At 40.4% G+C, this 141,822-nt stretch overlaps 10 protein-coding genes and 1 long non-coding RNA gene across 28 annotated transcripts in view; 5 read left to right on the top strand and 6 right to left on the bottom strand.

Moving 5' to 3' along the window:
* The first annotated feature begins 410 nt into the window (after window positions 1-410).
* mcu (mitochondrial calcium uniporter) lies at window positions 411-35,664 on the top strand. Of its 4 annotated transcripts, none has more exons than XM_049735676.2 (9): window positions 412-608; window positions 15,841-15,951; window positions 27,698-27,761; window positions 29,042-29,212; window positions 29,621-29,725; window positions 29,806-29,966; window positions 30,286-30,489; window positions 32,029-32,145; window positions 32,384-35,664. In XM_049735676.2, exons 1-9 carry the CDS (start codon window positions 492-494, stop codon window positions 32,462-32,464), a joined length of 1,131 nt encoding a protein of 376 aa, XP_049591633.1. In that variant the 5' UTR covers window positions 412-491; the 3' UTR covers window positions 32,465-35,664. The 4 variants fall into 4 exon arrangements, with proteins under 4 accessions (XP_049591631.1, XP_049591633.1, XP_049591630.1 ...); XM_049735675.2 differs by having other exon boundaries at window positions 413-608; window positions 15,838-15,951; XM_049735674.2 differs by lacking the exon at window positions 32,384-35,664 and having other exon boundaries at window positions 411-608; window positions 32,029-32,367.
* Window positions 35,665-35,805: 141 nt separating this feature from the next.
* Window positions 35,806-42,842, top strand: oit3 (oncoprotein induced transcript 3). Its single transcript, XM_049735678.2, has 9 exons — window positions 35,806-36,944; window positions 38,925-39,299; window positions 39,372-39,482; window positions 39,895-40,017; window positions 40,101-40,223; window positions 40,287-40,447; window positions 40,519-40,931; window positions 42,093-42,192; window positions 42,504-42,842. Exons 1-9 carry the CDS (start codon window positions 36,890-36,892, stop codon window positions 42,699-42,701), a joined length of 1,659 nt encoding a protein of 552 aa, XP_049591635.1. The 5' UTR covers window positions 35,806-36,889; the 3' UTR covers window positions 42,702-42,842.
* pla2g12b (phospholipase A2, group XIIB) lies at window positions 42,842-45,399 on the bottom strand. The gene is made up of 4 exons (XM_049735677.2): window positions 44,911-45,399; window positions 44,472-44,548; window positions 44,213-44,378; window positions 42,842-43,976 (listed from the first exon to the last, which is right to left on the bottom strand). The coding sequence occupies exons 1-4, from the start codon at window positions 45,344-45,346 to the stop codon at window positions 43,858-43,860; spliced, it is 798 nt and encodes a 265-aa protein (XP_049591634.1). The 5' UTR covers window positions 45,347-45,399; the 3' UTR covers window positions 42,842-43,857.
* Window positions 45,400-48,688: 3,289 nt separating this feature from the next.
* Window positions 48,689-89,551, bottom strand: pde10a (phosphodiesterase 10A). Of its 11 annotated transcripts, none has more exons than XM_049735727.2 (23): window positions 89,420-89,551; window positions 88,460-88,624; window positions 66,790-66,921; window positions 59,639-59,667; window positions 58,804-58,927; window positions 58,659-58,708; window positions 58,436-58,576; window positions 58,162-58,317; window positions 57,891-57,941; window positions 57,365-57,423; window positions 57,177-57,228; window positions 56,949-57,091; window positions 56,733-56,825; window positions 56,465-56,651; window positions 55,778-55,920; window positions 55,492-55,575; window positions 55,261-55,411; window positions 55,003-55,158; window positions 51,994-52,166; window positions 51,527-51,638; window positions 51,348-51,428; window positions 51,018-51,106; window positions 48,689-50,846 (listed from the first exon to the last, which is right to left on the bottom strand). In XM_049735727.2, the coding sequence occupies exons 1-23, from the start codon at window positions 89,502-89,504 to the stop codon at window positions 50,747-50,749; spliced, it is 2,556 nt and encodes an 851-aa protein (XP_049591684.1). In that variant the 5' UTR covers window positions 89,505-89,551; the 3' UTR covers window positions 48,689-50,746. The 11 variants fall into 11 exon arrangements, with proteins under 11 accessions (XP_049591684.1, XP_049591683.1, XP_068508659.1 ...); XM_049735726.2 differs by lacking the exon at window positions 89,420-89,551 and adding an exon at window positions 89,207-89,393 and having other exon boundaries at window positions 51,994-52,162; window positions 55,002-55,158; XM_068652558.1 differs by lacking the exon at window positions 89,420-89,551 and adding an exon at window positions 89,207-89,391 and having other exon boundaries at window positions 58,804-58,924; window positions 59,648-59,667.
* Window positions 68,520-73,888, top strand: LOC137840792 (uncharacterized). The gene is made up of 3 exons (XR_011087846.1): window positions 68,520-68,622; window positions 70,245-73,058; window positions 73,196-73,888. It is a non-coding gene; the product is annotated as an uncharacterized lncRNA (long non-coding RNA).
* A 1,354-nt stretch (window positions 89,552-90,905) lies between the features above and the next one.
* Window positions 90,906-95,894, bottom strand: tbxtb (T-box transcription factor Tb). Of its 2 annotated transcripts, none has more exons than XM_049736499.2 (8): window positions 94,820-95,894; window positions 94,481-94,745; window positions 94,261-94,395; window positions 94,068-94,129; window positions 93,653-93,714; window positions 93,335-93,520; window positions 92,931-93,060; window positions 90,906-92,497 (listed from the first exon to the last, which is right to left on the bottom strand). In XM_049736499.2, the coding sequence occupies exons 1-8, from the start codon at window positions 95,026-95,028 to the stop codon at window positions 92,206-92,208; spliced, it is 1,341 nt and encodes a 446-aa protein (XP_049592456.1). In that variant the 5' UTR covers window positions 95,029-95,894; the 3' UTR covers window positions 90,906-92,205. The 2 variants fall into 2 exon arrangements, with proteins under 2 accessions (XP_049592456.1, XP_049592455.1); XM_049736498.2 differs by having other exon boundaries at window positions 92,931-93,063.
* A 7,471-nt stretch (window positions 95,895-103,365) lies between these two features.
* On the bottom strand, window positions 103,366-106,221 carry prr18 (proline rich 18). The gene has a single exon (XM_049735476.2). It carries the CDS (start codon window positions 105,457-105,459, stop codon window positions 104,743-104,745), a length of 717 nt encoding a protein of 238 aa, XP_049591433.1. The 5' UTR covers window positions 105,460-106,221; the 3' UTR covers window positions 103,366-104,742.
* Window positions 106,222-106,365: 144 nt separating this feature from the next.
* Window positions 106,366-114,950, bottom strand: sft2d1 (SFT2 domain containing 1). Its single transcript, XM_049735477.2, has 8 exons — window positions 114,719-114,950; window positions 113,764-113,850; window positions 113,288-113,370; window positions 112,611-112,692; window positions 112,435-112,470; window positions 112,291-112,349; window positions 110,214-110,243; window positions 106,366-107,966 (listed from the first exon to the last, which is right to left on the bottom strand). The coding sequence occupies exons 1-8, from the start codon at window positions 114,782-114,784 to the stop codon at window positions 107,927-107,929; spliced, it is 483 nt and encodes a 160-aa protein (XP_049591434.1). The 5' UTR covers window positions 114,785-114,950; the 3' UTR covers window positions 106,366-107,926.
* An 850-nt stretch (window positions 114,951-115,800) lies between these two features.
* Window positions 115,801-127,069, top strand: mertka (c-mer proto-oncogene tyrosine kinase a). 2 transcript variants are annotated; one of them, XM_049735471.2, is made up of 19 exons: window positions 115,801-116,212; window positions 116,934-117,249; window positions 117,687-117,787; window positions 117,857-118,027; window positions 120,761-120,847; window positions 120,918-121,033; window positions 121,111-121,300; window positions 121,907-122,052; window positions 123,341-123,476; window positions 123,839-123,989; window positions 124,468-124,556; window positions 124,735-124,830; window positions 124,913-124,993; window positions 125,080-125,172; window positions 125,277-125,395; window positions 125,472-125,581; window positions 125,649-125,808; window positions 126,069-126,205; window positions 126,275-127,069. In XM_049735471.2, the coding sequence occupies exons 1-19, from the start codon at window positions 116,125-116,127 to the stop codon at window positions 126,714-126,716; spliced, it is 2,829 nt and encodes a 942-aa protein (XP_049591428.1). In that variant the 5' UTR covers window positions 115,801-116,124; the 3' UTR covers window positions 126,717-127,069. The 2 variants fall into 2 exon arrangements, with proteins under 2 accessions (XP_049591428.1, XP_049591429.1); XM_049735472.2 differs by having other exon boundaries at window positions 115,803-116,212; window positions 117,131-117,249.
* Window positions 127,070-127,710: 641 nt separating this feature from the next.
* tmem87b (transmembrane protein 87B) lies at window positions 127,711-133,860 on the top strand. 3 transcript variants are annotated; one of them, XM_049735474.1, is made up of 19 exons: window positions 127,711-127,893; window positions 128,520-128,580; window positions 128,665-128,756; window positions 128,834-128,968; window positions 129,051-129,104; window positions 129,181-129,355; window positions 129,442-129,503; window positions 129,578-129,761; window positions 129,843-129,942; window positions 130,035-130,128; window positions 130,300-130,370; window positions 131,188-131,297; window positions 131,381-131,439; window positions 131,523-131,626; window positions 131,709-131,782; window positions 131,866-131,933; window positions 132,254-132,306; window positions 132,395-132,425; window positions 132,523-133,860. In XM_049735474.1, the coding sequence occupies exons 1-19, from the start codon at window positions 127,747-127,749 to the stop codon at window positions 132,562-132,564; spliced, it is 1,716 nt and encodes a 571-aa protein (XP_049591431.1). In that variant the 5' UTR covers window positions 127,711-127,746; the 3' UTR covers window positions 132,565-133,860. The 3 variants fall into 3 exon arrangements, with proteins under 3 accessions (XP_049591431.1, XP_049591432.1, XP_049591430.1); XM_049735475.1 differs by having other exon boundaries at window positions 130,300-130,367; window positions 131,185-131,297; XM_049735473.1 differs by lacking the exon at window positions 130,300-130,370 and adding an exon at window positions 130,539-130,610 and having other exon boundaries at window positions 131,189-131,297.
* A 2,483-nt stretch (window positions 133,861-136,343) lies between these two features.
* The window catches only part of LOC125978996 (fibulin-7), an 8,948-nt gene continuing 3,469 nt past the window's right edge, over window positions 136,344-141,822 (bottom strand). Inside the window, exons 4-8 of the mRNA XM_049736955.2 lie at window positions 140,433-140,558; window positions 140,228-140,365; window positions 139,562-139,699; window positions 139,060-139,198; window positions 136,344-137,597 (exon numbers count right to left, since the gene is read on the bottom strand). Of these exons, the coding sequence (XP_049592912.1) occupies window positions 137,225-137,597; window positions 139,060-139,198; window positions 139,562-139,699; window positions 140,228-140,365; window positions 140,433-140,558 (914 nt within the window). The 3' untranslated portion in view covers window positions 136,344-137,224. The remainder of the gene's footprint in view (window positions 137,598-139,059; window positions 139,199-139,561; window positions 139,700-140,227; window positions 140,366-140,432; window positions 140,559-141,822) is intronic.

Genomic DNA, 141,822 nt, shown 5'->3' on the forward strand with positions numbered 1-141,822 from the left:
CTGTTCCAGTTCATGTTCCAGGGAGTTAATTGGCTTATCAGTTCCTCCCAGTCAGACTTCTTTTTTGTAGTTTAGCTACATTTCCCAATTATCCGGTTCTTGCATAAAAAAGGCTGTTTAGCAGAGCCTTCAAACATGACCTGTGTGACCCTGACCTTAGAACAGAGGTCTTGAAGAGTAGCTATAATTGTAAAAGCTGATTGATTTATAAATATGTTCACCAGCATTATTTTACCACCACAAATTTGTGAATAATTATCATTCTTTATCTCTAAAGTCAAAGCAGTAATTAGGGATTACAATAGAGTTTCTGCTTCAAGGTTCATGCAAATTATTTTGCCGTGGCGTACGCACACCGGCCCCGCAAACCCGCCCACCACTAGCACCCCTTCCTCCTCCTCCTCCGCCACCCTCCCTCCCTCCCTCTTCCCTTTGGTGCGTCTCGGTCCGCCCGCAGCAGTCTCCTTCCACGGCGAGATTTCACTTCAGAGATGGCTGCGAAAGTGTGCAGATCAGTCTTGCTGTTGTCCCGAAACGGTGGAGCGGCGGCCGGCAGCCTCCCCGCACTCATCGCTCCTTCCCCGCGGCACCAGCAGCACGTAAGATCGGTAAGTCCCAGGACGTGTTCGAGAGAGAAAGGGGGGGAGTGGGTGAGAGGGACGCGGAGGAACTGGCTGCCCGGAGCGAAGCGCACGGTGTCGGCCGGTTGGGTTTGCTACGGAAGTAGCGCTAACTAGCCTTTGGGTTTCCTGCAATGCTCTTGTTTTAAGATTGCGTAAACGTTTGGACTCATTGCGAGAAAGGAAATGCGCCTCGATCTGCTGTCGCCTGCGAGTTAGTGTATTTCCACGCAGAGTGGGACGTGGAGCTTTGACAAGGAGGCATTGCAGTTGTTTGAAGCGCCTGCTGATGAAGACCATCATCTGGCGCTGCCCCGGCCGCTCACTCCTAAACTAGCCCCCTTTACCTGCCGTCATAATCCGTCAACTTTGTTGATTTATTTGCTCGTGTGGGAGCGTCTGTGTACACGTGTCATTTCTTGACGGGTGTTGGGTGAGTCTGTCATAAATGTTGAGCTTGTGATCTCCAGCGGGGCAACCTCCTTCTCTTTCCTTCTATGTGAAACTGCAGCGTGCGAGTGGGATGTGTGTAGTTTCTACTGCAGTACCATCAATGGCTGCACAAATCCTCAAAAGCCACCTGTGTGCCTTGAATTGACATGAACACAAACACAGACATTAAACATGAGACATGCAGGCGTGGATGATGTCAGACAGCTTGCCCGCTGGCTTTCCCCTCCCTGCGGGTGTTTCCCCATTCATCTGGGAGATCCGTGTGTTTTCCTGCAGCCGGGTGCAGATTTGACTTTAAACTGTTGGCCTACAATGCAGTAGTTGCTCATCGTGTTCCTATATGGTGAAGCTTTGCTCAAAGCTTTTACAGCCGCAGGGACCCAATGAGGGAACCGATCTGGCTGCCACTTGGACTGAAGAATGAGGAAGCCCACGCAATGCTTTCTATACCTATGTTTGCTTTTAACCCGTCCTCACACATAATCCTGCCTCATACTAAAACTGTACAGCTTGACTTGTCGAGTAACGTGATCAGTAATCAAGATGTCCCCATTTAAATTTACTGGCATGCAATTAATCCATTAAAGCCCCCCAATGCACGCTTTATATGAATAGCATGAATATGAAAATATGATAAGGCTTAATACTAAAAGAGAATTTCTTTACATTCTCTTTTACAAAGTGTAATCAAGATGAAATACGTATATCTTAATCTGCTCAGATTTACTTGCCGGTCATACAGTGCAAGCATCCCTGCTGCTGATCCAGTGGACTTTTATGAGTCCCTCGTTGCAGCAGTAGAACTCAGTTTCGAAATTCTGTCTATAAAGCTCCTGCCTTGGGTCGCTTAGTTTTTTCCTTCATGCATCCAGCGTCGTCCAGGTTTTGCAAGTGGGACAGACACAAATTAAAAAAAAAGACACTTTTTGGTGTAGTTGCATCTCCTCATAAATGCAAAGCAGCCTCTGGACCCTTGGGACTCACATTTAACCTCCACCAGATTACTATTGAGTCTTCTGTCATATAAATGCAGCTCCCCTTAAGTGAGTCTCGGGAGTTGAATCATTGGGGTAAGCCATCCTTGTAAAACTACATGGAATAAAACGGCAGTTGAATATTAATAGTATGAATCTATATATTCTGGAGTTATCATACGGCACATATCGTAGACAGATTATTGGTGAAGGTAAAAATATATTTTTGCTCATCAGGTAGCTCATATTCTGATTTTGCTATTAAAGCTCTTGTGTTCATTAAGCTCATCAGTTTGTGGTTGGGGCCATCAGGTCAAGCATCTTCTGCTATATAATCCAATCAACGTAGGAGTAAACTCATTTATCCATGCTGCCTTCACTGACTTAGGACTGAAGTTATCCTGATTAGTGTGATAAGAGAGTGGCGATCGTCTGGGAGGAGGTGATTCGCTTAAATGAGTGACAAAGCTGTCGTCAGAAGTTGTCGCTTGACTGCGATCTTACCCTTGAAACTCAGTGTGAGGTCTAATGTATGATTTCATGTCTTCATCATTTCATTGGTCTTCAGAAGAAGACATTTGTACATGGCACTAATTAGAAAGCAAACTTTTGTCTGTGCTCAAGCTATCTAACGACGTTGTTTGTTTGTTAGGGGTTTTAAGCTTGACTCTGAAGACCCGATTAAGGTCATTTACCCGTAACGGACTTGTTTTCTTTACTGCAGTTGAAAAAAAAATTGGTCAAATGTAATTCATCATTTAATTCTGATATTTTTTGATGATGGTGGTATTTTGGCCATCACAAGGTTGTAGCATTAAATACATTAAAATAACAAATATTGAAGCCCTATTTTTTAACAATTATAATAATAGAGCGATAATTGTGTTCTTAAATTGAGCATTATGCATAATTGTTTTATCCTATTACATAATGCGCTGCAATAACCAGCGCACGATAATATTCTTCACAAAAGACCTGATTCTGTTTTTCAGATGACAGGTTCTCCACATTTCTATGTCTGTAAGGTCCTGCTGGGTCATCTGTAGAATCTTGACCAAGTTCTGTCACATAACCGAGAGAATATTGCATATATTTCCATTACTGTTTTGCTAAAATAAGAACTGATAGTTTGTGTAGCTGATATTGACAAATTTATAGAAATGATGGTGATTAATGATGCTCTGCCTTCAAATGTTCTGGATTGAAGCTTCCTCAGTGGGCTGCACAGGAAGTAAAGAGCAGACAGATATTTTTGTGTCTCCAGCCGGCCATGTCAGTTCACGCTGCAGCTGTTAGCCTTGTTTCTCGGCACAAAAGCATTTAATTTTAATTGACAGATTTCTTGAGGATACTGTCGAGCAATAAAATGTTACGTTTGACAAGCGCAATGAGCCCTTTGTGTTTGTTTTGCTCATCATGGGAGAAGCCTCGCTTAAAGAAAGCCTTGTTACTGCTGTTTTGTATTCTTTGTTTTGCAGTAGCACATATACATTTAATGATTATGCTTTTACGCATACATGCTAGATGCGAGTAAAGAATGTGTGGCAGACATTAACCATCATATTGAAGAAGTCTCTTAACCGTACTATCACATCAAGAAAAGTGAAATGAACTATAAACTTTATGATGAAAGTTAGTTCCTGCGTTTGCTGAAATGTATGTTGTTAGGCATTTTTTCGCACTCTGAACAAAATACCAAATATTTCTTGACATTTTGGAGATGACCCCCTCTGCCTCTGACACACTTCCTTCCTGTCCACTGAGGTGCAAAAGCCCAGCAAGCGTGGACTTCTATAATTTGTGTGGTGTGCCGGAGTTCTGGCAAGCACTCTGCTCTCCAATTTGGAGTGCTTTAGAGTGTTTTTTTTTTATTTGTTCAACAAATCTGCCTCATCTAGATGAGACAGGGCGGTGTACTTTTTTTTTTTAATTAAATAATTACACTTGATGAGTTGATCTGCTTCACTGCATATTTTATTTTAATCCATGCAGATACTTCTACATAAAATTGATGGTATCAAATTGGCTTGGGGGATATAGACAAAATTTCAGTCTTGATATTCTTGCCAGGCAACAACAAAATATTAAGACGAGTTCAGAGAAAATCCTCAACGGTGTTGTGGGACACAAGAGGATCTTGAGCATCGAACTGTATTTCTCTTGACCTTTTTTCTCATGACTTTCATCTGTACATTCTCTCAGTCCTTCCACAATGTGTACCGTATTTTCCGCACTATAAGGCGCACCGGATTATAAGGCGCACCTTCAATGAATGGCCCATTTTAAAACTTTGTTCATATATAAGGCGCACCGGATTATACGGTGCATAGAATAAATAACTCAACGTTGCTCAAACGTTAATGCAATCACAATATAGTAACACTCGCAATAGTGAAAACAATAACAATATATCAATAACTCAACGTTGCTCAAACGTTAATATCACACAACACGTAAAATAAACATGTAAAGCTTACTTTAATGAATTAGTCCTCTTCCACGAATCCATATTGGTCCATATATAAGGCGCACCGGATTATAAGGCTCACTGTCGGCTTTTGAGAAAATTGGAGGTTTTTAGGTGCGCCTTATAGTGTGGAAAGTACGGTACGTTGTAAATATGAGTATGTACCTTTTGTCACCCTCACCAGCTGTTTGCCTGTTGCCTGACAGTCCTGGCCTGGATTTCTTCATTGATAGGCACTTGTAGAAATGCAGAAAGTGCTCTCTCTCTCTCTCTCTCTCTCTCTCTCTCTCTCTCTCTCTCTCTCTCTCTCTCTCTCTCTCTCTCTCGCTCTCTCTTCCTGCTGCCTCATCAGAATGCACAGTGCAATATCATTCATTCTCAAACCTCTTGTCAGGCGGATCCTGCAGTGACTGCATGGCCTCCTGCCACAAAAATCTACTCTTCATAGTGCCGAGGTTGGTGCAGTCATGGATGAGGCTATGGTGATTGGCGAGGTCCTCATTAACATACTGGAAGGGATTACACCCTCGAGGTGGTAAATAACTGGTGAACCCTCAACTCTTGTCATTGACTAATTAGCTGCCCGTGTTTCAGGGTGGCCACGTGTAGCTCTATTCAAGTCTGCAAAGGATATTAAACTCGGGCAATGTGTGTAATGTGGTGATGGATGGGAGCACCGCTTGGTCACCCCGCATCTCGAGGACAGCGAGCTGGCACTCTGTCTGCTGCCAGGAGGACAGGTGAGGTTGCTGTTTGGAGATGAAGGTCATCACCTTCACTTTCGAGTCATCTAATATGAGACGAAGCGCATTACTGTGAAAGGAGAACACATTTCCAGAATGGGATTCTCTTCATATGTTTATTTCCTTGAAATTGTGGCACAGTAGCTAAAATCACTTGTTAGTGGTTTTACTTTAAGGTGCAAGCAAACAAAAGTAATCAATTCGAAATAGTGGCTATTGACCCACACCGTTTGTGCTTTCTTTCTTTAAATTCATCCACCTAGTATGCTTCCCATATGGGTCAAATCGATAGTGATCTGCCCTCCGAAAACATGAAGACGGTCTAATTTATGCAGCTAATTATGGATAGCAAGGCTCGACTTGACCTCTCCTTCACCAAGTATTGATTGTTTGTACCCTTGTTTATGCAGGTTCAAATTAATGCAAGCAGCAGAGTAGAGGTGATGCTGCCAGGATCGAGAACACTGAGAACTTGGAGAACCGAAATGTTTGATCTTGGTCTTGTCTTACCGAGTAATCACGTCTTGAATCAGTTGAGGCAAAATATAGTAACCACCAGAGAGGTGTGTGTTTATAACATTCTTTTTCCCAACGTGGTCCAAAATGATACCTCTTATTTCAGTTTTGATATTAGTTGTCATATATCTTAAAGTAGTTGAATTTCAATTAAAAAGTAGTGTTTCACGGACTGCTGATTATTTGTCCACTTAACTCCATTGTGTATCTCACGCCTTCCAGTAAAACTGCTAGACAGTGACATAAGGATACATTAACAATATTAAATGGTATTGTAAATATTATTATACATTATTAGGTATTATACATGCTGAAACCCATTCTGTGAGCCTTTGCTTCTCTATTTTTCACCGATTTGCTGAATTGAAAACAATACGATGTGAGTTAAAAGAGGCAGATGAATAATTACAACAGTACTAAAAAGGGAGAATCATATCAGCGCAGGACAGAGAGAGAAGACGCATCAACGATTAATTGGCAACAGCGGAAAATCATCATCTTGTTAACAGTGAGGCGCTTTTTAATTTCTTGCTGCGACGTATGAAAGAGGCCTGGTAATGACAGAGGATTCCCTCGCCCTCAAGCTCACCTCTTTCGCTCAAGAAGAAAATAGGCTGGCAGCACCATAGTAACTAAATGCAGCATGCAACCAGGAAAATCTTTTTTCCATTGTGGAGCTGGCCACCACATGCAACTTTAATGTAAAAGCTTTATTTCTGCTTTCAGACATATATAATGAAACAACAAACCACAGTATTGATTGAGTATCTATCTGGTAGAGGAGATTCTTTTGGATGGCTGACTTGTGCAGTATACAATAAAAAAAAACATAAAAGACAAAACCTGAAAGGTATTTAAGATATACGAATGACTTGAAAATTCACTATCAAATGGAAACCCGTGCCAACAAGGTTAACGGTGCTTCACATCTTGAATGTTGATGACTAGATATCAATTCGATGATGATATATCACCCAGCCCTCCTGGAAACTGTAATTTAATACTGCAATTTTATTTAAAAAAAAAAATAAATAAAATATAGTCACCACAGCCACATCAAGCTAAGCAGGAAAAACTGGCCTATTTTTATTTTTCCCCCTCCACCCTTCTTTTATTGCTGCATAACAAACAGCAACTATTGTCTGATTTATTTGAGCATAAGATCAGGTGTCTGCTCCAATGTGCACAAGACAGATCAGGCTACTCTGCTGCTAAACTGTCATCATACAGACTTTCCCTGCTGGGTGCGACCTCACGGTGTTCCGTTACCATGTTAATGAGGGCTTTGCCGGTCGCACTTAAACTGGATGAATGTGACATCACTCTTGTGTTGAGGGCGTCATGGTTAATGGGAGTCCATGTTTCTTTCCACTTGAGAAGATTCTTTCTCCACGGTGTCTTAGAAATGCATGTTGCGAAGTGGCCTGCTGTTTGTTGGTTGGTTGTTTCCTTTTTGTCTGGGTCCCCCCTATTCAACTCTTGAGCAGTTGGCACATGTTAGTTGCAGCCATCACTTGGGAGCTTTATTGCTACTCTGTACTTGTGGCTGGAGCAATTAAATGAGCGTGAAGATTAAACACGGCTATTAAAATAGAACTTAAGCAGATGAATAGTAGTCATCAATCCCTGATCAATGCAAATTAAGCAGATTGAGATATAGAATACAGATGGACTAGCATAGCATTGTTTTACCATGGATCACGTTTAGAAATGTAAGGTACTTTTTGGCCTCTCCATCTATTGTTGAAAAAGATTCTCGAGTACCAACATTGAACAATGACTGCAATAAATTAGGGTGGCACGGTGGTGCGTCACAGTCAAGACTTGGGGTGTTAATGTTTACGAGTGATTGTCTGCATATGACTAACGATTGACGATCTGGGTCAGTTGAAATGGGCTCCATCTCACCCCACCACCCTGAACAGATTAAGCAAGCAGTAGAAAGTGAAAGAATTACGACATTAAATTAGTAAACATGCCGCAAGATACACGTTAGTTGTTTTATTTTTTACGGCAGAGACAAATGGCTCATCCAGTAAACTTCATAACTGCCGTGGCCTTTCTCCCTGTTTTAATCCTGAAATGATCCCTTTGTATTTGGGAGAGATGTTGGCAGGAGTCAAGTACCGAGTCTTAACTGCAACAAATGAAGGCTCAGGCAACTGAAATTGCATCGCCTGCCTTGTTTACACTGTAATTACACATGCTGGAGTATTGCCATGCAGGGCAGACACAGGAGATACATTTTGCATACGGATAATGACGCACTACTCTTTTCGGCAGACCTCCCGAAGCATTTAGTCGCTTACCTATTGTCCGACTCTAATACGTTTTGTTCATTCTCAATGTCTACCAAACTGTTAGTTTTTAGATGATTTTTCATTTTTTAATAGTTGATATGCTTGCTCTCTTTTTCATTGCTTATGGCACTACTACGTGCATTTATTTACTCTTTTTGCCATGTACTGTAATTTGAGTCTAATGTTCAGTTTGTGCATGAAAATATGAGTAATAAAGATCAGTTTTTTGTTGTGATGCAGGACAGCTACAGGAGTGTAATTTAAAACTCAGACAAAAGTTCAGTGAAACGTGTATTTAACAAACTACACTGCTTTTAATGAGAATACCCATCAAGTTTGAATAGCTTCCATTCAACATTCCATGAGTTTAGTTAGAAAATTAGAAGTGTTACTTCGAATGACTGGAGGCTCTTTTTTTTTTTGCAAGTCATTTTGCATGAATAATATGACAAAAATCAGCAAGCAAAAAACAGTTTGGAAGCTAATTCTGAAAAAGTGTTATTTGTTGTGGACTTTGGCTTTAATAACTAAAATGAAAGTGATTTCTAAATGACTATGTGGCCTAACCTTGGCATAAAGTGCCATACCTTTATTTGGACTAAAATGTTCCTTCTTGTCTTGTGTCATATGAAAGTCAAGTATGTCTAACGGGATGATATGATGGATACAATCCTGTCCCTCTACTCAAAGGCACCTTTAGGAGGCTGGCCAGTCACAGAATTGCTTATGTAAATAGCCCCGCAACTATAATCCATTGTTGATGATGGATCTAAAATGACACCAAGATTTGGGTCTTCTTTTTCTCCTTGGTTTTGGTTGAGTAAATTGGTTCAGAAAATGGATGAATGGATACAGGGTTCCATCTCAAGCCTTTCGCCAAGTGTAGGAAAGATTGAGTGGCCCTCCCAGAACTACTGCTTGTCGTGTACTCATTGATTTGTACGGCGTCAAGGTTGTTTGTCATCAATGGTTTCACTGAATGTGCATAACGTGAATGTGTTCCACTGTCTCAGAGCTTTCAAGGCTGTCACGTTTCAGACACATTGAACCTGCTCTTTGTACTAACTCTAGTGATTGTTCTGCTTGTTCAAAGTCTTTTGTTAGAAAGCAAAGATGTACGGCAAAGACAAATGACACGCAGAGGTTTCAGAAATGTTTCCAGTTTGTGTTACTCATCCTTTGCCAACTAACCAGTCATCCACTAGTCTATAAATAGGATGCAGGAGATGTTGGAGGACACTTCTGCTAGAGAATTACCATGGAGACAGTGTTTAGCTTCTGCTTTAATAATGCATTTAGAGCAGGATTCAAAAAAGTTCTAAAAGAATCTTCTAAAAAATCAAACAATTAATTTGAAAGCCTGGTCTTGTGATTTTAAAGGTCTGAGTCATCCCAGTCCTTGTAGTCTAGAATAAATAATTACCACTGTGATTTTGGGAAATTGCACAAAACACATGAATAAAACCCTGAAGGTCATGTCTTTAACTTGCTATCACACATAATAAAAATGATTTGGGCCTGTTCCCTCCCTTTGGTTATTCAGCACATCTCAGATTCATTTCAAAGGTTGTTGCATTATTGGCTCTGCACTGTGTACAGGTTCATAGATGTTGTGTCTATATTGAATGGGTGGCCTACATTTCTGTGTCCTCCTTACTTGCTATATATTTTTAGTTCTTTCTGAGACAATAAAGATTCCCTAATTCTATGACTAATAATGGCAATTTCATCGAACCTAATCAGCGTACAATATATTTCTTCTTTTACACTCTTGTTCACATTTGGGTAAGGTAAGAAAAAGGCAGAAATGACACGACTGATCCGTCTAGAATCATCAGTTACACGTGAGAATCTTTTTTTTTCTGCGCACATGCCATAACAATTTAAAATAGCATTATGTTCCATTGGTGGTGTGGAGGCTCTATTTCTGGGTATGAAAACACTGCTGTTATTTGTAGATTACGTGGGACATTTAGTCTTTGAGAGAATCCAACACCCCTTTGTTTTGTTTTCAATTTTCTCTAGATGGGAAAATTAAATGTTGACCATGTACCAACAACAGTCATCTTACTAAAAAAAAAAAAAAACTGGTTGGCAGAATACCAGCGCTCTGTGATATAACCTATCATTAAAGCAAATCTGCAGTTACAATTTGCACTGCTTGAGCCCTTACTGGATTTGGTCTTAAGGAGGCAACCCTTGGGATAACCCAACCTGCATATGAACTTGATGAACAAAGCAGAGGCAATGGAAGGATTAAATGAAAGGGGCATGGACTTTTCGTGGGAGGATTCCGGCTTCATTTCAATGCTTTTGCATTGTCAGCCCGAGGCCATATTTCTGATGTGGCGTGCCAGGATTTTTTATTTTATTGAATGGCTACGAACTGCGTCTTTCTGCTTGACTAAAACATAGGTTCATTTTGAAATATGATTCATAAATGTGTTATGGGCTTTTTAAGCTGCTGTGCTGTTGTTACCAAGGTAACTACTATATGAACACCACTATAGCAAAATAGAGGTCGCCCAATTCATTATCCCCTTTCGCAATATGTTCTTGCCGTATCTCTTTCAATAAACATGTCTACAGTAGCTATGCCAAAGTTAATTGATTATGGCTAGCTTATTGCACATCTGCCGTCTCCAACCACTTAGATCTGTCATAATTGTTTGAATATTATCTATAATCTCAATTCAAAGTTTGGTAAACATTTTGTAATGCCGGCCGGGCTGATTGCCACGGTGGGTGCGATGGTACGTTCAGTGAATGTGAACGTGAGTAGATATGTCTTCTGAATTGAATCTTATTCTGAAGGGAGCCATCCAACATAATATGTCAGCTCAGCAGAGAAAAACCAATAAAATGAGATTTATGTGGTCAACTTAAGTTAGAACGCAGATTCATCGTGTCATACTTACATATGCTTACTCCGCAAACCCTCGGGAGTAGATGGTTAACATATCAACAACATAAATGCAGAATTATTATGTCATGGCAGAATATTTTGAGTCAACACAAGTCTTTCATATGTCAAATTAGACCGATGTAGATCCAGAGAATGTTGAGAGCTGATTTCATGCACCGTGGATATATTCAAACGACCTTGGCGATGAACTGTGGCGATGGCAGTCTGCAGGTGATGTTGAGGATGGGTGCTTTGTAAAAACATTTGCAGCAGACGTGTATGAAGCCACAATTTATAACCCATCTTTATAACTCATTTCTATTATGTTTTCACTCCTTTACTTTTGTGTGCCTTCCCCTCAAATCTACACTTTTGCATTCTGATGATCTTCAGCTTCATCCGGGTGGCCGGAGGGGTGTGTTTTTGCCTTTTGTATGAAATTAAACACACTTGCAAATTCCTTGCAATGTTTTTAGATGCCTCCCAGGTCTTTTCTAAATAGTTGCTGTCCTTCCCTTTTTCATATTGAGCTGATCCTTCCTTAAAAGCCCCGAGGAGCCCTATTTAAAATCAACACGGTACTGCACGGAATTTAGTCGGAGGAGTTTGTTTTATTGTTTTTGGGTAAATTGTCCTTTCCAACTTTATGATTTGATAAGGATGTTTTCCGATGACACCATGAGGAATACATTGGGAAATGATTGAACGGCACAAGGGCTGTTTTTTGTCTGCTTGCTTCTGTTATTTTTCTTTTGTTCATCATACACCTGGCCAGAATCCTCATAAGTTACTCTTTTCCATTATCAATGAAAGCAGTCTGGAGTGTGCCCATTTATCAGCACTGCAGCGAGTGATGCTAAGCTGCCAGCCTCTTCCCTGCACGCTCGCATCCATGACCCCGATTTTTCTATGTGCGTATGCATGAAAGTTGTGATTACATCACACGTGCGTGGGTGGGTGTCTCCATGTTTGTTGGGTGATAACTTGTGAAGCCCGATACTGATGATGCACCCTTCTCCCCTTCTGTCTGGTTGGATATGTGGTTCCTTTTCCAACTACAACTTTCTAGAATAGTTTGTTCTACATCTGGGATGGGCAACTGGTGTCCCCGCATACTGCATGCACTTGTCAATGAACTAAAGTTGATTAGCTTTTCATTTGGATGAAAATTCAACTTGTGTCCTTCAGACACCCTTGGTGTACATGGTGTTTTGTTTTCTTGAGTGCCTTCTTGTCATCAGTAAACTTCCAGGGAAATCCCTCTGACCGGATCAATTCTCCTCCCCTCCAAATGTCATCATTGGCTTGCGGTGACTCAACAGTCAGTCACCCAGCCTCTTTTGTCTAGTTTTACTCTAAGTGCTTAATGTGCTGGAAATACCATTTTTCTCTTCCTTTCCCCACTTCTGTCATCCTCTCTTAATTCTCTTCTCTGTGGTCTGTGTGATTGCCTTTGGCCTGCCAGCCATCTTTCCTCTTCTCCAGCAGGCTAACTGCTTTTCCCTTACAAGTGTGGGGATGGTGAACGAGTAATAACTGAAAGAACTGAAAGATAGGAAAAAAGAGAGATGGTTGGATAAGAAAGCACATTTATCACGCAGGTAATATTTCTTCTGCATTATCACCAAGAGCCTTTGCAGTAATGCTGAAATTGCAGACTAATGTCAAACTTTTGTCAGTAATAAGTACGTGCATTTGAGAAAATGAGGACACGAGAATATGACAAAGGCTTCCTTCTACGAACTTGGTTGCTCTTTGTGATTGCTTAACTAGGAAGCAAGACCGTTCCTGTTAAGTTGTCTGCAATTACTCTCGACCAGTACAGGGTGTCCCCTGCCTACCACCCTAAGACTTTTGGGATAGGCTCCGGTACGCCCGCAACCCTCGTGAGAATGAGTGATACAGTAGATTAATGAATGAGTGAATGATACTCTCAGAAGCTTCTACCTCTACTAGCCTAATCTGACCTGGTGGTTTCTACCACAAATAGATGTCAGGCTCCAACAAGTGTTTGACTCTTATGGCATGTTCTCTGCAGCCCCTTTTCCACCATGCCGGGATGGTTCAGTTCAACTCACCACTGTTAGGATTGTAAACCTTGGTCTGCTTTCCATCTCAGCATTCCGTGTATCTTGACTTTGGTATGTGACTGTAAAATTTTAATAGTGTATGTGCTGCTGAGCTGAACCAAAGACTAATCTAACCACCTAAGAAATTACAAGTTCCAGTCAAATCTCTTGGGGCATACAACTTGGAATTTAGATGAAGTCACTTGGAAACAAATGCATTAATACAAGTCTTTGAATTGCAAATCTAAATCCTAAACTTCAGTCTGTGGACAGAACCACTGACAGTGACTTTGAGGACATTGTCCCATCCTTAAACCTTGCAGTTGACTTACCACTCCAGGAGGTAATGTTCAGACCTTGTTGGTTCCACATAAGAAGAAAAGCGAATCTACTGCTTCTCTCGGGTCAAGAGACTGAGGCGTGTTTTTTGTACGTGTATGGATAGCTGTATGAGTCCACTTGGTTTGTTGTAGAGCAGGTATCTAGAGAGAACAGCTGCTGTCGTCTCTGACAATCAAACGTCCAGAAATAGATTGGTCCTCCTCTCCGTGGCCCACAGGCCTGATGGTGCAGATAGGTCATACTTAATACCCCCCCAAACACATTTCATAGGTTGTATTCCACACTTAGGAAGAAAGCAGTCGCTAATTTTATTGCATTGCTTGAACCACAGTGACATTCTCGTGTTAATACGTTGTTCCTTCATAGGATTAAACTAGAAGAGATTCTCGTGTCTTGTTTATAGTCACTGTTGTTAGTCAGTGGAGGTTTGAAGGCACGCCCCATGTGAGCGTTGATGCAGTATGCCTGACCTAAAATAGATAAGCAAGAAGCAATAATCCTGCAGCAACACTTGATCATAGTACCAAGGTTCACTGCTTATCTTAATGGTGAGCTTGAGTGTAGTGTCCTGGTAGAGTGGCCATGCATTGAATTGTCTAGTAGCCCGGGTCAAAGGAATTTGCTGTAGTTTATTTTCCAAGTCCTGCTAACACATTAGTGATTTGTAATCGAAAAGCTTCCCTTAACTGGCTACCTCATAGTCTTTGCTTCAAGTCATTGGCAAGGCAAACAATCATCGATTCTCACTAGTGTTCCAACTTCAGCGGTATTGAACCGTTGAATGTATGATGGATTTTCTAACAATAAAGTCACATTTGCCTATGCACTGTGACTTGCTGCACTTAAGCTGTGAGTATAGTCTTGGTTCAATATAACAATAACTTAGTTTTTTTTTTAATCAATGAAGTTACATATGTTTTGACAATCTGCGCCAACTGCCTTTATGATTATCAATAGTGAATTAAGGTGAACTCGGAAAGCTCGCGTGAATAGCTATCCGTCGTGAACCATAAATACAACCATGAGCTGGCCATGAAACCCATGAATACTCTTTAAATTACCTTTAACAGAATTTTAATGGTACATTGAGTTGGAATAAGGAAATTTGTCATCCCCATGATATCTCCAGATATCCCGCTTTACAGTGGTCTTAATATTGGTCCAGCCTGGATGTCTTACGAACATCAGTCTTTCTTTTCTACTGAACTCAATACTGTACTGTGATCACTAATATGTATTACAAAGGGTTTTGTCTTTATTCATACCAGAATATAATTGAACTAGTGGACCAATGTGTCACAAGGCACCTCTTTTCTTGAGGTCTTTTCCAGCAAGTGTCAGTCCTCTGTAACTAATAAGAACTTGATAAACTGTGCAAAAAATGAGATTCACTTTACATTAACATTCTTACTCTTGAATATTTTATGTGTAAAGCCTTTTATGGTTGACCGAATATTGCCTGCACTGAAATCACTCATGGATCGGATAAGGTGCAGCATTCTATTTTAGATTTGTATTCACACAAATAAGCAACTGTCTTTATTGCAAGTCTACAGATGAATACCCTCAATTAAAAATATTCTTAAAAACTGCAATCTGTAGCTTTTTTTTATCCAGTGCAGCATTAGTGATAGAGATTATTTATTGTGAACATTTGTTCTTTTCTTTCGGGAATTTTCATTTCTTGTACATTGCATCATTGTCACTGTGTGGAGCACAACAAGTTCCGAAGTAGTTGTAGTCCTTTCATTTCATTTAGTGTTATTCAATTTATTAGGGATAAAGTCTGAACCTGTAATGTACTGCACAGCCTATGTGTTACTTTACTGACAAACGTGATATAACATGCCCTTAAAATGTACCGGCAAAGTTTTTAAAACTGATTGCTGCTGTTTATCATTCTTCTAAGGTCAAACACATTCCGTTCCGGGATGCTGGTCGACCTCATCCCCGAGCAAATCGTGGAAATAGAAATCATCCATTCCTCAGACATTAGACTTTAGAGGTTGCAATGTTGCACCAAATTGATTTGTCATCAGACCTCCAGGGAATAAAAAGACAAAATGCAGACACTGGTATATATTTGTAATTGTCATGAGAGGTCTTTCACTCAGTTTGGTAGCTGAGTATATTTACTGTAAACTCTGAGTTTGAATAATGGAAATACACCCAGATGGGTTGCTTGCTAACATATTGCACAGACTTTTGCAACCACATGACGTATTTAAATTGCAGCAAAAAGTCAACCACAGTAGTCTACGACGAGAAGAGGGACGCGAACAGCATCCACTTTCACGCTTCATTATTTTAATCCTCTTTTGAGGAAGCTACTGTAAACCCTTCTGGTGTTTAACTTTGCTACATCACAGCCACTTTATTTCCAATTTGAGCTGATGATGAGAGATGTTGGCTAATTTATTTCTTCCTCTTCCCATGTTGTCTTTTTAGCAGGAGGCACTGTCTGCGCCAATCACGCGCCAGACTGTCAGGAGAGCGCATGGCCTTCGGTCAGCAGCCCACTCTACACTCTTCACTCAGCCTCCCACTGCCCTATCCCCGCAGGTTAGTATTTATTTATTCATTTATTTCTTTTTTCATACGGTTTTTTAATATGAAAATCAGAAATACAAAAATTGGCACAATACCAAGCCTTGTACGAGTCTGGTACGACTATCCTGACAGTTGAAGCAACATTTTAAGGTTTGTATTTTATGTTCTTTTAGAGCAATTATTATTATTATTTCCAATATGTTTCTGTTTTGACAATGAATTAACAATTAAGGAACAGCAGATATTGTAAAATCAACTCAAGTTCAAGAGGGCATGGTTTTCACCAATATAAGGTTCACAAACCAGTTTGAAAATTTTATGAGAACAGGATATTTGTGTCTTTAGTGTTTACAGTTTTGCTCTGTATAGTGCATTAGCCCAGCAATTCTTACTCGTGCATGTACGTTGACTTTGTGGGAGTGAGCGAATGTGCTTTATTTGTCGTGGGGCACGTGTATTTTGTCTCATTGGCCAATAAAATGGACGGGGGGTTGGGGCCATTGTACAATGACAAATGAGCGCATGTTACCCTCGGCATGTGTTTACATTTAACTGCATTAGGTGTGATTGGAAAATGACAACAGAGGAATGGTTTTCTCCTCTTGCTGGGTAATAGGAAAAATAATCTTATCACCAAAGCTATGCCTAAGTTAAAGAACAAAAAATGGGTGGTAAAAGGTGTTATTTACACGTCATTGGTGAAATTGTTGAAGAACATTCTTTTTGCTGTAGTTGAATGATACATTTCTTCAGAATTTCGGCCCTAGTTGACATCCCTTCTTTGTGCCACAAGCTACTTAAGATTGAAAATATTACACTTTTACTAGTTGCAGCCAACTAATGCACCTCATTTCACTTTAATAGCTTCAAGGCTCGATTAAATTCTTGAAGAGCAATTAATCGAAAACCTAATACCCCCTTTTGTAGTGTTTCCTATGTAGCGGTGTTTCATGTTTGGGCTAGAGTTGGGATCATGTTTGTTGAAATGATATTTTCTTTGCAAAAAATGTTTAGGACACCTAGGCAACCACCCTGGCATGTACCTGGAACGCTTTAAGGTGTATTTAAAATGTCATTCTCATTTGATTTTACTCTTTATGGAAATTGGAGGGTCAGAAAAAAAAAATCTGGATTCCCCCCCGTCTATATGTGTTGTAATCATTGTATTTAAAAAAAAATATATATATTGAGAGGGTCAACACCTATGTGTGCCTCTCCCCTGACACATTGCCCCCAGAGAGGATAGCTGTTTGTTTAAGGAGGAGACACAGGAGGTTCAGGTGGGAGTGTTTTCCTTGCCAGGGCTTATTGTGAGCGTTGGGCCAATCAGCAAAGCTGTAATATTATATATCAACCTGAGTGAAGGTCAGTTCACCTTGAAATTGTCAATTCTAGCTATGCCTGTTACGCCACCTGTATTGTTTTCACCTTTTTTGCTATTTCTCCCTTTCTATTCCATCATCATCCTTCTCCATCACTCCATTACTGCAGCATCAGCACTTATCTTCCCCTTGGCAAAGGCAGATGCTCCCAATCCATCCATCCACGTGTCGCTACTTGGCATGCATCAATTTCACTGCAGTTTCCCGTGAGACTTACTGGTTGATGGCTACGCACACACGCACACAACCATTCACACGCTGATTTCTTTGAGCCATCCATGACTCAGTTCTTGGAAGGAGTGAAAGCTGAATGAGGAAGTATTTGGCTCCAGGAAGCTTGTTGGGTTTTTTGTCTGATAATTCCGACTATAGACGACGTCAAAGAGAGAAATGCAATTGATAGAAGTCATAAAAGGTGTTGCGTGGGTTGGGCACACAAAGTTGATTCATGAGATTTGAGATCTCTTTCTTCCTGGTAGTAAGGAAGATAATTTTTAGGAAATACACACAAACAAATCTTTTAGGGTCCAACATTATTTAGAAGAGTAAGCAAATTAGTTGCAGTGAACAATGGCTTCAGTTTTCCTCTACAAAGCATGTGTGTTTTAAAGACAGTCACAAAAGAATTTTCTTGCCATTAGGTTGATATATTGCACTTGCCATTCAGAACACAAGTAGTGAACCATATGTCTTTCCCCATTTTCTTATCAAAGTTTATAGTGTGCACTCTACTCGTCTTGTATTGTTTTCGTGTGCTCTGACATTTGGTTTGATGGGCCATAAATAAATGTCTTCAAATATTTCTCATTTGAGACCCTGACTTTTATTTCATTTAGCTATTGAGTAATAGCTCTGCCTTTCGGTACGGATAGACATTTTTAGCTATGTTATGTTTTGCTTTGTCAAAACTAAAGGGTTAGTCCTGTTTATATTTTTGTAGATCGTCAGAGCAAAAAAAAAATCCCATTTATTTTAGTCTTCTAGTCAACCTGAACATTAGTTGAATTCAGAACACAATTTCCCAGAGAATCGATATCGGAAAATACATTATCCGTTATTAGAAATAACAAAATCAATAGATGTCATTAGCCCAGCCGTATGTAGGGCTGACTCTTTTGCATGACATCAGGCATAATTTCAGCCAAACAAATAATAGGGTGCATAAAGTGTGTTAATGATCTTAACCCTTGAGGTATTTTGATGAAGGTGTTTCCCAGCATGTTAATAAAACACTTGTGCAATGTTTTGAAATGTAAAAACGTACAAATGCCGAATGTGTGTCCTTGTTAGGTAGAAAGGTGCTGCTCAAAAGTGGTCCGTTTGTTATTTGTGCAGCCTGGTGCTGTTTTTACACCAATTTATGTGTCACGGTGTGTGCAGCTCAAATTGGGAGTTGACAGTGAAATCCCAAAGAACAGATTGATCGGAATTTCTTGCTGACTCTGAAGGTTCATTTCTATAAATCTGCACAGTGCTTTCTTGGGGAATGAATGAGCTAAAATTCAATTTTCTTTGTTTGTCAATGTTAGCAGCGAAATATGAAAAAATATATTTGTCATATTACTCTCAATCTAAATGACCTCAGTAAGTCTTGCATAGCCAAACTGCACTTTGACCATGTTGTTCCACTAGGCATTGAGTTTGAAATGAAATTGATTATTCCATCATGTCAAATGGGAACAAACACTTGACTGCTTAGAAACGCCTACAGTGGGCTGTAAAGCTGAGATCCCATTGTGATGTCTAATGACATTATTGATTGACTGTTTCTTGTTTCTAGATTAGTAATTTGGTTCATATCTGTTGAGTTCTGTTTACATTTTCCAGAGTTACTTTGCAAAATGAACTGACGTCACGGAGTAAATACTGTACAAGCCTTGAATGTTATTAAAAAAAAAATACTTTCACTACTAAGCAGTTCGGCGGAACTTATGCGGAAGAGAATGGATGCACAAGTCAAATAAGCAAGCAGTCCAATTTTCAGCCGGCAAAAAGGTCTCGGACAGTATTTCATTGCCTCCTTTTCGTTTCTGTGAATGTGACGTGTTTGTTCCAGCTTTCCCAGCTTTGGGACTGACGGAAAACACAGCACACAGACCACACAGGAGGAGGCAAAGAGGACTGACAAGGCTGAAAAATGGCTAATGAAGTCAGTAGAGATTAGCGCTGGATCCAACTCCACAGTTCAACTATTATTAAATTTGTCCCTTTCCTCTAATCTCAGTTCAGTGTGTCCTCCATTGTTGCCTCTTTTATGTGACCTAAATGACCTCAAATTTAGCAAGTGAGTCTCTATAATCCTTAGAACAAAGTCATCATCTTCATATCTCACTGACTCAGTATTTCCATTGGCTGCATTAGTATGCAGGACGTGTTTTTACATTTCCTTCAAGTTGTGACTTGTCTTCTCGATTCTTGGCTTCTGTGAGCGATCACGCCTCCTCTGCCTTATTTCTGCTCCCTGTTGCCTCTCCATTTGACTTGGATGCTGAGGAATAAGGTCTGCTTGGGCACCTTATTATTTTTGTGGATGATTTTGGCACCTTGAAGCAACCTTACTGTAATTGGTGTTGGTATTATTAAGTTATATTCACTCGCCAAAGGCTTTTATTAGGATAAATAAACAGCCAATTTTAGGCCCTACAGAATCCATCTTGGCAAGTTGTCTCATGTTGCATGGCTTCAATATAAAAAACAAGAAAAGGAAATAATAATCTTCCATAGTAATAAACAACTAAAGCATTTGTCATCTTATTTGACCTATGAACAGTCGTTTTAAAATCATGTCGCTTTTTCACACCCTGTACCACTAGCAAGCAATTTGGATTCCGTCCCATCCTAATTGGACTGGTATTTCTTTGCGATTTGCGTTCTACACATCTCAAATGTATTTTATTGTTGGCAGTGTAACATAATGTGTATCACATCGGCCTGAGTGATGAGATCTGTGCCATCCATCCCTCCAATGGGGAAAGTGCCAAATTAAAAATGCACAGCCACCTCCACAGTGTCTGGTCCAGTCCATGTCAGTTAATTACAACACTTCTTGCTGCTTGCTATACCACGTCCATGTGGACTGGAGCAAAGTAAAACTTAGACCGAGCTGCTGACACAGAAAGCAGAGAGCAGCCAGCAATTCCATGGAGTCCGATTTCGAGGCGTCTCTCGTGCTCTCTCTCTCTCTCTCTCTCTCTCTCTCCATTGAGCACAAAGTGATGTAATCAGACATCTACCGAGGCTGATTGATTGCTGAACTCTTGAGTTGTCTTATCTTGCATGGAGGATCAGTGGTGTAACAGAAAGGCCTTCTATTGCCTCAGTCATGGCCAAGGCATTTTGTGGCGTTGGAACTAGGCTGTCATGAAAAGCAACCCAGTCACTGTTTCCTCAAAAGGAACATTCCAATGCTATGCTTCATAAATAGCAGTTTCGGCCTCAGGAGAAATATATTGCCTTAAGTGGGATGCTGTACTGTAGTCTGCCTAGTCAGCCTTGCACACACTCAGAGGTCCACGAAACTCATAGGCATTCTTATGCATTTGGGGTCACAATTAAAAACAGTTCCCGGGTGTCTTAACATCTCCTACTTTTGTCAAAATGGATCAAACTTACAGCATTTCCCTTGCCATGGTCAAATCAGATCTTGGTTGGACGGATCTGAATCATCGTGCTCCGCATACTGCTGAACCACGGGCCTGCCCGACTTTTGTTGGATTGACACCATCGTGCTAGCACGTTCCTGCTGTCATTTGGTTGTCTCCTCTTCTGCCTGTGAATTTTCGCGGTGGCTGGCTTCTGCAAGCGGTAGTAGCACCCAGAGTGTGGAAACAAGCACCCCTTGGATAATTTTTGATCCACATGGAAACCACTCCAATTTGCGTCTGTCACAATTATACAGAACAGCAACATAGTGTGGAAAAAAAAAAAAAGAAGTCCTTTACAGGCTTCTAATACTGACTGTTCGGTTTGACAAATTATTTTGATCACATCCCGAACACTTACAATTAATTATTTTTTTCTTTTTTATTTACTTTTATTTGTCAATAATATTGGATCAGGTTTTGAAAGCAAGGCAGAGATGCAGTGCGAAAAGTAGGACATATTATGTACCCGTCAGCATTGCAGATGAAAACTGGTGATATCCTAATGCTAACGTAAATTTTAATAACAGCCTTGATGGACGTCCCCTGACAAATCCCAAAATTAATGTTTTGCCCAATTGTATTTTTTGGTGCCCGATTTCTCACACCCAGAGGGAGACCAGATTCGGAAGACTTTCCAAAACCTTAACATTTTTGTAAACCTCTGTACAAAGTCTTTGTTGCCTCAAACTGCGACAGCTGAATAAATTGCTGCTCACTGAAGATGCTCAAAGCGATGAGGAGTCAGGCAGGAGCTGTTTGAACAATACTCAACTTTTGACTATGTAAAGTTGGTCACAATCTAGGTCAGCACATATAGATTACATATTAGTACTTTACAAGGACCAAATTATAGTCCTAATTAAATCGAGTGGGCAGAAAAGCTAGATGCATACCCCTCAAGCTCCTGATAATGGTGGGAAAAAGGAATTCGGAATGCATTATTGGACTGAAAGTGCTTTTTCAGCTGCATTGATTCCAGGTGTTTGCTTTATGTGAGTTGCAACCGACTTGGATCACCTTAAGATAAAGAACCCAGTCTAAGGAATAGCAAGTGTGTGAGATGTCTATGTATAGGCCAAGATTGGCGCGTATCTTTGAAAATCCTTCAGCTTGGAAGGGAATTGATGAAAGAGCGAATGAAGAAGTGCGGGGGGGATTGGTTCGTCCGTGCGTTACGGCACTGTAGCTCGGAAAAGGCCTGAGAGTTGCATGACTCGCAATGCAATTATCACGGACATGAGCAGCAAGTGCCATCTGCTATGAGTGATCAAAAAGGGTCATATCGTGCCTGTAAAATAAACACCTGCCCCCACGCACGTCTATATGCAGGCATATTGTGTATACTGTGTAAACACATTATTCAAGCAAAGAGGATCTCACAATGGAGCGGCGGTTTCAGGCGTGGAAGCCTGTTTTGCTGCTTAATAATGCAGCTGGTTCTCACGTTGCCGGTCCCAGGAAGGCGCGGAGAAGTCTTGCGAGGTGGGCGACTGGCCGTGATGTTTATGATTCCTGCTCAAATGGTATAAAATTAATGTACAGCTAGGGTTTTATCCTGTGGATTATGCAAAGCTTGAGTAGACATTAATTAATCAAAGCATACTCAGGGTCCGAAAGCCAATTTACCAAATTAAGATGGAACTAATCTATTTATATATTGCGTGCAGTAACAGCTGTGGCTTTTTGATTTTCGAACTAGCCAAATCGCAGTCAACTCTGCAGTGCAGTAGAGAAATCAGGTTGTCACCATCTTAAATCCATGCTTTGTAACAGTTTGTGCAACGTGTGAGCGGAGATGGTGTAATATGGTGGTGCCGAAGAACGGGACAGGAGATTTCATTGTCTGTCAACGACGCAGCCTTTTCTGTATTGCATAAGTGCAACTGTAACGCTAAGTGCAATACCGGCAGTAAAGTTTCTTATTTTAGATTTGGAATTGAGACATTTTTTAACTTTTAAATGTGCATTTTGTTTTTATGTTTTTGCCTTATTTTGAATTGGCATAAATTCCCCGGATTATAGAAATGATCTGCCTATATATACAAAACAGGATAAATTGATATTTTTCTGTTTATTTAAAATTCTGGTGCAGTCGTCTTAACGTGCATAAGTTGACAAGCAGCACTTTTGTAATCTTTCGTTTGGGTAAACTAACTAAAGCCATTGTATGAAAAGACGATGATGGGATATTCTCCAGAATTCGGTTTTGAAACCTTGAGTAAAAAAACATACAGCTACAACTGTGGTTAATCCTATTATTGCAAAAAGGCCTGTGTTTATTTCTTGCATTCATTTAGTTAACATTTGCTTATTTCTTAGACATAGTGAATTATGTCCTAATGCAAGTGTACTGAAAATAGATTTTAAAGTATAAGACTCAGCAGTCCCTTAATGTAATATAGAAGCGCAATAAATCTGGAAACAACCAGAGGAAAGCAACACACACACTGCATTGCCTCACTGGATTAATGAATGGGAGTCTCGTTTTCTTTCATCCCTTCTCACGAGTGATGAGAGTCATGAGACCGTAGATACACTGCCTTTCTAATTTAATAGCTCATAAACCCCGTTTGGCTTTTTCTTAACTTACAATTCACACGGAATATGTTCTCAAAATTGTGAAGTGTGTGTGTGTCGGCTAATTTTAGGCGAAGTACTGTGTACTCTGCATTTATATCTTTACGGTGTGACCTCTCGGTTAACTCTACCTTGACCGTGGTTCTAGCATTTCCTATGATGCTAACACGATAGAGTACCTAATGACTCGGCTGCCGGGAAATTGGCCCCATATCCATTTGATTGATTGTAAATCTGTCCTTTTCTTCGGACTCTAACCAGCAAAGTGTAGCGTCCGATAAATAGGATTAAAATTAAAGCAATTTCCATTTCCAGTGATGGCAAGAATAGTTAATAATATGGGCTCTTGCATATACTGTATGAAATATTTCACCAATCACTTTGGGAAATCGGCCATGTTATCCAGGATGTTGCCGCCCAGAAAAGCGTATTAGCACATAGATGGATACAGCCATTGTGCAGATAAATGACAGAGTGCTGCAAATCCCCGCAAGGGAATCATGAAATGGGAATTATGTCAGCGACATGATTCTTCAACACGGTTTTTGTTCTGATGCGTTCTGAGGGAGAAGATTTTAAACTGCTTTGTCAGTTTCTGTTCAGTTCAGCTGTCAAGATTTAAGTTCGGGTTGGTTTTAGTGGAGAAGGTGAATTATTTTGTCTGAAATGCCCCAAAAAAATAATGCCAAGCGTTGTTTAGATTTGTCTCTACGTGACATATACATACAAGCCCCAATAACTGAACGTTTGAACAACTTCACTGTAAACCAAGACCTCAAATTTTGCATCAATCACAACCGTCCGGAAGTACAGTAAAATCTAGTGTAAGGTAAAGCGCAGTGCAGATGAGAGAAGAGAGATGTTGAGAACAGCTTATCAGGATTCAGTGAGAGCTAAACGGCGAGAGGAGGGGTACGGCGAGGGGCAACCCCCTGATTCAAGACGAGGAATTCCTCTACTGCAGTGATCAGCAACCTCCGCCTTCCCTCTCCCCTCCTCCCTACTTGCTGCTGCTCCCCCTCACCCTACCCCTCCAACCTATACCATACTCAATGAAGGGGAGTCACGTTTGAGACACGTTGTGTGTGCTGCAGGGCACAGTATATGCATGCAGCAGCACACTGGTGACTCTTACTCCGGCCATCATTCATCTCGATGACTCCCCCTCCTGCCACTCCATTTATCCTTACATTCCCCTCATCCTCCGTCCCTCCCTTTCAGATCATCTGTCCGTCCTCCTGTTTGCGCTCAGTGTCTGCCTTTGTCCCGCTCTTTTATTTGCATGACATTGATTCCAAGGTTGTTTTACTATTGACTGCAGCTACGCGCTTAAATATTTCACGCAGTATCTCAGCGCCGGCTGCGTGCCGAGAAGTGTGAGGGGCAATGCGAGGCGGGCGAGAAGTAAAGTGGTGTGGCGCTGGTGGGTTTACTTTGCTCAGACGTTCTGCCACTGCTGCTGTCAAGCAGGCTGGTGAACAGACGGGTGGACAAACACACACGCCACCTGCAAATAGATGCAGATACATCACCACAGATGGGCGCACACACGTCACATTCACAATCATTTGCCTATGTTCATGATTCCACTCGGCTGCAATCTTTCATGGGAGCTTAAAGTCAGCAAATGAGCACTGGAGCAATTCAAGACAGTCTCGAATGCCTCTCTCAGCTTGTCATCTGATCAGCAGCCTAATCACTGTTTGAGCTCCCATGATACCATGGGACAGCAATCACTGCAGGACACACATTTCTTTGTGTGTGTGTGTGCTTGTTTGTGTATAGCCTTCAGATAAAATATCCTTGTGCCAACCACCAGAGCCGCTTTTGGTGATTTTGAATACTGATATGATGTGGAATGTTGCAGAATTAATACAGTAGCATTTACAGCCATTGTCACCATAACATACCTGATAGCTGTAATTATTAGATAAGGGTATTTTAAGAACCTTGTTTGCCTTATGAGATGATACCACCAAATAGTAGTTGTTGTAGAGACCTACCACTTCATGTGGAGTTTTTTTCCTCATCGGAACAGGGACAATGTGGAAATTGCTGGTCATGAGTGGAAATGGCTGTTTGTATTTGCCGTGTGGTTGACTGGCAACCAGTTCAGGCTGTCTTTATGTTTCTCTCACAGCGTCAGCTGGGATGGGCTCCAGCTCCCCCGTGACCCTGAATGAGTGATAGAAAATAGCTTTGACATACCCGTCGTCTTTGTTCATCTAATCAACTCAGCACTGTCAGTGCCTTTACTCTTTGCAGTTGAATTTGCGTCTCTGGATTAAACAACAGTGGGAAGGATGTGATTGGCAATCAGATACCCTGATAAAAAGCAGAGACATTTAATCACCAACAGCTCTGCCTTGCATTAGTCTGGGGAAGGCAGGTTATCCCATCTCTGGGCATTCTGACAAGAAAAACAACCATCAAATTCATGTCCTGGTTCACAAATGTGTCCATTTATACCTGTACTATGATGCTTTCTTAGACGGCCGCATCCCAGAACTGTCAGTGGACAGTTATAAATAGAAACTTGCATCATTGTTGTTTTGCTCAGTAAGATTCAAGAAGTAGTACGCTATAGTTGCAGTGGATACTGTGTGCAATAGTCATAGCTGGTTCTCAAAATACTCAAAAGATATTATGTGAACGTCATACACATATATTGCATATGTTCAGCAGTGTGAAAAATTGCTTAGTTCTGTCTCTTCATTGTGGCTTTAGGAGCACACTTAGCTGTTGCGGTATTATGATTCTAGCATAACAGTAGCTCACCCATGCGAATAATTTGAAACATCGGAAAAGTTTACTGCCTTTGTTGTTCTTTGCTGTATTTCCACTGCCTCATTACACCTTGCTCCACTGTACATGCATGTAAGCGGATGTGACAGCTAATTTAATGTCTTAAAAGGCTTCATTGCTGCTCCTCGAAAAGGGCTCGAGTCGTGTGATTGGAAATGTGCTGTGCAAATGGACTCCTATATTTGCAGCATTAGAAAAGGGTTTCCCCAAGCCGTGCTCAACTGCACCCGCCTCCTCCCCTCAGTGTCTGACACAACTGAGGCACTCATTGAGGCTGCCGCCGTCTTTGTCACCCACTGCAGTGTTTTTCTGCCAATAGTGCTCTAGATATTGTTTAATTGATATAGAATGTGAGGCAATGGATTTTTTAAAAAAAATCAATGAATTCAACAATGTCATTCGTGGGGTGTGGCTAGGGTTATAAAATTATGGAAATTAAGAAAGTATGTGAACTATTGATCTTTAATAAAAAAGCTAAATATTACTTAAAAGAAAAAAACACACACACGACAGCAAACAATTTCAGGCCATGTACCTTTTGCATTCAACAGTTTTAAAATATTGCCAAATAATTGAATTTTCCTTTTCTTTAAATATTCAATTGAAGTTATTTAATACTATTAAATCAATTACGCACATGCATTCATAAAATCTATATGCAACTTTTCCTCATTAGGTCATGGGCAAATTGGAGCTATTCTCAGCTGACAGTGGGCAAGAGATCGTGGGGCACAGTCAAAAATTGTATTAGCATATAGTATGTCTTGTTGCCAAACAAAATGTCCATATGTGTTTATTTATCTAAACCCAAATGAACGGTAATTTCCTATAGTAACTTGGCCATCTGCTCTCATTACAGCCCTAGTGCGCACCATACATGCGGGCCGAGACAGCTCATTGAAGTGGGTCTGTTGCTTTGAGTTATTTTTGTCTCAGCGGCATAGCAAACGAAATCCTTTCACTACCCCCAACGCCCCACCCCCACACGTTTTTACATTTTACAATAAACAAAACTTACATTTTAGAATTTATTTGGGGCATTTCAGCCAGGAAGAAATACAACTCCATAACTCAGAAAAATGTGTGACATGTTTTATTAGTGTTAGTATTATTGTGTAAATTTGGGTTTTGCTGCACAATCGGTAGGTTTTACTCAAATGCTTTTTTCTCAGTTGAAAATGCGTTCGGGTGAAAATGTTAATGTGATCCAGGAACAAATGTTTTCTGCAAAATTCCCTGTTTCCGTTTGGATCAACAACCAAATACTATCATTCATATCATATCTTTATAATGTAAATGTATATATTCTCCTTAATATGAAGGCCTTTTTTTTCCCCTCCTTGTCTGCAGATTTGGAGGGGCTCCCCTTCATGGCACGGCCAGAAAATGTTGTGTACCCCGGCTTCTACAGAGGGTAAGTTCTCCCCCTCCCCTCCCTTCTCCTTTAGTCACAGATGCTGTTTATTCCCAAACATATGATCAAAAACCCTGAGGTGTAGCAAAAGCTTCCTTTTTTTTTGCTGGAGGAAAGCCCTGACTTTGCCTCGAATCTTGTCTGTAACAAAATTGTGCATTGATTCCCACAGTGGAGCGTCATGTAGCTGTCATTGTAGGATATCTTAGGGTAGAGAGTGATTGGCAGGAGGAATGAAAAGTTATAGGGTGACAATTTGCTGATTTTATCTTAAAGTCGGCTGTAATAGCTGTGGGATTGTGAGATGGGAGATACCCTAAGCGATGATGGCTGCACAGGGCAAGATAAAGGCAGCAGGAGGAGGTGGAGAGAAGCGCTGTGGTGGGTAGGGAAATTAATGCGCGCACCTTTGTGTATTTGGTGACGATCCAAAGTAGCTGGACCCGGCCGGTGCCGCCATTGCCAAATGATGATGTGCTGATTCACTGCAGTGGTTTTGAGGAGGGAGGAGTTTACCGTGGCGGCAGCAGTACTGCAGCTTGGATTACGTCCATTGTGGAATTGAATTGGATTTATTGCCCTCTGTCATTAAGACCCACTCATGTGTCAAGTTGATTCTTTTCCTCTTGAAAATGAGTTTTGAATAAATTGCATGTTCTTTAGGTTGCACATTTGTCAGTCTAATCACGCAGGCATAATGTAGAGGTCTTTAAGGCTATCCATGGGAATACAAAATATCAATAGTTGGCATCAGTAAATTGACCTAACTGCTCTAAGAGGGAAAGGTCAGCGATATTACAATGTATTGATCGTCCAGGCTTGGCAGGGTTTACTTTGATGAAACTGTCCTTTTGCGTGCATTGCGAGATGTTTATTTTACACTTTTTTTTTTTAGATACTTTTCTGATAAAGCTCTTACATTTATCAGACATCTCCAGCCTACCAGGAATCAAATTTGTGCTAAGCCGCTTGTGTGGTGGCACTTAGAAGGAAAAAAAAAAAGTTTGCCTTTCAGCCTTTGCTGAATTTTGGCTCCACTTGATGAAATTGATCAACTTTTATATCTTTCCAGTAGATCTGAGTGACCATTTTACATTTTTCTGATTTCAAGTGGCTTTGTCTGTTTTAAGAACATGTGTATATATAAGAAAAAAAAAATCCATTACTCTCACGCTGTGACTTTCCCACCCTCTGTTTTCTCTCCAGCTAATCTCTCTCAATGGAACGTCTTGATCACAAATGGTATTAATCTTTGTCTTTGTGCCTCAACCGCCACCCAGAGGTGACAGTGGTGTACCAGAACGGGCTGCCAGTCATCTCGGTTAGTTTGCCGTCCAGGCGAGAACGCTGTCAGTTCACCCTCAAGCCGCTGAGTGATTGCGTGGGAGTTTTCCTGCAACAACTCCAAGCAGAGGACAGAGGCATCGATCGGGTAGCCATCTACTCCACGGGTACGCTCTCTCACTTTCTCTCGGTCTCTCGCTCTCTCTCTTTTACACGCATTCACACACATTCTATCCATCTCCTCTAGTAGATTACGCATGTGCTTGCCCTTTCATACTTTCAAGTGTATTTTGATGCCGTTAAGTGTTCCTGCTGCTGCGGCTTGGCAACAGAATTTAATCCTTTCACATGTGCTATGAAGTAAATTTGCCCCGCTTCGATGCTTCATTATACTAGAACAATTGGCGCTCTGAATCTTCTCTCAGCGTGGAAGTGCTTCTGCTCTCCCTCTCGTGATAATCAGAGCGAAACGAGCCCCCTGGTCAAGAGAGCTTGGGGGTGTATGGAGTGGTTAACCGGCAACTCTTATTGCTCCCCTTTTGCGTTATATTTCTATCTTTCTTTGCTTTCTCCAGATGGAGCCAGAGTCGCCTCCTCTACAGGCATTGACATCTTGTTACTGGATGATTTCAAGCTCGTCATTAACGACACCACCCATCTTGTCCGGCCACCGAGGAGAGGTGCGGATGTTCACGTCATGATTGTAGGAATAAGGCAAAGAAGAAAACCATTAATCGTGATTTATTTGTCTTCCCATCAGAGTTGCTGCCACACGAGGATACAGAAAGGCTGAATGACGTCAAGTTCTTGGTGCAGCAGCTCTATACCACCCTGCGCATTGAAGAGCACCAACTCAGCAAAGAGCGTGAGCTGATTGGACGACTCGAGGAGCTCAACTCTCAGCTGCGCCCCCTTGAGAAGGTCTGCAGCTGCGTGTTGAGCATAGAGTCTGAAAAAAAATCAACATATCATAGCACTAATATAGGCATTGGGTACCTGATTAATGAAGGACTTTTCTATTCATTCTTATGCCAATCAGGCTCTCTGGTAAAGGTGAATAATCGCATACTATCTGCTAAATTTAGCTCAAGATAATATATTATTTGTCGTTAAAATTTATATTTATTTTGGGGGTGAGCAGGATTAAATATTTATCACGATTCATGAGATTATTTCTTAATGTTGACCTGTTTGGCACATTGTTCATGAGTTGCTCCTCCCACTGTTTTTCCACATGAAGGTGAAGCAGGAGCTGAGTAGAAAGGCAGAGCGACGCACTACTTGGGTGCTGTGGGGCGGCATGGCATACATGGCCACCCAGTTCGGCATCCTGGCCAGGCTGACATGGTGGGAGTACTCCTGGGATATCATGGAGCCTGTCACCTATTTCATCACATACGGCACAGCCATGGCCATGTATGCATATTTTGTACTCACGCGTCAGGTAAGAAAATTGACAATGCTGCCAATCCACATAGATTGAAGTGAATATCCCGGTTTTGAAATAGAATGCTGATTGTGTTTCATCCAGACGACAGAAGGGGGTCATGAATGTTTTGATGATTATGGAAATGATTTGACTCATTTCTGGCCTTTGCCATTACCAGTTCTCACCCCAATTTCTTATATATTCTAGACTGTCTCTCAGCATTATCAGAGAGAATATCATTTGGCATAAAATCCTGGAGTACAGTTGTCAGCCTGCCCTCGAGAACCCTTCGCGCTTTTTACACAACCATTACCGGCTACTGCCGTTTCACCTTGCTGCCCCATTAGCTTTGCTTAGTAACAGTTGCAATAGTAACCGTTGTTGCACACATGTCGACAGAACAGGGACTGCTAGCGACAGAAACACAAATGTTCCCGGCACCACCATTACAGAATGTCAGATTACTTTATACTTTAGGACCCAGACGTTTTTGCTATACAATTGCTATCATAACGTTTGATATGGTGTTATAAAGTACAAAAAAACCTTGTTTTTGACAGTATTTTGATGTCACATTAAAGTATTTGAAAGGTTGCTAACTTCATACAAGCGCAAGCAATATAGGTGCTTATTTTATTTTGACATAGGCAAAGCTTTTCATGATAAATCTATAACATGATTCATTTAGATTGCTGTTTCTGCCCCGCCACTGCTTTTCTGCCACTTGATAAATGAAAATATTAACACTACAACAGAATCACGTATAGGAGATTTGGCAATCATTTAAAAAATATAGTATATATATTTTCTGTGATTTTTTCACTGTAACAAAACAAAATTTCACTGTACTGATAATATATGGAGAGAAACTTTAACACAACATATTCAAGGACACAAATTGTTTGGACATGATAGAAATTGAAATAGTCTGTGCCAGGGCCTCACTGCCACAATATCCTTGTTAACTGTACAGGCACCCAAGAAACATTTTAGCCTTGGCTGGCAACCGCTTATCCTCACAAGGGTCGCGAGCGTCCTGGAAGCTATACCAGCTGTCTTTGGTCGATTACACACTGAGTAACTATTGTACTAGTGTAAAAATAACATCTATCCATTAGTAAAACAATCTAAATGTTAGGAACTGATTATAAAAGCCCAATTCTTCTCTTTTCATTCTTTGTCACAGTGGACAAAATGTTCTTTCCGCTGATTAAATGAAATCTGACATTAATATGAGGGAGAATAGGCTCAGTTATAACTGCTGGCACTTTCCTCCAAAATGTGAACCCATTGATTCTCCCCGGTTAAATTGAGGACAAATTTAAAAAACAGCATTTGCAGTATTACAGCAAACTCTCCAGAGCGTCTTTGTAACGTCCTGCCCTAATTTTGTATGTTTTGAAAGACTGACAATGTAAGTGTTGCCCTTTTCTCAGCATTTGTGATTCACCTCTAGCAAAGCTATTTCAATAACCCTAATCTGATCTGTCAGGCAGTGCATCACAAAAAAACTCTGATAATGCTTAGGAAATGCGGTTTCTTTGTCACCTGCAGGAGTACGTGTACCCCGACGCCAGAGACAGACAGTATCTGCTCTTCCTCCACAAGGGGGTGAAAAGGACACGCTTTGACATAGAGAAGTATAACAAGCTCAAAGAGGATATCTCGGAGGTACAATTGGTTCTCAAAATGTTTTTATGCTTGCACTTGCAATACAGAACGGTGGATATAAAGTCTACACACCCCTGCTCAAGATAAACAGACCAAGATAAATTATCTCAAAATGTTTAATTAATGTAAACAAGTTTAGATTATTTATTTTTTTCCCACAACAGGGGTGTGTAGACTTTTTTTTCGTCCTCTATAGATGTGCTTTGCTTTTTTTCCTCACTGCTTACCTGACCTCCAGGTGGAGTTGGATCTGAAACGTCTTAGGGACCCACTACAGCTTCAGCTCCCAGTTCAACAGCTCAATGTTGGTAAAGATTGATGGGAAGAGTAACACCTCCCTCTTCTGCCGGCATTCCCTTTTCTATCCCTAGCCAACCCCCCACCACCCCTCACCCTGCCTTATATGAAACCTGCCCTCCTCTACAACTCTCCTGCATCCCCCCCGTCTTCAAGTTGGGAGTCCCCGCCTCCCCGCCCTTTCCTTTTTACTTCCCTGACTGAACCAACTGTATGGAATTGCAACTGAAAATCACAGAAGGGAATGTTGGTGAGCTGAAAAAAAAAAAAAAAAAAAAAAAAAAAAAAACAACCTCACAGTGATGGTGGAGTTAAACTTGCTACTTGGCTAAGTGGTTTAGCCTCTGAATGGACATACTGCAATGAACCTGAGGGGCAAACAGGAAATACCACAACCTGACCCTCTTGCACAGCAGAAGTTATTTCTGTGTACTAGTTGTGCATGTACGTATGTGTGTGTCACATGCAGGCAGAGCCAACATTTGCCATTTAGTGAGTTGACACACACACGCACACACACTGGCTGGGGGGCAGGTTCTGAGGAGCGTCTCTATCCCACCCATGAAACAAGTTTACAAGGCTCAAAGAGACGCTGTCTTCCCGTGGCTGAACTCTGCTGCCTCTTCACACTCTGGCCACGCCTCCTCCAGGTTGACGGACCACCATCCTTCCTCAACTTGACCTTTGATAGGAGTCCGTTTAGAACCCCGTTTCCTTTTCCCAGGCAGCCCATCCTGCCAAGTATGAGAAGTACTACCGACAACAACATCACTGTGTGTTCTTTAATTCCCCACTCCAAAAAATATTTTGGCACTTTTTATTTTGAAAGCCATAGTATATTTGTTATGAAATGAATATAAAATAAATCTATATGTATACAATCAAATAAACCGAATGACCAGATGCTAGTTGTTTCCCAGTGGGGGGAGGAGCTCGTCTTAAAATGTCACTCACGCCATGTAGATTCATCATGTTGTCATATAGACACAAAGAGCATTAAATACCTCCTTTCTTTAACTCCAATGTTCTACTAGAACAAGTCCGATTTAGCTGTCAGATGTGTGCAATTTTTTTTTCTTTTCTTTTTTTTGTTAAGAAAAATGTCATCACATCTGCATAGTTTGGGTTGAACACATAAATTTCCACTCTTGAGGTGAAATGAAATAAAAGCCTCATTGTGAGAGCGTTCTCTCCCCACTGTCGCTGTTCCACCTCCCTGCTCCCTCCATGACAAGGCAGGGTAGACTGCATGCTGTGGTACGCCCTCAGTAGAAGTTTGTGAATGTGTAGGCACGCCATAGTCATTTTCTACTCCAATGGAAACTGCTCTTTGTCTCATATAGCTTTTAGTGGATAAGGCACTCCGTCATTCCCGTTTGTTTAAGTCTGTTTATCGAAGCCATACTGTGCGTTAAGGACAAAAATATATTTCCGTGTGGTGGTCTTTGATCGGTGACCCTCCCTCTCACTGTTTTGTCCATGCCTCCAAAAATGCAAAGGAGTATTAGGAACATACAGAAAAGAAAAAAAATAATGAGACTGTAAGAGCCAAGAGGTTGAAATCATGAGAGAAAAAAATGTTTTGGAATAAAGTTGTAACGTTAATAATAATATTATTAAAAAAATGTTCAATAGTAAATGAAGCTGGTAAGTTTAAAGCATAAGCAAAAAAATTAAACTAGCACTCACTTTTTTTTGCGTAAAAAAAATCCTCACTGAGACTTTTATTGCATAGAATGTATCTAGAGACTGCTGGTCTCAGATACTTCCATCTATGTGGAAATGTTGACATTTCCTCAAGTGTAAAATTGCATTACAACTTATGTCTTACCGCATTTTTCTCATGTTTCTTTTTACTTTTCTCTGTGTCCGCAATACTCCTTTGCACAGAAAGGTCTAAACTCATTTTTACCCCCACCCCCCCGTGAACAAACCTCACTCACGCCCACTGAGTGCCGATATTGCCCTGCCATTCCATCCTCTGTGTGTGTAACCGACGAGCAGATCCTCCAATTTTCTTATTAAAATGCTTCTGTTTAAAGCCAATAAAAAGTTACCTGTGCAGATAGGATTCATTTATCGTGTGCATGTGTGCGTGTGCATTATCTCTTAAGGGAGAAGGTGCCTTTTGGGATGATTAAGGATTTTAACACTGTTGCCATAGAAGCAATGGGGTAAAAAGTCACTGATGGTCGGAATGTTTTAAATGACATTTGTTGAATGGGTTTGTTGATTGAGTGAACCATCAGATTGACTCCTTTACCATCATTGCAGCTTGTCAACAGTGATAAATCCCATCCACCCTCATCCCATTCATATCCATCAATGGCTTACAATGATTTCCCTGCTGCGCACACAGTGAAGTTGTTTCCCTTGTTGGAGTTGATCGTTGTCCTCACTTAGCACTGTTTTTGTTTTGTTTACTCACAACCGTTCCTCATTTACTTCCCCGACCCACATGTCTTTTTAAAAGTCTGAATACATCAAATATAGAGATCTTTATATAAAGAGGGTGTTGCATGAATGTATGTTTACATGGGAAATTATGTACAAACAAAAAAAAGATGTATACAAAAAAGGCAAAGAAACTTTAGGGACGTTGTTAGTAGAGATTCCTAGCAGTGGACCGGCCTGCGTGTTTAGAATTAGTTCTGCCGAACTTGATCCTTGCCGATCACCTGCTCTCCATCACACCACAACCACATCCATTTTTTATTTATTTAATTTTTTTTTAACTACATTGCATTCATCCCCCCAGAATGAGAAAAAAAAGTCCATCTTCTGTGCACTAGTAAAGAGGCTTTTTGACTGCTGACCTCACTTGCTAATGTCCTGCTTCTGATTCTGGAGGAAAATGTCAGGTGCCACGTGGTAGTTTTTGGAGGGGAACACCTCCAAATACATCCCACTCTTGTCGTCCTCATGCCCTCTTTTGTTGTCCAAAATTACTTTTCTGTCTTGAATGTGTGTTTTTTGAATTTCTGCTGTGCACTTAAAAATATGTTTAAAAGAGTGGAGCATCTACGAGTGAAATGAAAATGTACTCCATTCTGACCTCCTATTTTTTATTTGTATTATTTCTTTCTGGACATTATGTTTCTGTTAACATGATGCTGTAATATTGGCAAAAAAAGAATGTATAAAATCCTGTATCATTTATGAAATATGTATAAAAGAGAAATGTAATTCAATTATCAATAAAATCCTTATCCAGGTTTTGGAGCTTGTGGTCCGCTGGCTCTTTTGTCAGTTTTATTTTTGTGTCCTACCTAGGATTGATATATCCCGTTGCTAATGTTTACAAGGCCTTGACTGTCTTCTCAGGCTCTTCCTTTGCATATCCTGTGCGATAGATGTGACAAGAAGTGTGTGCTTATGCACCAGGAATGTATTTTACAAATGCATAGTAAAAGCAACAAATCTTAAACTGTCTAAAGTGAAACGGAATCATGTACGAGAGTTCTGTCATCCATCTAACTGTCCTAAAAGATAACAAACATAATGGTGCCCTTTAAAATTCAACTGAAAAGGAAATAACTTGCACACACAACTTTAGGTAACTTTTTTTTAAAAAGAGAAACATTCAGCTCTGTCCTGGCTGTCATTACATTGATCTGTTGTACCAGTTGTTGCTTAAGCTGAGTATTAGGCTGCAACACGTTTTCCAAGTCTACAAAGCTGATTGAACTTGCCTGAGCCAAGAAGGAAATCAATGTCTTATTTCCAGGAGTAGTCACAAAAGAAAAGCATGGCATTTTCCACCTCATTAGCCTTAAGGAGCAACTTGAATGAAGATCTTCATTGATTTAATTACATATAACAAACTGAAAACGTAAGCTGAAAATAACCACCGCTTGCTACCTTGAGTCTTTGTGAAGACAAAGTGGCCATCAAAGGAGCCGTCGACGACTTTAGCAGATTAAGAGATTTTCTATCACTCATGAATAGTAACATGGAGTAAGAAATGATATTGAATGAAATCGAATGATATACACTGACCTGGAATGAGCAGAACATATTGAAGATGGAATGATTTGATTGGGTCAAAAACTCAAGAAAGTAATAAATGAAATTAAAAAAAATGTTAATTTCCAGAAATGGGAAATAAGAAGGAAGAAAGCATCCCTAATATGTTGGCCAATATGGCCACCCCAATGACAAGGCCGTCAGACAGCACTTTGCACATAGGCCTCTGCTGCACTCATGTTCAAATGATCTTTATTTGCACCTAAAGGAAATTGAGATTGTTGTGCATGGTGGGTGGAATGTACAGTGGGAAACAATGGAAATGCAATTCTGTGATTTGGCAAATAGGAGGTCAAGGTGAGCCATGACAGTCACACACGTCCAGATAAGAGGCGCCTATTAAAAGCAGACCACGCCAGCGGATGGACGATAAGTGCAACTCCATACTGACTTTTTGGTGCAATATCATTTTTCCAACAAAATGATTTTTTGGATTAGTGTTCTACTCATAGAGGCTTTTCAGGTCACAGCTGTCAGTGAGTATATAAAAAAAAATATGTGTCTGCATGTTTAAATTAATATTTAGAGTAAGCTAGGTAGGGGCTGTCTAGCTTTTATTTATTTCTAAACTGATCACAATGCTTTTGTCCACTGTGGCAAATTCAGCAGGCTTTAGTGTAATTTGTTGTGAACGTTACCATAAACTTTTATGTATCAGTTTAACAAAATGGAAAGCCGGCAGCAATAATAGAAATGTCGTCACGTCCCCCACACCGCCTGTTTTGCATTTTAATTACATAAGAGGAGAATTCCATCAATTGCTCATTTTGTTGATTGTCTTCAAATATGTTTTGTTCCTTCCACATTTCATGTCTAAACACCCCCTAAGGATATTTATCTCATCTTGTTAAGTTTCCAGAGCTAATTCTTCATTGTTAATATCATTACAAGTGTTTACGGGTATTAATCTGATTAATCTGATTTTGCTGCTATTACTTTTGTGTGTACAATAACATCCTTAGTATCCCTCTTCTCCTGTGTCTCTAACTCAACCCAACTGTTTGAGGCAGATGGTGGCCCCCCCCCGTAGCGTCCATGGTTCTGTTCTGTTAGGAAACAGGCAATTTCGCCTTGAGATAACTTCTGTTGTGATTTGGCACACTATAAATAAGTATTTAAATGGATATTTAAAGAGAAACCATTTTGTGTTTTTCATTCTAATAAAATGTGGCTGATTCCGTATTGGATGTATTGATCATTTTTGGTTAAGAGCAGAGGTCATCATAGAATATTTTCTTTCATCCTAGCGACCCTCTGAACTGGCATGCCTGCTAAACGAGGCTGGATTGATAATGGAAAAGAACTTTTCTGATGAGAGTCAAAAAAAAACATTTTCACATGCTTATGTCAAAGACGTCTCCCCAAAAAGGACGTGGGCGACCTTCCCTAAGCCTTCTCCCATGTCTGTCTTCTTCTGGGCAGCGACATATTCATACTTACTTATGCATGTATAGCCCTAAAACAGCCCAGTCTTAGTTGTATCTCAACGGCCTGTTGGACCATTCACTCGTGTTTCTTTTAAGCCCAAATTGTTATGTTCAATAAACTTCCTCTGCTGCCCTTTTCTCTGAGCTGATAAAACCTCTGGAGGGACCATAAACATTTTACAGTGGTCAGTGGAATGCAATCTTTTGTGTTTCTTTCCTTTGCAGATAGCTGATCTGTGTGTAGATCAGTCTATCAAATTTTAACTTAAATCAGAGTTGACTGCAGAAGTATTGCAATGTCAAAGTTTGTGCGTGTGTGTGACATTCGAAGAGATTGCATTCATGCCCACATCCCCCCCCTCCCCTTTTTTTTTTTTACATCGGCCTGCACGCCACATCCCAGAATAGAGCTGACTTGGTTTCCTTGCAAGCAGCTTTTCAATTTCAAGGACATCTCTTGTACAGTCCCCTTCAGATTACCCCACAAATTTTCAACTGGGCCTGGCCTGTGTTTGCACCATTCTAAAACGTTAATTAGGTTTATTGAAGCTATGCTTCTGTTAATTTTTATGTATACTTTGCATTGTCAATCTGCTTCCTGACAACCGTAACAAACATTACAATATACACAGTTACATGGTTAGTTAACACAAATAGTAGCTAAAATAATATTGCCTTGCCTGTTTAAAAGTAGCAAGTAGCAGTTTATCACTGATGAACACAAACATAAACCAAATTTACGGCTTGGACTCCAAACAGTGGGCCTGGGTTAGTTTTGAATGTGGAGATACAATGTGGCTTTTGTAATTATCTGCCCCATTGGGGAGCTCTTTGACAAACCACCAGAGTGGTTTTATAACACTTTTCAAACGACAATCCGAACCCATTATTCTCTTATTAAGTCGTCATCATCCTAATCACCCGGACATAATATTATAAAGGTGTCCTTGGCTTGCAGAAAATATACCGCATAAATCCAAGTTATCATTTCACTATTATTATTTTATTATCCATTATTTTTGCCCTCAGCACTGGACCCGTGTTCTGCCTACACCAGTCTGAATGAACCATGGAGGAACACGGAGTATCACATCAACCAGTCTTCCGGGAGTCCTGTCTGTGATAGCCACATGTCCGGGGAGTGGTATCGCTTCACGGGAATGGCAGGGGACGCCATGCCCACCTTCTGCATCTCTGAGAACCATTGCGGCACCAACGCGCCCATCTGGCTCAATGGCAGCCACCCTCAGCTACAGCAAGGCATTGTCACTCTGCCAGCGTGTGCCAGCTTTGGAGATAATTGCTGCCAATGGAATGCCAGTGTGGACGTGAAAGCCTGCACTGGAGGTTACTTTGTGTACCGCCTGCCCAGACCTTCAGTTTGCTTCCATGTCTACTGTGGTCGTGAGTCAAACCTTTAGTCCATTCTCTCACTGATCTTTTCTCGCATAAATTGTGATTATTTGTGTCCCACAGATTTTTATGACATATGTGATGATGTTTCATGCACCGGTCCAAAATGCCCCAAGTCGGAATGTCGCTGTGCTCCTGGAACTGTTTTGGGACCAGACGGGCAAACGTGCCTTGGTGAGATTTACTGATAGGAAGGAAGAGTAAAGGAGACAAGATTTGCTACAGATAACCAGGAAAACATGAAACAAAGACAAAATAACATCTCTGACATATTAATCCCCCTACATCAGGTCCACCTTTATGAGCGTTATTATCTTTGTATCTCATTAGTTTGCCTAGAATAAATATAGCAAATATTTGTGCTGATAATAGACTGAAGGATAGATGACAGTGACCTCATTCTACTCTAATACATCCTGGTTTTCATCCATCTTTATTATTACTTGTCCCTTCAGTATTCTAAAGTCTGCCTTGAAAGGATTTGTCATCCTCATCCCTGTAGGTGACTCATCAAGAGCCACCAGCACTCAAGTCAATTAAAAGCCATATGCTGTGTGACCCAGGTGTGCGTGTGTGTTATGTTCAGATGTGAATGAGTGCGAGATAGCCAACGGTGGCTGTGCAGAAGTCTGCGTCAACACCAAAGGATCCAGACGATGTGAGTGCCATTCAGGCCGTGTACTGGATGAGGTTGGGCTCAACTGTCGAGGTACTGCACTGAATTCTTCACATTGGCCCTTTTCAAATGCTCAATGTAATGTTCCTTTCTGCTTTCCTGCATGTACCTTGTAGAGATGGCAGGCTGCCATGTAAACAATGGAGGCTGCAGCCATGGCTGCTCATCGCTCAAAGATTCCTACCGGTGTCACTGTCCTAGAGGGCTGCAGCTGAGCCATGACGCACGCACATGTCAGGGTAGGCATTTGTGATAATAATAATAATAATTCCCTTCTAATGTGAATATATACTCCATTGCAGTGCCAGTGGAGTGCAGCCCCAGTTCCATTACAGTGTCAGTACCAAAGGACATCGTTGGAGGACTGGACCTCTTTCTTTCCAATTCGTCATGTCGTGGTATTTCCAACGGCACACACATCAACCTCAACTTCAGCCTCAAGATGTGTGGCACGGCTGTAGAGGTCAGTCACACCTGGTAATTTCATCTCTCTGCTTCAGGGAACTCATGGTAATATGGACACCTCCTTCCTAGGTGACAGATGACAAGATAGTGGCAACCAACCTGGTGACAGGCGTTCCCAGGACCAGTCCAGGTAGCAGCGGGGACCTGATAGTACGCACCACTAAGCTAGTCGTGCCAATCACCTGCGAGTTCCCCAGAGAGTACCAAGTGTCAGACGGATACCAGGCGAGTCAGCGGGGATCAGCCTTGGAACTGGCTGGCCACAGTGAGGGAATCTTCCCCTTCTCACTGGAGCTCTTTAAGAACGCTGACTTTTCAGAACCTTACCGTACGCCGCCTCATCTGGACCTTCATGACTTGCTCTTCTTCGGGGTGGAGCCCAAAGAGAGAGTGGAGGGCCTCTCTGCCTTGGTAGAGAGCTGCTTTGCGACACCAGGGCCCAAAGCTGACCAGGCCCTCAAGTATTACCTCATTAAAGATGGGTGAGTTGTCTCAGAGTCGAATACATTTTGAAATTCGCTGCTGCACAAATTAGATAAGGGCACAGTAGCAGAACAAAGTCCAGGATCAGTTTTTAATCTGCTATTTTGTTAGATAAATCTAGTTCTAAAACTGCTCCAGATAATGAACAAGGCACATTTGCATTCTGTCACACAATTGCATTTGGTATAGAATTGATGGTCCCTTTAATTGTTGTTTAATTGATAGTGGGGGTTTTAAGAGGTGGTTTAAGTCAAACAAATTCCATCAAATAAACACCTGGGACAAATTGCAAATAAAGATGCAATCACACTCAAGAATCGAGTTACTTTCATTATATGGCTATGCAAACAATTGTTGCCTATATAATTTGAAAGAAAAAAAATGCAAACCCTAAAGCGCCTATTTGTTAACAACAGTGCTGTCATAAATAAACACGCTTCCTCTATCCTTTGTGTCCAGAATGTGGGAAAAGCATGGAGTTAAAAAAAGAAAGAAATGAACACCCTCTCCCACTCTTTGAAATATCGCACCTTTCTAGCGAGAGAACAGATTTTGAAATAAACCAAAGGGGAAACAAATCCCCTTCGATTCAATTTCAACAGATGCAAGTTAATTTGCGATTAGGAAAAAATATTACACTTCATTATGACAATCATGCTCCTCTGATTTGAGAAAGAAATCCGATTGATTTTGCAGCATCACGACTTGTCAGAAAAGAAACGTCTGCCGCCATGGGAATCGAATGATTGACAGTTTATAAGACAGTAAACCTCATGCATTGCATCAAATGTCAAACACCACTGACCTTGGCTGCTGATGATCTGCTGAGAAAAACACAATTGATTTTTATTTATTTTTTTTAAGCCCCCAACATTTTAAGGCAAGGCAATTTTATTTGTAAGCGCAGTTTGCAAATAAAGCAATTTAAAATGCTTTACAACTGCATAAAATTACAAGAAGGCAAATAAACCTATTCCATAAAATAAAAACAATCAATACTTAATTAAATTAAAAGTGGGGAATGCAGATAAAATGCTAATTTAGTGGCACTTAAATCAGTCATAATAGGCTTCAGCATAGCAAGCATAAGCAGTGGAGCGAATGGATGGATGAATATGTGGCACGCCTGTAAAGACTTAACCTCTGTGTCTTGTGAGCAGGTGTATCTCAGATGAAACAGTTATTCAGTACTCAGCCAAGGACCAACTCTCCAGGCACTACCAGGTCCCTGTCTTCAAGTTCATTGGCAAGGAGAACCGGGTGAGTAAAGCAACCTGCTGGGAGCCAGCTGGCTATAGCGGTATTGCGTGGGCTTACGTTTGCGTGACAGTATGTTGCATACATCAGTGACTATTAGTCATCCTTATGTGAATTACTCATTGTTTCTGATTATTTGATAATGGTATCTAATTCCATTTATTTATATCATTTGGAAATTTGCTCACACTTGCACTCTTGCATTGAGATCAATGAATGTGCAATACAAATAATTTTTACTATACAGGTACAGTATATTGCGATGATGATGATGACGATGATGATGACAGCATGTTCATCCTGTGTGTTTGCAGCAGGTCTTCCTCCACTGTCAGGTGTTGGTATGCAGCCTGAGAGACTCTCGCTGCACCCAGCCTTGTCGACGACGTGTGCGTCGCAGTGCCCCATCTGAGCGTCAGCACACATTGAGTGGGGGCCCCATCTTCATCTTACCCGAACCGAGCAGCCAGACGGATCCGAATCCCACAAATGTTTCAATCACAGACATTTAACTGACGAACCAGGCATGTATGAATTTAAAGTTTGTCTTTGCGTTCTTCAATGTGCCATTAATAACACATCCTCCATTCACATTGCGTTCAAGACAAAGACTCGAGCTTGATGAAACGGTTGTTTTATTGGACCAAGATAACAAAATTTTAAGCAGCTGATTGTCAATAAAGGTGCACGGATTGGCATTGGTGGAAATGTGTTTGATGACTGCAGGCGGGTACATTCTTCAATTTAACTCTTTAACTCTACTCTTCTTTAACTCTCAATTTAACTTGTTTTTATTTCTACTTTCTATCCATAATAAAGAGATAACAAATTGTAGCACTTTCACGCACCAACTGCAGTGGTGCAGCACCAAGGGTGGAACGAAGCTTGTAGAAAATACAGCTGCTGACATCAGCATTGTGCACTGTGGTGTGTTAGGTTGCTCAATTCATTGGTGACTATGAGATCAAACATTTAAATACATGTCACAGGTATTGCTGTCCCTAATTGAAATACAAAGTCTTGTTTAAGGTTTCTATGTTACATTTTGAACAGAACCAAAGCCTGCTTGGAGGAAAGTGGGTTAAACATCTGCACCTCTTTGCTGACACCACAATTTGCAGACATTATAGTAGGTGACATTTACTGTGTATGAAGTCATCACTGTGCCTCATTCTCAATGACTGCAACGTGAAGACGAGTTCACAATGTTCATTCTTGTAGGTGCAGATTATATTACAAAATAATTATAATTTTTAGCATTCTTACTGTAAAATGAAATTTGACATTCATTTAAATTATATTGCATCATACCTAATGCTGGTGAGCGTGAACAATGAGCAGTTCCTCTTACATTCATAAATAGCAAATAACTTATTTCCTGAGAGCAATTAGCTTGCTCAGTGTATTGGTATTTTATTTCTATAAAACACTTCCTTTGGAGCCATAAGAAATAAATGTTAATGGAGTTATATAGGCCTAAGAATTGGCCTGCACATGAATGCATCATCATGTCTCATCATGCATTATTTGTTGTAACGCCCAAGTAATCAATGTCAGTGAATTTCAACATTTAGGTCCTTTTTAGGGGCGTGCTCTGAAATACCACGATATGTGCAAAATGGTCCTTCCCCCTGCTCTCCATGTAAAAGTGGTCCATGGTGTTCAGTGTCACAGTTCATCCCTCTCCTCTCCATCACACACACATGCTGCCCTCTGGCTGTTCATGTAGGGCCGGCATCCAAGTGTCCACACTGTGTTGTACATAGCATCTGCCATTGACTCACAGGCTAAGAGAAGGAAAAGCCACAAGCAGAGTATTTAGAGCATTAAGTACAAACATGAAATGTAATAAAATCTTACACAAGATCATAATCAAAGATAATAATGGACACTTTTGATTGTCGCTATCAGAGAGGTTGATAGATTTAAATATATTGTAACTATAGATTGGCTGTCAAAACTGCATTATTATCTAAATTGGATACACATAATAGATGTGAAAAGAGGCATGCCTTTATCTCACCTTGAACTTGGGACACAAACCCAAGACTCCTCTTAAGGTCTGAGCAAATGTTCTGAAGACAAGAACGGAACTTGGTGTCACAGTCGTACTTGTTGATGCCGCAGTTGTCGTAGCACACGTCAAGTTGGTCACAGCACTCAGTCATGGCTGGGATGCCAAGATCAATCTGGCATAGGAGAAACGCTTGTTACAAAAGCGAATAAAACCGTGCGTGTTGGCTGTTTGGTGCCATGTACAAGCCGCTGAGGGCAACAGCCACCTGGAATCCCACCATGGAAGAGCTGCAGCCATTGGGCTCTTGGTGCTTGTAGCCAGGACGAGGCTGAGGCTGTTCTCCTAAGTTAGAAAATAACATTCACAAAATGTTTTAACCTTTGATAAAGACATATTATCCTAATAGAAATAAACGGTAGTCATGAGAGCTGTTTCTTTGTTTCAATAGACGTCGTCAGGGTCAGAGTAATGTCATCGGCCCTCCGTGTGATGTTAACGTTGTTCCGTTAACAGATAAGATGTAACGCAGTGAAAACTTGGCTCTCTGTTATGTAACCTGCAAAATCCTTCCGACATCCTGAGTTTTGTTGGATTGTTCAGTATCAGGAAATCCATATACGGAATGCATTTCATGAGTGTTATCATAACAAGACATTGTTTTCATTGACCAAACATGAGGAATGTGTATAAGATAACATACTCACCATATCTGCAGCGGTACTGACAAACGCCATCGTGGCCCCCCACCAGCTCCACAAGGGAGTCAAAGTAGCCATGCATCGTTTGGAAACTGTTTCGAATTGACATCAGGCTCCAGCTACTGTTGTTTTTCTCAGATGATATGGACGTGTTTATCTGGACTGACTTAATGTCATTGTCCTCCCCCATCTCTTCTTCATCCTTGGGTTGATCCTGGGCTTCCACATCTTGGCTGCTTTCTCCTGGTTCTTCGACAGCTTCAGGAGTTTCGTTTGGCAATACCTCAGAGAGTTCTTTGTGCTGGTCTTCTATAGTAGTGTTTTGTGGCTCCACCACAGGAACCTCCTCCTCAGGTGCTGTGGATTGGTAGTGACCCAGAGTGGCACACTCATGAGCAGTCACACAAAAGAGCAGCAGAAGAGTAAAAATCCGGAGCAGCATGGTGATAAAAATTTCAGCTGTGTTGCTAACAGGGTGAGAGGAACTTTGCGAGTGAGCGCCGACAACAGGTCTTACTGGAAGCAGACTTTGACCTGTGATTAGGCTCCAATAGACAGCGGGGCACTCACTCCTGCAAGGGGGCAAAAGTCAAGTCCCATCTATCAATCTATAATGCTTGCCTATTCTTCCCCTTTTTCTGGTTATTGAGCATATCAGTGATCTCATGCCATTACAAATGTATCTGTAATGCTAATGGGTTTTCCATGACTTGCCCTTTAGTGATGTACTCATACTGTATCATGACGTCATAATATCCCTAAACAAATGCCATTGTATGGGATGAAAATAATGGTTAAAAAAGGTGCAAGATATCGAACCCTAATTTGGTGTTAAAATATTTATTTTTATTACTAATTACATGTTACATTCGAGTTTAATGAATACTGACCTTAACTATTCATATTCAAGTCAACGCTGTCCTCTAGTGTTCAAAAGAAAAAAATACTCCACTGTCAATTATGTAATGTTGTCATCCCTGCTGACTTTACAGAAGGCAGAATACGTGGACCGGTTGCCATCTAATCGCAGGACACTTGTAAAGAAACAATCCTGGCGTGTGGTCCGGCTGGTACTGGACGGCTGCTCCAGTGTATTGGTTGATCAAGATCAGTGTTGGGAAAGTTCATTTTCTACATGTAGTAGTTCAAGATTTAGTTCAATTCGTGATTGGAATTTTATGAACTAAGGCCATCGTTCCAAAATTGAAAAGTTCAGTTCTTTTCTTCCCCTAATCAAAAAATAAAAGGTTTCTGCGAGCTCTGGCATATTGACATTTTCTCATTGTTTTCACCTATTCCATTTACACAAGTATCAGGGTGATGCTATCGCCCTACAATCTAAAAATGTATAGTAAGGTTTTTTTTTTTTTTTTTAAAATGACCTAAGGCTTTTTCTGTTTTTTTTAGTAAAAAATAAAATAAAAAATTGACTGCAGTATTCAGCTACAGGCCAGTAGCTCTTGTTATCTTAAAAGCTGAAAAGTAAGCGATGACAAGGAGTCTAAAAGGTCGAACTCCTTTGTCTTATTAGCTGATTTCAGATTGAGGCCATTACCCTGTCGGGAAGAAAGCAGACGAAATGCTGTGTTTAGAAGCAATAATCGCCAAACGTTCTGGTTTGATACTTTAATTACCAGCTCTTTTTTTTTTATTGTATGAGGATATAAGATATTGCGCTTTTTGTCCACCCATTTTCCTGTGAGCAAAAAGAATTGGAACACATGATTTACATGTGTGTTTTGTTGCCCAGATGTATCCAAATAATAAATAGAGCTGAATGCCTGCACTCAGTTTAAGAGTTTGGGTTTTGCCTGTGCAAACTGCATTTATACTTGTCTGATGTACACCCAACATAAAGACCAGGGAAATGTCAATGGTGAAAAAATTGTTACATTGAGAGAAGACGGAAAATTGCACATGCAGCAAATATTGGCTATATCCAAGCAACCATCTGGTATGCCCTGAAAATTATTTCCTCGAACAAGAACAACTTTTATGCTATTGCTGTTCATTCTATAAAAGCCCCATACATTGTTGTTCACTGGAAAATGTTCAGCTTCCTTGAAATCAATTAAAGCATTATTTTTTTTTCTTTTCAAAATGATTTCCAACTAAACTCTCGTGAGGACTTATTCCAAAACGGTCCACTGGACCCTCTTTGTGCCTGTTGCAATGACAAAGTAATGATTTGTTCACAGAAGCGCTCAGAGCATATGATTTGAAGTTAGCATGTGCAATTGCCCCTAAACATAATGTGCTGACTGACTTGAAGGTGGTTTTACATACAACAGTGGAGTGTCTCAAGAAGTACGCTTTAAGTTTGGCTCCTCCGGGCATCTTATGGATAGAACATTCTCTTATTGAATGTGTGTGTGGGTTTGTTTCATTCTCATGCTATATTAAGGCGTATCCTAAAGCAAAGAGCTTGAATTGGCAAGCATTTCTCGAGTCAAAACGACCACAACACCTCATTGTAAAGTAGAAGAGCCATTTGATTTTTGCCAGTCATTCAGTAAAAGAACATCATGTTTTACAACTTGTTAACATTCAAAATTATTGTAGAAAGATATAATGATCGCACACAGTATTCATCTTGTTTTCTTTTGAGGCAAATAAGTCTGGATGAAGTTTGAAAGACAAAATCCTGCTATTTTTCTAGACACTTTGTTCTATTCTTGAGCTCTTGAATAATAATTGTTCATTCGAATGATAACAAAATACAGAAAAGGAGCATTCAGTACCTCAAATCTACTTCCAAGAGGTGAAATAATACGAATAAATAAATATGTATGACTTTTTATTCTTTTTTAATTATAGTTTCATTATGTGCAAATCCCAATAACAAATATAATTAATATAATATAATGTCGTGTAATGTAATATAAATATATAATTTATATAATAACAAACTACAACTTTCTATTTGTGTGTAGTCATTTATGAATAAGCATCATTGGAGTCATAGTTCACTGCTGATCCAATGGCTTGACATACCAGGACTGCTGTTTGTGCTACTTTTGCCCACCCAACACGCCAGGGACTCACTATCCTGCCTAACACATGTGACGGCACATGCTCAAAAAAATCTGCCGGTGGCTACAGTAGAAATGGAACAAGCTTAATTTCCCCCAGGATGCATCCAAATACAGATTAGCCTTCACACACATCATCAAAGACGTCAGCGAACACTGCCAGGCGATCTCTGTTGGACCCGGCCGGCCGGCTCTGCTCTGACACCGTCTTCAGATCCTGACGATGACACACTTGCACAACATCTAATGAGGATTGCAAAGGTGTGAATGTGGCCAAAAAGAAATAAATTAATAAAAAAATAAATTATTTATTTATTAAATTAATATCATTACATATTAAAAATAAGACCACAAAATCGAAATGAAATGGTGCATAGAGAAGAAAAATGTTATGAAATATATATTCTTATATAATTTATATATGACTGAATGAACTTCATCTCCACTCTACTGAATGAACTTTTGAACTTCATCATCACTTGGTTGTCAGGGAAACAGGTTGAGTTCTTGTTCGTGTACTCAAGGTCTTGCAACAATAATTGTACTGTTGGACTGCTACATTTTGCGCCTGACAACACATGATGACCTTGTGCTATTCAATTAGAAATAAAAATGTTCATTTAACACCCGTGCTACAGCCATCAAAGTTGCAAATCACAAGTAAGAATGAGTGACAATATGAAATAAATGTCAACCTTCAATGATATTGAAATTTCTGAAGGAGAGAAACAGTAACTACAACACACACCAAAAATATTTTACAGGTATTTATTAAAAGTCATTTTGGCTAGTGCTTTTACGTTTACATTTGAAACATTCCTCAATTATTCTGGGTAACAGTAACATGTATGGACCATTTCGTTTCGTCTCAAACAAAAAAAGGCCAACATTATTTTTCTTTGTATAAAAAATATAAGTTAATTTAAATTTAATTCTAATTAAGAAAATAATAGGTATAATATCAATAATATTAATAATCAATAATCATTATCACAGAGAATAAAGATATGCTAAACATAGTGCAGATAATGATACAACTGGTGCTGAAAAGTAGAAGGAACAGTGCAGTGTTGTGGACGTCACCGTGTTCTCAACCATGTGGGGTGAACGTTAATAGACACTCATACGCTCTTGCAGACACACACACACACACACACGCACACACACACACTGAAAGTGCATGACTGCCATTCAGTTTAGCACCATTAGAGCAAATATAGATTCTAGATTGTACACAGTACACCTATTACTGTACTTTATATGTAAATTATATATCAACGTCAGTTTAAGTGCATGCTAATTGTTGCTCTTGGTTGGAACTTACTGGAAGCAATTTGAACAGTAAGACAGAACGCATCAATGCACATGCCACATTCAGGGGGATCAACAAAACACACATTGGCTGCAAAAGTTTATACATCCCTGTTCAAATGCCGTGGTGTGCGCACTTGTGCAACCACTTTTTTTCAGGTGTTTGATTTTAATTACCCACACAAAAAGAATTTTTTTCTTTCCCAATTTGAGTTATACATTTTGTAGGCCACATTAATAATGGACGTTTTGTAAGGACTTCTCTTTAAAGCCGGCATTTGAAGAGGGGTGTGCAGACTTTTTATATATCCACGGTAAATGAACAGTCACACTGTTGGGGCCACTTCAGCATTTGTAATCAAATTATTAGCGGGACTACGTCCACTGGAACAACCTGTCAGAACAGACCTAGAAAAAGTATTCAGGAAGTTCTTGGAAAATCATTTGCAGCAGACTGAGCGGATGGTGACGTGTTAAACACACCTGCAAAAAGTCAAGCAACAATCTTGCTGGACAATCCCAGAGTTACATGCATCTTATCAGATTTGACACTGATGACACGGAATAGTGCTCAAGTCGCATTTCCATCAATCACGTCTTATCTTCTGTGTGTGGAAATTCCAGGAAAATGTTTACAAGCTGTCTTAAACATATGTGACTGCTTACAGAAGGTTCCAAGTGCTAGTGATGGCCTGGGGGCAGTGCTGTGATGGGGGTCAACTTCAGGGCCACACATTGTGACTCTCTTGTGACAGTGTTGACATACAATAATCCCCTTCTTCTCGTGGCCATCCTTTTTTTTTTTTTGTTGTAAAATATATCGTGCGAGATTTCTGCCACCTCTGTGTTTAAACAAGTTGTGTGTCTTTATTCAAGTACTGCAAAGGATTTTTTCTCAAAAGTAAGAAAGAAAAAAAAACATTCTGACGTCCCCCTCATCTATAAGGTGGCATTGTTACACCATGCATGTTCAATGTACTACACATTCCTTCTGTCTCTGAATACCTTGCTGAAGTAGTATTGACTCATTTACCACAGAAGGCAAACAGTACCATTTGAAAAGGATATGAACCCACACAACAAGGTTTCACATTACCTTCTTGTGAAAGGTTCAGTGTAAGGCCTCTCAAATACAAGACCACAAAGAATCAACTCAAATAATAATTAGAATAATAATAATAAGATAGTAATAATAATAAAAACATAACACATAAACAACCAAAATGGCACAAATCCATTCTAACAAATAAATTCCCAAACGGAGGATGATGAATTTTAGTTCCTCCCCGTTAGCTGTCAGTCAGTCTCTGGGATCGGTAAAACCATCAGCATTGACACCTCCGTCGACCGTCACCCATTGAGGTAACTTGTGTTTTTTGTTAAGTCAGGGCGCCATTTTGCTGATCCAGCTCCTGTCCCCCCCCCCTAAAAAAAAAGCTTCATAACTGTGGCAAGGTTCAGTTTGAACTTGTTATGATAAGCAGTCAACCCTTTGGTAGTCAGTTGTCCACCTTTACAGGTCCTGAATCGGAAGGCCGGCTAGGAACGACATCTTCCACCTCACCGTGCACGATCTTCTCCCATTGGCTCAAGTTCTCCCTGTGACACACACACACACACACACGGACACACACACACACACACACACACACACGCACACGCACACGCACACACACACATCACCTGCTTTAGCGTCACATTCAAATATCTCAAACAAAACAATAAATCCCTTTAGAGGCTGTGAGACTAAAAGTATGATAAGATCCTTACTTGCAGGCTTTTAGAAGTGGACTGGATGGAGGGAAAAGATCTGCGAGAGTCGTATAACATGGAATTGCTACAGCATTGTAGAATCCCACCTAAAAATGCGGATTATTAAAAAACTATTTCACAAAATGTAAGAACATTGAAGTAGCTATGAGAAATATGATGCCTTTCTATATACCTTATTCAAATTAAACAACAGTGTGTGTGTTTTGTGAGTGTGTTATCGATTTTAGACTGTATAGCAATTGAATGTAATTGAATTTTAAATTCAAATTATAACCTTGCTTTTAAGGTGCTGGCGATAAGCGTAAGTGTGTAAGTGAGCGGTCTTACTTGGCCTTGAGGGACTTCATCCTTCTTGTCTCGATCCATCATTGAAATGGGTTGCATCCCAATCTTCTTCATCTCATCTCCCTGTGGGAAAGCAAAAGATGGCATACGTGTATATGATAAACGTTCACATAGATTGAAAGTCTTGAAACACATCAATCTAAACTTGTATGGTGTTGTACCTCGGCCCAGAATTCAGCATAGATGTCATTGGCTGTGAGTCGTGTGATCGGCCATTGCTTAGTTACAGAACACAGGTCACATGCTGTCATCATCAGACCAATCACACGGTCCCTGGAGGCGAGCAAAGCTACGTTATGGCCTTGAGTGCTGATATACTGTTCACTAGTGTGTCTGTGAGTACAACCTATCTGTATTATATACATAAATTCTCTCTCAAAGATGTTCCAAAATAAATTCAAACCAAGATGTTGTGACTGTAAACCCCAATTTTTCCATCCTTCTGCCTGAATGCCAATACAGACAACAATTTGAAGGCAACAAGTAAACTGCTGTAATATAATCAAGATACAAGGCATTGAATTAAAAAGATGAGTGAGGACTCTTGAAATGTAGAAACCAAAACAGGACAACTTGAAAGCCTCAAGGATTTCAAGGATCTCAAGGATTTCCCCGACCATGGTCTCACCTGTGTGAATGGTTGTTAAAGTCGAGACCACCTGAGGTGAGAAGCTCTGACAGTTGCTGGTGGTTATTGAAGTAAAGGGCCAGGTCCGTGGCGATGATGGCCTTTCGGATGATCTCAAGCACCTGTTCGTACTCGCTGGAATTCAGGTTGGAGAAAATATTGTGCCCTTCCAGCTATGAGAAACAAAGAGATCAATAAAAAAGCAAAGGCTCCACTTATGAGGCGTTCAGTTCAGCTAGACTACAAGAGATTGACAAGTTTTAACCATCACAGATCTGTTGACCATTTGTCCAAGCACTATATAAGCATATGCTCACAAGCCACGGTGCCGTAGTGTAGTGGTTAGTATTCTGGACTCTGATCCCAGTGATGTGAGTTCAAATCTCAGTTGGAGCTTGAACCTTTTAGCCTGGAAAAATTTGCAACATTGGTTCTTGGTGGTGGTGGGTCAGGTTTTGCCAGCCAGCTCACCACACGTCACTGCTAGTACAGAATATACCTTCAATGCCTTAGAAGCCAGGGTGCCATAGTGTAGCAGTTAGTACGCTGGACTCTGATCCTAGTAATGTGAGTTCAAATCTCCATAGGATTTTTGACTTTTTTTGCCTGGAAAAATTTGCAACATAGTTGCTTGGTGCTCCCCCATAAAACCATTTTGGCATTGATCTATTATCTATACTATTCGCTTGTTAGCTGATCGATGAAACCACATATCTTGCATGTCATACAAGCCAGGGTTCCATAGTGTTGTGGTTAGTGCTCTGGACTCTAATCCCAGTGATGTGAGTTCAAATCTCAGTGGAAACTTTAGCTTTTTAGCCTGGAAAAATTTGCAACATAGTTGCTTGGTGCTCCCCCATGAAAACATTTTGGCATTCAACTATTATCTATACTATTCGCTTGTTAGTTGCTCGATAAAGCCATATATCTTGCATACCATCAAAGCCAGGTTTCCATAGTGTGGTGGATAGTGCTCTGGACTCTGAAGCCAGAAAATTGAGTTCAAAGCTTAGAGTGAACTCAACTATTTTTATCTTGAAAAAAATTGCAACATACTATTCGCTTGTTAGCTGCTCAATAAAACCATATATCCTGCATGCCATACAAGCCAGGGTTACACAGTGTAGTGCAGGGGTGTCAAACTCCAGTCCTCAGGGGCCGCATTCCAACATGTTTTCCAAGGTTCCCTCGTTAAGTGCACACCTGTGTCAAAAGTTAGGCTCCTGCAGAACGTGAAAAAGAACTGATCTTTTCACTCAGGTGTGTTTAACGAGGTTAACTTGAAAAACATATTGGAACGCAGCCCCCGAGGACTGGAGTTCGACACCCCTGGTGTAGTGGTTAGTCCTCTGAACCCAGCGACCTTAGTTCAAATCTCAGAGGGACCTCAAACATTTTATCCTGGAAAAATTGAGACTTCCTATATTCCCAACGCCAACCCTAACCCTTATATAAGGTTTTTATGGGGTGGCATACGAGCAACTATGTTGCAAATTTTTCCAGGATAAAATGTCTTAAGTCCTTCTGAGATTTGAACTCAAGTTGCTGGGTTCAGAGTCCAGAGGACTAGCCACTACACTATGCAACCCTGTCTTGTATTGCACGCAGGATATATGGTTTTATTGAGCAGCTAACAATATTTTTCAGGAAAAGATGTTAGAGGTACCTGCGAGATTTGAACTCGGTCTGCTGGCTTCAGAGTTCAGTGTACTATCCACTACACTATGGAAACCGGGCTTACGAAGCATGCAAGATATATGGTTTTATAGATCAGCTACCAAGCGAATATGGGTAGCCAAAATGTTTTCATGGGGGAGCACCAAGCAACTATGTTGCAAATTTTTCCAGGCTAAAGAGTTTGAGTTTCCACTGAGATTTGAACTTACATCACTGGGATCAGAGTCCAGAGCACTAGCCACTACACTATGGAACGCTGGCTGGTATGACATCCAAGATATGTGGTTTCATCGATCAGCTAACAAGCGAATAGTATGGATAAAAGATCAATGCCAAAATGGTTTTATGGGGGAAAACCAAGCAACTATGTTGCAATTTTTTCCAGGCTAAAAAGCTGGAGTTCATACTGAGATTTGAACTCACATTACAGTGATTAGAGTCTAGAGCACTAACCCCTACACTATGGCACCCTGGCTTTGAAGATATTGAAGGTATGTCTGTACTTGCACACGAGCTACTATGTTGCAAATTTTTCTAGGATAAAATGCTTGAAGTCCCGCTGAGATTTGAACTCAAGTCGCTGGGTTCAGAGGACTAACCACTACACTATGTAACTCTGGCTTGTATGGCATGCAGGATATATGGTTTTCTTGATCAGCCAACAGGCAAATAGTATGTTGCAATTTTTTTCAGGATAAAATGTTCGAAGTTCCACTGAGATTTGAACTTGGATTGCTGGGTTCTGAGGGTAGAGCACTGACCACTACACTATGGAACCATGGATTGTATTTCATGCAGGATATATGGTTTTATTGAGCAGCTAACAAGCGAATAGACCAGATCAATGCCAAAATGGTTTTATGGGGGAGCACCAAGCAACTATGTTGCAAATTTTTCCAGGCGAAAAGGTTGAAGATCCCACTGAGATTTGAACTCACATCACTGGGACAAGAGTCCAGAGAACTAACCACTACACTATGGCACCCTGGCTTGTAAGACATGGAAGGTATATGCTGTACTAACACTGACGTGCGGTGAGCCATGACTGGGTCCCAAACCCAACCCTAACCCCTAACCCTAACCAAAAAAATATATATATTTTTCAAAATATGGAATTGAAATGGGAACCAAAATTTGAATCGAATTTCGGCTTGGGTAAATTGTTATATCCCTATTAAAAAACAAATTGCCAAATAAAAATCATTGCAACTGTATGCCTGGAAGCACCACCGTCTGGTCTGATCCTAGAACTGCAAACCTTTAGCTGTGCCACTGGGATTATGCATAATTTGTCTATCGATTTAAAGTTGATGTTGCATTGTAGAGCTTTACCTGCAAAATGGAGACAGTCTGAGAGAAGTGATGCTGCTCCATGGTGGAGGTGGAGTAGAGAGCAGCCAGTGGGTGGTCAAATTTCTGCAGATAAGTGTTGCTGTACCCTCGATGGTCCAGATCATGACAAAGGCAGGCTATCAGGAGTCCCTTCTTCTGTAAATGAAAGGATAAGAGTTATCAGCCACACACCATAGACTCATTTCATGTTATTTTAAAATGTGATTTTTTTTATTTTTTTTTAAATGGGCAGCGGACCTCAAGCTCTGTGAAGGTTTCAGGGGTCTTCTGTAGGATGGCATACATACAGTGGGCCACGGTCACGGCGTGCTTCCAGTTGTGGTAGGGCACACGCCGGTAGTTTTTGCGTACAGACATAGTGAATCGACACAGCTTCTCCAGCTCAAAGCTAGACCGAGCCAGAAGAGACAAATATAAAATGACCCTTAAATCAGATGCTGGCACCTTAACAGCTCTGCAGTACTTTACCTGGTCTTTCCACAGGAGCTGTGAACCATATAGATGAAAACTGCAGGCCAGATCTCCTCAAAGGGACTTATGTCAAAGTGAAACCTGGAAGAGGAGTCACATTTGCCAGGTTGGTCTGTAAAATTGTCTGGATGTCATTTGAATTTTTCACACTATGTTTTGTATGTAAAACAACTTGGTGGCAACACAGATGAAATGAGGAATCCATTCAGCACCGTACACAGACCCACTAGTACATTTCTGCAGGCCTCATGAGGTGAAGGCCATAAAGCATTCGAAGACTCACATTTCGATCTCTTTATAAATGGGAGTGGGAAGGTTGAGCTGAGTGAGGGTTTTCCATTCTTCTGAGGTGCAGATGCTGTGGTAAGACAGTTTTTCCATTGTCACTCTGTAAATGCATTCAGAGTGGCGAATTCGATGGTACATCTATGCACAAAACACACATGGGAAAATCACAGAAAAGCCTTCATGAAGAAAAAAAACCCCAAAAACACAAGCAATAGCAACTATAAAAGTAGAACCAATTATGAAAATTCAATCCATTTCTGACAAATCCAATTTACAATATATGGACAAAAGTATTGAAACACACCTCCAAGCATCTTAGCAACGCATTTTGAATACCTCATTTTCTTTACTGTGGGAACAATTTCACTACTTCAGCATGGTCCAGAAAAGACAGTTGGATGAGTTTAATAGAGTTTGATACAAATAACAAGCAAAAAGTTCCACACACTCTAAAATTGTTCCAGCTGGCTCCATTTTATCATCCTGCCGTTGTAGCAATGCTTTTGTCCATATAGTCTCGATCAAAGACCACATCAACTCACTGCAACAATCGTTTAAATTCTAAAACTAATCAACACTCCGGTCGGTATGGGAGTCATATCTTGCCATTATGAATCTATGCTGTGAAATATTTTTTCATTGATAAGTGGCTGTAAATGAGCGTAGGTGTGCACCAACTCACATTTGCACAGTGTAAGGCCAGGGCACAGAAGACAGCAAACATCTTGAAGTTGTTCTCATCTGTTTTAGTGAAGGCACTACCGCTTAACTTATTCACCATCTGCACTACTCCGATAACAGTCCCCCTGCTCACGATGGGCATGCACAGGATATTCCGCGTGGTGTAACCTGTTTTCAGGTCCACCTCTCTGGCAAATAAGATCCAACCATCACAAAGTCAGTTTAATGCATCGGTTGCTGTTCAATGAAAAGACGTTTCGGCCGCTTACCGGTTAAACCGCGGGTCTGCATAGGCATCTGGGATATTTAAGACTTCCCCTGTCTGAGCCACTTGACCTGCTATTCCTTTCTCTATAGAAAACCTGCAGGAACATATGAGAGGGGATCACTCGATTAACACGGCAGATGTTTATCAGATTGAGAATAAAAAAAGAGTCAAAGATGGATGAATGTGTAGCAGCTGGCAGAACGGTGACGTCACACACCTAATTTCTTTGGTTTTCCTAAAGACCGGCCTGCCTTCTTTCTCCTCTCCGATATCGAACAGGTCAGAATACAGTTCTTTGTTGTTTTGATCTACCTGGAAGAGTGCACATCTGTCGGCATTCACCAGGTTTTTTGCATATATCTGTAATGAAAACAAAGCTATCCATTAGAACAAATAGACAATTTTGGTCTTACTATTTTTACCATTAAAAGAAAAGTAAATTTACCATAATGTGTTCAAGTAGAGAATCTATTGCCACAATATTATCAAAGTATGTTCTGTGAGGAGAAGACAGGATAGATTGACATGTTTGATAAAACATTCAAGACATGAAAGGGAATTATTTTTTTTTCTTAGCTTGATATTATGCTAATGCAGAGGTGAAATTATAGTGCTGTCAAGAGTGACTCTTACTTTGACACATCTAGTAGGAAGTCATTGAGCTCAGTCTGTTTGGCGAGGCCTCGGCACACCTACAAGAAGAAGAAGACGAAGTAGGTCAGGTCATAGGTGGACTCATGCATTTCCCATAGCACAATTGCAGCATCCTGCTTGTACTCCAAACACACCAACACGTCTGTCTTGCGGCAGTGTTTTGCAGCAAGCAGCCAGCCCAGGAGTGCCGTGCGCAGCAGTCCTATGCAGCTCACAGAGTCCCACTGTGGCCAGTCCTGCAGTGGGACACTGTTTCTCCTAGGTGTTACGCTATGGTTTCATATAAAAACAGTACTGGGGCATAATGACGTCCTCTGAGACCTTGTTTGTTGTATGTACAGCTCAGCTGATTGGACAGGGCCCAGTTGCAATGCCGTTTCAGTACACAGTGGATTTTTCCATTGAAAACAGTAGTGCAGAAAAAAAAAAAAGCAATGCCACGAACATCATAATGATAATAATTGCAACAGTTTCTTTGCACAGGTCCCTGTGGACGTTTGCTCACCTGTACTTGATGAATGGCAACTGAGGCCCACGCTAAGTTTGCTGTTGCAACCTAAAATTAAGAAAAAAGAAAATTGGTGCACTTTAAAGCAATAATAAGTCATCAATAAAATGAGTAAGACTTAATATTTAGGTTTAGTCTACACTTGGCAGTGTATATGTTTCATAGAAAGAACCATCATGTAAAAATAAACAAATCCGAATGCCTGGAGTGAGTACTAGGCCAGGCTCTATCTTTCATATCTGGTGTGTTTTATTTTAGTGGAATTGACCTCTTGGTGGCTGAGGTTGAAGGGCTCCTTTCCCCAGTGCCGACGCAGCTCCAGGATGGCGATGAGGTCCCCGATGGCAGTGAGGATGGGGAGGCACAAGACAGAATGAACACGGATCCCTGAGTCCTGCCCTGTGCCATCTGGGAAGCGCTCGTCCTGGAACAATGAAGGTCATTCCGGAAAGTTAGCTCACTATGGTCCAGCGATGCAGCAATACAAAACAACTTCCTTTTTAATTTCTCACAAAATAAAGATGAGCAAATAACAACCTTACCCCCATGATGTCTTCTACTAGGAGTGTTTTGCGAGTCTTGGCAACATGAGCTGCAATGGTTGTCCCAAATGCGATGGGGCCAGAAGGGACAAGGCTTGGGGGACCGTCCTTGGTCCTCGTTGGGGTGAACAACAATAAACTCTGCTTGGAAGCATGGGAGAGAAACAACAAAGTGTGAAGGAACTCTCAAACACAAAACTAGACTTCACTTCTTTGCACTTACATTGTTGCATTCTCCCAAAAAGTAAAGTGCAAATCCATCAGCTTTTGTTGCTGCAGGAAGACAAAGATACAAAAATACTTTTCAAGTTGTCTAAACTTGCAGTTTTTTTTTTTTTTTAATGCAAAAAGATAAATAATCCTAATACCTGTTTTAACGATGTTGCAGAGTTCATAGAGCAGCAGCTTGTTGTCTCCTCCAGTGTCCAGCCGCTGCTCCATGTAGCTGTTGAGTTCATACACCACACCCTGCATGTTTGCATCCTGGTACTGCTGGACACACACACAAAAAAACGTATTTCCGTACCATCCGACATGGGTAAACAACAATACGGAAAACAACTGGCAGCTTTTTATTGTTGTTGAATGAACTTGGATCTTCCCAGCATTCACAAAGACCTTTTATCACATTACCCGCATCCTCACCCGGATCACCTACCCCGCATCCCGAGAGGAGGCCATTGAGGATAAAAGGCTTTGAAGCTCACATTCGTCTTAAAAGTTTGCTTATGTAACAGGCAGACCTCCTGCCTTGCGCAAGGCCAAAAACCTGTCATGTCTGCGCCTACAGGGAGGGTGAGGATGGGGGCGCGGCAGGGGGAGCGCCGCACTAGAAAGCTTCCCTCTAGGGATTCATTCCACCTTCCCACATCCTGTTTGCACAGACGTATGGATGACGCATCCAAAGGTTGAGTGACCCTCATTTTTTTCTGCCTATACGACTTTGTAAGTCCCTTTCATTAAGGTCATGAATCCCACTGAGCCATCTGAGATACTGACTCCAGTGGGCAGAGAGGCGTCAAAATAAGATGTGAGCTCAGTGCGGCTGCACAAGGGAAATTTCTCCGACACAGGTGTGTACCAACAAATATAACCCTCTTAACTGCCTTTAAATCCTTTGTGAGAAATCTGCAAACTTTTGCCATTTTACTTACTATACACTCAATATATGATAGTATATGTTCACAATGAGACAAAACATACCCTGCTGACCTCTTTAGATGATGTGTCATCTGTAAAGAGAAAACAAACACATTACACAAAATGACAAACAATACATCCATGAAAAGCAAATTAGCTTTTTGTATAGGATTACCGAGCCGCTAACCCGGTTGGTCTTTCATGATCTTAGTCTGAATGTTTCATTGTCTGACTAGAGGGGCTTTAATATCCTTGTTTTTGTGTGTGTGTCATTGTTCAAGCAATCATTTTCTACGCTATACGTCACCCCTTAACACTGCAAAAAACATTTAGGCTCCACAACAATTTGGTTAAAGTAGTACATTTCAACTGGTAAGTAAAATGCTAGCAAATATTTTTAGGACCCGATAGTGAAGAGAACTCAATACTTGCGCAAAGGACATTCTTGAAGTATTGAATCTGGAGCAACTGGACTTCTTTGGGGTGTCATATAGAAAAACTTGACCCTCGAAACATTTCACCAACTAGACATTAAACCGAGCAACACCCCCAGAGAGAAACTAGCTCACGACAAGGTCAAGACATACTGGACATTTGGAGAAACGAAAAAGCCAGAGCACAATTTTGGACTAGATTAGAACTAGATTATATTTCCACATGTACAGAACAGAACCAAGAATATAATATGTGTAGCAATACTGTAGGTGTTACTAATAACAATAATTCTATGGTAATAATTTACAGGAATGAAGGAGATCCAATTATACAATCAAGCTGCACTTAACAACTTTTATTTTTAGTCAACTGCTTTGCTATGCAAGTCAACTACTGGTTAGACACATTTTTGGAGCAAATGACTCACATGTGACCACCCTGTAGTCGCCATTCCCGCCAAAGAATTACATCGGGGCAATGTGAACTGAAAAATGATTTTTGGGAGCAGGGTTATGTCTTCATCTACAAAAGTTGTCTTTAATTAGAAATTTGTATGCTAGTACTGGTCATAAATCTGGTGGACTTTCCTTGCCACTGCTACATGTGTGAGTAATTGGTTGGCTATTGAACGTAATGTCTGGAAACACTTGATGTGAGCAACTTGGTGAACAGTCACTCACGAGTCACAATCAACTTGTAATTTCACCGATGAACTCATTCAGTGTAGTGTTCCATTGACCAGGCCAAGTCGTGACCCAAACTGCACTAAAGTCAAAAAGGCAAAGCACTTGTTAGTCTAAAACTCAGTCCTCAAATGTTAGTCCATACATTCTTTTATTTTTCTCTAGCATTAATGCAAATAACAGAAGGCTCCACAGGAAATGGCCATTTGAAGGCTGGGTGAATTATCAGTGCCGGATGCAAAATTACAAGGGAATGAGTAAATTAAAAGAAGGACTACAAATTGCACATAAATTGTGGATTTATATTTCCTCTTCTTTTACTCAGGGAGACATTTGTTGTAATTATGTTGCTATTAAAAGTAAAATCCAGAGAGAAATCATTTTACTTGACAAGTACAAAATTCCGAGAGCTCTACAGCAAATTCCAGAAGGGATTTGAGGCTATTGAGAAGACAGTCAAACACATGAAAATTGACTTTGGACATTGATGATATTTAATGATAGCCAATGATAACAGTTACTGGATTTATACTCTGGGAGAGCTACTTGGGATGAAAATAAAATCATTCACACAGTTTGAACAGTTTTCAGTGCACATGAGTCAACAGCACGAGAGCAGAAACGGCTCCGATCTCTTTGATAACGTTTCATGTGATCCAACCATGAAAAGCCTCGGGTGCACTGGAGAGACGAAATCTTACTGACTCAAGCTGGTGCAAGCTTTGAAACAACCCTCTGTGCATGTGAAGAAAGAATTACAGCCGGCCACATTGTTTGCTGTTTTAAACATGCCTCTCTTAGTTTCCTAACTTAGCCGTGAGAGCTATTTTAGAGTGAACTCCTGGCCATGTGTGACGTCAAACAGAAGACGGGAGGAGGGGGGGGTCCACTTAAAGAATGCAAAGCCTTTGAGAAAATTAAGAAAAAAAAATCTTTCTTTCAGGCAGTCTGTTAGCTTTCATATTTATGAACAAAATATAATGAAATCCATGTACCTCAGAATCTGTCTGCATCTTCTCCGATCAAATTCACCAAAATTGCGTTAGGCCATCGGTCTCCACACTGCACCGGACTTAGATGGAATTCCAGCAGACGTTTATCTTCGACAAGTTTCAACCACCAAATTATTAGCAATTTAGCGCATGGCAAAGCACATACCCACACTATGCTGTAACATGAACCTCAGTCCAGAATGGTCAAGCAAAAATTCCCAGGGCACAATAAGGGTTGTGCCTGCATGAAAATCAGGATACGCCAGCATATCCGCATGTGCCGGCTACAAAAATAGAGTCCCAAGTGTCCACGTTCCCAACACTGACAACAACTAGTCCATTCTAAAGGCAACCACTATTTTCAAGAATCGGCCATGCTTTCAGTAAACATTAAACTAAGGGCAGGCCTTTTCTTAGAAAATTGTCCAAATCCGTCCATCCAAAATTACATTCAGTATAGTAAAAGCTGGTGAAGTATCGATGAGACACTAACATGAATGAGAAGGTGTGTGTCCACTACTCTGGACGGAGACCTTTTAACTCTGCATAATCCCTCAGTCGGCTGAGTCTAACTTGCAGGATCATTGACGGGAGCTTTATTGATCTGCTGCCACGGTTACATAAAATCCCCCACAGGACACAAACCGGCCAGACTGACTCAGCGCTCTATGTGTCAGCCAAGTGGTGGTCTTTAATTGATCTCGTTTATAGACGACATAGATGATATCCTGCTGCATTTCAGGAATCTGGCAAATTGGAAATCACAGAACTCCATCTTTGAAAAATGCAAAAGAATGCCACCCATGAGTTGGAGTTCCGACTAGCAAAGGTGGAGCAAATCGACCTCCCTTGACCTCACAAACTGTTGCTGTCACACAATATTTGTTAATCATCAACTAACACACAATAGAAACCACATTTATCTGTATTCATTGGCTATACAATCGCTATGTTTGCTCGCTTTCACAAGGGATCGGGGATGATAAACCGATGGGGACTTTGGTGATGGGTATTCATCAACGTTTTAAGCAACAAAGTTAACATTTTGTACACATTTTATTGTAAGTTACAATGTGTCTTTGAAGGTTTTTAAAGGTTTTGTAATTCTGAAAGTCCAACCTCTTGAATAGATTCATTTGTTATGGCAAAAATTGGCAAAAATTAATTATGCTTTCCATTTTTTTAAAACTGCAGCACATTTCACGTCACACATTTATGCCTCACTTAGTTATTAGCTAATTAGACAACAGGCTTCATTTCGAACAGAGCCCCACACCTCGTTGATAATATTTTTGTGTAATCTTTTCCAGCATTTGAAGAACCAAAAGGGTGTTGTGTTATGCTGGCATGAGCACCCGCATCTCCTCCCTCTCCCTGATCACAAGCCCTGCAGGTGAGACGGAGCTCTTATCCCACCAGTGGGGGGTATGTGGAATTGGGGCATGCCACACAAACACATCTTTGTCTCCGTGTCACTGCCATCCACACTCTGAACTAAAATGGGGAATCAGCTGCTTAACACGCTTGCCCTTTAGGCTCAGTTGAAACAGTCTAATCCGAAACAGAATACACATTTTTCAAGCACTTTTTCAAAGGAGGATTGGGATGGACAGATAACCGTCCTGATTTAAATTATCACAGTTATACAGAACCACAGTGAACCCCTGCTATCCGTTGGGGATAGGGACCGAGAACGATCACTAATAATAAAGATCCGTGAATAATAAAATTAACACGCAACAAAACAAAATAAAAACCTACGAGATGAATATAATGGTCAATACTAAACAACAAATGCTTAAACAGGAAATCATGCATTTGTGTTATTATGTACAAAATAGAATCTGCATTAGTATTTCTCTCTCTCTCGCATGCTCTCTCTCTCTTTCTCTCTGTCTCTCTCTCCCCCTTCTCTCATACACACTCACACACACTTGTGGGTAAATCAGATGTAATCCAATGTTGTCCATCACATGAGCCAAAAGAACGGGACACGCTGCAGGGACTGCTTCCAGGAAGCGGTTAAACTCAATATTGATCACATGATGACAAGGCTGGCGGAGCTTAGAAACAATATAAAAACTCATCAGTTCTTAAAGGTGTCACCAAAATATGACAAATGGAAAAACAGCTGCTTTAATTACCACAAATTTGCAAAGAGAACAAAAGAAAAAGTTGTTACATGACAGTCTGTACATTTTCAGTCTGTTTTGAATAAAACATTGTTCCTCTTTTTTTTGAAGGACAAAAGCTGCAAAAGAAGTAAAAAGTTTGAGAGTATTCAGGTACTATTTTAAGAATCTCGTGGGACTGGACAAAATGTTCATGTGAACTGTTGGTAGGATAACAAATAGTTTTACCAGGTTCTGTAAAGGAAGCTTGAAGGAAGTTAAGTCCCTATCAGAGAGACTATTCCAAAAGTGGAATTTGATTGCATTTTGAAAAATACATATCCAAGATATGAAGCGTGGATGCTCTAACTCTAAAAAATAAAAATAAAAATCTTTGCTGAGGCACAGGCTACACCCGTTAAATTTATGGACCTGTTCTCAAGGCTAACCCAGCACCACCAAATGGCTTACCAAAAAAGAAACGTCAGAGTAATTATACTGGTACTGCCCAACCTAACATTAGATTCAACTTCATTAAAGCCAGCACTGCTTGCAGAAACTTGATTCTTTGGGAACTAAATAGGCATGTGGAGCAAACACAATGATGTTCATTATACTGCGTATTTAATCTAAGGAGAAGCCATCAAATAAGGTTTGGCTCGGACAACGACCCTGACAATGCATCGACTTCGGCAAACGTAACATATATATGTATTATCAATTCTTCTTAGGCATTTTATTAAATGCTCTGCTGCCTTCAAATTTTTAAGATCTAGTTTTACCTAACACTGTCTCTGGTATTTCAGGCGAAGGCCTCACAATCTCTCGGAGGATTACAACACAAACACAGGAGATTTTTCCTACTGTATTTGTTTTTCGTAAAAACTAACATGTGCCACGATGAACAATATGTTTTCAATATGTTAAGGAGCAACAGGAAGACTATTTAATCGTAGTAGGTTTTAGCTGAGAAAAAAGCAGATGGAAAAAGAGAAAAACACTGTAAAATTCGGATTGGCAATAGCTGTGACACAAATCCAGAGTTGGTGGAACTCCAATTTGTTGGGATTTCAATCCAAATTGAACTATTTGGAATAATTTGCTTCAGGGTCCAATTTTAAGAAAGCAATCACTATTTCAATGTACAATTTCGGGTAAGGGGGGCCCAAATTCAGATTTTGCCAAGGTCTTTCTGCTTCATCATCAATTACCATTGCAGTAACTTCCAGTGTTTTGAATGCCAGAACGTGTAAAGGGTATTTGGTACTCTTCATGTTTTTGCAGTAAACAGGCTAAATCCCTCCATAAAATGATCTCACATCTTCTCCCTCACTGCTCTGTGATAAAGTTCTGCTCTGATTCCGCTGCGCTGACCCAAGCTGAATGACTCCGGTGAGTTATTCCTATTTGGCGCCAGAGGATTTGATTACCACCATGGGCCTAAAGAAACGGACACACTTCTATTTGTATAGAGAGAGTTGCTACAAAATGTGACAAATCTATCATATGCCAGTTTCCTCTTTAGCGACAACACACCCAGTGCCAGGGCCCTCGCTGTCACCGCCGACAACCCAAACCCCTACTGCCCCCCACCCCCCCTCCCCTGGGCCCCCTTCAGCCAAGCTGCATGTCTCTGGAGGACGCCTCTGACGTCAGCAGCTCGACTGGGCTGTGCGCCAGCGCTGTTGGCCCTTGATGGATGCCGTTGGTCTGGGAAACAGCTCACTGAGTGCGGAGCGGTACACACTCAACATGGTCCGCTCAAACACATCCAACAACCTGTAAACAATCGACAGGGCCGTTCCCTCTCTTTCTTCTATCTATCATACACTTTGGAAAAGGAGAATATGTGAAGGTGAGGAATTTTTACAAAACAAAAAGACCTAAATAATAAAGTAATGGTTCCCAAAAAGTGCACACGGGTTCACTCCAGGAAAAGTGTTTTGGTGCAGTGGCATTTTTTATATGAAGAGAAAACTGGTTGGGCTCCAACCGCTAACATACCAAGCAGACAACAGTCCTCTCAAAAGTACACCATGTATTGCGCCAAGGCACCCATTTTATATAACCCCATCTCACAGCACTAGACAAAACACATAACGAATAATTACTGAAATAATGATGATCTCATCTCAATTTATTTACAAAGTGACTTAAAATCTGGGCGAGTTTAAATGAACACAAAGCTATAATATAGCCTACACAATTGTTTCTGGTAACGTCAATGTTTGTCCAGCCCCTTGCTGCTAAGTAAAAGAACCCAATGAAAAAAAGGAAATATTCTAGCCCCACCCACAAGACCGTTTGAGTAGAAAAGAGGAACAGAAAAACAGAAAGACACACTCCAGAAATTACTCTGAAGAAGCACTGTGATCATGAGAAACATTTACTACAGACGTCATAGTTCTGTATTCTGATTTTTTGATGTTTTTTTAAATGCCTCGGCTATGCCTAGATATTCTATCCATATAGGTTATGAACAGAATAAGTGACAAAGGGCAGCACAAACCAGTTCAGGGCTTGCCGCCACAACAGACACTGAAGGCCACAACTCCATTCGTCCGTTTAAAAAAGGGCGGGTAGATGCAGTATTTTAATTGTATTTTTTAGAATAAATATTTTGTGTATTTAATTAAGCAGCATCAAGTAAAGAAGATTTGTGCATTTACGTCATAACAGGAAGTTTTAACATCTGGGGTTGAGATCCTCTTTGATTTTTTTGGGTTGTATCAGTCAGTTGTACGTTACAGAGACTAAGAACAAGCGTGAAAAATGTGTCCTTTAAGGAGGGAGGGGTTAAGCAAACTAAAAGTTACATGGAATTTTAAGGCAGCCCGATTTATGCTTGACTTATTCTGGAGCATGTATGCTCAAAAACATGAAACCAAAGGAACACATGACAGAAGTTATAATAAACCTAAATGAGCAGATCCAGTCATGATGTCAGAGTGATGCCGAAAAGTTTGAATGCGCGTGTGTGTCAGTGGTTGTACCTGCAGGCCTGCTGCTGGTCTTCCTCTTCAACCATCTGTCCAACGTCTCGGCGCTCACACTCTCCAGCACAAAGTCATCCAGCATCTGCGGGTGCAGAGAGAGGTAGGCCTTCACTTTCTCATCTGTCAAGCCTGAGAAGCACAGAAGCAAAAGACTGTTTTAACTCAATTACAGCACAGCTTTGTTCATGAATAACTAATGCAGGGAGATGTGTGTGTGTGTGTGGGGGGGTGGGGGTGGGGGGGGGGGGGGGGAAGGTTTTCGGGAAGCTCTGAAGAAAACAAGATATAGGAGGACAAAATAAGTTGTGTGACAACATGTAACATGCTGTTCGAGTTAGGTAAGCATGTGAGCACCTTAAGTGGGCTCATGCTCATCTTATGTTTACAGTCAAGCTGCGTCTCGAGGGATGGGAGCCCCCAACAGAGGCAGCAGAATAAAGGAGAACTCGATAGTGCTTAATAGGCAATTAGGTTCTTGAGAGGTCGCTAAGTGCTGCTGTTTACTGTCTTTGTTGTCAGGGAAAAAGCCTTTTGCCAGATTATTGGTGAGGGGAATTTGTTTTGTATGCGCCACTGGCGTCTGCTCGCTGATTCTGTTCATGAGAGAAACCAATGTGTTTAGGTCATCCGAGTGCTGGACAGGACATTACATCGAAAATAGCATTCAACTGTGAGAAATGATAAAAGTTATTTGCCAATAACGGATTCATGTTTTAGTTTTGTTTTTCAAAGATATAAGAACCATCTTTACAGACACCAAAAGATCTACAATTAATCACAGGATGTGCAATATTTTACCCGTAATACATAGAAGAAAACACATTTTCAACTTCAAGTTCTTATACCCTCGGAAATGATTGTGTAGTAATGAAATGTATATTGTACTATATATTATAGTATTTGTAAAAATGCGCTTCATGACATGGACCTAATATTTTATCAAACTGAGGAAAATCATTCTAAAACAGAAAACCACAAAGTCTTGCTCTCATTACATTAAAAAGACAGATTAAGGTCAGGTGTTTTTTTTTATCTACCCTTTTGGTTGGTTGGTCATACCATCACTGAGTGGGAACAGACCCCACACAGGACGCACCAAAGTCACGTGACTGTACCCCTACATATCTTTTAATAAGAACAAAATATTAGCTCAATCACAGAAATAAACATACGTGTGTGTTAAGGACACGCGGGTCGTGCATTAGCAGGCAAATAAGGAAATGGAAGGTAGAGGTAAAGAGGCTTGGGAGGGTGCAGGATGTTGCTTTGCAGTCTGACACTGTCCAGACACGAGACACCGGGTTTCAGAAGTGCAAGGCCTCGTTGAAACTCCTGGCCAGCTCTGACGCAAATCGTCGGAATATGGCTTAATAAATCAGAGCAACTTGGGAGGGGGGCAGGGGGGGGACAGCTGCTGTAGACAGAAACAGGAGCACAGCATTGCTGAAACATTTGGGCAATTTGGAACACAAGTAAAAGTCCTAAGCAGCACTTTAAGATGTATTTAAAATTAAGAAAAGCAAAGATGGTCTTTGAATTTATCCAGACATCTTTATAATCGGTCGATAGATGATAGATATTCAAATGAACAAAACATATTTCCACAAGACTCAATGATCTTGCACTTTAAAACGTGATGATGCGTACATGCTTTCATTTCCCTAAAAAATAGCTAAGCTCTGTCGTTTTTAGCAAATGTTAACAGGATGAGAACGGGATGTTTCTTTTGGAGGACGTTCAGCTGTGGAACTGATCCTCTAGAGAGTGTTTACTTCAACGTGACGGTGTATTTTGGGGGGATGTGTGCAGGTCAAGCAGTATGATGACAAAGTAAGGCTAATCAATGTGTTTTGATTTTTTTCAACATGAGCAAAAAGTCAAATCTGTCTGAAGAAAAGCTTGTCGACATAATCTTCAATATAATGAAAGCGGTCTCTTAATACTACTGATGACTAAAATAATTAATAATTAACCTGCATATCCACTTTTTGTGATGCATTATGCTATGTGGTGTGCTGTGAAGATGCTGGGTTTGGAGGTCATGAACTGGTGTGGCACACTTGGCCTGCAGTTGAGGCCGGTTGCATGTACTGCCAAATTATCTGACGCTGGATAGAGAAATGTAACAATTCTGGAGTCGGCCTACCAATCCAACGCAGCAATATTGATTTAGAACAGTGGTTCTTAACCTGGGTTAGATCGAACCCTAGGGGTTCGGTGAGTCGATCTCAGGGGTTCGACAGAGCCTCCACTGAGGAGGTCTGAACAAATCGGATTTATTGTGTAAAATCCAGTATGTAATTTGTTGTGAGTTCATGCATTGTTTTGTTCTTTGAACAAGGTGATGTTCATGCACGGCTCATTTTGTGCACCCGTAAAAAACATCTATGTCTTGAATTTTAGAAAAAAATAATTTTTCACTAACGAGGGGTTCGGTGAATGCGCATATGAAACTGGTGGGGTTCAATACCTCTATCAAGGTTTAGAACTATAGGAATAATCTTTCTGACCATCTTTTCAGATTGTGACATTTGCAAAAATGCCGACAGTGACAGCCACTAAGTGAGGGGACTCGTTCGAATTGCACTTCTATTGTTTTCAAAATTGGACTCGATTGCGACAACAATCAACAGCTTCCAGACTTCCCAGGAGAGAAGCACTAAAATGAGCGATAAAAAAAGGACAGCGCAAGCATATGGCTATTATTAAAACCAAATTGATTAAGGCATGATTATGCATTCACGATATCTAACTGTTCACCATTACACCATGAACCAAGAACGTTCCAGAGCAGACCCTTCCCTGATTTTTAAGTATGACTAGTGTAATGACTATAACATTCACCAAAAAAAAAAAAAAAAAAAGACCTGAGTTCTGAAGTATTTTGACTGATTTGCAGTACCCTTCGAGTCATGTTTTGGCGGTCAGCATCTTGTTGCGCTGCGTGTTCACGGGTGAGTCGAGCCCATTTGGCAGAGATGTGGTGCTTGACTCAGACTTGTGCTTCCTGTGTAAAAGCTGAAGCCTGAGTTCATGCAGTGAGGTATTGTTACGTAATACTTATCTGGACGACAACACGCCACACCCTGACACTGGGAAAGGGAAGGCCAAACGAGTCACAGTCTGTCTGGATTTCAAAAATTAAGCATGAAAAGTCTTGCAATCAATCAACAATATTTGGCTTCATTGTGTAGTGGGTGAAAATTGTGTGCAGAGATTTGGTGAAACAGTGGATTCTTGCCAGGTACAATCCCAGTCTTGAGGATTTTTACTCAATTAGGTAAAGGCTGGCTTTATCCGAGAGGACAGGGAAGTGTTTTCATTAAGTATTTTGCAGACTTTCTCTTCTATAGTGATTCTAAAGCAAGACACCTAACAGCAATATAATTTATTAATACATCCAACATCCTTCTGCTATATTACCCCCCCCCCCCCTCCCTCTTCTCAATCAGGACTGGAAAATGGCGAACTGCTTGATGACATCTGACCTATTACACTTTCACACAAGAAGACAAAGCCCCAGGGTCTATTTGACGCCACATTTCTTTTATATGAAGCTCCTTTAGAGACTTGCTGGAAAAAAAGAAAGTGCTATGAAGCAAGGCCTTATTTCTCTAGCCACACAGCCTTTGTGAAGAACAATAATTGGGATTGCATGGGAATGTTCTCTACTGTACTCTTGAGCAACATATTTGACTATCTATGTTTTTATTACTGTTGCAAGGCTGGTAGATTCATTAGAATAAAAGGAATGAAATCTCAGTCACAGACTTAAGATGGCAAAGCTTCAAACTGATACACGATGCAGAAGATGTCCATCTTGGTGCTATGACTACATCCACATTGGGCTGGGTTTTTGCTGTATAATTCCTGGCAAGATACGGGATGAGACAAAGCCCCCTCCACCCTAAACCTAACTCTACGATTACATTAAAAAGAAATGTCCTCTTCGCATTCAGGAACTGTTTGTATATTAGCAAGACTAAACATCAAATTACTCACGCGGCAAAGGATCTAAAAATCGTAGTAAAACATAGACACAACAATTCCCGCTCAGACGTCTAAACAAACTTTTGGGTTGTTGACTCTGAGTTAAAAAGCTCAGTTCAGTCTACTGTTGCACTGCCAATGAGGTGAAAAATATTGTTAGGTATAGAACGTCCTGTTATGTGGAGATTTTAGTGCGGGAAGCTTCTCAGCTCAGCTGGAGCTTGCGTGGGATCCATCCCAGCAATGGTGGTGCCGGTGCACACACTGCCTGGCTCGGTGACGGAATGGAGAAAATGAGGAAGGAAGTGAAAGAATCCATGTTGGTAAGAAGGTCACAGAATGTAATCTATCCAGTGGAGGATCATGGAAAATGGCGCACCAAAGCCTTTTCCAAATCTCTGCCCACATGTCGATAGAATGCCGAAGCAACAGGTGGCACTATAACCTCTAGTAACTTGAATTTCCTTTTCAGCTGCACAGTGGCTGCTCAATTTAGCACTGCTTGACACACTGTTAATGTGCTTCCATTGAGGGCAGCTAGGATCATGCAGATGGACGTTCCAGCCATGACAATCAAATACTACATAGGTGACAAAAGCCAAGGTTGATCTGTAATTAATTGCATGACACGCCAACTAATGAATCCACAGTAAATGACTTTCTCTTTTGCAAAATTATCCATGGTTAAGATGGGAAAGTCCTTCAATGACGTGAAGAAGTCATAATAATGCAAAACTATTACTCGCTAGACACACAAATTCCCATTGAATCTGTTGAGAATTACATGACATGGAGGAGAACAATTTGACACGGGAACAATATGAAACTGTGGCATAAACAGCAATGTGGCAGCTACGTCAGATATGTCACTCACAAACCAATTCTGCTGTTTGACAAAACAACACCCACAACAAATTGGGCTTTTTTTTATTGATCATATTAATCAAATGCTGCTATCTATAGATTTTTTTTTTTTTTTTTTAATATGAGTAGAGGTGACCTGGACATGACCTTAGTGAGCCATGCAGAAGCATGTTAAGTGAGCTTGTGCATTTAATGCTTGGGTCAGATGATGTCAAGTGGTCATGTCATAAATCTAGCTGATTTTTAGTGAGCAACATGTTTCTCCTCCATGACACACTCGTGAAAAATGAGCGAAAAGGGGAAAGGACTGCTTCTATTAAAGCTTACTCTGCCTGGCACAGAGTCAAGGGCAAGCTGCCAGGGTACTACTTTTCACTTTTCATGACAAGAGTCTGAGGCAGGAAGGGAGAGGATGTGTGAGGGGTGGGGAATGGCGGGCTCGATGTAGGGTGCGTGCGTCAGCAGCTCCGCCTGGGACTCCCTTGCCAGGAGGTTTGAAGAGCATGTGGTTCTTATCTTATCTCCTGTGTGAGAGGGGCGCAGCACAGCGGCCAACACAGCCATTCAATGGGCACCGAGAGTGACGATGAATAAGCTTTGATTCCACTCTCCCACTTTTCACCTCATTTATTCATCAAGGCGGGAGGAGAGTGTGTGCATGTGTGGGCAAATACAGGTGAGTGCACACACATACTTCTTGTCCTCCTCTGCAGTGTGTCCTGACCTACACTGCTAAATCAATATGAGTCAGTTCAAAGGTGGCAGATTAAATAGATGAACATCACGCTTTTTGATTGGGGGTGGGACAAAACGTCAATGTATACAAATTTGTGTTGTCTTTTCATGAATTATAGGGTCGTGTAAGAACTCAGACAACATCCTTGCTACTTGTATCATAGGTCACATAGACATGTCTCCTGGAAGCTAGATTATCCAAAACAAAAAAAGGTTGAGGTTGGAGAGGTTGAAAGAAAGGGAAAAGGTGCAATTTCTAATTGATAAAAATAAAAATTAAATAAAAAATAAAAATAAATATGAGAGAGAGAGAGAGAGAGAGAGAGAGAGAGAGAGAGAGAGAGAGAGAGAGAGAGAGAGAGAGAGAGAGAGAGAGGATCTCCATGGAAATGTAATTTGCATTATTTCCACTTCTTTGGCCGAGGTCATTACATGTAAAGGGTGAGGGCTGTAAATGGCAAACTGAGATGTAGATAAGACATCTTGGTGTGTGCTCATGGGCAAGCAGTGACACACTACAGACACATATCAAGAGGTACCTCACCTTTCAACTCTGTGATTGCACTGCAGTGCATCCTTGTTCTATACCTCTCATCCTGTTCAGGGTTACAGAAAAAGTTGAGTCAAAGCCAGCTGACAGCGGACACCCTCCTGGACTGATCGCCTGTCAACCACAGGTGATTACCAACGTGGTATTGAGCGAGAGTCAAGCCTGCACTGGCTGCATGAAAATGAGTGTTAAGCAAGATAATTACATATCAACTTGCTTCATTTGATGAGATTTCTGAGTATGGCACCAATCATTATGCTTCAGAGTGTGCCTCTTGTCCAAATGATGTAAATGCTGCTGCACCACAACCCCCCTCCCACTACCTCCACCGCTTCCCAGAGCTCCATCAACGATGGGGTCACGTTCGTCATCGCACATCTGGACTGATGTTGAACTGATGGGAAGCTGCTAATGAGAACCACAGAACTCAGATCCCGTGTCTTCTCCTGTATCACGTTTTTCAATGAGCTCCAACATGAGGACAAGTTGGAAGGGAATCTATCCGTCTGTGGCCTTTTCCCATCCCCTCAGATACCAAAACTTCCACCAGCTGATAGAGGGGTCAATGGATGGAGAATGCCTTGAGGAGAATGTCATCTGTTTTGTCACTAATACTGTATCGCACACTGTGCCCTGGCGCTGATCCAGTGCGCCAAAGATTTGGACATAAAAGGTATCAAACTGCATCTCAGGCTTATTTGCTTTGGCTTCTTGTGTATTTAAAAAGGTCTTGCTCCAGGGCTCCCCCTAAAGGTATTAAATGTAAACAAACTCATAACACTATGGCAAAGAAGCATCCTTTTAGTCATTGTCAAATGTAAAATATGTATATTTTTACTCGCCTACTCAAAAAAAAGTCCTTTGCATTACAAGTAAAAACAAAACAACAACAAAGAAGATTTGGAAATACATGTTTTACGTTGTATGTTTTTTTTTTTTTTTAAATCAAGCAAAGACATATTGGATAAAGAGGAAAATTCAATAACTTGGCATGCTGACAAAGTCATTAAATCTCAAATGATCATCTTGAAATCAACTGCTCCTCTTTGAAGAGGCCGAAGAACTAAATGTCCAATGGCTAGAAATTCAGTAAAGCATGGCAGTGATGCAAAAAAAAATTTAAACACAATAAAATAAATCAAACTCCTTTAATTTCAGCAACTCACATGGAATCATGTCTGATTTTCTAGTCGTCCATGAATCGCGCGGTTTACAATCAGATGAGCAGTGATATCATACCCAAGTCAGCATTAGCTCGCCACTCTTGCATCAAGTCCCATTTGGTGTACACTTGCTACTGTGCAAGACCCATGTCACAACTACTAGATTTGTTGTTTTGTAAATGCTATAATGATTATAGACACGTCTTCACCAGTAGGAACAATTGGGAAAATAAAAAGACACAAAATAGGTTGCTTGACAGAAATGGGACACCATGTAACATCACTCCTAATAGCTTTACCTTTCCTATGTGTTTATATATTTTTATAATGTGATATACGAGCAGAGACAATCTTGGTCAAAGATTTTTAAGTTTTTCCATTTGAGCTAACAGTGACTTTGCATTTATACCAGCATGCCACAGGATGACCTCATAGCAGCAGTATAAGGCACTGCTAATGAGATTTTGGAAGTGACGTTACAATGCAATTTAACCTTGTTCAGGCCAGATGATGTCAAGAATTTGGAGCTATAAAACATTGTCCAGAGAAGATAAAATAATCTGATCCCAATCAATCCCATCAGCACATACTATTCCTCTCTCAGTGACGTGGGTTTCTTTCTGGGTTTCCACCCGGTGTGATCTGTCATTGGTCAACATTTTAGTCACCGGACGAACAATTTAGAATATTTATTAATTAAAATCTTTGTATGTGACTTCACATGCAACTACTCTTCAAGCTATCTGACTACATGGACTACTATGACGAACAAATTGTAGACATTCCAAAAAGTGCAGTGACTGACCAATGAGAAGGTGCAGTAAATAAAACAAAATGTGTTTTTTCATGGTTCCCCCTCAGTCGTATATATACGTATATATAGTATATATAGACATATATATATACGGACATACATATATACATATATATTCAATACTTGAATATTACGTTTTCGCATGTGTGGTTTGACATCACTCATATTCCAAGAAATGCATTCCCTAAAAGGTCACCGGACTCACTGACGCAATATCTCAAGTGGCGTGACAGAATGCGTGCAAGATAATCGCAAATACTCAAACACAACATTATCCTTGCGTGAGCCTGTACTGCAGAACGACATACAATAGAAGCTCAGACAGTGGCTTTCATTCTATTTCATTACATTTACTGTGTAAATGACAGTGTGTGTCTGAGCAGGGGAACTGATGACTTTCAAGAAACTTTTTAAAGTTACACAATATAATAGCCAAATGGCACTAATTTTACCAAGAAAACATTTTCCTGTTACGTTCTGGGGTTGTTAAATAACATATTTATAGTTGCTATATTTAGTTTACATATAAAAGGTTACATCCATTTTTAAAGCATCTTTTTGAGTGTACATTAAAAGCGCTATGTAAATTAAATGCATTATTATCATTAATAATTTATAAAGAGCGATTTAAGCACCTGTTAGGTGGGTTCTGTGGCCACTCAGGAACAATCAACAGTCAAAAAATATTTTTTGTAATCAGCTATTTTATTTTATTATTTACTAAAGCTTTGGTGTGTTTTTGCATAATTTTCAGAAGTAATAATTCAACGTTATATTATTATATTTTTAAAAGCATTTTCATCCCCTTCCTGTCCCCCACTTTGTTCCACTTGTCTCTTTTACATCATTATTTAGGTATTTGCTTGACATTGTATTACAGTATTTAATACTTCTTTATGGGTATTTTTATTAGGTATTTGCTTGACATTGTATTACAGTATTTAATACTTTTTTTTCTAAACCAAACATAATAAACCCGATGACACATTTACAGTCTACTACATGTATGAACGTTCAGTAATAATTATTATTGACGGGGCCCCAAAATTGCATATTTCTTATGTCCCAAGGGGTCCGTGGGCCAGCTTTGAATTTAAAGGCTAAATTTCTTTCAATATTGTACACGAAATGTGATAACTAAGGCATATCCCGAAATGGGTTGTAAATAATATCCAAACGGGATGGTTGTATTTGTTGATTGCTTGGTTGGAGCCATGCTTGGTCCTCAGCGTGACTCACAACCAACACGCTGCATGTTTTATTAAACCGGACCGCACACGCTATACAAGCAGCGAATGAGGCTGCTTCCAGGTCCCCACCCGTGGAGGAGCCATCAATGTGTCATTCATAAACTTAAGTGGGCTCACATGAGGAGACAAGACGTCAAATGCCGAAGCGGTCGCACGGAACTGTTGCTGCGCGCTATGCTCCAAGTATTGGGCATCATCGTTATAATTTGACAGAAGATATCTTACATATATAAAAGTGTACCTACTTGCACCCAGGAAGCAGTCCGTTAACCTTCTGAAACAGCTTGTCGAAGACGGACCATCTTCCATGACGGACAGTGAGCGCAAACTGAGAGATGAGCCGCGGAGAAAAGTGCGCTAACCCAACAACAAGAACATATATTGTGATTTTTTTTTTTAAAGGGAAAAAGGGGGAAAAATAAAACTACTCCAGGACACGATGGGTCCTCAATTTTGGGAAGGGCGAGGAGGGTCGTGTGCTGCCCCCCACCACCGCCGCCACCGCACCTCCACCCAGCACCGCTGGCCGAGGTGTAGCTCCAGTCCGTCCGCCTCCTCGGCGTCTAGTTCCGCCGTGGATGTGCAGCAGAAGACTGGGCAAGCAGGGGCGACGGCGGAGGAAGCGAGCGCAGTCAAATACGCGCACACGCACGCAGAAGCGCTCACACACACTCGCGCACGCGGAGAAGGGAAGAGAGAAAGAGCGTGCGGTGTCAAGTCAGCCACAAGCGAACGTTTTCCGATTATTTGGTTTCACAATAAAACGATATGTGCGCATTTCTTTGGACGTGGTGAGAGTTACTGACAAAGCAACATTTTGTTGGTGTTGCTGATCACTGATCACATTATGATGGCTAATTAAATACAGAGAGTAAGTGAAAGATATTGAGACTTGACGGTGCAAAATTGGTGGTTGAGATGATTGTTACCATTTTTTTATTATTAATTATAAATAATAAATGATTTTATAAATTATTGGACATATGCACCTCTAGCCCAGAGCAACACGGTTGCCAAATGCTTTGCGCATCTGCCTCACAGCCGAGAGATTTGGGGTTTGATTTTGCCTGTGTGGAGTTTTCATGTTCTGGCGCATAAATGGACAGATGTCAGATACTCTGTCAGTGCAAGCCTAATGCCATCAAAATACAGCAATCAGCGAGATATATCCATACAACACCAATAATCATATTAAAAATATCTGCTCCACATGTAGATTACAGTGAAATACTACCCCATCTCTAAACATAATAAATAAAAGGTGCCAGGTAACACTCATTTAGACCAACAGGTGAGCGCCAGTCCAGATCAACCAAACGGTATGATCAAAAATTTGACCACTTGCAGTGTAAATCCAGTTTTTGGCTGTATGAGACATTTAGTGGTTGGCATGAGAGTGTGTGGCGCATTAGACTAAATATTCAATATACCAAGGTCTTTTTTGTCTCTTATCTACCAAGAGATTACGTAAAGTTCTCTTGTGTGACGTGAATATCATTTGTTTGTCTCTTACAGCGTCACTAAAATACTTGTGCAACTCCCATCACTGTTGTACTTTCATTTAGTGTACATGAATAGAATCCAGTTGCCCACGACCACAAACTGAACTTAAAGATCAAGTCATTTAAGTGTGGTGAAAAAGTATTTTCCCTCTTCTGAAATTCATACGCTTTAAAATCGTTTTCCCACTTTGATGTTTGAGCTCATCAAACAAATGTAAATATCAGACAAATATAGCTCCCAAGTTAACTTTAGAAAAAGGCATTTTTTAAAATTGTGATTTTTTTTGTTATTACGGAACAAAAAAAATATTCAGAGACTTGGCCAAGTGCAAAAAAAGTATACTTGCCCCACATGCTAAGTCATTGACTGTGTTTTGGGGTAATTTAGTTCATTTTACCTGACCACACACAAACTTTATCGAGAACAACACCTACCTGTGTATTTTACGGCAATCAAAATTGCCCTTCGAAAGCTATTTTGTTTCTATGAACTCATAAATATTACGCTTCCCCAATTTGCTAGTTGTTATCTTCTCTGTCATAACCTTCAACTCTGTAGTACAGGGCAAATGTTGTCACGCACATTAAACTGAAGGCTTTATTCTATCCTTCAGCAGCACACAGATGATAGTCACCCTTGCTATAGAAACTTGTGGGCCTTTTTCACAATGACTTTTCACCACTTGTGCACATGCGCACTCATCTTATCCGTCACACACCTTCATCCAGGATTTTTGCTCCACCCAGGTCAGTGTTCACGCTGTCTTAGGCTTTTTTTTTACCTTCTCCCCATATTGAACACATACAATTAATATTTGATGTTTGCATGGCTTTTTTTTTTTGGTCACACTTAAATAAAAAAGTCCCAGCCAGATGTTTGTACCTTTATACACTTCTTCACCCAGTAGAAGAGAAAAGCGACAGAATGCGTCAGAGAGAATTCATTATGTTCTACAGTACGTGACCTCTGAATGGACCAGCTGCTGGAGAGTGTAGGAATGCCAGTGATTGATAGCGCACAGGCTGACGTAACCCACCGCCACTCCCACACCTTCCTCACTGAGTCTCGATATGATCAGAATATAGCGCTGCGGCACAGAGGGTTTATGCTGGATCATGTTGCCTGACCACTCTGGCGTGCTGCTGAGGTGGCGCGCTCAGTGCTAATAAGTCAAGTGCACATCTTTGAATGCCGAGCAGATAGGGAGCGCTTTTCATTTTGGACGCCAGGCCAGGACCTCCACTGATTATTCCAATGGAAACAGAGACGAGCTACAGTTCACCTCAAGTTGGTCTTTTAATATATGTAGGACCTTTAAAATGGATTAATTGATTATTATACCCATTTCTATTCTGGTACCTCGATGATATTAGTTTCCTCCTGGGCATGAAAATTCTGATGTGCCGTGCAAACAAAAACAAACAAACAAAAAAACCCACAAATTTTCTTTAGTTTGCAAGCACATTTTTTAATAACCTTCATTTGCGTGTATTATTCACTGATCAATACTTCTTTTGTTAAATAACACGGTAAGCGTAGTACAGTTGTGTACAAGATTTCCTCCTTGCTGGGGAGATTTTATATATATATATATATTAATTAAGAGAGCATTGAGTTCTACAGCACCTGTTTGACATTCTGAAGCCGCCGATTTTCTACCGACAGTTAATATCGATTACTGCAGAAACCTTTTGTGACATCATCATGATAGTTGGCTGAATGCTGCAATAATAGTGAATCATACAATAAAAGTATTGCATGATTTAATAATGGATTACGTAAACCAGGGGTCACCAACAGTCCCCGTAAGGGCCACAAGAGTAGCCAGCTGCACTGTTCTAAAGGTAGCCCACTTGTGATGGGGAAATTCAAATTTCCTGGGATTGTTGTAGAAGTGATCAATTCAAAAAGTAAAAACTTAATGAAAAGGTTATTGAGAAAGCACATTAAAAACAGCCATCAAATTATTAAAATAGAAAACAAATGCTTTAAAGTGAAATGTTCGTGACTGGTTCTGGATAAACAACCTGAAGGGAAATGCGGGAGATCACAAGGAAGGCCGCAACTCTTCATCTGGCCTCCTAGTAAAGCTGTTTTTATCCACGATTCTCATACGAGCAAATTAGTACACGAGTGTGGAGTTATACAGTAATATATCGTATGTGTACATCATGTAGCCACAGTATGTTCGTTTGTCTGTCTGTCACATGTCTAGAGTAGCTCCTAAGATCATAGCGGTGCTCGTGTCCACAGCGGGATCACCATCTGACTCAAAGCGGTTGGCGGCCATGATGAAACATTCTGCCCTCTTGGCTGTTTTTGAACAAACATCCTCCTGATAACGGCAACCTCTGTCTCCCGGCATCCGCAGACATGAGCGCTTGTTCACACACTCACATTTGCCCCCGACCCCTTTATTAGCGACCTTATCCACTCAAGTACATTTCCAATTCAAGAAAATCTAGGCGTTTGTTTTGTGCACTGCATAGACGGACGGGTGCACACAGGCTTGAGGTGCGAGTGAAACATTTACAGATCACATGCCGGTATAGAAACATGAACACACACACAGAGGTGCATGGTCACATTTACAGAGGCACACAGGCACACTCTCACACATCACATGCAGAACACACATGCACACACAGCACAGTGACTTGCAGTCCCCTCCCCCCCTACTGAATAGTCTGTTCTGACAATCCACAGGACAGCCGGCGCATTGACGTCAGAGGCAGGCCCATGAAAATACAGGGTCCCTGGGGGGCTGAGGGAGCTATGCACATCTTCACAGCTTGGCTCGTAACTAGCTTCCACAACCAAGCGGCAGATCACGCTTACGCTCACTCCTTTATTTGTCTGAAAATGCATTCATTAAAGACAAAGAAGAAGGAGAAGAAGGAGAAGCCCAGCATGGATACATTTGCATGCGACTGCATTGCGGATCATCTCACTGTGACGTCAATGGACGTCACCGTGCACCGTGATCCATTAGGACAAATGTGAGATAAGTACATAATTTGGGTTAATGGAAATACAAATCAGAGCACATCATTAAAGTAGGTGCCTTGTAAGAGACTGGAGTAAATGAACACCCAAAGGAGATGCATAGGCCCCGGAGAAAAGATGACATCTTTGTTTATAATTCGGAGTTCTCAACATCTTTGTTTGGATTTTACAGCGAAGTCGCCATTAGGACTTGAGAGGCATTCATTTTGCACTTCACCCTGCTGTCATTTACAGCCTGACATTACGTAACAGTCAATGTTTTCCTGGCTCTCCTCGAGCCAGAATGCACACATGAGCACAGCAATTTAGCCCATGATGTTGCTAGAATTTAAAAATTAAACAAGCTTGAGAGTGACGAATATGAAGAAAACACTGAGAATTACTTGGAATCATAATGCAGAGAATTTGGTTTATGTTTATTTTACGATGACGTATGTATATTACAAAACAGTAGCAACAGCGGCCGACTGACAGTTGTGAGGTTCGCTGTTTGCATGTTCTCTGTGTTTTCTCAGTTGGGCTTCATTAAGGATGAATTCAAGACAAAACAGTTTGTTATCATTTACAAAAATTTATTTCAAGGTCAATTTTGAAAAAGAAAAAACATGAATTTGAAATTACTTTTAACCCAAAGAATTTCATTATTTGTATTGTAGTTGCAAGAAGCTTGACATTCAAATTGTGGGCACTACTCAGATTGCTGTTCATGATGCATCGAACTAACATGACTTGAAGAACCGGTGCAGGCAGTGCAGACACGTCAAGAGGAAACGGGCTGATCAAGTGAAGGGTTGCCTTTTATGGCAACCTGAGGAGGATAAGGGTGGCTAACTTTGGTGTAGGGTTGATACATCCTCTCTCAAATACTATTTCCTGTATCATTACGCATTATGCCATACGTTGGATTCTGCGTCCGGGATAAATTTAGTGGTGTCGTACTGCATTAGTTGGGCATCATCTTCTGCAGTTTGTATCTCCTTTAACTTTGTGGCTTAATCAAAGTCTTGTTCTGTAAAACTAACTTAATGTACACGAACACAATGCGACACATAAAAACATACTCAGGTTAGACAGAAGAAAAGCTTCCTTAAATTTTTGAAGAGCTCAAATATGTTTGTGAAGTATTACGATTCTTTTTTTTTTTTTTTTTTTAAACTCAAAAAGATGGCTCGTCCACTATTCAACAAACACAATTAGAGATGAGAATGTGGTTGCAATTTGAAAGCATGAGTCAAAGCTTGCATAGACAGAATACATCACACAGGTATGTGGAGCACTGCAGCGCGAGGCTTAGCGTATGAATAAAAAAAAAAAAAAAAGGACGTTTAACTGAGTGAGAAAAAAAACATGATGAGAGATGGATGCTGAGGGTGGGGGAGGCAGGGTTGTGCATGTGTGTGTGTTAAGTTAGGCGGAGGGGTGGTGGTGGTGGAGGGCATCTGCGTCAGAGCGGGAGGAAATGAAGTCAGAGACGGAGGCTGGCGGGCTGGAGCTGGAGATGCTGTTACCGCCACTCACAGCGGCCATTTGGGCCACACGTTGTCTACGTCACAGAGCTGGCACTAATTATACCCGCCTCACTGTGTCGCACACATTATGTAGAATGGAATATATGCGTATTACATACACACACACTAGACTTTTTAATGACCTCAGTAAAGAGTAGCTTTTTTTCTAGTACTGTATATATTTTCATATGACAATCTAAATTTTAATTACCCTTGTCATTTTGTAAAAAAAAAAAAAAACAGGGTAAACTAGGCCATATATAAGTGTGTGATGTCATTCAAGGCTTCAGCAAGTTTCGTGAGAGTTCAGTGAGCATCGATTAACTCCACAGATGAGTGTGGCTTTTTTTGTGTGTGTTTTGCGGCGCTTCCATATAGGGGAATGGTTTGTTTCAAATAGAGGAAAAGGTTATGTCAGCATTTCCAACCGTACTAAAAGCAATATCCACATATCTGTCCTGGCTGCTCAGTAAAATATAAGCAGTGTAGTTAATTAAAGCTTTTTTTTTTTTTTTTAAATGACAGAATCTGACATTTTACAATAATATTCAGTATTTTAAACTGTGGATATTGATAAATGTGGTGTGGTCATAATTTGTTTTTTATCACTAGCTCACGTGCAACGCTTCCACAAACAACATGGCTGCGAGTGCAAACAGAGAAGAGCTAATGTACAAAACCACAGTCATTTGGTCGCTATATTTAGTGACTTTTCCAACCCCTGTCATGGCCTATTTTTCAAAAAGCAACTTGCATACTCACTCATGCAGGGGTGTCAGATTTATGCGATTTGTCAAGGAAGGTAGGTAAGTCAAGGTAGATTGGAATATTTGGTTTAGCTTTATTGTTGGCCTGGTGCACTGGTAGGTATGAAATGTACAAAATTGTAATTTATTGCAAGCTTTTTTGCCGACCCTCAAGATGCAGCTCGCTGGCTTGAGAATGATGTCAAGACACTAATAATCTTTTATTGAACATGTTTTGACTGAGCAAATTGTTTCAACATGATGAAATCATGATAATAATTTGCAGGTCCGACTTTTTTTCATCTAAATAGTGTTCAAGCTATGAGCACTTCATTTGATATGGTAGCAAACACAATTTTTTATTGATTTCATTTATCTAATTGAATGATGTTGATGTCGAATGACCTACAATGTCGATGTGCAGTCCTGTACACTCCATGATGATGATGCATTATGATCTATTAAGACTATTAGACTAGAGGGAAGCAATTTTACTTGGGAACTTTAGATGCAATCCATATGTATTATGCATCTGTAACCAGTTACAGTAAACTAATAATGAACGCATGACAAATATTTTCTTACGTCAGTACGTCACTAACTATTGTATTTGTACTATTTAAATAAGATAATTGGGTAATTCTGAATAATCGTTCCATATTTTGTCAATAATTGGATTAGTTGTTTGGAAGTGATCGTTGAAATGCTTCAACCAGCAGAGGTTCTGATGGTCTAAGACATTTTGCAGTCTCAAATGATGAACAACATGACATGAGCTATTGAAATTTTATCTTGATTACACTGCATTAATCTGCTCTATACAACACGTGTATGGAAACGGGAGTTCCGAATATTCAGAGGGAGATTCTTCCATTAAAATCCTATCCCTAATTCTGATTGTAATATACCAATGTACAAAATTAATTTCATACACACACTCATGCGTCTCACGCTATTACAAATCCTGCCCATTTCTATTGGCGCTCAATTGTGACCTAGATTTTTGCATGTGTAATTGGAGAGGAAGACTACAATGATGACGAGCATGTGGTTCACTTTGGTTTGCTGACGTCACTAGGCCACAGCAAACGCTTCACTGTCCAACCTTGTAAAACTGCAATATGAAGTGTGTGCGTGTGTGTGTCTTCAATAAGAACAAACACGAGTGCCTACCGGTGCTCATTAGCCTATGTGGAGATTTGTGCTGCTCACACAATATAACTTGAAGTGGCTTGAGAGATGAAAAACCATTTTCTTTTTTTCTTTTTTTTAAACGTGATGACGCAAACACGCAAGACATGTGGCAGCCCTCTTCAAACCACTAATCACACACACAGACACATTCGCACGCAGACACACACACCACACACACATGCACGCTCCCAGTCTAATGGGGTCGAAAGGAGCTCGTCCCATCATTTTTATTGTTCAAACTAGCCAAAATTAAAGAAATGACCCCACGACAGGAGATGTGATGTCAAGGGTTTAGTCTCACAAAGAGGTCGTGTATGTATGTCAAGTGATTGCGTCAGGTGTCTGCTTAACTCACATATTGAGACACTAAGACTAAAATTAACTTTACTCTTATTCTTTTAATTCAGAATATTTTGCATCTTTTACAATTTATGTAACTACTGCATATCTGTTCTTTAACCTCTCGTGTGTGCCCACTCTTGGGTGTGGATACAATAAAATATCCATCTATCCGCCCGTCCGACCATCCATCCAAGATAATGCAATGAGACTATCTCTTAGTATTTGCCATTTACTGCGACGATCATGAGCTTTTTTTTATACAATTGTTCATTTTTCCACACGCTTATTCTAGTTCTACTTAAATCACTTTCTCTTTCAATGAAGAATTTAGCTTCAAGAATTGCCTTCAATTTTACAATCAAAGAGTTACGAGTTGAGTTGAATGAAATTAAAACATGAACAGATTGATATCTGATAGCTAGTATTATTGTAGCCTACCAAATGTTTGTGTTGCTCTGTGGGAGAAGCCCAGAGAGTGACGTACAGAATTTATTAGAAAGAGACTGAAAAAGACCACTAATCTCAGCACAGTGATAAAAGTTCATCAGAGGCCTTGAAGAGAAAAGATAGGGAGACCTTCAGGATGTCAAGTGCCAAGAACTGAGGGAGTGGATGAGAAGACGAGTGCAAGTGGGCTGCTTGCCGCGGCCCTCATCACAAGCCAAATAAAGTGAGTATGAATCATAGGTGAGAAATATGGGTTGCTGACGTCTCGGCTTGTCAGTGCGTCGGCCAAATATGAGGAACAGCCAGACGTCAGCTCCGCATGTTTACCGATAACACATGGATACACACACTCGCCATGCATCTCATGCCGTATTATTTGTCCAATGAAAAGCATATGTCTTCTTTATTCTCAAATTACATACGTATGTAGAGTAGAGCGATAGACAGACAGACAGACAGACAGACAGACAGACAGACAGACAGACAGACAGACAGACAGACAGACAGACAGAGACAGAGACAGAGACAGAGACAGAGACAGAGACAGAGACAGACAGACAGACAGACAGACAGACAGACAGACAGACAGACAGACAGACAGACAGACAGATAGACAGACAGATAGACAGACAGACAGACAGACAGACAGACAGACAGACAGACGTACTATAATTTGAGACACGTGCTGGCAGTAATTCAAGACAATGTTTTGTTGACAAGACACCTTCTACTTTAAAATTGTACATCATTGACCATGGTGTGTTAAAATGCTCACTCTCTCATACAGAAATAAAGTTATTTATTTATTTATTTATTTATTTATTTATTTACTTACTTACTTACTTACAAGATGCTTTTATTATAAATGATCTTGTTTTGTGGCGTTTTTCAGGAGTAGGACTGGCTCCCTCCTCAATTAGTGGCGTCTTTCCCTTGTGTTGCTCTTTTTTATACTCTGGCGCCACCTAGTGTCTCTCGTGGATTGAGTTTAAACGTCGTGATGGAGGCGTTCGATAAGATGACAGGTTATGAAAGGTCAGCAGTTTCATTAAATGTGACAGGTATGATACAGAAAAGACATTTGAGCAACCTTTCTGTTTTCCAACAGCTCAATAATAACCAGCAAGTTACACCAAGACCACTAGTAGGCAGTCTCAAGATGAACATGCAAAGGGGGAAACTAGATACAAGTACACCTGCACAGCTCAGCACTACACATAAGTTGATGACATACATTTTTTAACCTATCATTCCAAGCCAATCAATTTCCATATACATACTACGAAAGTAGCAAAACTCGTTCCGGAGATAGGAGAAACAGGAGACACTTTTTTATGCTTGACTACTTGAATTGAAGTCAGTTTGAAATTGCACATTCTTGTTTGAAATTGTTTTGGTCAATAAATCACTGAAAGTATGAAAATGGATAGTATCTGCTAATGTTAAGTGTCTCACTGATAATTACTGATAAGCAGCCATAGGGGCCACAGGGGTCAATGTGGACTGAAAATGATGATGAATGACTTTACACGCTCTTATGTCTCTTAAGCCATTAGTCAAAATTAAAGCAGACGACAAAATACCATTGTGGCCAATGTGCAGGCTTCTGACTCCATCACCGTGAAACGCAAGATAGTAACATATTGAGTAGGCGTGCACCCCCTGAGTGGTCACAGATGTCAGGCACAGTCGTGGTAAGGAAGTGCCCGTATTCTCCGTCTGTGTTAGCCAGAGGAAACTCTCACTTGGGTGTGGGCCCAGAAAACCCAAAATTTGTGACGCAAATGCCACAGAACATGTGATAGACTAACTGTGTAGCCACAGCAAAGCACCTCCAGCATTTCATTTGATATTTTAAAATATATTTATCTATTTTTTTCTCAGCCTTCAATTGGTCAGGCCTCTTCAGTCCCAGGAGAGGAAAAAAAATCCCAGATACGGACGAATATTTAATGACGTTTTGGTCCTGATTGAGTTGTTCATTACGTCTATTATTGTCATCCATGAACCAGGAAGTAGAATGCTAAGAAATAAATGACAAATAAAGGGCACAACAGCATTTGTTTTCAACCTTTGCAATGGTGTAATTTTAATCCAATTGTTTGGATAAACAAGTGCCGGCAAGTGTACAATAATAATACTCGAGTACTACATCAACCTCCTCCTGTTGGTTGTTTTGCATTGCGCAGTTTGACACCACTAGATGAGTTTCACACGCACTGATGTAAATGTTCTGTCTGGCCTGTACGAACATGACTTGTGACATCACTCCCCCCCCCAATTCAGCATAGTGTGCTAGTATTGTGAGGAAATGACATGCCTCCAGGGCACAAAAACGGAGAATGGATGTTATTGTCAAGCAGGGAACTTCTTGCACACAACAGTCAAACTCGAGAATTGGGGAAATATTTGTCAAGATTTAAAGATTTGCAAGTGTTGAAATAATAGTCAAACTATCAGGAACACACTTTACGATAACATGCATGTGGAAATGTATTTATTGAACATCTAGGGTCAAAAAGGGTTTAAATGGGCCTCAGAAAACACCTTTTCTCATCAATAGGATTTTTGTCAAAGGGGCGGGGCTGTTTGGATTCATGCATCGCGACATTTTTGCTGTGTTCTTTATTGCTTGTTCATACGGTCACATAGTTTGGAATTCAACCAAATATTTCTCATGCGTCACATTATACCACACTTGGTCAAATCTGTCAATGCTGTCAGCACAGTGAGCAGTTAAAGTGTTTTGTCACCGCCACCAATAATGGCAAAGGGGAAAACATCATTACAACAACAGAATTGATAAGTGACCTTCTTGTGACGTAGGAAAATGTCTGGCTGCTCAGTACAATTTTTTTTTTTTACTTGTCAGTCAATCACAGAGCATATATAGACAAAACAAATCTTTCACGTGGCCAACTTTGATTAGGAAAGTCTACTGCATGCCTCTACAAATATGTACGTAAATGTTAATTCAATCACTAACGTACACTTAACATGGTAGTCATAATTACAGTAGCTATGAAATTTAAAAAAAAAAGTAATGTTGTCTGTCGTCACAGTCATAAACCAACCAACCATAAACCCTCTGAATTTTTACTTCCTGCTCACGGCCCACCCATAAGTCTTCGACCCACTTTTGGCTCCCAACCCACCAGTTGAGAAACACTGATTTAGACCATTGTCTGTACACTCAATAAAGGTTTTACGATGGACAGTTTTATGTCCAGGACAAAGGCATTCACTTTGTTATTTCTCTCGAACATTATAGATTTGAACAATTTAAAAGTCAACCAGAAAGGACAGAATAAATTGTTCCCCACTTTGTCAAAGTCATTTAACTACTTCCTTGTTTATGCAGCCACACAACGCCTACTCTCCAAGTCTACAACACTCCAAACACATCAAATGTGACTTGGCAGATAAGAGATTATAGAAAATAATCCGCAGCCACACACAAGATTGAGATTAAAAAATAGCGAGAGGCATGATTTAAATGCGCGATTCACTCTTCTAATGCAAGTGAACACAGCCTGAAGAAATTGTGTTTCCTACCTTGATCACTGCATCCTTGCAGGGAAGACTCCTCGAATCCCAAATCGTCAAGACTTTTCCGTTTCTTCGACATTTGCTGGACGTGACAGAATCCCCCCGCTGATGTGTGTTGGACAATTTGGGGCGCCTTTGTCAACCGGCGGGATACACAACACGTGGAACAGTCTGCGTGGGGTGACAAGAGGGGTGACGCGCGCTCATTCAGACGCGTGTGCGTGCGTGCGTCCTTCCAAGAGTCCTCTGTGCACGTAATCCAGCCAGCCTGCTCACTTTGTCGCGATCGGGTTCAGTGTGTGGCCGCGTCGGTCCACGCGAACGAAAAATATGAAGCGATTTGTCCCTCACGTGTGCGGCGGATTACAATGTGGGACGATCAAATGTGAATTTACGCACGAGGTTGGCATGGTGCCTTATTTCACCACGTACGCGATAACCTGGATTTCTTCACTGGTGCCCGCTCTAGCTTTGAAACGATCGATTCCCATTTGAAAACGTTCCACGGATTGATTTATTTTTGAGCGAATGGCTCACGGCGACGTCAGACCATCTATCTAATCGTGCGTGTATGACGCACAGCTGACAACTCTTGGATATCTCGCTGGAGTTTTCGCTAAACATAAAATAATTGACCCTTGACATGCATGAAACAGGCGATTCCTGTCAATTGCATTGTCCACATGTGTATAGGTGAACGCGTGTGCGTAAATTTGGTGAACTCATAGTGTGGAGTGCGCGTGGGTACTCTACCTTCTCTTTTAGGGATCCATAATTCCCACCAAGCTTTATGGTCGACGAAGAACACTAATCCACGCGTGAGAATGATATTAATGGACCCAGCATGCATTGTGTAATGAAAACCATCTAGGAAAAGCCTTTGTTTCACTTGCGGGCAACACAGCAACTAATACAATAATGAAAACATGAAACTGCAGGCTTGATATAGCGCAAAATCAAAATTACCTGCATGTCTCAGCTTTGAAAGCCTGGGAATACAAATGATTAAAAATAATGATAACAATAACATCCAAGGAAGGTTTCTGCGCATGTGTGGCTGTTCCAATTGTTTAAAAGACAGGCAGTGACAACCAAACACTACACATTGTCTCTCCCTTCCCAAAAAGTCACAGATGGGTGCCACCAGTTGAACACACGCACGGACTCCCCCCCACCCCCAATTCTCCCACATCCTGATTTATTCATGAACACACCATGAGGGTCACTAGATCATATTCCTTTCCTCACATCTGGATTACATTTACAGTGTAACGCCCAAAGCTGCACATTTGAGCTCAGGGGGACTTTGTGTTTTATTATTTCTAATAACAAATTCAATTGTTGCTGCTTCTTTGCACGCTCACTTTAATTGTAAGGGCTTTTATTCGCTGACGCCGGTGTTTGGTGGTATTTTCTATATGCAAACACCCCTCTCTCTATTTCTCTCTCTCGCTCTCTTTCTCTCCCACCCAACCTCCCTCTTCTACTGCAGCTGCTGACGTCAACACATGCTTGCGTCAATGCTGCCTGCTTTGGCAGAGAGGCTTTTTTCATTGTGATCATAATGGGATTATTAGATTTAGAGAAATACCCTGCCTTCACGTTTTTTTTTCTACATACATTTCTCAAAAACATGATCAACGACCCATCTTTTTCTTTCCTTCCTTCTTCTTATGATTATGATCAAAGAGGGCTTATGATCTCTTTATCTCTTTCAAACAATCTTTTTAGAGTTGAAAGAAAAATCAAAAGAACATGCACAAATATCAAAACAAGGAAGTTGCAGTCGCTGCATAATTTGCAAGCATGCATAGATAACATTTCCGTAAGAGATGCTCACAAAAAATCGACTGTCTGTTTATGTCAGTGTGGATGTGTGATATGCAGGAGGATGTTATGATGTCCTTAAGCGCTGACCTTCAGCAACGAATGTACTCGGCTTCCCATCGGTCAGCCTTGATTTACCTCGCATACTGGCTACAGTGGCTTAACTCGACTTACATGCACACTTTGAGTCATTGGCTGCCAGCATGTTCAAATATGCGTGTATTAAATTCTCCACCTCAGCAGTAATCTGAGTTTTTTTCTACAGTGTTTGCAAAAAATGTCAGAGCATAGGTGGCTTAGTAATATTATTCACAAACAATGAAAGAAAGCAATACCATATTTAGTTTTGAACTGCTTAGTTCAGTAAACATCATGCAGGGGCGGCCGTAGCTTGAATGTGACCCTGGGCAAGCCCCCTTTTGATTCTAATTAATACTGAGGCCACAAGGGGGCGCATGCTTGCCTTAAAATAATGCCAATGATGACATGTCATGGAATACACAATAGAAACCATTTGACAAAGCTTCTTCTTCTTTTTTTTTTTTTTGGAGCACGTTGCGCCCCTCCCAGTACTGGTGCCATGTGAGGTCATACGTAATGCACATGCTAGAAACCGCCACTGTCAACATGTACAATCGAAATGAGCCGTCTTATAAGGTACTTCCGCACAAAAGCAGCGAGAACAATCCTGTTTATGCAAAAATACAATACAAGACATCTTTATTCTCCATTTTGATTGACACTGTGAGAATTATTGCTATGGTGTAGAAATGCACTGCGATATTGCAAACAAATATTTTTAAATACGTTTCCCTGTTACTAAAATATTAGATGCCTGTGTGATGGAGTGCAGTTCAACACCAATGAACAGTAATTATGCAGAGCTAATAATGTGTCCATCATGATTTTCATATGACATGTCCAAAATTATTTTCCAAAATGGTCATCATACAGTGGAACCATACAGTTTTTCCAAACCAATCAGTGACACTACTTAGAAAGACAAAAAATATTTCCATGAAAACATTGTGGAAAAACAAGCATATCACACCGACCTGTCAGTTATATACAAATGTGAAAATCACAAGTGAGATTGTCAGTAAGCATATCATAGTTAATATATTTTCCCGGGTAAACCATGACCCTGCATGATTTTGGCAGATTTATCCTAATTCTAACATTTTGTAGCGCAGTTAATACATTTTCTGCAAATCAGTAATCACTGATGGCACACTTTTTTTTTTACATACATATGACGACAGTTTTATCCCAAATATTACATTTCGGACACATTTACAATCAGAAAACTTAGGTTTGGTGTTGTCATATAGCAGGTGTTGTCATATAGCAGGTAGTGTTTAAGTATTGGGTAGTTTCCAAGTGTGTTTTTCACAAGTGGAGTTGGTTTGCCTAAGGAGATGCTTCGTTTTGTGATGTTAATATCTAAGGAAATTTCAGAGCGAAACTTGAAATGTCATCCCCACCTGACATTGGACGCAGTTTTCCTTACATTTTGACATTTGAAGAATTTCTCTGTTATGTTTTAGTATTTGTGTAAAAAGCTGTATAAAGTATGCAAGAGTCACTTGCTTAAATGCACTATAATCAATTTTTTAAACCTATTAGATATGTATCAATCATTACTTCATCATGGAATTGCGCTTAATATAAGCGCATTGAAAATTGAATTGTACTTCCAACAATATGATAAACATTCAGTTCTGCTAATGATCATAAATATATTAATTACAGATCTTGTTTCCAATTTAAAAGCATAGAACCTCACCTGCTGATTTCTCTTAGTAACAAACAAAATCAGATGTTAACATCTGAAGATGTCAAATTCATCTCCTTGAGCCTGAGAAATGTCATTTAAAAAAAGTCTTGGCATTAAGAAAAGAAAACATTGAACTGTAGGTACTCCATCACATGGAGGGGAGCGTGACAGGAGTCCAGGCTGGAGAATGTCGCTGGAGAGAGGCATCATACTGAACTGAATCGTGCCCCTCCGTGGTGGTGGTGCTGCTGTCATACATCGGCGAGCCAGTGGAGGGCGCTGGGACCGAGTGAGCAAGGTTGGGATAGTGACTGCCGGACCCTCTCAGGAACTGGGAGCTCAGATTGTTGTTGTTGTTCATGATTCCCCCAGAGTGGTGGGACACCGGGGTGACTGGGGTCAGCGGTGTATTGCTCATAGACCACAGACTGGTGTACTGACTTTATGAAGACATGGATGGAAAAGACAGGTTGATGACACCTCCACCAAATCAATTACCAAGCAGTTAGGATGAACTTAAGCGACATCAATACGAACCGACCATAGTATTAGGAGCACTCATGCAAGCTGATAGCAGTTCTGATTGACAAGGATGTTTTTTCTTTTATTGCCACTCTAATGTAAGCATTTATTATTGTGCTAAAGATGTTTCCAACCTGTATTTCAATTACAAGATGTGCACTACGTAGCCGTTTTTGTTTATTCCTTTCAATTTATGTAAAAAATAATTATCCATACAAACTACAACAACAATCATTAATAATCTGGTAAGTGATCTTTTGTAAAGATTGACTTGATTGGTGTCGCAAATAAAATTGAATTTAAATAAATAAAACGTCCCCACAAATATGTGTTGTTTTTGATAGTACTGACCTGGAGTTGGTAGCTGAGGTTGAATTGTGGGTCATGGACATCATGCTGGAGTGTGTTGGCATCTGGAGACCACACCAGTTATCTTGACTTGACAGCATTGGCAGACATGCTGAGGAGTTATCTGTGTAACCTGCTGCAACATAAACAGCCCGGTTTTACATTGGATTTAATGCAGATATTATTGATGCAAAGCATTCAGTCACTTCAGCTCGCTTCTGTGCCATGACCCCCCCGGCCTTTGCCCCTTCAAATGAAGGTGTAAACATTCCTCGTCTGAGAGAGTTTACAACTTTGGGGCTCCACTCGAACAAAAGCAAGTGGAATGCACACTATGCCTCAACCCGTAACATTTGTTTCACTTTCTTGTTAAGAGTTGGAGAGGATGAAGGGGAGCGTTGACTCACTGGGCGAGTTAGTCCGATGGCTGTAAGAAGAGGCGCTGTAGGGTGCTGAGCGGTGGGTCCTGAGCGTGGAATAGCGCTCACATCCGTGGGACGGCGAGAGGGCGATGGGGCTTCCAAATTGACTGTGGGGACTTGCAGTTGCAGGAGGGCAGAGGGAGCCTGATGCAGGCAGAAACCAACCACCTACTGGCTCCAAAGAAGGAAAACACAGGTTGGGAGTGATGCATAAAGAATTCATCAGCCATGTCTATACATTTAAATTCATTTGAATAAAAGGAAATTTAATTGGAATGAATTTAAAGGCATAAAGACACTTACACGGTGAGTACGTTGACTGCTGGTGTTCAATTGTTTCATCCTTAATATCTTTGTCATCACATCTGTAGAAATTTAAAAAAAGTTTTTACTTCAATATCTATCAAACAAAATATAAAATGAAAGAAACCACACTCGATAACTTAGACATTACAACAGTAAAAAAGCAATACTAGTATTTTTCATAGCTATAAATTTGATAACAACATGATATAATGATAAAAACATAAGAATGTAACTTAACAACAAATATATTAATAATAAATGTTTATTATTAAATTTATATGACATATTTATAAATGCAATGAATTAGATTTTTTTTTTTGGAAAACATTAAAGTAAAAATAAACACTACAAAAATCCTCTTGGGGGTCACAATTATGCAATTGGCATTTGAATTATATTAAAATGTCCTTACCTTTCCTTTGCATCCAGGAAGGCCTTGGCAAAGGGGTTGTGCTTTATTTTTAAAGCAGTTATCTAAAATACAACAATTAAAATAGGATATAAGACACGCAACACACAAACTGTGCGTAAATGCCACGCGTATTTACGCACAACCACCACACGTACAAACAAGTTATAATTTATTATCTTTAAATATTACCAACCTCTTCATTTTGATATGCTGTCACGGCAATAAATTGGGTCTCTGGGAAAGAATGACTGGTGACCATCCTGCGTGGGCCTCCAACACGCACGATATGGATGCGTGGCTCGTACTTGTGTAAGGAGTTTAACATGATCTATCGAGACAATAAAAGTGAGGGGAGAAAATTGTTTGAATGCAAAAAGCAACCAAAAATAGTGCACGAGAAGTCCTGTTCTTACTTGACCACCACCATTTAGTTTATTGGTGAGTTTGACTTTGCTAAAAGAGACTGGCGCTTTCATCCAGTGTGCGCCGAAGTTTGGTGAGTCCGGGTGGATGTAGACACAGCTAGGGGTCTGAGGTTCGGGCTTCCCCCCGGGGACCCACTCCCCGCTCACGTACTTCCACCTGTGGTTGTCCGCAGATACAAAGTCCAGCAAGAAAGAATACATGGCGTTCGGGTCCAGTCCTGACACGTTGACTTTCATCACGGGAAACATGCGTCTTCAAGAAAACAACCAAAAGATTACTTTCAAGTATATATGTGGGGAAATTACGCACAAAACATTTGGCCTCACCTGCCATTTTTTGTCACAATCATCTCGTTCGTAAGATCCTTAAATTTGCCCCAAAGTTCGCTCTCATCCAGAGATAGTTTCAGCTCCCTCTCCGTGGGGTCGCCCTTCTCACTGCCGGCCTGCAGCTCACTTTGCACGGCGCTCAAGAGGTGATCCATCCGGTATTGGCCGGCCTTCCCCGGACATTCGCTCACCCCCGCTATGGACATCCTTTCCTGCAACTGCGGGGCTGAGTAAGGTGGAATTACTACCTCCCCAAAAATATGAATGAATCTCAAATAGCCACTGTCCTCTCTCGGGGATGAGAAGCTCAACTATATAGACAGAGGAGAAGGTGCATGGAAGGATGGCTGCTTGGAACAAAACTGGTTGGCTCATCCTTACTTTGATCTTTGGCAGCTTGGCACCGATTGGCTAAAAGAAGTCCATTGAATCCACAGGAACCCAGGGTCCTGAAAGAAGCAGCCTGGCCCACTTGATTACAAGAACTAGTAAATATTGACAATTAGATCAAAGCTCACCTGCACAAGCCACACTGCTCGATCGCCTGCACACATTTACATTTTATTCCATTATTTGCCCTCCAGATTTTCAAGGAGGTTAACTTTTATTAGTCAAATTGCACTCAAAACATAAACCAATTTACCTCACAATTTTATTTTGTGAGAGTCAAGAGATATTGGGCTTCACTTATTTAATTTTGAACTGGTATGATGGACGAAATTCCAAAATTTTACAGCATGATGCCATTCTTTGTAGCAAATTTCTTCAATTCACTTGACTTAATATTTATTTTACACTTGGGTGAACACAAACATTTCATCCCATTCTAAAAATAATCTTTTCTGGTTGCAGTTTTGCCTGCAAATTTTAATGACAGACCTTATAGTAGTTAGAATGCATGTCTGAATAAAGATTGCTAGCAATATTAGCTGAGTGTTTTAGCTATAAAATCACAAAGCTCATAAAAGCAAAGCAGTCAAAATAACTAAAAAAATAATAATTAATAAGACCAATAATATTTCAGGCTTCCAGTACACAAATGAAAATACGGTGTATTTGTTTGGTTTAATTGGCTTTATCTGCTGCCCAGAATTCAAAATAACAAGATATAAATTATTCAAGAAATTCAGAGAATCAGATTTTTTTTGTTGACACTCTTCTTAAATGCATAATGTAACCGGTGTTTAGCACTTTTACACTGCATTTCATATGTTAATTAGATTCTAGGTATCTCAAATGTCCCTATTGTGGTTGCCTACCTTGAAGTACTGCAGTGCATTTAAATAGGTGAGTGATTTTTGCTAATTCCATTTCGGGTAACCCGTTTCTACAGTTACGCAACAAAACAAAAATAAACATTAAAGTGTGTAACAGATACATGCAAGCTTCCGTAGCTCTGTGGTGTTGTGTTGTGGCTGGTTTGTGTTACTAACCAAATCTTGGACGCCTCGTTCCTGCTGCAGCCAGCAATGAGAGTCTGTCTGCATGTCCAGAAGTCTGGAACCGAGTTCACAGCAAGCAGAGAAAAACAAACCAAGTCAGTTTAAGGGGCAGTTAAAAAGACTTCTACAGTGTGTCCGCAGTTGCTCTAAATGTTATATAAGGTTCCATTTAAATGGGTCGAATCATCCATCTTGGAGTATTTCACGCAGCTCACTAACCTTTGGGAAAACACCATGATGCTCAGGCAAATATAGCACTTTTTTTTTTTTGAACCCTCCCAGGTAAATTTTGCTTTCTAGCTTTTCTGTGGGGCCTCGGGAATAATATGCTTCAGGCCAAAGCATTAAGTCATACATCACTAATTAAATGACCTACCAAATATCATATCTTATTTTACAAGTTCCTTATAAAGTTGGGCTGTAGGTTTGTAAATGAGGCCACTTTCATCTGTGGGTGGCACAGGACATTTATTTATCATTTCCTTCTCAATGAATACTGTGAGTGGAAAAAAGCACCCCCTGCCTTTTTTTTTTCTACAGGAGCTTAGGTGAGTGAGATGTAAAAGTCGGAGGTGTAATAGCCAGTGTCATTTCCCACAGTCCCAGTGTTCCATTTGGAGCCTCGCTCTCCTCCTCCAACACCCCGGACAGCGCTAAGTGTCACACTAGGCCACTTCCTGTGTGGGGCTGCAGCACTGTGAATTAACGTTATTGGTCTGTATGGCGCTATATGGCCCCACACAGGACAATGCAGGTGGAACTAAAAAAATAAATAAAATACCTTTCAAGTCTGCAGTCAGTCATCCTTTCTTGTGTTTAGATTTAATTATCAGTCAACAAGTTTGAGATTCATTTATGATATATAATGTCATGTATGGTAAAGGGTAGCTGGTGTAATGGAATTTAATCATTTCCATTGTCATTTCCATTGTTTATTGTATTCATTGCAAAAGAAATAAATGCTCTCCAATCGAGAATGAAATGAGTCAGACAGAAAACGATAACTGTCTGCAAATTTGTGAGAATGATACCACAAACTGAGGACAAATTTTATGTGTGAATGGCCAAGGAAGATTTGCCTTGTCACCAAAGAGCCGAGCTGAGTGGCTATGTCTCACCTGACCAATGTTTGTGCTCCCTCCCTCTAGACAGCCTCATCCCCTCCTGGCCCATTTTGTCACAGGAGTGAGAGAAGGATGAGTCCTGCTTGTGAGTGTGTGTGTGTGTGTGTGTGTGCGTGTGTGTGTGTGTGTGTGTCAGTACAATAGCTTCACCTCACCTCCAACTGTTTGCACTTTCCTCACTCTCCCCAAGTCCTGCTGACATTATATGAAAATGTCAAACAAAGCCACCTGAGTCAATGTTTCACTTTAACATTGCACAGAAGAATGTTCATGTCAATTCTGATTACATGCCAATGATCGATAATTTGCTTGAGAGTACGTTTACACGGTGATGACTCGATAAAAATATTTATTTCTGCGTACGTTGGGGTATTACTAGTTTTGCGCAAATGACAGTGTCATCAAAATGTCACCCTGTCTTCAAATATCTGCTGTGCTAAACTCTCACGTGAAGATGCTTCTAACATATTGCAAAAAGACACATTTGAGTTTATCTACATTGCCAATGAATAATGACAGAGTGAAAGCAATAAAATATTTGAAAACATGTAAAAACATCCTTGTCAACTGGCTGACTATCGCTTCCTGCTGTGATGTGTGACCTGTACACAAAATGTCAACTTGTTAATATATTCCTAATGGTGTGCGACTTCTCAAGAGAAGCCCGAGCGTGGTGCATCTCACACCGATAACACTGCACACTCGGGTGACAGCACACTTTGTCTGGTGGGTGCAAACTGGCTCCTAAGTAGACTCCTGAGCAAGGCAGCGTTTACTCACGGGACTGTGAAGCAGCTCACAGACTTTTACAAACCCCACCTGCACTGGAACTGGACCTCAAACAATCTACTTTATTAAGTACACATGAACAATCTGATTAGATCAATACAAAAGCATTTTTTTTAAAAACTTTAGCATTGGAGCATTCTTTGCATGATTAGCAAGAAGATCTTGCATGTCACATGTTGCAAGTATGTATACAAACTAGAAGGAACTCTATGCTGACAGATGCCAGAATACATATTTGGTGGTTCTCTAGAAATCTAACCCACTCGTTAGGTATAAATTATGTCCTACCAGAGATACATTTAGTAATATCCAGTACATGTGTGTACGGTGTATGTTCAGGTCAATCTAATTTTGCAGGCCAGTGAGGCATACTTGTGAAATTCAACATGCTGAAGAGAAGATGACAAGATGGCCACAGACAGCAAATAATGCTATCGAGATTTGAATAAATCATGAGGTGCAAACAATAATGTTTATTAAGAGACCATTAGAGACGCTGATTGTATGAATCGAATGAAAAACATATCTGAGATGCCAGTTGTCGACATGTTTTGGCTTGCGCTCTAATTGCTTTTATTTTGGGTATTTCTCGTGCATGTGCGGAATGTACTTTTATGGAAGGATCGAGGGGGTTGAGGTGGAGCCCCCGGTAGCTGCTGTCTCGCCATGTTTGTCTGTGCAGTGGTGGGATTTCACACCGCTAGAAGACTTGTCAGCGTCAAGACCTCACTCGCCTTCTGAGCGAACTCCCGATGTCTCGGAGCCAATGTGGTGGTCACAGCGGGGGCCTCATCCGAACGTCATGCCGTGTACTGTATGTTTTTAACAAACACTGGTCCAGTCACACAGGGAGGTCCTTTCCATCTTCTTGACACTATGCAAATGCTGATTATAAAAACACAAGTCAGCATGTTAAAAATCCTATTGTCGTATTAGATACATCTGTATATTAAAATAAAATGCAATACTAGCACGCTGTTAAAAAATAAGACTTTTCAAAAATGATAATATTCTATTTAAGCACAATTTTTTCAGTTTATTTATTATTATGAATTAGAGTGGTGCAAAACTACCCTAGGTTAAATTCCCACTTTGCATTTATAAACATTTTAGCGCTTCTTTGAGAAACAAATTTTAAATGAAAAAGGCTGTGCAAGCTTTTTCTGAGGAAGAAGTCTTTTAGACGCCAACATTTTAAATAGCTACCGTCCTGTATGCAGCTTACTGTTTTAAAGTAAAATCTTTGAAAATGTGTTAACCAATTAAATTGTTTCTTAAATAAAATGGTAAAATAAAACAGTACAAGAAAAAAAACTGATAAAAGATTGTAAATTACATCGTGTATAGTTTAATGCAGATTCACATCAACTCCACGTCCTCGTCTTTCTGGATTTCAGCAAAGTTTCTTTGTAAGTATGGATACATATTCTTCTGGAAATCATGTTATTAAAGGAGGGGGTACCCCAAGGGTCTATTGTAGGTTCATTTCTGTTTAATCTATGTACGCTTCCCCATGGTGTTGTCACAAGGAGGCATGGCATCAGTTTTCATAGTTATGCTGATGACACACAGCTATACATTGCCGATTCTCTGAGTCCTGATTTGAGCCTCTTTCTCGTAAAGTTCATAATAGCTATAAAGAGAATAAACATTTTAATATCTACAGTAGGGCAGCAGACAGTGTTGGGATGACATTACACCACCAGCACAAAAACCATTTGTGGTGGATATAATCACAACATATTCCTACCAGTATGATGCTGGTAAAAGTTTCCAAAGAGATGCATTTCCAGAAAAGGACGAAGGGTCAAGATGGTGTTTGGCCATCTCACTTCTATGTGAGTAATCAGATCTCTCTTTCAGGAGGGTCCACGCCAAACAAGCATCCACTGGAGACTGTGTTTGCTCTTCAAGACAGGCCAAACACTGAGCCAGAGGGGCTGGTGGTTATGGCCTCTTGGTTGCATACCTTCTAAAGTCATGCTGTATGCCCATTGCTTGCTCTGGCTATATCTTCCGAACATCAAACTCCACACTTACTGTATAGTCTCACCAAAAAGCAAACAAAATCTGGACTTCATTGCCACAGTCTACTCTTATTGAGTAGCATTGAAAGTTCAACAATACTATATAATACTAATGTCTAAGGAATACTTTTGTGAGATGTATAGCTACTGCTGACCACTGGGCCGAGTCCCCATCGTCAATTACACCTTCGTCTCAACTGGTTAAATGAAGATTAAATAGCAAAATAAATAGTATGAGCCATTGAAAGCCAACGTATCATTTCTATCCAAAGATGGCAGACGGTCAGTGGACGGAGAGAAGACAGCCAGTCAGACGATGGTGGGAAACAGAGATTTAAAGTGAGTCTCCCTTGTGTCAGTGGCTGGGAAACAGAACACACAGAACAAATGAGAAGTAAACACGCAGCCACAGGAAGCCATTAATGGCAGCGAGGACCAATTAGGCCTCCGCAGGTGTCCTTGCGTTCGTCTTGTTTGGTCCTGCTTCACTTCAGTGAAGTTTGTATGATGGAGCCTCTCCATCTGAGGTAAGGAAACAACAGTCAGTTTCATTTGCTGAGCAGTTCAAGGCAAAGGTTTTTGTACTGAAAGGCCTCTAAAGTTCTTTATGGCATTCTCTTTGTCTCCTCCCCGCCAAGTGCAAGTCATTAGAGGGGACAATTACATCCTCTGTATAGAAGACTTGCTTTTACAGGAGGGCTAGATAAGACAGGATCTCTCTCATGTTTGACCCCCGCGCCCCCCTCCAAAGTGGACGCTCTCTGAAGCTTATTGCTCTCTTCACACCTCGTCACAACTGCAAGAGAGTCAAAATCAAAGTCAAACCCAGGAGAGTCCTTCCCGAGCAAGCTCAAATATAACTCCAAAAATTTAATTTGGCCCCAGAAAAAGTTACAACAGGTTTATGGAATCATTTACTTCTCTTTTCTAAGAGATAAAAAGTTGCAGATGTACTGCTGTGATAGTTTTCAGGAATATTCATGCCACTTGAGGAAGGGGAACGTGTCGGAATCACAGTTAGAACAGATGCGCTTTGATTTGGAGTTTTGTGTATTTGAGCCCAGTGAAAGTGTCACTAGGAGAAAGGTAATAAGTCTGGCTCATCAGTCAGGAAGTTTAGTGACCTAAATACCCATAATGCACTGTGTGTTAATGTTCTGGTTTATCTGGTAGTTTCATTCATCTTACTTTTTCCCGCAGTTTTAAGACACCACAATCATAATTTATAATTTATAAATATAATCATTGTTTGACAATGACTGTGATTGGGTTCAAGGTCAACTTGCCTCTTGCCCAAAGTCAGCTGGGATAGGTTCTAGCACACCCACGAGTCACAACCCTAGTGAGGCTAAATGGTGCAGGAAAAAAAATGGATGGATGAATGGATTTGTTGGGGGATTGGACGTGCTATTTTTCTTTTTTAATCCGTTATTTTCATTTTTTTCTGAAAAGGTGTCAAGCCCAAAATTTTAATCGTCTTTCAATACAGACATGCATCTACGTACATATAATGTCATTCGTTCATTTATTATTATTATTATTATTATTATTATTATTATTATTATTATTATTATTATTATTATTATTATTATTATTATTATTGAATGTAGTTACCGAGATAATGACGTTTACCCAGTAAAGCAAGATCACCCTTGCAACTTTAGCCTCTGTCATGTTATTCAGTGTTATTGCGTGTTTCCTGATTACATGTTTTTAAAAAAATACTGAAATGTTGATTTATTGTAATTATCGCATTGTTTAAAATGCCTTCTTTTGTACTTTTGCGTTTTCAATTGTCAATTGTTAAAAAGTCATTTAACGTTCAACTATATCTGGATCTAATGTAACAATGTCTTTCATCTGGTTGCCATCATTGTGTGGTTTATTGTCGGTTTGTCTCCGTGCTGCACAGCGAAACATTTTTAATGGAGCTTTTGTTCGCGCAAAGCAGTATGATGGTGAGGAAGAGCGTCTCTGAGGCAATACATGCACCAAGAAGCCACGCAGTGGCGCTGCAGGACATTTTAATAATATATAATACAAGTGCGTTCAATAGCATGCACTTAATAAAATCCCTGAAGAAACGTAAATATTTAAATTGAAGATGCAACACTGAGCTTTATGATTCTAACTATTCTCGCGTGGTGTATTTTCTCCAAGTTCTGTGTCCCTCAATGAGCTGATTGCATTTTAAGACCGGTGTTTGTCCCTGAGATGTTTTTATTAGTTTATTATTATTATTATTTGTATCCACGGTAGCTGTTTGAGGCACAGTATTTATCAAACCGGTTGCACAATGTCTGCTGTGTCATCAAGGAGCCAGAGGCAGCACGTATCTACAATTCAATGCTACCAGCTATCACTTGAGGAATAAGGGTCTGGTCTAGTGTGTCATGCTGACAGTTTAAGATGAATGCCACATTAAGGTGGCCATGAAAAAAAAGAAGACCCCAAAAGTGCACAGGTAAAAAAGAAATTGCCCAAGATGACTGAGTACGATAAGAAATTGATGACAATGATATTAAGCAGTGTATTGTTATCAGACCTAATGCACAGTTCAATGAATAGGCCAACTTCAAGCCCCCAGCAAACATTGAATACTAGTATTGTGAGTATAGGGGAGGCTCTGAGGCCTATAAACAAGGCTAATTTAATGTAAAGGATTACACAATTTTGCGTCACCGAGTCAGATAGTATCATCAGCAGCAGGGCATCATGGGGATAAGGGGCAGTTAAGTCCTGGTACGAGCTCTCAGCCATGATCTCAGCCTGCTGCATGCTGTTACAATACATGCACTTTGTGTGTCTGTACACAGTGATATCTGCAATAGCTCGGACATGCATTCACTTGTTTGTTCACCACCTGCAAATCTACAGCACTGGCTGTTGTTCTTGACATGTTACTAAGTATATGCTGCCTTGTGTCTCAGTCACAGGCCATCAGTCTTGCAACAGGATAATGACCTAAAACACAGCTAAAAATATCCAAGATTGGTTGGGAGCAAAACATTGGACTATTCTCAAGTGTCCTTCTTTGAGTCTTCTGGAGAAGCACCATTCAAACCAGAGACAATTGGACCATTTTGCTCATTAAGCTAAAATAATTTAAAGAAGCAGGGAAGATTCATAGAAATGTACATTAATTATTAAAATCGGCAAAATATGAGTTAGAAGAATTTATTTTCATCACTGGGATATTGTGGCATCAATGGACTACATTCTTCAGCCAGAATAAGAATAGCACTGCCTGTCATCCATGAATCAAAGTATCACACAAACAATGGACAAATACAAATGACTTACAATTTCTTGGAATTTTGGCCTTACACTCCCACTTAGTGACATACTTAGGACATTACACAATTTCGCAAATTTACCGGTTGCTCAGGCGCAAAATTTTAGCTGCACCAAATTTTAGGAGCAAAATGTCACCATGTAGGAGCAGTCTGGAGAAACTAACAGAATCACAGAAATGTATTAATGTTAGAAAGGCAATAAAGTACAATTAATGAGTGTATTGTGGTTTCCAAGTTACAAAGAATAGAAAAAAAATGCTGATGCACAATTTGGATTTGCAAATTACAGTAGATATTTCAGTTGCATGTGAATACAGAAATGGTTTCAATCTTGACTGCATCCTACTTCAAACATCCGTTATTGTTGCAAGACACTGTCCTCTATTCAATGGACACTTGGATTCATGTTAAGGAGACCGAGTTGGGCTTGAACAATAAATACATTTGCATCAATCACTTGCTTGGAATTGTACACTTCAGTATTAAAGAAAATAAAAGTCTCAAGACACTGTCTCATGGTGATGTGCATTGTTTACTTGGGTAATACAAAAATGAGAGGCAATTTCCTGATGGAGCTCCAGTACCTGGCCCCGACAGTACACTGGTCAACCCTGCTTAGTAGGAAATCTAAGAGGCTTAGTACACTAATGCCCACATGGCCGCAGGTAGCTACAATGGCAACAAAGAGCCTCTGATATCCAACTAAAGTCAAAGTGAGTAAATCAACATCATACAAAACATGAGGCACAATCATATTCAGAAGTTGTGTGGATAGTACAAAATCCTTCACTTTAAATGGCACACATTATCAATTTCAAGGTACAAATATTAATAAATACTGTACATCAGAATATAGAAGCCTCTTTTGATAGGAAATAAGACCGTTGTTTGGTTTTAGCAGCAGGGCATAAAACCTAATTGTTGACAGCGTTTTGTTCTCTCACACAAAGGGCTCCTTCAGCGAAAATCCCTGCTTTAAACCACAAGAGGCGCCCCCAGTGGAAATAAAAATTGTATGTGCAAATCACTGAATTCAAACTTCCACCAATTCATAAAAAAAAAAAAAAAAAAACGTAAGAAGCTTGAAACGCAGCACTTTCAAGTCATTAGGGGAAGTATTCTAGGGCCAGCAGACATTCCTCCGTAATCTTTCATTCCAAACAACCTGAAGACGTTTTGAGTTTTCATTGCATTATTGGAGATGAATTAAGATGAAGTTATTTCATGGCTTGTGTCCAGCTATCAGCAGCCTTTAAGGTGAGGGAGTGCAGAAAGTTTGTCAACCTTTCCCAAAGCTGCTGCACTTTCGACCCCCTTGAGCCACTCTTTACATTTCCTCATCACAGTCTCGTCTACGTCTCCGTCCTCTTCCTCATACTCAACATCGTCATATTTATGCTGGTCGTTCAAAAGCGAGATCTTAACGATGGCTGTGATGTCCTGTTCCCCATCCTCCAGCTTGGTCACCTGCGCGCCTTTGGAGCTCCCCTGCGATGCTTTTTTGGACGGGAAGACGCGCCTGTGGCGGAAGTCCGCGGAAGCGCAGCATTTTTGCTGCTTCGCCAGCATCTGCTTCTCCAGATTTCTCTTCTGAATGACGAGGATAGCCTCCGGTGTGAGGCTGAGCGTGAACTGGAGCTCCTTCTTTGTTGCGTCCTCTTTGCTTGCGAGGGGTCTACCGGAGTGCGCGGAGGAGGAGCGCCTCACTTCTGCGGTTGAGTCCTGAGCTTTAGTCGAGGTCAGCCACGAGCATTTTCCCGGCACCTCCTTCTGCGACGGGGTTTGAGACTTCTCTTGTTGTGTCTTGCGCCCCAAATTCCTTAAATTAGCTGTTGTCCACGATGTGGTCTGCTTCTCCTTCCCGGAGTCTCTCTTCTCACCACTGCTTTTCTTTTTGCTGAATAGATCCCTTGCAGGAGACGGGATCTTCTGTTGGAGACTAATAGGTGGGAAAGGCATTTTCAGAACGCAAACTGCGTTATAAAAATGTGCAAAAAAAAAAATGCTTTAAAGTGCAAATCGACACCAGCACTCTTAGAGCATCATCCGGAGTGGGTGCACCTGTTGTCCACACAAGTGAGCGTGGAATTCCGCTGCGAGCACTCATGCCCCCACGCCTTTATGGTAGCAAAAGCGAGGGGGCGTGGTCAGTAGAAACGCCAAACAAAGACACTGCGAGGAGGCGCTGATGTCATGAAGCTATTAACTTCCGATGAGAGACATATCACACGCAACGAAATATGAATCATACACACTAAAGTGTGAGATGAGTGGGGTCCGCTTCAGTCCTGGTGCTGTCATCATATCACATGAAAGAACGTGTACTACTCTAAAAACGTTCAGCAACACCACACGTAAAACGGATTTTAAAAGTCTTTGGGAACGATTGATCCCAGTCTCATCATGCGTCGTAGAAATGTGCGATCAAAGGTTTTAATGGAAATACACTCAGTACATTCAGTTCTTTTGCCACGATGGAAAAGAGAGGATGATAATTTCCTCCTAAAGTTGGATTGCTCCTCTATTTGTCCCCGCCTATTTTAAAATTATGGCTACACGTTTCTAATATTGTGGCCTGTTATATAGGTCCCTTGACAAGCTGGACATTAAATATTAAAAGAAAAAAAAGTATGGCTCGCGCATACTTTTGATTGGAACCCTTCAGTCAATAAATGTCATTTTACTCATGTGAATTGAGGGTCTATTGTGGCACCATGAAGGATTCGGCCAGGGGAGAAATAATAATAAAAACAATTATCTAAACATTGATTTCTATTCCTCACACTCTCAGATTTCACGACTTCTGACAGTCTGAAAGTGGATTAAAAATGTAAGGGTTTCGCGTGAGAGGAATCTGAATCTGTATTCATTAAAAATTGCTTGATCATTTTATTTTTACAATTTAAGGCATTTTGCACATAATTGGTATTTTTACAATTTAAGGCATTTTGCACATAATTGGTTACCTCATCATGGAATGAGAGCCTCAGATGTCATTTACAATGTTTCAGTGTACAGATGATCACATTATAAACAGGACTACATAAGGAAATACAAACATAATATGTATTAAGACTACAATAATAGTTCTCCATGATTTTAATATCCCCCTAAACTGCTTGTGCTGTCGTATACCTTTGTATTCCTCTTTACAACTTGTTTGGGATCCAAAAAGACCAAATGGGTTTGGGTTAGGAATGAATGAATGAATGAATGAATGAATGAATGAATGAATGAATGAATGCCTTCATTCTGCAGCAATATTTGACCCCTCAGATTTCAGAGATTTGCTTGTTACTTAAGTTACTTGAATAAATTGTGCTGAAGGGAGACTTTGTCCATAATCCTTCTTTGCAAAAGCCTAACAAAATGATGAGGGGAGGTCTTTGCGCAACACTCATTGCAATGCAGTTGTTTGGGTTACGGAAAGAGCACATGTGACTTCTTAAAAATAAAGAACAAAGGACCTGTAAAATGTCAGGTTTTGTGTATGAAAAACGTGTTTTGTTGTATTTTCATACAAAAGCATATGTCTTTCTGTCGCCATAATACGAACAATCTGCACCTATGATGGGGGTAGCTAAAGTAATGAATCTTCCGGCAGAGGTTGTCATGACAACTCAATTCTCAAAGGCTATGATGCCATCATGCTGGAGCACACAAGGATCCTGTTGGAAGCTATATTGGGTTATTAGGTCACGAAAACCACATTGCTCAGAAAAGCGTAACTAAATGGGTCATTGTTGCGTCTGGCTGAGAATCAAATTTTAAAATGCTCAATTTTAATGTCATTTACTGAGTGGGGGAGGGGGCTAATATACACAAAGCCTTCCAACATGTGCACCTAATTTTACACTGTTTAACTGGAAAAACTCAAGAGCTGTGGAGTTCAAACATGCCAGTGCAAAAATCGCTGAAGCAGTGCCTCATAAGCTCGAGGGCAATTATATATTTTTATTTCTATTAAAACATAGAAGGCAGACGCTCATATGAAGACAAAAACCGAAATGTGTTTTGGCAGCAGTGTCCGTGTTCTAATTTGAATAGAGTTTAAGAAAGCACACGTCAAGCAAGACTTAATTTATAAATAGATTAGCCGTATTTAAGGATACCCCCCCCCCTTGTATAGTGGATTGCGAAGCACAGGAAATTTAAATTACTTTATGAGCACTCAAGCAGCCTCAACCAACCTGAAATATCTATCTTATCTTTAAATATATTAAGCATTAAATGCACTCACAGCATAAAGTACAAAAGTAAAATCTGATCCAAGGAATAGACCTTCAGTTAACTCAAAAAGGCCACTATAATAAGCAGTAAAAAAAAAAAATGAAATAAACAACAACTATATGTATATTGTAGAGTTATTGTTCTTGCAGTTGCATATGAGGACCAGTCTCTACATGAAAGAGTGTACTCCAGAATCTTAGCTCAGACAGGTAGTGAAGCATTTCATCACAGCGTCTCTGTAGGAGGAGGCAAATGGTCTAATTAGATCAAGCACACAAATACAATTTATGATGAACAGCCATGTAACGGAAAAATCTTATGGAACGTACGAAGCCCCCAAATCATCCAGGGATAAATGGGCTGACATCCCAGAGGACAGAATGCTGTCATGCATGTAAAATGCAAAGTGACAAAAGAGCTCTTCCGGGCTATCTTACTATAATTCGGGTGAGGCATCTCATAAATAAGTGAGAATGTTTTGGCGGGGAAGCTCCGTATGTTCATGGTAGTGGTGGGGCCCCGTTTTGCCAGGTGCTCAGTGTTGAGCAATGATGCAAGAGGAGTCATCGCCATGGCAACCACAAACCATTGCCATCTCCGTTCCCCTCGCCACATTCTGTTCTTGCCATGAGAGCGTTGCTATGCAGACTTCGCCTGCAGCCTCAGTTACATTTCAGTGGAGGAGGTGTGAAGCCCGTCAAGGTTAAAAGGAGAAGGGGGGTGAATCATAGCCTGGCTTGGGGGGGAGGGGAGGTCAGTTTGCGAGAAAGGAGCCTTGCTCCTTCTCAAGCTTTGGCTATGTACGCCAGCATCTTTTTCCATCTGCCTCAGGTTTGGTTTTTTTTTTTGTTTCTCTTGATGCTATTTTTTGCATCACTTCACAACTCCATGAATAAATAACACACATCTGAGACCTCCCCCGTTTCGTATGAAAATGTAGAGCAATGTTAGCCTCAAAGCACTGTGGGAATTGCACATATGGCATGATTCTGTTCTTCACCTACTTTCGGTGAGGAAGCTTATAAACAGGAAGACAGGTAAAACACATTAAAGGATCAAGTCCTCTTGCCATAAGGTGTCGTGGGTGGCCCTAATTCAGTTTGAGCGTGTTATAAAAAGTAACCTCGCTTTTAAAAGCTTGTCAACGAAGGACACTAATGGGCTGACCAACATATTTAAACAAGGAGCAAAATGAACAATAAATGAGCATTAGAATGTCAAACTTTTATTCTCAGGAATTTGGTTTGTGGAAGGGAAGGGCAGCATGCAAGACCGTCTTTGTTTTGTTGTCAGCTTTTGGACAAGGGGGGAGGGGGACTACGGGGAGGTTATAGCAGGTTTCTCAGCTGTTGGGAGGGATTATGGGGTCACCAAAACACACACAGTACCCAGGCTTTGTTGGGTGGAGGGATCCACTCTACAAATTGGACATAATCCTGCCCGCATCTGGATTGGCAAAACAACATCACACCTCGTGCTTGTGCTTGGAGGATGGCCATATGGAGGAATGTGACGGGTAGTAATGTCTGCCTTAACTGTCACGACTGGGGGAATACCAAAAATGTATTCATTGTCAGTATGTGTTCGAGGCATTTACACTCTCCATTGTTCACATCTAAAATGGTGGCAACAAGCTCCAGGGCTTATGAGATTAATATTCATTTTCATGTCCAGATCTCAGGAAAATGTTCCTTAGAGCATCCCTTTGCCGAGGGATAAACTAATTAGAGCTACGTCAGACCTAGCTCTGGCCAAGGGAGTGGTATTATTGTATTAGAGAAAAAAAATATACATCATGACAAAAGAAAACGTCACAACGCAACAAAGCGCCTGTGAAACAACAAGCATCAATTTGTTTGACTTTTAAGAGGGGTGAATGAGTAGTATAGGGAGGGAGGGGGGAGGGGGGGAGGATTACCTCCAAATGGAGAAAGCAAACAGTGGGACGTTTAGAAGTAAATAAAAACATGTTTTTCACTGGTCTCAAAGATAACTCTTTCTTGCGTCATTGGCTTAGTAGGGCAAGAAAAAAAACTTTAAAAAACATTGAGGACGGACTGGCGGCTCGGTGGCGCACTGGGTAGCACGTCCGCCTCACAGTTAGGAGGGTGCGGGTTCGATTCCACCTCCGGCCCTCCCTGTGTGGAGTTTGCATGTTCTCCCCGGGCCCGCGTCGGTTTTCTCCGGGCACTCCGGTTTCCTCCCACATTCCAAAAACATGCTTGGTAGGCCGATTGAAGACTCCAAATTGTCCCTAGGTGTGAGTGTGAGTGCGATTGGTTGTCTGTCTCTGTGTGCCCTGCGATTGGCTGGCAACCAGTTCAGGGTGTCCCCCGCCTACTGCCCGATGACGGCTGGGATAGGCTCCAGCACGCCCGCGACCCCCGTGGGGACTAAGCGGTTCAGAAAATGGATGGATGGATGGATGAGGACGGACTGCAGATGGGAGAATCCCTCATCACTTTTCATCATGATTGTCTTACCTGGCAAAAGGAATGTAGGAGATGCTGTACCTGAATGACAAAAAAAAGAAAACAGAGAAGACAATATAGAGTAAGATACAATTTCTATAAAAATGCCCTTTACACACATGATCTCTCAGCAGAATTTGACATTTTACTATATGCTTGATTTACATATTTGGCATGTGGTGGGGTTGTAAAGGTTAAAACGTGGGAGAAAAGAAAAACACAAAACAGAGTACTGCATTTGTAACTGAACTAGATTAAGATCAGTACTATCATGAGTACAGAATATCAATCCTTGTGCCAATGAAGAGATTTCAAAACAAGACCAAAGACTGTGGGCTAAAGAGTGTAGTTAGTGACTATTTTATAAAGCTCCCTGGTAACATATGTCAAATATGAGAGGAATCGACAGCAGTTGGATGATTAACAATAGCTTGAGCTAGCCAAGCCATTAACAGTAGTTTTTAGCTGTTAACATCTATGGGTGCTATTGTATGCACATTTGTGCTAAATTAATCTAATAAAATAAAAAATATACACGTTTCTTGTTTGTCCTCCACCAAAGACTATCTAGTATTGCTACAGACATAGGTCATGTGATCCGGTCTTAGGTTTGCAGCAAATCTGAACTTTGCCCAGTCTAGTGTGTGGGTCAGTGGCTATGTTTCACGCAGACGTTTCACGTGGGCGTGTACTCTACCATAGTGTCTGTGCAGAATGAGCCTGGGATGTGTGACTAGTGGTTTCCGTGGTGATGCCTTGAGGAATGTTGGCAAAAGCGGAAATGCATGTTCCAGACGTAGGTGAAATTGACGGTTGTTGCGACATGGACAGTCATGCTGACAAAATGCTTTTTTTTTTTCTTTTCTTCCACCCACAGAGCTTTCCAAGGTCTTTCACTGACACCCACAAGTCCTCAACCAAAGAATCTAACTAACTACTATTATGCCAACTGATATTACTCCATTCTTCTGCTAAAAAGCTATTAACATTATTTTGGCAGTTAAGAATGTTGATATATCATTTGCACCAGCCATTCAGTTGAAAAAGTAAATGGAAATGGAATGAGATGACGTGTATTATAAATTACGATGGCCAAGTACAGAGGCTTTGTCCTGAGTATGAACAGACAAAGCAGTTCAATAAAAACTGTCTATCTTCCACCTGCCAGGACCACATACTGTCTGAGTAAGACTAAAGTAGGTCCACGCCAAGTCAGGCACCACCTGGCAAAAACCACACTGACCTAGCTGGCAAACAATCAGACAAGACTTAAACTAAGCCTACTACATTCCATCTGCAGGAATTGGTGCAGGTTTCACCGCAGTTTTGAACATTGCGCCATATCTGGGTAAGATAACATAACAGCTTAACTATACGGACACCTTACGAAGATCAATGTAAAGTACAATATCAGCGGAAAGATTGAATCAACAAACACTTTTTTTTAAACACACAGCTTAAACTTGCTTTTCAGACACATACCTTGCGTTTTCCGTGGTAGTTTAATTATTCTGACAGATATACTAAATTGTTACATCATGTTTGCATAGCAACTGTTAGCATGCTTGTCTGTCCCTGACCACAAGCCAGAATGAAAATGCTCATCAATGACGTGCATCAGCATTTTCTCCACTCAGGTTGCCATAAAGCTTTTTGCAAGCGTAACAATAGTTAGAATGTTGTCACTTGAACTAATCTCCTTTAAAATGCAAACTGACCACAGGGCACAATGTAAAATCCCCTTGGCTCTGCCTCAGCAGTTTCTCTCACTGGGGTGCTATATGATAACATAAGTGCCAACAGTGTATCAATTCACACTGGAAATAGTATGCAAGGACAGGAGAAAATGTCAAATCTTGCAAATCTATGCATCTCACAGCTTTCTCAGCTCTTAAATGCTCCCAACGCCTTGCTTTTTACCAACAATCAGAATTGGACCGCTGCAAAGACTGTCCTTTTTGCTGTAGCCAATGTTTCATATAATTCTACAAGTCAAGCACAAAATGCAACAAATCCCAGGCCAACCACAATTTCAACAATTTGGTCAATGTTAAAGAAAACACTTTGGGCATTTATTGTTCGCACTTACCACGTCATTGCGAGAAACTGGAGAATACAAAAGATGATGGCCAATCCCTTTTTGTGCCACTGTAAAAAAAAAAAAACATGTATTTTAAGCATTGTAAAGACTCCATCAAAACAATGAAAAGCACTTTGCCTCTTGTCAACTTACCCAAAACACTGCGCATAGAGTTAAGACGAGGCAAAGCTTGTTGGGAAAATGAAAGAAATGTTATTAGTCTCTCTGTAACATTCACATTATACGGTCTAGTCCTTGAAAATGTGTTTTAACAGAATTAAGACATTGTGAAAACATTAAGATAGCGGTGCCAGTAACAATGTTCTTACCAGCATAACAATGGTTGCTATTAGTCGAGTTGGCTCAAACATGCGCTTTAACTGCTTTACTGGTCCCATAAGGAAGCAGGTACTATTGAAGACAAGATAGGCTAGTTACACAGTATCTTCATGAATAAATCAAATATTACAGGTGAATTTCATTCACGATTTTTAAGCTATAAACAAACAAAAAAATCAAATTTATGGCAGCATTTATTCATTTATTTCCAAACAATTAAAAATGTGGCCACTGGCCAACATAACATATCGTTTCAATATTTAAAACCCCACGCCAGGAGAACACAATCAAAGTTTCCTGATACTTTGATGACGTCAGTGATTGCATCCTGACGGAAGCTTCCCCCAATGACAAAGCACAGCTCAGCTGAGCTATGAGTGGGAGGATGGTGCCTGTGGAGCGTCACATCTGCTAGATGAGACTCTGTCGGCACCGCGCTGATGCTCAGAAGGCTGATACACACACATACTGCATTGAGAAAGTCATTAACTGTCATGTATCATAATAGGAACGTTAAAATTGCTTTTTGTGATCCTGTCTTGCTCGGGATTAGAACCTGGGCTATGACCTAGTTTCCTAAAGAGTAAACATGGAAAATAATGTCAAGCTGTCAATGTTAGCAATCTTAGTACCCCTCACTATATGCCTCGCTATGATTAAGTCTCACCTGGCAAGAGCGGCAAGATTGCCCAATGTGTAGAAAACGGCAAAGAGTTTGATTCCATTTGGAAGGAACAGCAGAGCTGAGCCCTGAAATGTAAAAAAAATAAATCATTTCTGTTAGCGAGTGAAAATAAGGGGGGACAATTTTTTTTTTTATTTGCAACTATACAAAAAATAAGGATAATGATAAGGACAAAATATGATTCCCTTTGATACCAAAAACAGGCTTTTCATCATGATTTTGTGTGTATACTGATTATAAAATTGGTTTGAGCATTAATCGACAGTTGGCAACAGTATAAATAATAAACCCATGGCCCATTTTAGGTCTTGATCGCATGATATAGGACAAATTCACTGCAAACACACAAGGATTGTTTTCTTGATATCATTGATTTCATTTTGTGCTGTATCCCCAGGGTATTAATAAATACACACCAGACAGCTAATGAAATATGAAAGCAAGGCGGCAGCACTCACAAGTATTGAGCACAAGATGCCTGAGGCGAAGCATATGACAAACCATTTCACCCTGGTGCTGTAGCTGAGCGAGGAAGCATCAAGGACCTAGTGACAACAAAAGGAGGAAGTCATACAAAAAGCTTATGTCATCCACACTGAGGGCTGCACACTTCCTGATAGCGTTTTATACTTGCTGAAATTTCAAATACTACATCACAAAAGACACTATACTTGCCAATTAGAAGACACAATTAACCAGATTCTGCAACCTCTGACATGCTGAGATGTTGCACTGGCGTGGATATATGTACAGGACTGTCTCAGAAAATTAGGATATTGTGATAAAGTTTTTTATTTTCTGTAATGTAATTAAAAAAAACTGAAATATTGCAAGCCTTTTATTAATTTCATTTTTGTTTTTCAATTGCATTACAGAAAATAAAGAACTTTATCACAATATTAAAATTTTCTGATACAGTCCTGTACAATGCCCAATTTAGGCAAGTTGTCATTTATAGAATACATTATAGAATAGTTGTGTCATCTCATTCACATAACTGCCTTCATCATCAGTCAATCACATGATGAACTCGAGTATAAACTAAAGTTAAAAAATACACTGATCGGGTGACAAGATGGAGTGTAACGTCAGATTCTTACCTTATTTTAGCATCCTTTGGATAGCATGTAACAAGCATCAAGGCATAAACGCATAAACACAAAAATATAGAAATGTATATAAAGCAGAGAAGTGTAAACTTTAATGGACATTATTGACCGAACTGAAAAACTCCAGTACACTTCACAGCATCGACAACCATCGATTAACATTATAGGGATTATAAAAAGTAATTATCATCAATTATTGGCGGATCAGTACGTTTAGTGCAGTTCTATCAAGATAAAGCTTGTTACTTGAAACTGTTGCGCCCATTAGCATCGTATACTGCAGTTTACTGCAATCATGCGCTACCTGAGTCGTGAGACCAAGTTCTTCGTTCTCTTCTCGGCCGTTTAGCACACGACGAAGTTTGTCCATGGTCTCGGGAAGATGACAAATTAATTAGACGTCGGTGTAATACAACCCCAATTTCTATTATTACTTGTGTGCATTGGGAGAATATTGTCAGAAGTTCGCGCACTGTGGACTTCCTGACTCCCCGAATCGGCCCACTCTTATAAACTGACTTGAGGTCAAATATGATGCTGAAAGTTACATCAGCTGAGCGCGTTTCATGGTCTAAACAACCGATTCCAGGTCAGTATTGCTCTGCCCGGGGTGTTGTCTTCCTTTATCGCCCCTTCCACTTCCTGTGAAACGTCCGCACGAATTGTTTGAAAATGTAATATTGGGTTTTGGGTGTTGTTTTGATGACACCAATATTGATTTGATTGTTGATTATTTACTTACTGATTTCAATTTATATTGTTAAATAAAATGATCAGTCACATGATACGGCAAGAGTCGATCCCTTAACTAGCACGATTTGCTTTTTGACACCACCTAGCGTATTAAGGCGGCGGCACAGCTTAAAATATATGCGCTCCTGACAATTCGCCCCTACTTTGTGACTTTTTAAAACTAATTAAAATTTGTCTCTACGACCAATGCATTGTATGCACGATTACATGGATATTTGCGAAATAACATTTTTGGCAAAGCTTGACATATGCAGCGAGGCAGAAAAGTGTGATTCATCATCTATGGAGAGTTGTAGACGTTCTTTTGTCACGGACGGATATGCATTCGTCGACAATCAGATGAAAATGGAACTTTTAACAATCATTGGGAAGGTTACTAGAAGGGCCTCTTTATTCTCAAACGCAGAAACGAAACAGACGGCTTTTATGATACTGCAGTGTCTAGTCTTGACCACATGGTGACGAAGTTGCGCAGATAACCTAAATTGTTTATTTATGGTGGGAAAAAAATATTTAGAGACAAATAATGAATATTAACTTGGTTAGTAATTTCAGGCCCGTACAGGTTTAGAGTATGGGCCTAATTATGTGTCGAAAAAAACAAAAGGGAAGAAAAACAGACGCGATTTTAATGGGGGTTTTTTCAGTCATTTTTTATTATGCACATTGTGACTAAGTAGAAATGGACTTCCATATATTTAACATGCCAGTAATTGTTTTGTTAGGTTTTTCTTCATATTTAAATTATTTTCTCCTACCCGGCCCGCCTCCTGTGACGTTGCGGTAAGTAAACTTTTTCTACCCAGGGGCCAACGTAATTTGGTAACAACAAGTCTCCACACACAGCGCGTAAACTCTCCTGGGTGATGTAGGTCAGTCGTCGTGCAATCGAGTCTGCGCTGGCATCATTGTTGTGGGTATTTTCCGCCTGCTTGGATTGAGAAGTGCAGAGGAAAAATGGCAAAGAAGCTGACTTCAGATTCCTGGTTGGGATTTATACTATCCACCGCAACCATGGCACTGACTGTGTGGAATTCCAGCAGTGGTAATGTGTTTAATTAATTTCACGCCTCTACGCAAGCAAATTTGACTCGATGCAAGAATAATTGTCCGTAATTGCAGCTCAGACGAAATTAAACGCTTTCAAAGTGCCAACCTGAACCTGTGAGCGCACTTAGAAGACCCGAAGAGAGCAAAGCTGTCTCCTTTGGGTTGATCTATCTGTGCGTCTTATCTCACTAATGTCATCAAATCTTGATTGTTACTTTGTAAAACCTAATTGGCTCACTCGTCACGTTAGAATAAACTTAAGGCCATATGTTTACCACACTGACTTGCAACTCCCAATCATTTAAAGCATATTGGCATTTATTGTGTAACGACTACTTCTTAACTTTGTTTTTTCCCCCTATTCGTACGTGATATTGATCAATACAACTAATGCCGCGCTAAACTAATGAAAATAATTATTGGGCACAATTTTGAAGCAAACTAACTGGTATTTTGGATCTTGGACTTTGTGTCAATAGTGTCTGACTTTCCAACTTTTGAACAGAATAAATACTGTAACTCAACAGCCTTGTGATAGGTAAATATTGACATGTTTTCATTGGATTGATTCCCCCACCAAATTTAGTTTTTGTGTTTATAAGGTTTAAAAAAAAAGAATAAAAGTTGTATTATACAAAATAAAGCAACATTAGTGAACCTATTACACTGTTTATAAAACCCAATTTCATTCAAACCTAATGTGACTGTGTAAACAGCCCAAGAATCCAGCAAGCATCTCTATCGGCCCATCAGGACTTCTGAGCCCCTCGTTGTGTCAGGCCATGCTTCCAAGATGTACCTCAGCCCGGATGAGCTAAAACGGCTCAATTTTAAGACCAGCACAGATTTCATCCAGTTGTCGGAAGGACATGAGGCAAAGTTCAGCTGCTCCATTGACATTCCTGATCCCCAGCTTGAACCCACCATCTTGTGGATGAAGAACGGCCAGGACCTGGCTACGAACACGCAAGTAATGATTAGTGAACTGCAGACCATCACAGACAAGGCAACAACTCTTCTTTACACTGTCAGGTACGTATGTAGCCCTGAAGTTCTCTTTAGCCTTCTTTTACTTTATGTAATGCAATAGTATAGTTACTGGCATAGTAATTCATATACTTTAAAGTCATGAAAATAGCTTATTTTAAAATGACAATGAAAGTATAGCCACAATTTGATTTCAAAATATGCTTTTGATAAGATTTTTAATCACAACTCAAAATGGGAGCGGGCTTGTAGCTAAAAAAGAAGGCTGCTTTGACTTACCATAAATGATCAGTGTTCGATTGTGTCATTGTTATTTTCCTCTTTAACTCATCATACTGATACTTTTGCAAAAGTGTAAAAAGTCCACATACAAAAGGCAAAGAGCACTTCCACATTTTGAAGGTGATGGAGTGAGGGAAGAGTTTGTCTAGCACCTGCATTTATTTCTGAATTGAACTTTGACATTTTAAAATGTGTCACAGCATTACCCAGGTGCAAAGGGCAGACGCTGGCGAGTACCGCTGCAGGCTCAACATCGGCAACATGATAGTGGAGTCTCAACCTATCACCATCAAGGTAGAAGGTAAGTCCAAAGTGGGATCGGGCACTTGTTTAGAGCTCCGCACTTATCGCAATTATTTCTTTTTTGTAGGTCTTCCAACCTTTATTCAGCAACCTGGAGACAGAAACACAACAAAGGACACTCCTTTCACTCTGTCATGTGAGGCGGTCGGACCTCCAGACCCCGTTAAGATTCGCTGGCTGCGTGATGGAATACCCGATAGTGACTATCATAGCTCACCCAGTACTTACCATGTGGAAGGTGAGCAAACCTTGTTGTTGTCAAATTTGCACATTGTAACTGTCTTGCACAAATGCAGGACTGTTAAAGTAGCTCACTGGAGAAACTCTTGAGTATTATTATCAAATCGACAAATAGAAAGAAAATGATTTCTTATAATAGAGACAAATTGAGCTGGCGTGAACTCAAGTTGCATTTGTTTGTTGGTGGTTTCTGTTCTGTTTCATCTTCACTACCTCAGCATGTCCTTGTGCTTATACAATGAGATTTTTATGCAATCATATTTGGTGTCATTGGCGCTATTCTTCTACAACATTTAATCTTTTTAAACTCTAACGTACACTATATTAGAGGGCTATTATTTGGGCCATTATTGCCTTTTTTATTTATTTTTATTTTTTAGGATGGACAAACTAAAGTCCCTTGAAAATTTTGAGGTGAACCTGTTAACTTAATAAAACCCAACTTGATTTTAATATTGGATGAAAAACATTTGTTATGACAAGGATACATTTTTGGCTCAGTGTGTCCTTCAGGCTAAAGGCTCCTCCTATGGGGCAACACATCCAGTTGCGCAATGGGTTAAATGTTCCGAGCTGTGCTTTTTGGTCCAGTGTGTGCAAGGGCCCGGGCAGGAAGGGCTGGAGTGGGGGGTTATACATGCATTCCGTTCGGGGGTTGGCTCCAGAGACAAAGACCTCATTCACAGGACAGCCCACTTCCCAAGCAAGGAGGGGCTGGAGGCTGCAAGCTACCAGAACTCAGTACTTTCACTACACACGTTGCACTTGTTTTATGCAGCAAGTGCTCCTATTTCCACATAAGGCATCTGCAAGAGTTCATATCAAGTGTTAAAGAACACTACACAATCTGTTTGACCCCCTATTTGTTATTAAATATCACAATTTCACCTCACACATCTTTCAGTATATCTTACATAAATGTAAAATATACAATTTAAAAATCAAATGGTAAATTTACTCCGCCTTTGAGAATAAGTGATGGCCCATATTGAAGCTTGCCAGTCAGTGGGTAGCTCGTGAGCGGCTATCACGAGCTTGTGCGTTTTGGTCTGCAAGTGGTTTCTATTCTGCTTCATCTTCGCTGCCTAAGCATCTCCACTGTGCTGATACAAAGAGATTTGTACCACCAAGGCTGGTGTCATTGAGGCCATTGATAATGTTAGTATTTAGACACACACAAAAGTTCTACAGGTCTCCATTTGTATCAGTGCATGCAATTATCTTTTGTATTCTTCTTCTTTACTTATCATCTTGCAAAAAAAAAGCTACAAATGTTAAAAAAAATAAAGTCCAAAACTAAACCAAAATGTCAATCCTCTGATGCTTACTGAGCTGTAGTGAGAGACACTAATGTCTCACAAGTTGTAAACCATGAAAACATTTGATCATATTTCTCATCTGGAATGGCTTAAAGTTTCTGTACACGTTTGCAATATTAATCAGTTTTACAGTCTGAGTCATGGCAACGGTGCTTCGTAAAATGATTGTATAGTTCACATGAAGTAAAATCCAGTCGGGTTCACTGAAATGTGGTGGTACACAGAAAGAAAACAAAGTCTCTCTAATTGGCTTTATAAATGGAAAGCTAACATTTCTGGCAGTTTTACAACAACCTCAAAATTATAGGTTGCTCGACCTATGCTGCAAAACTTCCTTCTACTGTACTCCCGGCCAACCCACTTGCTACTCTGAACTGGTTGTTTCCATCTCAGTCATCAATTTACCCGTGGTTACCATAAAACCAGAATACAAATGCCTCATCTTTGTGTATTTTTAGTGCCAAATATATATTTTTTGAGCTATTCCTTTTTTACACATAAACACATTAGAATAGAAACTGGTCTTCTGTAATTATATTTTGAGTGGACCATTAGTTCATGAAATGCTGGGGCAGACTTAACTTCTCAATTATTGAATTAAAACCTTTCAAAAACCTTTTGCATGTAAATAATATTTTTCAAGCATCTTAATTTTACAAAAAATATTAATCATGTATAGCACAGATTTTGGTGTGACACTCTTCTCCAAAAAACAGTCATGATTGAAGCTTCCCTTTCTGTTTTTCCACATTTAACAAGAATGACTTATTCCAGTTGCAACTTGAGTCAAACCTGCTCGCTCACTCTCCATTTTGCTCCCAACATCTGTTGGCTGTGTATTCAAAGGCTAAGGCTTGTAGTCATGGCATTTTTGCAACTTGCCCAGAAATTTGCTAAGGTATTTGCCCATTACTCCCAAAAGCTTCGCTGAATTCTTCAACTCCTCAGTTATTTGCACATCAGACTTTGAGAGTCACTGTCATTTAGAGTTAAAAGCAGAAACATGTGGTGCAGTTTGTGTTTGTGTAAAAAGCATGGCACTGTTTACACTAGTGCTCCGGGGAAGGTCAAGACACTCTTAAAAATATAAACAAAACATCCAGTACTTTCTCTCTGGTTGCTGTTTGCTTAGCTCGGCTTCCGAAATTGAGCACAAAAGGGGCATTTGTTCCAGTATTTTTCAAATGGAGCAAAGTTTGAGGCTTTTGACTGACAGAAAGCCAGGTAGTTTTTCTAACCGTTGAGTATAGTGAAGAAGAAATTCAAAAATAATGTGTCATTTTATAGTTTGATGACATTCTCACTTCTGAAGAAGAGACGAGAAAATTAGTGTTATTAGACATTCAGTGTTTCCACCAAATAATCAGCACATACTTAACACTGAGTCATCCTCTCTAATGTGTTTACTAAAGGTGTCAACAAGTACACTCAGTTCAACTGCGAAGCTTACAACAAGAAGGGGGTCAGTACATCCAGAGAAGCAAACATCAACATTAAAGGTATGCCACAAATGCTGATGATTTAATGGATTGTGTTTTTGCCAATGTTAGATTTGATTGTGTTTTTCAGTGCTTCCAAAGACTGTGTCTAACTTGACTGTGATTGCAAGGGAGTCCAATAAATTGATACTAAGCTGGGTGCCCGGACATGACGGTTTCTCTCCGTTAGCCAAGTGTCACATCAGGGTGAGTGTCACATCTGCTCCTTTATTTTTATTAACCCTCCTCAGATATATCACTGCATGTTTTCTGTGTGATCCAAGTTGAAAGAGGTGAGTCGCAGGATAGGGGAAGTGACCATAACCAGGTTCATCAATGCCACGGTGCCGCCATTCCAGTGTGAAATCACTGGACTTCAAGCCATGACGTCGTACAACATGAGTGTTTCCTGCAGCAATGAGGTTGGGGCTTCTCCACTCTCACCTTGGATTCAGAGCAACACAACTGAGGGAGGTGCGTGACTATTTTAGGAACCATCCAACAGTTTACAAGCAAATATAATTTCCATTGAGGTTGAATATCATCTGCATCTTTTGCTATTTCATTAAGTAACATGGCATCAATCATGGTACAATAGTTGTACTTTTTTTTTTTTATTGCTTTGAGTCATAGCAAAAGATACCTCAAAGTACTATTCATATGAATCAAGTTTTGAATTTGGACCACTTTTTGACTCCCACCTACACACAGCAAAAAACTGCAACAACAGAAAGCTACAAAGACTACTGCAAATATTATCAGTCTTGAGATACAATTTCAATCCATTTTAAATACCCTGCAGAAAAAGCTATTGGGATTGGAATGTTCTACCTGCTCTACATCTGACAAGTTCCTCCAGTTTTCCTCGAGACATTTCGGAAATAGGAGCGGTCTCACCAAAAGAGTTCCTACAGGGTGGAGTTTCCCTTCAAGGGACACTGTGGGCGATATTTTAGCCAGGAAAGGACCACATACCAAACTGTTATCAAAGATTAAACCGGACATTCTTTACATGATTGCCTTTTTTTCCACATAAAAAGTATTATGATGCCATGTTACTATCATCCTTCTGTTATCCAGTGCCATCAGTCTATCCTCGAAATGTCACCGTACAGCTGAATGAAACGTGGCTGGTGATCAGGTGGAAGCCCCCGCCGGATGATAAGATAAACGGTATCCTGCAAGGCTATGACATAATTGTCCGACATGGAACGCATGTGAACAAGGTGAGCAAGTGATTTTGCTTTAGTTTTAAAGAAATCAGACATGGCAAGTTGAGATACTTCCATGCAGACATTTGCTCTGTGCAGCATTATTCGATGATTACATGCGTGCATGGAAAGAGGAATTCAAAACATGCTGAATATTTCCTATGCCATTAAAGTCATATTTACATCACTTCGAGTTAAATAACTACCAATTGATTAATTGGGGATTCACTTTTCCCATTTTGATATAGGACACTTAGATCACCAACTCCTACTAGTTGTATCATGTACTATGTAATTGTGTATGCAAGAAACATATATCAATACAACCCATTTGTGGCCAAATTGTGGATTTTCAGTAAATAGCCAAGCATTACATAATTCGAAAACTTACTAACAGAGAATGACAAATATGACGAGAATGTGACTGAGCCTATGGTCAGCAAATTTATCCGTCAACAAACCTAGGAAGACGGAAAAGAAAGAATGCAAGGAATTTTATAGACTCTCCAGCGCAGTTGTTATATTAACCAATAATAGTGATTTCTTTTTTCCATTACGGGTTTATCTCTTGTGGCCCTGCAGTAGTGCTTTCTAAGACAATGGCATATTTCCTGGTCTTCCTGTCTGTGTGGAAGTTAAGGAAGCGATTGTGAAAAAATAAATTGTCAATGTTTTTCTTCATTTGTCATGTGGCTGTGAGTCACCACAAAGTCAGTGGAATATGAATACAACAGGACGTGCATAGTAGGCTTAAATCTCCTTTGTGTTGTCCATTGTTGCTGACGTCACAACAGCGCATGCTATACAAAAGCCTTCCGACATCAGCACTAACTGGAAATGCGCTCATAATTATCAATGTATTGGTGCTACAGACAAAAATGAATCATGGGTTCTGCGTCCCCTGTCAGTCAGTCTTCATATTGGAGGAACCATAGATGCTACCATGTAATGTTGTGAAATACGAGACTGTCTGTACATGGTGACCTCCATTGCAGCTGGCCATGTTTCCTTTTTTCAAGGCATTATTACTGGTAGCCTACACACACTGTTGTTTTGAGGGGAATTATGTGGGAGCGGAGGTTTATTCCTGTAAATGTGGCTGGAAGATGCTATGTCAACAAACTCAAGGTTGTGGTACGAGAGGTTACACGGCGTGCTCATGTTTCACTTGTATATTCTTGTCTTTTTGAAAACATTAAACCTTTGACCTTATACTTTCGGATTCTTATCTACTTGTAATGATTAACTTTTAAGATAATTGCTTATCAAATTATAATATTGTGGCACCATTATTTATGTTCAGATCCACAGTTACACCAACACGGCCTTTGTGGCACTGCACGATTTCAACACCACGTACAGTGTGGAGGTGGCTGCATGCACACGTGCTGGGAGCGGCATGGTCAGCCCACGAGTCTGGCTGTTTGTGCCAGAAGACAGTAAGCCACGCTCGTGATTTATTTCCTCATGCTTGAACTGCCCCAAATTTGTTTTGTGCATAAGTGAGAAGAGAAAAATGACATGATGCTCTTGTACTGTTTGCCATCCCGCAGAAGAGCATTTACTTGTTTTGACACTGGAACTGATTTAAAAAATTGACAATTTGCCATTATTTCCTTTGAAAACAATTCTAAATTTGAACAAATTGGATCTTGACTATTGAATTAACTGAATGAATTATATTTGTCCATTTTCTATTTCTAACAGTTTCCTCCCTACAATATGACTTGTTGTATGATCCATATACTGTATGGCTTTCAATTGAATTTGAATTTAAAAAATTCTAATTTCTCTGTTTTAGAATCAGGTCCATCACCGTCCACAAGCCCCGGCACAAAGATTCCAGATTCTGTCAGTGTTGTTCTGGGTGTGGTGTGTGGAGTCTGTCTTTTGATGCTTGTCCTCTGGGTGGCTATCTGTGTACACAACAGGACATCTGACTCTTGGCTTGGGTATGCTGAGATTTCTGGACTCAAAGTCGATCCAATCAAAAAGCTTTCTCTAAACTTGATAATCTTATCTTTGAAATAGCTTTGCTTCGCTTTCTCGTCTCGTAAAGTGATCAGTAGTTGACTCATCTTTTTACTGCATGAGCTTCCGGAGACTAGAAAAAAATGTGACACTTCCATAAAGTGTCTTTGCTTCCTCTTAATCACTGCCCTATGCACCTGAACTGAGTGTTTTTGTGCAGCTGCTGGTTTGCAAAGGTTCACAACAAGTCACTAGACGTCAGTGACTCAGTCTTGCCTCTCAGGATGCAGATATGATTTTGTCACCACACACAGTTAGGAAAACAGCAGCTGAATTCCAAAAACAACTCGGAGAGAGTCCATGCTTTGACTGTCTATTGTACTGAATCTCACTCACTAGAATGACCTAAGTGTGCGCAGTGTCTGATGATCTTTTCTGTCTCACCATCCCCCCCTGCAGACGGTTGTTGGGAAGTGGACAAAAGCAACAGCCGATGGTCCAGTACAAACCTCAGAGATCCTACAATCGGTCTGCTGTCGGAATAACTCGTATGTTTCCAAATATAATTCATTACAGCAGTCACAAAATGGAACACTTTTAAAATCATGGTCATATCAACATATATTGCACTTGAGTGATTGAACGATTTTCATTGATATTGATATTTGAATTTGGCACAAACAAATCTAAAATGATCCATCTTAACATACCTAACTTTGTCTGCAGTTGTAAACTTCGGTGTCAGCGATGAACTCCATGCCAAACTGCAGGATGTGATGGTCATGAGGAACTTGCTAACCATAGGAAAGGTGCTTGGAGAAGGTGAATAGGGGAATGAACAACCATGACAAACATGTATATTTACTCCAGACTGAATTTAACAGTATTTTTCTTTCCCCATCAGGTGAATTTGGCTCAGTGATGGAGGGTCATTTAAGACAACCAGATGGAATGTCAGAAAAAGTTGCTGTGAAGACAATGAAATGCAAGTCTTTTTCTTTCATTCTTTCCTTTTAAAGCAATTTTGCAATGATTTAACTGCAATACTATTTTTTCCTGTTTTTGAAACAGTGGATAGTTTTTCCCAGAGGGAAATAGAGGAGTTCCTGAATGAGGCAGCCTGCATGAAAGATTTCCACCATCCTAATGTCATCAGACTGCTTGGTTAGGACCAACACAACACATTTTCTGTGTTTTGTTAAAAAGAAAAAAAATACCACAAACACATTACCCTTTTTGAGTTTGTGTAACATTGTCACCCTCTTTAGGTGTGTGCCTGGAAATGGGAGCTGGACATTTCCCCAAGCCTATGGTCATCCTGCCCTTTATGAAATACGGAGACCTACACACCTTCCTGCTGCGATCACGCTTGGGAGAGAATCCAGTTGTAAGGAATCAGATATTGTGTATAATATAAGCACATCTCATCATATATAATCTGCCATATTAATGTTATTCCACAGTTCTTACCAACACAGACGCTCCTAAAGTTCATGGTGGACATTGCCTCTGGAATGGAGTATCTCAGCGGGCGGAACTTTCTGCATCGCGACCTGGCCGCTCGCAACTGCATGTGAGTTATTGATCTGGCTGAGCTACTTTTTAATATTTACCTATATGTTGATCGGTTTCCCCCTTAGGCTGCGAGATGACATGACGGTATGTGTTGCTGACTTTGGCTTATCCAAGAAGATCTACAGTGGAGATTATTACCGGCAAGGCAGAATTGCTAAAATGCCTGTCAAATGGATAGCGGTTGAGAGTCTGGCTGACAGAGTATTTACTGTCAAAAGCGATGTGGTAAGCGCCCCAGTTGTTGTTCTGTACAAATCTACACTTAGAGACTATAGAGCGGGGGTCACCAAACTTTTAAAACTGAGAGTGACTTGTTGGGTGAAAACACTGATTTTTGTAATTGTCAATAATGATTTATAATGAGGGAAATTGATAAATAATAATATGGAATATAATTTCTACAGCTCTCTGCAAGTGTTTTAATTTTTAATGATCACAACAACTGCTGATAAAATCCAAATCGTACCTTCCATTTCATCTGGCAGTGGGCATTCGGTGTTACCATGTGGGAGATCGCGACACGAGGGATGACACCATATCCCGGCATTCAGAACCACGAGATTTATGACTACCTCCTTGAAGGACACAGGCTGAAGCAACCAACAGACTGTTTGGATGATCTGTGAGTGTTTTCTGCTCAGTTCACTCATTTGGACTTTTTTTGTCTAAACGTTTTTGTCCTTGTGACTAGGTATGAGATCATGTATAGCTGTTGGAGGGCCGATCCTCTGGACCGACCCCTTTTTTACCAACTGCGTGAAATGCTGGAAAAAATCACAGAAAGGTTTCCAGAGTCTTTTAGCAAAGAGGATATCATCTACATCAACACCAGCTTCCAGGATGAGAGCCCTGATGGAGAGGCCACGGAAGATCCTATGCTCTGCTCCTCACCTTCCTGCAGCCACCAGGAAGCAGAAAACGCAATAATTACTGCGGATGTTCACGGGAGCATGGAGGATGACGATGACGATAGTCGTTATGTGGTGGTTATCTCCCCAGATACGTCACTGAGATCTCCAACACTGGACACTCCTCTTTTGTCGAGTGGATCGTCAAGTCGCTCAAATGGCAGCATGGTTCCAGATGGTACACGGACAGATCACAACTCCAGTGATATTTCCCACCTGCTGTAAAAGTTTGGTTGTCAAGAAGTTCTAAGATATTGTATTGTATTGTATTTTGTACCATACTGAATAGTATTAAAATTTCCCTACAGTGGTTGAGTACTAAACATTTTGCTATGCTCCACTAAAACCATCTGTAGTGTAATTTAATTTTATAAACAAATGATTTGATCCTCTTAATGGCATTGTTGCTGTCAACCCGAGTTCAACGTTGTTGATGTTTGCACATATATTTAGAATCCACTAGACTGTGAAATGGTTTACTTTTGTGTTTTGTTGCTATTGATGTGGATAATGTAATGTAAATAACCTACATAAATGCATTGTATAGTGGAAGAATAAATAATTTATAGAATACAGTATTTCAGGCCTATCATTGTAACATTTTAAAAATGTTTTTATGGTCCTCAAAGTGGTTATAAATATTTTATATAAAACCCACCCACAATTATTCACAAATGGTTTTTGACCTATACTTAAATGAATACACTACAAAGTCAAAATATTTAATGTTCAAACTGATGTTATTGTTTTTTTTTTTTTGTTGCAAATATTCTCTGATTTTGAAGGTGACACATTCCAAAACAGGGCAGGGGCAGCAAAAGGTGGAGAGCATGATTAGAAACAGTTCAGTGTAAGGTGTCAAAATTAATTGACAGCTATACTATTCATCAAGTATTTTAAACGAAAAAAAAAAACACTATGGTGTGGAAGGACTCGTTTTATGTGTTTTGTAGGATTTCCAGTGGAATAAAATCTTCTGAAAGAAGTAAGACGCAGATCTGTTTGAGACTGCTGGACTCATGCAAATCAATTGATCGTTGAAATTAATATACATTATGTTTATAAGTAATCATGGTGTCATGAAAAGTCAAGTTTCTATCTAGTCTTTATTTCTCTAGATACCTAATTGCATATTGGATGAAAAAGTAGAACACCGGATCGTCCATGTACGATGCAATTGAATGCGACCTATAGGAGCTTTCTGCTGTGGTGCGTTCATGACGCCTCGAGAACAAAAGTGTTCACGCGCTGCAACATGGCAGCCGTTCCAATGAGTACGTGGAGCTGCTTGAACAAGGAGCGTTTCTATACATGGACACTTCTTTATGTTCTCTCACTCGTTACCATAAAAACAGTTGCATCTGCTCCAGAGACGGGATCATGGAAAATAACCGCTTCGAGTGTAAGTAAAGAGTTACAAATTAACAGTTGATACGGCTAACTGTGTTAGCTGTGTGATGCTAGCTTGCTGTCATGGAAGAATCGGCGGTTAACCTTCTCCGTCTATTAACTGATACACGTCATAACAAAATAATTTAAAATATTAGGCTTTGTTTTAGTCTTTATATGTATGTCGTGGGACATATAAATAGCTGTCGTGAAAGAAAAACGCTGTTGTTTTCGTGACAGGTAGCTAGCCCCAGATTGGCTCGTCCGTGTACTACTACTATACTATACTATACTATACTATACTATACTATACTATACTATACTATACTATACTGTTTTTTTAAAGAGGTCCTAGAATAGTTGGAAAACAAAACACTTGAATTTATTTGAGTGTTTTCTTAAGACATCTGCTTGTACGTTTTAACATGAAGCAGAACAGAAGCTCGTCATTGACTGTTTTATTTAAAGATCAGTCCTTTCCATTGAAGCTAAATAATCAAGAAATGCAGAGAACGTTTCAGTTTTGACCCGCACTTTCCAGTTGCAGTATGATGGTATTATTAACCTGGAAGGATGAACAGTTGGCAATAAAGCTGATCCTGATGTATAAAAGAAAAATAATAATTTGCTTTCCAACAGACCTCACGACCACTACTGCTACGAAAGTCCATGTTCAAAGACACCAACATTGAACTGAAAGGTAAGACGTGACAAAAATAGTCTGATGATTTCACAATTAACAGACTCCCATTTTGTGTTCACCCTGATTTGTTTGTTGTTCCAGTTGTGTCATTTGGCTGCCCTGATGAGATAACATTCACCATTCAGTGGTATTTGAAATACTACCCTTGCCACAATGATTTCAATAATCTTGATGTGAGTATGACTGTATTTAAATACTTATTGATGTTGTCATTGCTTGATGACAAGATAAATTATTTTGCCCTTTGTAGGAAATGTACGAGCGAACGCCGCTGAGCCGCGGGCAGAGCTTAGATCCCAATCCCCTCATAGAAGGAGAGTACATCGAGCACAAACACAAACCGATAGTGTGTAACAGTAATCTGCGCTCCTTTCCAGTGTTAAAAGTAAGTTCTGATTGCATTATTCCGAGAGTCACATACTGTACTTAAGATTGTCTTGTGCTCTCACCTCCTCCATTTCCTTCAGAAAGCCAAGGCAGAGCCACGAACTGTCAATACGCCTGTTGAGGGAAAAAAGTTGGTCAGTAGTATTAGGAATTTTGATAGCAATTTGAGGCCGACGTTGTAATCTGTGTTTTATTTTTGCAACGCTGCAGGATGAAAGCGACATCCGATGGATTACTGAAGAGTATGATGGCGGCATGGTGACAAACAGCAGCACTGTGGTCAAAAACAAAGACAATGTCATAGCCTCCACATGGAAGGATGGACCTTACCTACTCGTGGTGAAGATTGTGCCCAGTAAACAAGATGCTAACTGGAATTTAACGAGTGAGGAGTTATTTTTTACATTATTATATTTCACAAGTCATTTTTCCTCACATAATGCTGATGTAATAAACAAAATATCATTTCAGTGAGTGTGGTGATGAAAGGCAGGCATGGGTTCATTTCCATTACAGAATACCCTCTCATGATCGTAAGTAGATAACATCTTGTAATTATGATCAATTTGCTGTTTCTCAAAACTTTTTTGCTCCAATTTGTTAACAGTTCTACATGGTCATGTGTGTGGTGTACATCCTCTTCGCCCTGTTGTGGTTCATCTGGGCTGCCTGCTACTGGAAAGATATATTGAGGATCCAGTTTTGGATCGCAGGGGTCATCTTCCTGGGGATGGTGGAGAAGGCGGTCTTCTGCGCTGAATACGAAAACACCAATATTGTCGGCTCTGCTTGTGAGTATCTGCTGACATGCTTAATTGAAAGAAACATTTCCCACCATTGTTGCTAATGGTCCCGCTGTTTGGGTTCTTCAGCTTCTGGCCTGCTGATTTTTGCCGAGCTGATTTCAGCCCTCAAGAGAACTATAGCCCGTTTGCTCGTCATCATCGTCAGCCTGGGCTATGGCATTGTCAAGTATGTCAACCTATATGCACACACAAGAACTAATTTCAAAGGGAGTGACATGTCAGTTTATTAAGAATACTTACAATATTTTGTCCTCACAGACCTCGATTAGGCACGGTGATGCATCGAGTGGTTGGTCTCGGGGTTCTCTACTTTGTCTTTGCAGCCATTGAAGGTGTACTGAGGATAACTGGGGTGAGACTTTGTCTCCTGTAATGTAAGACAATGTTTCTTTTAACACATGGCAACAATCAGTTAAGGTAACAAAATATGATCGTGCATAAACAACATAACCTAAAGAGCTCTCATGTTCAGTGTTAAAACAAGAATCCAAAAGTGTGTTTTTTGTGCTTGTATGTATTTAAGGGTCGAGACAATGGCCCTGCTCTCATTACAGCAATTGTTCTGGCTGTATTAGACTCATTCATCATCTGGTTCATATCCTTTCAGCGTTTTACTCTCAAAAGTCAACTCCTCTCTGCTAAAACTGTGGCCTAATGGGTCGGGTTACCGGATTCCCTTTGTGCACTTCTGTGAGCTTCTGTTCTTTTTACTCCTCTTCTTCGTGTCCACATGTGATTGTCCCGATGTGTCCTTCTTTCCAGGCTAAAGACTCAGACCTGGCCCTGCTGGCCAACATTCCCCTGGCTCTGCTTGACTCCTCTCTATGCTGGTGGATATCCTTCCTTTCCCTCTGTCTCCCTTGCTTTTGAAGCTCTTAGACCAAGAGTAGGATATACACAATTGTCATGCCTTGTTGCCACGAATGACATCTCTTGGTCTAAGAAGATTTGCATGCATTCTTCTGCTTCTGCATGCCATGACACTCACTCACCATAAACCTGGCTCTGGCTCACACACACCTGCATTAAGAATTCTGCCTTTACAAAAATAGCACTCAGTTTTACTGGCATTGTCATAGAGGTATTCAGTTGTTCATTTTTGTGCTTGTGCAGCTGCACTTCATACCTCGAGTTATGCAACTAAACGATAGTGTCGCAAACGCCACTTTCCAAATTATTGTGCAAATTGTGTTTTTCTCAGATTTTTATAGTCTCAGCATGATTTTTAAGGCTTTAATAATGATAAACCTCCCTATGGATTTTGGTTAATAAAAAACATTTTTTTTTTGTTCAAATGTACCAATTTCAATGTCAACGTTTCAAACGGTCCGCTTATGTTTGCATGTTCATTTGATACAAAGCATGGAGGTTCATTTGAGTGGAGTTGTGCGTTTGCCTTGACTGCCAGTTACATATTTGTCAGCCTGGCTCAAACCATCAAGACTCTGAAGCTGAGAAAAAACCCGGTTAAGTTGTCCCTCTACAGGCACTTCACAAACACACTCATATTTGCCGTCATTGGTGAGTGGAATACACAATGCTTGGCAACACGTGCATGTCTTACAGTTACCGTACATATTTTTCATTTATGGTCCATCCTTTAGCTTCCATCATTTTCATGGGTTGGACAGCAAAGAAATTCCGTCTAGTCGATTGCCAGAAGGTGAGTATGCTTGGCGTATCTGTCTTGACTCGAATTCATAAGATGTCAACTACATTTTTAACAAGGACCTCATTTGTGCTCAGGATTGGATCGAACTGTGGGTGGAAGATGCTTTCTGGAGGTTTTTATTCTCCCTCATTCTACTTGTCATAATGTTCCTATGGAGACCATCTGCTAACAACCAAAGGCAAGTTCTAATAGATTGTGGCCACCACACCCTGTTGCCTGCCGTTTTGTTCCATCCCTTCATTGATTTTCAATACACACAGGTATGCCTTCACACCTCTTATTGACGACTCAGATGATGAGGAAATTGAGGAATTTATTGCCTCTGCAAACATTGGTACGATAACTTACCTAATCTTGGTTTTATCACCCAACGCGCAGCCTTTTCTACTCTGGTAACAGCTCGTTTTCCCTCCACAGCTGGCATGAAACTGAGAACCACAAAAAATGAGACAAATGGTACAGTGAAATCACCAGAATCAAACACGGTCAGTAGTGCACATGTAATTGTTTTATCTGTTAAACTTGATGGTTTTCATTAGAAAAGGTTTTCCCAAAAATAAAATGCTCTTGTTCATCAAGCAGGCACACAGTTGAGTTGAAGAACTTTTTTTTTTTTTTTAGGAAGAATGTTGATATTCTGGTCATACATAATGTATTTTAATAAGTTGACCCGTGGGGAGAAAGCCAATTCCTGGTTTGGGTTTTGATGTTTGGGAAATACTGAGTGAAATAGAGCCAGTAGGAATCTGCAGTCACAAGCAGTTTCCTACAGGTGGCAGTGTTTACTCTATTTTTCTCCATCTAGGAAGAAGACTTGAAGTGGGTTGAGGAAAACATTCCTAGCTCTCTCTCTGATATGTAAGTCATTTAACACCAATCATTATTCAGTTTAGCAACCTGAGTTGAATTAATGAGAAGGATTCAAACTGTCCTTTTGTCTTTTCAGAGCTCTTCCGGTCTTGCTTGACTCTGATGAGGTATTGCTTTTTAAGTCTATGCACTTGTTGTGCTATACTATATAATTCCTGTGTTAAAAGTTGGACAACAGTTCACACTGCTGTTGTTACTGTGTAGGAAATCATGACGACCAAGTATGAGATGTCCAAGCTGGAATGAGAGGAAACCTTCGAAGCTCTCAAGGGATGATGATGAGGGCAAACGGCTAGTTGTGACTCTAAAGCTGTCTTTTGTGCAGAATGACACCTTATTGCTGGTGGTGGGGCTATTGTGGAGCCCTACTAATGCCTTTCTACTATCGACCCCCTCCCCCTCAACAATGGGTTCATCTTTTCCCAACAGAAACAGTTTGAACCTTTCTTTCCAAAGAGATGAGATGATTTAATATTAAGTGCTGTATTTATTAGCATTATGTATCCAAGAATTCTTTTAAGTAAAAACAGAGGGCCTCATGCATGAACGTCCTCACAGACAGACACACACCGTGTTGTGGGGGTTTCAAACGAAATGCTTATTTATAAAAGTGGAGATAGTTACGTCCCAAATGAAGAATTAATTGAACGAGAAACATGCATGTGTCATGTGGTGATGAGATTTTGCTTCTATGCAATTCCACCATCAAAACTGTGCCTATATGATGTTCTTCTATGAGGCCTGATGTGATATTCCAATCACCTCAGTTTTGATGCATCATTCAGTGTTTGCGTGAGAAGATTGAACACTGTCACATCTACAATTAAATCACAAGTTCAGTAGTTAAGTCCTAGCAGGGTCCTCATGTGCGTGTCTTTGGAGCAATATATACTGTATGTCAAAAAGGAATTGTGTCGTGTCATTCTTATTTATTTGCAATGAAAGTGTACTTATAAGTAATTTGTCGGCCAAGTTTACCCGTATTTTGTTTACACTGTCTTCTTGCTGGACCAATCTCAATGTTCTGGGCAAATGGCAATTTGTTTCTTTTCCATGACCAACTTTTCTTTCTGTGTTAATTTTCCTCTTTTTTTTCAGTTAATGTCTGAAAATGTCTGCTGTCATTGTAATTTAGAGGAGCAGCACTGTTGTCATGCTTTGTGGGATGCTTTGAGTGGTTAGCAAAAGCACAAGGTGGATCACCTCAACAGGATCGTTAGACCATTCTGTCAATGTTGACAATAGTTTCTGTTTCAGGGGTTGTTGGAAACAGTTTGTGTCTATGATGGCAAGTGATATAAATTACAAACATCTGCACCTTGAATATTTTTACAGTTGCCTGATTTGATCAAAGCCTGAGTTGTGAGGGGTTTTGCATGTCCTTTTTGTTTGTTTTCTTTATAATAAGATTGTTTTTCATGCATTTTTTTTCTTACCTTTTCCATGTTGGGAAGTGTTTAAATAATTATATACAGGAATATGTTGCTTTCCTGGACTATAATCTTCTGTTATTACTGCAATAAAAGGAAGTATTTTACAGTGGTCGTTAGGATGTGTCATCCCTTAATGTGTTTCTTTCTAAAGTGGCTTCAAAGAGAAATCAGATACAAGCGCTGCAGTATTTGACAAATGCTAATGAAACACAGAGGAAGAGTTTGAAAGAAGAACACTGAGTGAAAATTGAAACTTCACAAAAGCTGTTTGATCTTGAAGGCCTTGCCACTTCAATCTAATTTATTTGGCATATCACTACAAATTCTGACATATACTTTGTCCTACTTAAACTCAATTTTGGAACACAGAAGTTACTTTGAAATTCGGGCTGTCATTTGGTGTTGATGATGTTATTCAGAGTTGAACATGTTGCTTCTGCTTTCTTCCAGTTTTACTAGAGTGTATCAAACATTAACATACAGCCGCATCCTTTTACCTATAGAAATGCATTTCAAAGATGTAAAATGTAAACGAGAAAATGAAAATATTAGTTCTACCTCTATGATGGATTTAATACGAACTGAGCATTATCTTTGCAAAGGTGAACAAAAGCATTACAACTCTTTCAGTGGATTATTATGATGTGCCTGTAAATTGCCAAATCATGGGACAAGATGCTCCTGTGTTCCTTGGTTTGTAATATCACATCAGAGATGGCTTCTTCTCTTTGTAGTAAAATGTGAAAACCTGTTGAGCTAGCTCCTCAACATGGTTGCTAAGGGTGAGCTGCTTTCTCAATTCAAACTCATCATTTGAGCTTTTCATTGAGAACGGACAAAACATCTGAGGCCACTGTGACCAGAACGTAACAGAATACTAACATCCGCATGTTGATGGATGTGTTGACATCTTTCATTGAGCTTCTGATTTACGGATTGAAATAAATAAATTGCCAAACTCACATCTGTTAATTCTTCTTTCTCAACAAAAATAAGAATTTTTCATAGGCAAAATTCAATTGAAATAAATTTCACAATTAACACATTTAATCATTAGGAAAAAAAGGTGCGTTGAATCCCCAAAAGAGTAAACTGGATCAACATTTTAGTTGAGCATTTAGTAGCTTCTAACTTACTCATATCGTCCTCCCCTGCAAGTTTGGACTGCTGTGAGGACTCAAGCCACCGCAGGTTTGAGACCCACGGGCCAAAACACACTGGAACCTGGACCTGTCTCAAGGCCTTCCTTCTCTCTCTCTCTCTCTCTCTCTCTCTCTCTCTCTCCCTCTCTCTCCCCCACCCCAGCAAATGGCTTGCGTTAGCAAGCCAGACATTCTCCAATTGTCTCTGGCAACATCCTTCCTCCTCGTCAAAATGGATGCAACATGTGCCTAGCTGAGGACAAGTCTGAGGACAAACTAAACGCTCCAGTACGAGGAGTGTGGAACCTTTGAGGTTGAACACAGCTGGTTATGGGATGCTTCCCAAACTTTGATTTGGATTCTTTATTAACTGTAGAGACACAAGTTTTGTGACCAATACCTCCATTGAAAAATAAATCAAATAAATTCTTTTGAGAGGGGGGAAAAAAATAAATAAATAATGGGGTTGTACACTCTAATAGTTCCTGGTAATGTCACTGTTGTGCCATGTTTTCGCCGCTTGATGATGATTGTGTGCACTGTGTTCCGTGGAATATTACATGCTTTGGAAATTCTTTTGGACCATTCTTTTGATTAATGTCTTTGAACATTGAGAGCGACGTGATTCTGAGGAAGTTCTTTGCGCACTGTGAATTGCTCAGTAAGTTGTGACTACAAAAATGAGCAGCTAACCCTATTTGGGGTTAATCAGAGGCACTTTAAATGTCAGCTTTCATGACAGAAAGCTTTTTCTTTTTCCAAAATTCTTATTCATCGCACAAAATAAGATTGTAAAATGTTAAAACAATACAAACACCACTGCCTTAACGTCAATAAATAGTCATGTGTTTGGTTACGCTGCGCTATTAAAAACTTCCTGTGTGTATTTTTCTTCTCTCCTGACTTTCGTCTTCTCTTGACACCCCTTGTTTGGACTGGTTGATCTTCTGAGATTAAGAAAATAAACAGTTCAAGTAAAGGCAAAAACTCATTCCTACAGTTAGTGTGATGCTCACTGAACTGAGCTCTGGAGGCTTATACGGTAATGTTGAGCAACGTTTGCAAAGATTTCCCATGACATCATACAAGACGGCAAAAAAATAAAATAAAGAGCATGCACTCCCTGCCCTCTAGATTTTAGTCCAAATGTAAAGCCCTGGATGGAGATGTGAGAGGACAGAGGGAAGGAAGACAGCACACATGTTGAACATTAGTGTCTTATTAAAAAAAAAAAATAGACACCGTGAGATGTGTTTTTACATATTTGACAGTTCCCGCGATGAGATCCAAACTGCTTTGAAAGTTTGCTGAAACCTTCCTTGTCATCTATTCAGAGAACATTTGATCATTATCCAGGATTTATTAATCCCCTGTGCTTTGGTTTCACTACCTAACTCTAACTTGAAAACAAGCAGTGGCGCACTGTTCGGCATTGAGTGAGGTAAAAAGCTGAGATGTTATACTGAGTTTATTTTATTTATGTAAAGACAATATTTAAACTCATCCAGTTGTTATCATCCTTAAAATACATGATGTATCAAGTGTGGAATATGGAATCTCCTGCTACTGTTGATTATCCACTTTCCACTCTCCACAAAAAAAAGAAAGATTGAATAGTGTGTATATACAGTATGTGATGGAAGTTAATGCAAGAACCAGTAATAAAATATCCAAAATATACACTAACTTTATAGGTGTCCATGTGTCTAGTAGTGAGTAAATCATCGTTAAAACAGGGGGGACAGGACAGTGGTGTTATTGTCAAAAGTAATGCTCTCTGGTTAAGGAATTTGATATTTTCCATGTCACAATTTTCCAAATTGTGTAATTTTTACTCCTGAACAGTGATAATTTTGGAGGTAAAAGGATTCCGCTCCACTCCGGCAAATATATTCCTGCATGTGTTAACGTTTGAAAGAAGAATTACCCAAATTTTCCGGTTGATACCCAATTTGCATTTAGTGCCATGGAAAGTGTCCTGCTCTTCCAAATGAATATTTAAAAAAAAAAAAATGTTCCTCTGGAAAGTGTCCACAAGTTTTTAAAAATGCAAATCTAAATTCGGGCTCTGTTCTTGAATTTTGTGTTCGTCTTGAGAGAGCAGTCGCTGCAAAACAAATGGGAATATTTTATGCTGCCTCAATATAGTTTTTTGGGCTCCAATGGATGTCTGTGCTCTGTCACAGAGTGACATTTTACTGCTGCCATATTTTTACTGCACAGTCGTTTGAGTACTTAAACTAGAAAATCTTAGAGTGAATCACCCTCTGTCCTGCGACCGGCCGCAATGGAATGAAGGTGGGCAGTACGATCGGTGCCTCCTCAATCTCCTCAGAAGTTGTAGGGTGACACAAGAACATGGACTCTGGCCACATGCTTAGCTTGGAAAGTGCGGTCGGCATATTCCGACATGTCCACGTCCACATTGATCTCCTGCGGCCCGCGCAGCTGTTGAACCAGAATCAGCTCGCCGGTTTGTCTGTCTGAGCGTTGCATGACAAAGGTACCCCGGGAGTTTCCTCCAACAATGCCAAAGCGCAGGCTGTCAGGCCCTGCACGCCCGGGGGCCCCGGCGGTGGCCATACGGAAAAGGGTGGCGGGGGTCTGTACGTTGGAAGGAAGGGAGAGGTAGTGGAACGAGACGGTCTTTGGAGCGAGGTGGCAGGAACGGCTTTCCATGGGGCAGGGATTCCTCTCACACTGACTACAAAAAAAAAAAAAAATCAAGGAACAAATCATGTTAGAGGGACAGGAAAGATAAATACTCTTTGATTTCCTTTCCGTGTGCGGTTATGTTTCATAAGTGGAGACCCTTGACATAAAACTCAGAGTGACTCAGAACCTGAATGCAAGCTGGGGGGAAATTTCTAGAATCATGTCCATCTTATTAAAATCAAATTTTTGTGTGTCTGTGTCTTTAATAGAACCGTTACAATTCTATTGTGGCTACAATAAAATCTGGCAAATTATGGGAAATGTGTGGCATTTTCAATTTCCTTTTAAGATGATTGTTTCCTTCAGTCGGTATCATTTAGAATGCATGGAAAATGAACGTGGTTATGAAGAATGAACAATGACATCCAGTCAATGGACATTCTATTAAGTACATCTGCATCTGATGAACTCCATCCACAATGAGAGCCGAGAGTCAAAGTGTCATTTTAACACTGTGACATTTTTTGGCTCATTCGAAACTTTGCATGATTATTTTGAATTTTTGAGTCTGGTGAGGCTGCACGTTTTGGAATGTAGCATCTGATTGGGCTAAGCTACGGTGCTAAGCAATACTTTGCTTTGTCCATGTTAGCGTCTGCCAAAAGATTCAGTCATCTCCTCTGCTGGCATTGGTGTTCAACCACACTGCTGGTTCAGTAAGAGCACACAGTGCTATGTTTCAGTCCTTTCGACCGGGCAGCTTGGCTTGACAGAGACGTTGTAATGTTTCTCAGCAATTGGACAGCATTAAAGAGAAAATAATGTTTGGCAATGAGGTTCTGCTGAGTATGCATGCTCTTGTCACATATGGTTTGCTTCACTATTATACAGCTTGAACCACAAATTTTATTTTTGTAGTTTTGGGCTTCTCATGTGGCTTCTGTGTGTGTGCGTACAATCATCTCATCTTCCTCCTTTGAGATGCACTCCAAGGTTAATAATGATGAAATACACTCACCAGTCACAACATGCTATGATATCCCATTCAAAATGTTCATCAAAAATTTTGTCTATACTAACTTTATATAATTGTTGTAGTTTGTTGTGGCGTTAAAGCAAACACAAATATAAATAATAAATATGCTGATGATGACGACCTTATTTAACCTTTCCTTAACTCGTTGAGCGGTTAAAAAAAAAGCTTAGTTTATGATTCCTAGCAAATATTGTGTTGACATAAAGAAGCAGAACAAAAGTCAACATGAATGAAATCTGTAGTTGTCTTTGTTTTAAGCAACTACTATTACCTTCTTCTTGAGTGAGCTACCCTCCACATTCAGACCTGATTTACAAGGGAAATTTGGAAATGTTTTGAGAGTCATAAATAAATGTGAATGCAAACTTGACATTTTACTCTCCTTTTTCCTGCCATTAGTCAAAATGTCACACCAGGAGCCCAGTAGCACTACTTAAAAGATAAAAGGGCCAAAAAGTTTAAAAGGTACACGTACAGAGGTGATGTTTTAACGTAGCTGATGTTGCCATGGGAACGAGGACAGTCTGGGTTGACGCACTGAAAGCCTCCCCCAGTGTTGATACATGTTGTTCCTCGGCTACAGTTGTGCTGCTGGTTTAAACATTCGTCCACATCTGGAAGACAAAACAGTAGAGGCATGTAAGTAGAGTGGAGGGGCTTGCAGCCAGACCGTCCTCAGTCTGAGCACCCGGGTGCTGAGCTCCATTTGTTTATTTGGTTTTTCGGGTCAGTCTCACTTAAATGCTTCATGTTCTAAAGATCATTCCTGCTGGGAAATGCTGAGCTCATTCATCCCGGGGCCAAACATTTTGCTCCAAAAATTGGTCATAAGGAGAATCGAGGAGTTTGACAGCTTTTGCACTGTGGTAAATAAAATCACAGGTAACCCCACACACACACACACACACAAAGTCAGATCTGCAGCTGTTAAAGCCTTGTGAATGAGCCTTTGTCCCCTGTGCCCTCTTGTCGCTCACCCTCACAGCTCCGCCCATCTGGGAGCAACTTATAGCCACCGGGACAGGAGCAGTGGTATGAGCCCGGGACGTTGACACATTCATGGACGCATAAAGTCCCTCCCTGGTCCAGACGGTAGACTTCACACTCATTGACATCTGTTAAAAACAGGAAAAGGCAGGCATCTCAGGACCGTGCAGGGCTGCTGTACACAGGACGGCAGGAATGTTTGGGATGGAGGAAATTCACCATATTAAAAGCACATTCTGGAACAAACATATGGGAAGACTGTTTCTGTCTACCAGGTTGCCTGTGTGGTTTATTGAGTACCTACCCGTCTGAGTGTGCTGCTGCCTATCGTGTACGTTGTAAAGACACAAATGAAGTGTTTCAAAATATTAAGATGCGCTTGCATCATTTAACATTGCTTGTCTCTTAATCATTCACACAATTACTGCACATCAGAGCACCTGAACTGTGACCTAAATGGATGCTAATCAGCTTGTGACCTCTCGATAGGATTATTTTGTTTGTTACAAACTGGCCTCCACTGATTAGCAGTCGAAGATTCTGTTATTTAGTGGATGTTTTCTTGCACCGTTTATGTCATGCAGTTGCTAAGATGGCCAAGTGTCAACATAATCTAAAGTTCTTGAAGTAACACATTACGGTGAACAGGAGCTCACCTTGGCAGATGCTGTTATCAGATGTTCCACTCATGTGGAAGCCTGCATCACAACTACAGTGTTGGGCCCGGTTCACCTGGGCACAGCGAGGTTTTCGGCTGAACGCTGGATCGTTCATTACGCTCCACTCGGGAGGAGCTGAAATAAAGGAAATAGAATCGGGCTTAATAAAAAGCAGTGTGGTTTGTATTGAGTTACATCCTACCGGTCTGAGTGTGGTGCTGGCAGTGAGAACCACTCCAGCTCTGTGAGCAGGTGCATTTGTACTGATTGACACCTTCCACGCAGGTACCTCCATTTTGGCAGGGGTTACTTGCACATTCGCTGACATCTGAAGTAGCAGGAGACAGAGGGTAACACAAATATAAACATTCTCTTGAGTTACGTTATAATACTGACACAGCAATCTATTTCTGATTATACTTGTCCTACTGGTGTTGATGGGAGCTGAAGTCAAGTCAATGTTTTTCTTTTAAAAAGTATTTCCTATTTGCATGTCTGAAATATAAATTAAGCCGAAAAATCAATCCATTCTGCAATTTTGCTTGGTACTGCTACTTGCTGCCTTTACTTCTCGTGCTGACTTGAATATTCCAAAAGTAAATCTTGAAAACAGCAACCTTAAAAGTTTGATACAATGGAAACAATGACTATGATGTTAAAGCTGTTATTTCAAGAGTTCTCTGGGCATTGACACTGTCTAACTCATCACTGTCTGCAAATGGACTCATCCGTATCTGTGAATTCTCCTGACACGTGATTATTTCCGCTTAAATGTGCACAAACTACGTAAACTGAAGCACCGCATATAAGAAAATGACAAGATAATAATAAGGCTGGTGAAAGGGGGAATAAATACACATAGAGACAAGAGCTACAAAGAACCATATGGCACAGATCCCTATAAAACCGTCTGGACTCCTTACCCTCAGTAGAGTTGCGGGTGTGATGGAGCCTAACACAGTAAAATTGTTGCCAGCCAATCGCAGGACACTCCATAAAATATTATCTGTAATAGGGATGTTGGCAGTCTGGTTTTATTTACGTACAGTAGATGTCTGTGTACCCTTTATGTAGCCTCATGATGAATCCTTATTAATATTTTCTTTTCATTACTTCAGTGTTAAAAGATTGCACGCAATAGAAAACAAGATTTTCAACTGAAGACCTTAAAGAAAATATTTTTAACCTCATTTAAATTCACCCAATTCAACGTTCTATGTCAATATTGTTTGTTAAGCGTGGCTAAAATTAGAATGCTGATGCTAGGTTTTGAAGAAAAAAAAACAAAAACATGAACAGAGATAATACTGTTACAGGGTCATGCCTTTTCGTGTTGCTCTAAAGGTGAATATCAATAAACACGTTGAAAAATGTGGCCTTTTGGGGGAGGAAAAGTGCTGCCACTGCAGGTTGATGGGGCTATGAAGAGCATGCTTAGCATACTTCTGCGCTATCAGACCATGGGTGGGATATCATTTCAGGTCCAAATCCCATCAACCGGGACACCACTGTCAAGAAACATGAGCAAGATAGTGAGAGGAGAAGAAAGAGTGAAACGAGAGGGGGTCTGACAGTTACCCAATGCACTGCTA

Source organism: Syngnathus scovelli, chromosome 12, assembly GCF_024217435.2.
Source record: "Syngnathus scovelli strain Florida chromosome 12, RoL_Ssco_1.2, whole genome shotgun sequence".
In the NCBI taxonomy this organism is placed as follows: Eukaryota; Metazoa; Chordata; class Actinopteri; order Syngnathiformes; family Syngnathidae; genus Syngnathus; species Syngnathus scovelli.

Bases quoted from the DNA above. Each gene is read 5' to 3' on its own strand.
- mcu (XM_049735673.2), top strand. From the start codon at position 492: ATGGCTGCGAAAGTGTGCAGATCAGTCTTGCTGTTGTCCCGAAACGGT. The intron at 15,952-27,697 runs GTTAGTATTTAT...CCTTGTCTGCAG, and splicing joins CCACTGCCCTATCCCCGCAG to ATTTGGAGGGGCTCCCCTTC. The intron at 29,726-29,805 runs GTGCGGATGTTC...TCTTCCCATCAG, and splicing joins TGTCCGGCCACCGAGGAGAG to AGTTGCTGCCACACGAGGAT.
- oit3 (XM_049735678.2), top strand. From the start codon at position 36,890: ATGATTTTTTGGATTAGTGTTCTACTCATAGAGGCTTTTCAGGTCACA. The intron at 36,945-38,924 runs GTGAGTATATAA...TTTTGCCCTCAG, and splicing joins TTTTCAGGTCACAGCTGTCA to CACTGGACCCGTGTTCTGCC. The intron at 42,193-42,503 runs GTGAGTAAAGCA...GTGTGTTTGCAG, and splicing joins TCATTGGCAAGGAGAACCGG to CAGGTCTTCCTCCACTGTCA.
- pla2g12b (XM_049735677.2), bottom strand. From the start codon at position 45,346: ATGCTGCTCCGGATTTTTACTCTTCTGCTGCTCTTTTGTGTGACTGCT. The intron at 44,379-44,471 runs GTGGCTGTTGCC...CTCCTATGCCAG, and splicing joins CTTCCATGGTGGGATTCCAG to ATTGATCTTGGCATCCCAGC. The intron at 43,977-44,212 runs GTGAGATAAAGG...TCCTTCTCTTAG, and splicing joins GTTTGTGTCCCAAGTTCAAG to CCTGTGAGTCAATGGCAGAT.
- pde10a (XM_049735724.2), bottom strand. From the start codon at position 89,303: ATGCATGCTGGGTCCATTAATATCATTCTCACGCGTGGATTAGTGTTC. The intron at 58,928-59,638 runs GTATGTTTTGTC...GTGTGTGTCCAG, and splicing joins CATCTAAAGAGGTCAGCAGG to CAGTACCAGGATGCAAACAT. The intron at 57,942-58,161 runs GTCAATTCCACT...TCTTAATTTTAG, and splicing joins TCAACCTCAGCCACCAAGAG to GTTGCAACAGCAAACTTAGC.
- tbxtb (XM_049736498.2), bottom strand. From the start codon at position 95,028: ATGTCCATAGCGGGGGTGAGCGAATGTCCGGGGAAGGCCGGCCAATAC. The intron at 94,130-94,260 runs GTTGGTAATATT...GTTGTATTTTAG, and splicing joins CAGCATATCAAAATGAAGAG to ATAACTGCTTTAAAAATAAA. The intron at 92,498-92,930 runs GTCAGTACTATC...GTCTTCATAAAG, and splicing joins ACCTCAGCTACCAACTCCAG to TCAGTACACCAGTCTGTGGT.
- prr18 (XM_049735476.2), bottom strand. From the start codon at position 105,459: ATGCCTTTCCCACCTATTAGTCTCCAACAGAAGATCCCGTCTCCTGCA.
- sft2d1 (XM_049735477.2), bottom strand. From the start codon at position 114,784: ATGGACAAACTTCGTCGTGTGCTAAACGGCCGAGAAGAGAACGAAGAA. The intron at 113,851-114,718 runs GTAGCGCATGAT...TGTTGTCACTAG, and splicing joins AACTTGGTCTCACGACTCAG to GTCCTTGATGCTTCCTCGCT. The intron at 112,693-113,287 runs GTGAGACTTAAT...TGTCTTCAATAG, and splicing joins AATCTTGCCGCTCTTGCCAG to TACCTGCTTCCTTATGGGAC.
- mertka (XM_049735471.2), top strand. From the start codon at position 116,125: ATGGCAAAGAAGCTGACTTCAGATTCCTGGTTGGGATTTATACTATCC. The intron at 120,848-120,917 runs GTATGCCACAAA...TGTGTTTTTCAG, and splicing joins AGCAAACATCAACATTAAAG to TGCTTCCAAAGACTGTGTCT. The intron at 125,173-125,276 runs GTTAGGACCAAC...CACCCTCTTTAG, and splicing joins TAATGTCATCAGACTGCTTG to GTGTGTGCCTGGAAATGGGA.
- tmem87b (XM_049735474.1), top strand. From the start codon at position 127,747: ATGGCAGCCGTTCCAATGAGTACGTGGAGCTGCTTGAACAAGGAGCGT. The intron at 130,371-131,187 runs CATATCCTTTCA...GACTGCCAGTTA, and splicing joins GACTCATTCATCATCTGGTT to CATATTTGTCAGCCTGGCTC. The intron at 131,440-131,522 runs GTGAGTATGCTT...ATTTGTGCTCAG, and splicing joins GTCTAGTCGATTGCCAGAAG to GATTGGATCGAACTGTGGGT.